Raw genomic sequence first — 119,751 nt, forward strand, 5'->3', positions numbered from 1 at the left:
GTAATTTCATTTTGTTCATGAAATGTATGTACATCAACTTTGTTGTCCTCCTGCATTTTTTCACTTTGAATGGTTTGATGTAATTGTTTTTCTTCACTTAAGACATTTTCGACATCCACTTCTATTAACTCTTGTTTCTGTGCTTCTGTTTCCTCAACATGTTGTCCAGGCTTGCCAGTAGTTTCATCCTGTTCATGAAATGTATGTGCATCATCTTTGTTGCCCTCATGTATTTTTTCACTTTGAATGGTTTGATGTAATTGTTTTTCTTCACTTAAGTCATTTTCGACATCCACTTCTATTAACTCTTGTTTCTGTTCTTCTGTTTCATCAACATGTTCTTCAGATTTCACAGAAATGTCATCCTGTTTATGAAATGTATGTTCATCTTCTTTGTTGCCCTCCTGTATTTTTTCACTTTGAATGGGTTGATATAATTGTTTTTCTCCACTAAAGTCATTTTTGACATCCACTTGAATTAACTTTTGTTTCTGTTCTTCTGTTTCATCAACATGTTTTCCAGGCTTGCCAGAAGTTTCATCCTGTTCATGAAATGTATGTGCATCATCTTTGCCGTCCTCCTGCATTTTTTCACTTTTAACGGTTTGATCAAATTGTTTTTCTTTGCTAAGGTCATTTTCAACATCCACTTCTATTAACTCTTGTTTCGGTTCTTCTGCTTCATCAACATCTTCTTCAGGTTTCACTGAAATTTTCAACTGTTCTTGAAATGCAAGTTCAACATCTTTGTTGCCCTCCTGTATTTTTTCACTTTGAATGGTTTGATGTAATTGTTTTTCTTCACTAAAGTCAATTCTGACATCTACTTTAATTAACTCTTGCTTCTGTTCTTCTGTTTCATCAACATGTTCTTCAGAATTCAAAGAAATGTCACCCTGTTCATGAAATGTATGTTCATCATCTTTGTTGCCCTCCTGTATTTTTTCACTTTGAATGGGTTGATATAATTGTTTTTCTCCACTAAAGTCATTTTTGACATCCACTTGAATTAACTTTTGTTTCTGTTCTTCTGTTTCATCAACATGTTCTTCAGAATTCACAGAAATGTCACCCTGTTCTTGAAATGCAAGTTCATCATCTTTGTTGCCCTCCTGTATTTTTTCACTTTGAATGGGTTGATATAATTGTTTTTCTCCACTAAAGTCATTTTTGACATCCACTTGAATTAACTCTTGTTTCTGTTCTTCTGTTTCATCAACATGTTGTCCAGGCTTGCCAGAAGTTTCATCCTGTTCATGAAATGTATGTGCATCATCTTTGCCGTCCTCCTGCATTTTTTCACTTTTAACGGTTTGATCAAATTGTTTTTCTTTGCTAAGGTAATTTTCAACATCCACTTCTATTAACTCTTGTTTCGGTTCTTCTGCTTCATCAACATCTTCTTCAGGTTTCACTGAAATTTTCAACTGTTCTTGAAATGCAAGTTCAACATCTTTGTTGCCCTCCTGTATTTTTTCACTTTGAATGGTTTGATGTAATTGTTTTTCTTCACTAAAGTCAATTCTGACATCTACTTTAATTAACTCTTGTTTCTGTTCTTCTGCTTCATCAACATGTTGTCCAGGCTTGCCAGTAGTTTCATCCTGTTCTTGAAATGTATGTGCATCATCTTTGCTGTCCTCCTGCCTTTTTTCACTTTGAATGGTTTGATGTAATTGTTTTTCTTTGCTGACGTCATTTTCAACATCCACTTGAATTAACTCTTGTTTCTGTTCTTCTGCTTCATCAACATTTTCTCCGGGTTTCACAGTAATTTCACCCTGTTCTTGAAATGTATGTGCATCATCTTTGCTGTCCTCCTGCCTTTTTTCACTTTGAATGGTTTGATGTAATTGTTTTTCTCCACTAAAGTAATTTTTGACATCCACTTGAATTAACTTTTGTTTCTGTTCTTCTGTTTCATTAACATGTTGTCCAGGCTTGCCAGAAGTTTCATCCTGTTCTTGAAATGTATGTGCATCATCTTTGCTGTCCTCCTGCATTTTTTCACTTTGAATGGTTTGATGTAATGGTTTGTCTTTGCTAAGGTCATTTTCAACATCCACTTCTATTAACTCTTGTTTCTGTGCTTCTGTTTCATTAATATTTTCTTCAGGTTTCACAGTAATTTCATTCTGTTCATGAAATGTATGTGCATCATCTTTGCCGTCCTCCTGCATTTTTTCACTTTGAATGGTTTGATGTAATGGTTTGTCTTTGCTAAGTTCATTTTCAACATCCACTTCTATTAACTCTTGTTTCTGTGCTTCTGTTTCCTCAACATGTTGTCCAGGCTTGCCAGTAGTTTCATCCTGTTCATGAAATGTATGTGCATCATCTTTGCTGTCCTCCTGCCTTTTTTCACTTTGAATGGTTTGATGTAATTGTTTTTCTTTGCTGACGTCATTTTCAACATCCACTTTAATTAACTCTTGTTTCTGTTCTTCTGCTTCATCAACATTTTCTCCGGGTTTCACAGTAATTTCACCCTGTTCTTGAAATGTATGTGCATCTTCTTTGTTGCCCTGCTGTATTTTTTCACTTTGAATGGTTTGATATAATTGTTTTTCTCCACTAAAGTAATTTTTGACATCCACTTGAATTAACTTTTGTTTCTGTTCTTCTGATTCATTAACATGTTGTCCAGGCTTGCCAGAAGTTTCATCCTGTTCTTGAAATGTATGTGCATCATCTTTGTTGTCCTCATGCTTTCTGCACGTCTCTTCCGCTTGTTCTTTCATTGCTGACTCCTTCCTATTGTTTTGCTTGTTTCCAACTTCCTCAAAGTCATTAAATGCACTGGAAATTTGTTTTCCTCCCTGAGGTTCCTGCATACATTCCTTGTTCTCCTCTCCTCCGATCACTGGCATGAATCCTTCAGTTGTACCTTCAATGATTTTTTTATTGTCTGAAGACTCATTAAGAGCAGGTTCCTCAGGCGTATGGGGCCTGCTCTGTGTAACACGCAAATCACATTTGATGTCCTCACTGGGCGTTTTCTGTGTTGTTGAAGTGCATTGAGAATGAAGTGAATCATGACCACAGGTTGTTTCAAATGAGCTTGGCTCTATTGAAGAATTTTGCATATTGGTAATAGACTGTAACTCGCTGCCTAATGCTGTTGAGCATACATGACCAGAGGGAGGATCTGACAGTAGTGTATCAGCCGGTTTGTATTCAAAATTCGTATCATCACAGAGATGAGATTGACTATTTTGGTCGTCTTGAACTATTGTGCTGACCACTGCTATACTATTCGTAGGAAAACCATTTAAATCTTTTTCATGTTCAGAATTTAAATCTTTCTTCCCTTCTACAACATCATGCAATTCTTTGTCCTTTACATTTTCATCTCTTTCTGGACTCTTTGACCCTAGCAATGAACCACATTTCTTTTCTGGTCTATTAGCTGTAAAGACACGTGATCTACGTGAAGCTGCAATTTCCTGCATGGACACACCAACATTATGGGATGGATCATCTGCATTTTTTGTCACCATCTCTTCATTTGCATTACACCGTTCCTCCTTTCCATCCTCTTTAATATCCTTTACAACGTCTGAATGGGAATCACATACACTGTCCACACTGCAGTGCTTCCCAGCTCCTGCTAAAGCAATATCACCGTCGATAATGGCTTCGCAGTGACTCAGCAGTGGGCCTGGAGTCCTTAGTACAATGACAGACACATCCCTGGTATGACTGCTAGTGCTTTGTGTGCTGTTTGAAGAAGGATCACTTTGTGATGGAGCTGAAGTCTCCGCTGCAAGAGATGGGACGGTACTGTCGTCAGCATCCATTGCAGCGCTTGTCATCATTTCATTATTCAGCTGTGATTCAGACTGACGGGGCAGTTTGTCTGTGTAGTCATCTGATGTAGGAAGAATTTGCATCTCTGAGGTTGTAGCAGGCTGATCGGTGTTTGATTTCTGGTTTGGTTGCGATAAACACATGGTATTGATAATGCTATCGGTGTCTAAGGCAAAGGCTGCTTCTGAAGACATGGAGGTTGTTTTTACCTGTGGCTCATCTTCACATGCAGACTGTTCAGGGTCCAACTTATGCTCCTGGCTTGTTTTTTTTATATCATCTGTTTCAGCCAAAACACATTTCTCTTCATTAATTTCTGTAGTTGTGAGTGGCACTTCTGTATGTTTTTGTTCATGCGCTTCAAATACAGCGATACTAGATCCCACGCAATCCAAAGAGGTGCTGTCCTCACAACTTTTATTCTCTTGTAATGAAACATCTTGTTGTATATCACTTTTCTTCTCAGTGGATGCTGACTCCGACACATTGATCTGAGAAACATTGGAATATTCTGCATTTTCCTGCTTCTTCTCATTACTTTTTTCAAATTCTTTCAGAATTTCAATACACACAGGTTTTGTATTAGAAATGCTGACACTCTCACCTGATGCTGGATGTGACAGAGGGATCACAGGACAGTTTTTGATGTCAACAGTTTCTCTCACTTCTTCACTTTCGTCAGAACTACCCATTTTAACACACACACCTTCAGTTGTCTCATTCTGCTCCTGAGGGATTTTTTCCTCATCTCTGCAGTCTTTCAGCTCATTACTAATTTCCACCTCTTCCTTTTCTTCCTGCTTTTCAATATTTTCCTTGCTCTTATTTTCCTCAGAGACAACCGGTTTGTTCTTTGCCTCTGGTTCATCTCCCTCCTTGTTTCGCAATTGGTCTGTGGTCGGTGGTGGTTTCTTGGTGTTAAGGAAACCTTCAAAGTTGAAGCTGGTCTCTTTAACTGGGTGACGTAGTCTCTCAAACACCATCAGAGGGGGCAAAGATGCACATTCAGTCATTTGGGATTTTCTCATTGTATCCTTTTGATCCTCAAAAGAGCGGTCACATTTTGATGAAAGTCCATCCATGTTCACAGCAATTCCATTGATATCCTTCATGTCTGGCTGTGGTTTAAGTGATGTTGGACTTACTGCTTGTATTTTTTGCTGTGTTTCTGTCTTGATGGATGTGTCCCCGTTCGTCACAGTTTGTGAAGCGATCTGTACCTGTTGATCGCTGGCTTGCTCTGCGAGAACTTCACTTTCAGAAGAGAGTGCTGGTAATCTATCGCCTCTTGTCAAGTCGTCTCCTGATGCACTTGCGCTCTGATTCAAACAAGCCTCTCCCTCTCTCTGCGCTTCTCTTTCCGTGGTGTTTAAGTGGGAGGGAGGGTGGGGTGGGATGATGGAGTCGCAGTCGTTTGTTCTTTTGATAGTCAGAGCAGATGATGCATCATGTGGGACAACAGGGATGAGATGACTCTCAGTTTGTGCCGCCGATGCTGTGATGGTGAGGGACGTACACGTTTCGGCATGTTCTGCATTCTGTGCTCCGCCTTTCCCCTCCTCTTTGCTCCCTTCTTCCTCTCCCTTTCTCTCCGTCGACCGGGAGCTCTCTGCTTTCCACTCACACGTTCCCAGGATGCCTGCAGAGGAAATGGTGACCGGGGCTTTGTCCTCTGCGCCGACTGAGACACTATTGTCATCTCCGACTGGTGAGAGTATGATCGGCAGCCCCCCTCCCTTCTCCTCACTCTCCGATGAGTTATGTGGCATTCTGCTGTCACAGCTCTCTACTTTCTCTTCCACCCGCTGAACAGGTGAGCTACTAATCTGTGGAAAATTTTTGCATTTTTGCTCCTGCTCGACTGTGATTTCACGCTGTGTTCTTTCTGATTTTAAGATCTCATCTGGTTGCAGCAAGTCCGAAACTATAACTACTGATTCTCTCTCTGCAGCACTTTGGTTCGCATCCTCTCTCTTCTCTCCCTCGCATTCTATCTTTTCTAGCCTCGTGGGTGTTCCTCGTAACCATGTATTGCCAGTATACTCTGCTGAAATCTGTTCAAGGGCACTCTCTTCCTCCTCCTCTCCTGCACCAGCTCGGCTCGGCGAGTGTGAATTCCCCCGCACTGGTGTGAGCACGCCTGCCCTGCTGCTTGAAGGAGGTCCATTCCCCCATTCTAGTAAATCATGACTCCCCGTGGGCTCATGTTCACAGGCAGAGTTAGCTCGGCCAAAATCAATCACAATAGCAGATGCAACGGACACATTTTTCTCATGTTTGACTTCTCCGATCGAACCGTGGTTGTGGTGTATTTTTTCTCCGTCTAATATTGATTCGCAGGGACCATCTGTGCCATCCCGGTCATCGTGTTGCTCAAGCACCTCTGGGGAGTGCCATTTTAGGACAGGTGGAGCCCCAGATTGGGAAAGATGAGCTTGGTGAGTGTCGGGTTCTGGTGGTGGAAAGCAAATGGGTTGTTTACCCTCAGCACTCAGCTGTTCGGGGAGAACTAATTCCTTTCTTCGATGGCTTGAAGTTGATTCTACTTCTGTATTTGATTCTTTTTGTTCTCTCTGCCTCAGTGTCCCTGACTCCATGTGTTTCTGAATGTTTAGTTGAGTGATTATTTTTGGTTCTAAGCATAACAATGTTTCACATGTGTGTTTATCAGTAAGCGTGGCTGAGTCATTTATAAACTGACTGTGTGGATCTATTTTTACATCTACATTTGAGTTGTGAATCTGTGCATCTGAGCTCATTAGTTCTTTGTTCACAGGATTTGCCTCTTGAGCGGCTCTTGGATCATTAAAGTAAATCCTGTCTGAATCTTTGAATCCCTCTGTGCTCTCAGCCTGCAGGGAGCATACATGTTGTATTGATCGATCCTGAATAAGTGTTTGCTTTTCTGAAATAGTTTGTGTACCTTTCCACGTGCTATCTATCAATTCTTGATTTGGTAGGTTCTCACCTTTGTCTATTATTGTCTCTGGTCTTACTTGCTGTTCTGAGTCTAACACATGACTAGACTCCTCACTGTGGTTTTCTGTGACACAACGCACTATATCCTCCGTTCTGACAGCACCTGGATTAGTTTCCTTCTTTCCCAGTACATAATCTCTAAAGTTAAACACCTCCTCTTCACTTGCCGATGAGTCATTTTTGTGAGATTCTTCAAATATGTGTGAAGACAAGACACCATCCGTTTTGACTTCAATCTTCTGAATTTGTTTATTTTCCTCACTGTCAGGCAGGGCTCCTGAGCAATATCTGTCTACATCACCTGGAATCCAGGTGTCTTTACAGGAGGACATGCCAAGTACAGCCATCTGGTTCTCACATTCCTTAAAAGCTTCTTCAAGTTCATAATCCACTGCAGCCAAAGGTTTAAAGGATGGAACATTTTCCAGAGCTGCGCTTGATAACTGGGCTTCAGGCTCTGATGGGCTCGCAGTAGGCTTACAGACTTGGTCGGCATCACAGCTATTGAGGGTGCACCAATAGAGAGTGTTGGAGAAGTTACAATGAATCTGATGTGAGCAATATTCAGTATTTCACACCGAGCCAAACACTCCATTCCACCTAATGTCAGGATGAGACAGGGTGAGGGTTCATGCAAGGGCAAAACCAAATGCATTAAATTTGCCAGGAAACAAAACACACAGCCTTACAAAAGTACAAGCACAGCATACACGCAATCTCAATCGTTGATTAGGTACGCAACATCATTTCCATATTTAAATTTTGCCTGCTCTCGAAAAGCACAAGTCATTACCAATCATGTGTAATTTTCAGTCCAATTATAATCAACATTCTGAAAGCTTCTAAGTCACTTTAAAAGGTTTAAATGTGAGTATTTTACTTTTTAAGAGGCTTCACAGAAATCTTACTCTAAGGTCTTTCAGGCACAAAAATCACATGCTGTTTCAGAGCAAGGTTAATGCATCAGTGCCTTTATCATCCATTAACAAACTACCTATGATTCCAGCAGCAATCCAAAAATTGAATGCAAAAAAAATGTCTGAACATTTAACACTTATTACAGCAAGACACTTTAGAGCCCAGAGAATCATTTTGACTAAAGTAACTGATGTTTCAGAACCTAAAAAACACATTCAGTGACCGAAATACAAATAAAACAGTTAAAGCTGATGTAATATGACAGCTCTGGTTTCTCCGTTCTGCCTTTGCTGTCTCACCTCAGTGTGCTTCTCTCCATGCCTGCTTACCTAACATTTACCTGTCATTTTCAACTAAAAATCTATCAATCATCCTCACCCCAAAGGGAAACAAACAAGAGGGGGGAAAAGCCACACACTCTGATTGGGCCACAAAGGTCATGTGACCTGTCAGATTGATGATATACTGTACAGTACATGAGAGCAGACCTTGTTTCTTTTTCAGCAAACAATTATGACTGGTTGCCACTCCTATTCAGAAAAAAAGTTTAACGCCATACTCTTGCATAACTGGAAAGTGAGGCAGCTGTGCTGCAGTGTAAGTTACTGCAATTATGTGTGTGTGTGTGTATGTGTGTGTGTGTATATTCTAAAACCTGAGGCCTTCTGGCATATGCCTGCATGAGTTACTGAACCACTCCCTTCTGTGTGGTCAGACAGCGTTTCAATACCCAGAGTCCTCGGATAAAGACTTTCAGTGAGTAGGAACACAATGTAAAATAAAAAAAATATATATACATGTAGAAATGTAAACTTAAAAACATGTCAAGTAGGAATAAATATCTGTGTCATCTTTGTCAGTGCAACCCTATGCAATTACAACCATTCTGCACGTGACTGTGCTGATAACAGGAAAAAACTGACACAGTCTGAAATCATCCACAAAACAACCGCAAACAGACACACACCACACTCAAGCAAAGTTTCCTGTTGTGGATGACATTTCCATCTCGATGTAGAAATATCTGATAAACCATACACTTTCACCTCATGCAAGTGTGTTTAAGGGCCACTGCAGCTGTCCAAGTCACAAACCACCAAAAACACTAGTTCACAGCAAAACATCAACTTTCAAACATGTCCAAAAAAGTAACTCCAAGCTACTACAGCAAACCGATGCCACATCAACAGCCACACGAAAAGGAGGTAGAGATATTACCATTTCTAAACAAATTATAAATATATTTTATGCCAAATTAAATGATTTATATGTTACGTAGACCGTATCTGGTATCTCTCTGTCCCCATTTTCATGATGTCTCCGTTACCTCTTCATGAGGCCCACTACAGGCAGACTGGCCTCCATGTAGTGCTGTAAGCCCGCCAGCAGAGGGTTGGCAGTGCCATTCTGTGCCACTGTTTCATTCTTCATCTCACCTGAGCTCACCTGCTCACTGCTGCACAGACACATGCACAATAAATACCCATGAGTCGAACATGAGCCACTCAATTCATTAAACCTGGGGATTTTCCTTGAAGATTAAATGACTGATAGAGCTGTAAACGCAAACAGTCCACTTATAAGTAACAGCTTATGCATTATGACAATTCTCTGATTCCTAGAAATGAACCTGTTGTATGTCAATGAAGAGTTGGAGAAAATTTATTTTCTTTAGATCTTTAGATGAAAAGACAAAACACTGATTTGGAAAATGTATACAGGATGTCCGTATTAGAAATGGTTTACTTTTTCAATTGTCCAAACATGCTATTCTTTAAATTGTTTATTTATATTTAAAGACATTTCACTTATCCAGCTGTTTGACATTGCTTGATGATTTCTAAGACTCCTGTATGCAGTTGTTGTTTTAACTCTCGCTAATTCAAAATTAACAACTCATATAAATTATATGATAAAATAATAATACATAATAATGAAGCTTTTAACTTGTGTATTTTCTTTTCATAGAAAATATAGTCAGTGGAGTGTGTTTGTCCTATACCACCTTAAAGAGTAAATATTACTAGATTTTGAAAGTCTTATTTTGGTTTATCTAGTGTCCAACAACAAGTTTACATACATACAAGGTGTAAAAACACTATTATTTTGTTATAATAGGCAGTTATTCCTACCATACTTCTTGACTGACTCTCAAATAGTTCGTTCGGCGAATCATCCATCCCCTCCTTTCCGCCAGCCTACTCTGATCTGATTGGTCAGATGGTCTAGTCTGATATGATTGGTCTACCGCGAACGAGGCTCATGAGATACAGTGTTTGAGGGAGAAGAATTACGTTTTTCGAATCGGACTAGGGCATGACTCGTTTGCGTTTTTCCAATCCAATTACTTTGTTATTCATTCACCTTCGGATTTACAACTTGGCAGACTGCTTAAATTCACACAGGGCAACATCACTGCATGAAATGTCATTTACATGATCTCGTAATATGTACTCTTTAACAACTGGCAAGGTCTTCTGTAGTCCCGCCAGTTATGTATTGAGCCAAAATTTCCATTGAAATGAGTCCGACATTAATGGAAATTCACTCGGTGTCCAGCCGACAAAGTACAAGGTTAGAGATAAAGGCGAGAGTGCGTTCTGTGTTTTTCTGTGATTGTGAAACACTAATAGAGTGTAAGGTTTGTCAGAATTGAGTAAGTGTCAGGATGATCTACTTGTAGTTTTAAGTTTCAACACTTATCACATTTAAGCAGGGACAAATATTATCACATGTTTTATCTTTCTAGAGTTCAGGGAAATGCAATATTTGTACTTGTATGCAAAATACAACTGGGTGGAAACATTTGCATTAGATGTGAAAAGCTTTTCGAAAGAAACCGTTATCCTGTTGAAACTTGCCCTTAAGTATCTGGTTACAATTCAGTTAAGGAGATGTCTGTGCCGATCTTACACACGTTGCTTTAGGTACATAAGCAACTAAAACAATTTTAGTATTTAAGCTAGTAGCTGTGTCTTGGAACACGGTTAGCTGTCCAACTTTAGACCACCGTGTTGAAGAACAGCATCCAACTTTCCCAGCAGGGAGTAGAAAGAGATTCAAAAGCAGTAGAAGAGGAATGATGTTTACCCAAGTGAGGTTCCCCAGGTGAGATTGAGCTCGGTGCTGAGGTCTATGCTGGGCAGCAGATCATGAGGAAACTCAAGCTCGTCGTTATCTTCCTCTTCCTGTTTACGCTGCTTGTCTTCTTCATCAGAAACCTGTGACTCCACTGCAGCTGTGTCCGTATGGAGGGATCCGTTCTCACCACCGTTAAACTTTTCGCTTTCTGGTCTCACCTTGTCAGTGTGGACTGGAGCCTGGGAAAAACAATAAAAACTGTTAAGACTGCTGTCTGGTGCAGCTGGGCTCTGGTTTGAATCATGCTTTATGTTCAATGTTACTGAGATCAGTAAATAAAACCTCTGCTTGTACCTGGAAATGTTCACCGAACACTTAGTTGTTCATATTAATTTATTACAACTACAATGAATTAGTTCTGAGATTAAAACTGATATTGACTACACACCCTGATGATTTGTCATTCAGTACGTTAAGACAAATAAAAAAATGTTTTACAATTTATTCTCTATACCATACTGTGACTCAGTTCTGTTCAAACAGATTTGCCTTCTTACAAGGACATAAACTAAGGTGGTAACAGTGGTACTGCTATTTTCCGAATTATATTAGATATTAGCCTTTTTCAGCCAAACAGACAATCACAAAGCACTTTAAACACGTAACTGCAGATTGAATGTCTACAGACATTACATGAATGACTGCATACATTTAAATGCCAAACCTACAAAACAACCGTGAAGAAAGACAACATGTTATTGCGAAACTTAATCTAAAACTACTTTAACTCAAGGGTTAATTGTTGTATAATTATTCAACATTTTGTCTTATGACTTCATGAGTTGACAAAGAAACTACATGTAATATTTGTGCTTGTAAAAATGACTGTCACATGCAGGACTGAAGAGACTAAAAGTGTGACTTTAAGTTCAAAATAACTAGAATTAAATGTACATTTACATTGAGCAATAAGTCATACAGGAGTAATAATACAATAGGTGCAAATACAAAGTTACTCATTTCAACAAAAGCCAGACCAATACCTGTTGTGAGAAAGAGAAAGGGTTAGCCTTTTTCTCATATGTCTGTGAAGTATTCACAGAAGAGATGGGTTTGAAGTCGTTTTTTGAATGTTGTGAGAGATGTGGTGGACCGGACTGAGTTAGAAAGAATGTTCCACCAGAAGTGAGTTCCTGGTGGAATTACAGAATCTAAAATATAAATTACTTCAAAAGCCTGATACTGCTTAAAAGTTTAAACTAAATCAAACATGAAAATGACATCACAACACTAACTGAGATATTTTTTCTTCTTTCACTTATTAAGTAATAAATACTTTGTAACTCCCTTAAACCCTTAATACACAAACACATTCATTGAAAGACATTGGGATTCACAGGCGAGTCTTTGTAGAGCCAAAGAGGATCATGTTTCAGGATCTCAGGAACAAAAGTTACATTAGAGGTGCATTAAACAGAAACCCCACATCCATCCATCGTTTCCATCATATTTGAGCACTAAACACACTCTATACACACATGCATTATACCTCCCCTTCTTTAGGTTATGTGTTAGTTCACCCAAAATTTAGCTTTAAGCGTTTCACGCACTAATATTCACAGCATTCCCAGGCTTTTCTGAGCACAAACATCACTCAACTCAAATCAGGCACACAGTACTAAACTAAACATCCTCTCCCAAAAGCAGACAAACCAGAGGGGACTGGTTCCATTTATAGAGTTTTCATTTGGTCACCAAATTAGGAATAAATGACAGGTCTTGAAATATCAGTAATGTTTATTAGTAACAGGTGGCTGGCTGGAATGAAAATCTTTTTCCACTACATATATTTTCCACGAAAAACAGCCCTGCATATGAAGAACAGTGCATTTTTCACACAGGAACAATCCCTGTTTTGTATTGCTGTATTCCTACTCTCTCCCTCACCTGGATTGCAAACAAAGCTGAGACCTAGTATCTGCTGGACGATTCCAGGATTCTTCCATCAACCCTAAGATTTCTTTACACACTCTCAGACCAAAATAAAAAGGCTTTTATGAGATTTTTTTAAAAGCTGTACAAAAACAACATTTTAAAGGGGTTGTAATAGACATTAATAGTCTGGGAGATTTTTGGGTCAAAGTAAATCTGTGACATTTACCACATTACTGTCTTATTACACAAGGTCAGATTTCATTGCTTTCAATAAAGACACAAGTCTGATAACACAGGCTATCGGATCTGCACGCTGTCATTCAATTCTGAAATAACTTCCATTACCAGAAGGGTTTATCTCACATTTCAAAAATCCACCAAGTGTTAAAATCTCATAACGCCTTATATATCTTAAAGGATCATATAGTATAATGTTAATACAAGGTCATTTGAAGAATATAACACTTTGCTCATACAGCACTGTAAAATACTTCTTCACACCTACAGTATATTACTATATGTTAATAATCTTCTTTCTCACGCTAGAGTTCATGTTCCACAGTTTCCTGTTTCTCCTCTGAACTTATATCTGACCTAAACAACATCAATGACCACACATCAATTACTGTTAATACCATTTACTGAACTCTGTCAATTTATTAAAGATTTAGGCAGAAATAAGCCGAGAGCTACACTCCTGTAGGTCGATACATATGACATACAGAGGCCTTGCTTAGAGACTGGAAAGGTTACCCTAAAATACCTGTTGTCTTTCTTTTAAAAGGGTCACTGCCTTTGTCCTTTGACCTCCAGGATGAGTGGTCCTGAAAAGCAGACCCCATTTGCTCTCTTTTACCCCGGACCTTTAACAGACCACATTGTCCTCAACTACAGTAAATCCCTGTTGTTAACTAGATCCTGCTTATGTAGGGCTACCAGTTGCCGTGGCAATTCCATGAGCCCAACACTAAACTTCCAGAAAGTTGTGGAATACACATACATGACAAAGTATATCAAACCTTTAATGGTCTTCTTAGCCTTAGGTTTGACATAGTGATTTACATAAAACTTTTTTTTACAAAAAACTATTATTAATGGTTTTATATCTGAAGTCTCTAACACCACAAACAGATACAGTGATTAATGAAGTGTATAACAATTTAGTTTCAAGCCAGTTCTTTTTAAACTCTAAATTCAACCCAATACTTCAATCTCATTTTAATATCTTAAAATGTCCTTGGTGACAAAACTGTACATGAGTACAACAATACACATTTTGATTGACAAAAACAACAACTCTTCAAACTCAAGTCTGCACCACAGAGACACAAAAAATGAATCACAAACTCACCTTGACTGAAAAGTCACACACACATTTGCAAGAGAACTCTGCAGCTTCACAGTGCAGCACTCCAGAGAGCGCCAGTAGAGACGTGTGCGTGTTTTGGTTCAGCCGGGCAAAGACACAAACATGCTGCAACACATGCTGCTGCCGTGCCTGTGTTCCACTCTCCTCCCCAGACTCCTGACTCAGCTCCCCTGCACTGCTACAGATCCGTGCCCTTCTGAGGACAAGTCTGCTAGTCCTAGGAAGTGTGTATCAGCACACAACGCTCCTCCGTAGTCAGTAGTACAAAGGCTCAAACCAGGACACTCACTGGCAACTTGAGTACTGATCCCTCCCTCCTCTCCTGCTAAACTCTTTCGGCTCCCTCTCGGCCCCTCCCTCTGTAAATACCTCCTGCCTCTTATATCTGCTGCGGTTCTGTCACTTCCTGCTGTGGGATCGAGCGCAGTGCTCTGATGTACACACTCCAGGTGAATGCTGGGAAATGGGCCAAAGGTCAATTTTCAAGTAGCCCACGGGGGGAATCATGTTATAGACACACTTTGGAAGTTGTTGTAAACTAAAACCACATACCCTCAAAGCTGCAGATAGGACACAGACCTGTTAAATGAGGTATTAAATGACTCCCTTGGGTCCCGATAATAACCACCTTCCTCAATTATAAATCTTAAGGGTTAACTGACTTTTTAGGCATTGCATTGGCATATGCTCAACTGATAGCATTGTGTTGGCAACACAAAGGTCACAAAGGAACAAACATGCTGATAAAAATATACCTTGAATTCACTATCAGTAGCTTGGAACTAAAGCTACTGCCAAATTCATGCACATAAAACTCATTTAAAAACAATTCAACTGTAATTGCAGCACCATATTGTCTCTGTCATCACCTGTCGATTTCTGTGCAAAGGATACTAAAGCTAAACCATGCAGTCACAGTAAACCAATACACGCACATGCACCAGTCCTCCAGTACCTCTGACAATGAATAAAACTGTGTTTCTTCTGGGGGAAATAGCACCACATTGTCTGGGGCGACCTCCTGTGGCAGAGACAAATAGGTGCAATAAATGGGGCAGCTGTGGTGAAAACAATTATTCTTGAAGAAATGCATGGCAGAGTTCAGACAAAGTGTGCAGTGCTGTTGTTGTTGGAAGTACACCAAGAACACTTAAAGTTCACTCTGAGAACCAAGATGACAACAATAATCTTTTTTAGCTTTTTATACTGTGCTAGGCTTTAATGGACTAGTTTGATGCACTTATGTATTTTGTTGCCTATGTTGTTATAATTGCTTCCAATGTTTCCTCATCTGTAAATCGCTTTGGATAAAAGCGTCTGCTAAATGACTAAATGTAAATGTAAATAATCCACAAAAAAGCAAAGCACAAATGGTTAAAATAATCCCTAAATTTAAAATTGGAAAATTTGCCTTATTTTGCTAATAATTGTTTACAGAGTCCATTAATCAAACCATAGTTTAAAGAAATAGACAATCTTATAGCAGAATGTATAAACTAAAAATGTATACATATATAGCAGTATGTATAAACTTTTATGTTAAGAAAGACAATGGTCACCAAAACTGTCAAGCAAGATTTATGTAAATAACGACTTGATTCGTAGTTCGCACAAAAATGAAAATTCTGTCATCATTTACTCACTCTCGTGTCATTTGAAACCTGTATTACTTTGCCACAGAACCCAAAAAAATATATTTTGAATAAGGTTGGTAAGCAAACAGCGCCGGCACCAATGATCTTCTATTGTATGGACACAAAGCCAATGCAAGTGAAAGGATGCCGGTTAACAACATTCTGTAAAATATAATCTTTTGTGTTCTGCAGAAGAAGAAAGTCACACAGGTTTAAAATGACAAGAGGGTGAGTAAATGATGACTAAAATTATGACAAAATTTCAGTCTGTTCCAGACATTAGTCCTGTTTCTGACACAATGGTGTTGTTTGGCTTCAAAAGACTATAAAACACGTTGGAGCAACAAGTGGGAATGAGTTAATGTGTGACCCTACCTATGAAAACATTTGAATCAAATTAAATAAATGCTTTTTCTTCATAAATTATTACGTAAAGCATTCTGTGAAAATAGAATCTCTATATTTTTCGAATTGATTAAAACCTGTATTTATTACATTATAAACAATAAAATTGTACTCTAATATAATATCATTTACATACAGTTTTATATCTGTCAACATTGATCCTCCTAATCTATACGATTTACAGGGTCACAAATGATGACAGAATTTACATTTTTGGTCATACTTTCCTTTTAAATTAAGGGGACAGCTGAATGGTAAGTATTGCCACAGTAAAACACACATACCTGTGCACGCAGAACGAATGCACTTCTCACCTGCACTCTTTCAAAGCCAAATTCAGACCATATGTTTGACAACAAATTGACAACAGATATAAAAAGTGAGACTCTCTGTCTCAACCTGGGGTATCACCACAAAAGGGCATCTTTTAATAGGCAGCATGACAGACGGTGTGGAAATGTTAACAGATGTCACCAAAAGCCATAACAGCTCCAAACAATAACAAATCAATTAAAGGCACAAAGGCATGCTAGTTTAAGACCGGAACACACGCTCCACTGCGATGAAACACTCAAGTGCTTAGCTATTCAGCAGATCTCATCAGGAAACCTCTTACCGGCAGCTCCTGAGTGCTGATCTCATTCCCCATGTTGTTGAACGGGACTGTAGGTGACCCCTTCACATCAGACCACCAACGGCAGGCTGAGGGTCCAGATAGCGGAAAGGACACAGTCAAGGATTTATAAACAATTTCTATACCAGACTTTAAGAGAAACTCTGAGCTTTGAGTGAAACTGGGAGTGAAATATGTAAGTATGTGTCATGTGTCGAGATTAAGAGGCTCTGGTGAAAGTAGAACAAAGTGCAGAGCTGCTGTCTGGTAAAACAGCTTCTTAATTCTCAAGGTGGTGAGAACAATCTCACATTAACCAACCATGCCTTTCAAATAAGCGGTTACTAATCCTGTGTTCCTAAATTACACCGAATATCTATATAAAGTTATCAAACAATACAAGTTACAGGTATTTCCTTCATGTTCAGACCCCACAATTGGAAATCTACTCTCTGAAGTCTTAATGTGGTTAAGTCAAAGAAGACAGTGGAAAATCAGCAGTGAAAACTTCCACGTGCCATATTTATAAAGTCATGTTTCCAGGCCCACTGCATATCCGGCTTGACCTCCTTAATGCATAAAAGTGTCTTATTAGCTTATGAAAAAAGCACTGCTATGAGACTAACAGACATCTGGCCATAACCTCCTTCAGGACCACCACAAGCTTATTATAAACGTAAATCAGCATTCTGCAGCATTTCAGACACACTGCGGATCTGTAGCCAGCGGAAAGCTCCAGGGAGTATCACACAACCGCAACTACAACAGGCGAAACCCAGCACTGATGATCTCATCTACCCTGTGTGATCATTCAATTCAATGAGAAACCTATTCAAGAGTTCACATATAGAAAAGTATTTGTACACAACTGACAGTATCTTACCAGCTTTTTAGGACTGGAAATTAACCGCCAAAGATTTTAGAAGAATCAAACATGAAGCTACCAGGCACCCATTATCCTCCAGTGCTGCCATATTCCAGAACTGCAACCTACCTGGATTGTCAAGAAGTACAAGGTGTTCAGTTCTCAGAGACATGGCCAAGGTAAGAAATGCTGAAACCCGACGACCTCTGAACAAGACACAAGTTGAAACATCAAGAATGGGCCAAGTAATATCTGAAGACAGATTTTTCAAAGCCTTTGTGGACTGATGAGATGAGAGTCACTCTTGACCGACCAGATGGATGGGCCCGTGGTTGGATCACTAACGGACACAGAGCTCCACTTCGACTCAGACGGCAGCAAGGTGGAGGTGGGATACTGGAATGGGCGGTTATTATCAAAGATGAGCTAGTTGGACCTTTTCGGGTTGAAAATTTACTCAAAATAAACTCATAGACCAACTGCCAATTTTTAGAAGACACTTTCTTCAAGCAGTGGTACAGGAAAAAGTCTGCATCTTTCAAGATTTTTATGCAAGACAACGCTCCATTACATGCGTCAAAGTACTCCACTGCGTGGCTGGCCAGTAAAGTATGAAAATTAAATATGATGGCTGGCCATTAAATATGAAAAACTAATGACATAGCCCCCTTCTTCAACTGACTTAAACCCTATTGAGAACTGTTGGGCCCTTCTTAAGCAGGAAATTTTACAGTGAAGGTAAACAGTACACCTCTCTGAACAGTGTCTGGGAGGCTGTGGTTGCGGCTGCACAAAAAGTTGATTCTGACCAGATCAAGAAACTGACTGGCTCTGTGAATGGAAGGCTTGTAACTGTTATCGAAGGGTGGCTATATTGGTCACTGAGTTTTTTAGTTTTTTTATTTCAGAAATGTTTATTTGTAAATTGAGTTTGTTTTTTATTCTCACTTTAACAGGTGAAAATAAACAAGTGAGACGGGAAAATCTTTGTTTTTCATTTAGTTGCATAATAATTCTACACACTAATAGTTGCCTAATAACGGTGTACATATAAATATTCTCTTAAGAAAACCAAAACTTCACTTTCACTACTTAAATTTTCAGGTTTGAGGGTTAGTTAACATTTTGGATTGACCAAGAGCACTGTAGTTGTACAATAACAAAAGTAATCCTCAAAAAATACAACTTGCCTAATAATTGAGCACACAGTGTATATATATATATATATATATATATATATATATATATATATATATATATATATATATATATAACACTCACCTAAAGGATTATTAGGAACACCTGTTCAATTTCTCATTAATGCAATTATCTAATCAACCAATCACATGGCAGTTGCTTCAATGCATTTAGGGGTGTGGTCCTGGTCAAGACAATCTCCTGAACTCCAAACTGAATGTCAGAATGGGAAAGAAACGTAATTTAAGCAATTTTGAGCGTGGCATGGTTGTTGGTGCCAGACGGGCTGGTCTGAGTATTTCACAATCTGCTCAGTTACTGGGATTTTCACGCACAACCATTTCTAGGGTTTACAAAGAATGGTGTGAAAAGGGAAAAACATCCAGTATGCGGCAGTCCTGTGGCTGAAAATGCCTTGTTGATGCTAGAGGTCAGAGGAGAATGGGCCGACTGATTCAAGCTGATGGAAGAGCAACCGAGAAGCCACAACATGCACAACCTACAACAGCAGAAGACCCCACCGGGTACCACTCATCTCCACTACGAATAGGAAAAGAGGCTACAATTTGCACGAGCTCACCAAAATTGGACAGTTGAAGACTGGAAAAATGTTGCCTGGTCTGATGAGTCTCGATTTCTGTTGAGACATTCAGATGATAGAGTCAGAATTTGCCGTAAACAGAATGAGAACATGGATCTATCATGCCATGTTACCACTGTGCAGGCTGGTGGTGTAATGGTGTGGGGGATGTTTTCTTGGCACACTTTAGGCCCCTTAGTGCCAATTGGGCATCGTTTAAATGCCACGGCCTACCTGAGCATTGTTTCTGACCATGTCCATCCCTTTATGACTACCATGTACCCATCCTCTGATGGCTACTTCCAGCAGGATAATGCACCATGTCACAAAGCTCGAATCATTTCAAACATCAAACATTTTTGAACATCACAATGAGTTCACTGTACTAAAATGGCCCCCACAGTCACCAGATCTCAACCCAATAGAGCATCGTTGGGATATGGTGGAACGGGAGATTCGTGCCCTGGACGTGCATCCCACAAATCTCCATCAACTGCAAGATGCTATCCTATCAATATTGGCCAACATTTCTAAAGAATGCTTTCAGCACCTTGTTGAATCAATGCCACGTAGAATTAAGGCAGTTCTGAAGGTGAAAGGGGGTCAAACACAGTATTATTATGGTGTTCCTAATAATCCTTTAGGTGAGTGTAAATATATGCAGCTTCCCTTCAATACTAGAAACATAAAATATTGCTACACTATTCAAAAACATGATCTCACCTAATCCATACAAAGAAAGACATGAAAGATCATCATGTATCATATCCAGATCACAGAACTGATAAACATTAATAAACAGACTTGGCAATATAGGACTTCTACTCAAGTGTTAGTGTGCCCATATGACTTGACTGGGTGATTTGCGCCTGCTGTACATTTTAGTCCAAACCTGAATATGAAACTTGTTATAAATAGATCCGGTCTGTCACTTGTTATTTAAGGGCTTCCCATAAAGCCATGAGTCATGTGCATCAGTTTCCTTTCTAAACAAACAGCTCTGTATATCTAGACAACAGCTTCCATCCAAATAATATACTGAAGAGTTAAGTTTTGATTATCCCCTTTCAAAAGCCATATTTGGACGTGTTCTAAGAGAAACAAACAATCAAAAATTACTGCCTTCCCTGACTTTGGATAAATTTCAGCCCTGTTTGTGTATATTTTGTGCAGGAATCACCACACAAGAAACCAGACCCAAGAAACAAGTTCTCAGTTATCATACCATATTATTGAAATGTATTGAATTATTATTCCTGAAAGTAATTAAACATCATTTACATTAATCAATGCTTGAACGTTTCACTTACTGGTCACATGGGAATATCCCTAAGCCGGAACGGGAACATTTCCAAGCTATGTTTGAACTACTGTATAAACAAGGAAGTAAAAAATAATGTTCTAATATGGTGCATTATTTACCATGTTTTCTTTCAGTTTAACACTATTTAACTTGTGCCCAAGCCACATCAAAAAAAACTTTTAAAATAGATTTTAAAAGTGGATTGACTACAAAAACCCAGGTCACCTCAACAAAATACATTTGAACTTATGTGACTCACTGCGTAAATTACAAAAAGAACAAAGTTAAATCAATTCACCTGCCGGAACCAAAAGCAGTACACAGACTTACCTAACTCACAGAGGCATGAGCATTACATATATCCATGTCCACTGTGACACAGTAACATAGCGCTTTAGATTGTGTCCAATACTGCTACACCACAGCACAGCCAAAATCTTCTCAGTCGAATGGCACACTGCGTTACTATATCTCCACAAAGCTCTGAGGAGGACGGACAGGCAGGTTAAAAACGGGGGCTAGAGAGACCAAAGGGGGGAATCTTGGAATGATTCTGACAAGCCAGAGATGACAGAGTCAGCTGGACTGTGTAGGCTCCTGGTAACATTTGTAAACAAACACAATCTTATGAGCCTGTCAACACACTCATGTACTTTGCAGAACGTGGACATGAAACAGTTTGGCAGCCACGAAATTGACAACGTTTTGGAATCTTTTCACTAAACTTCAAAATACGTAAATACTACATTTATGCATTATATTATACTTTTTTTGTCTAATACCTCTTTAGCAATTTGTACTCTTACTTACAATTGCACAACAGTTTCACTTTTAAATGATTCAATAATACTGAATCATATATGCCATAAAATACACAAGACTGTAACGTAGGAAGAGCTATGACACTCTATAGTGTGAACTATATAATGCCTGTAGTGTATGACATTATAATAAAGCATTGGGACTGGGGTGTTACAATATACATATGATTGTCAATATCTGTGATATTAAAAGCACGATTATCATTGTTGTGTTAATTCTACACATATTATAAAATGGTAAATAATTTAGCAAACGTTTAAAGTTTTCCCTTAATGGTTACAAACTCTCTAATCCTTACACTCAATTTTTTGTTATTTGTTACGGTAAAAAGTAGAAAACACAAAATGATAAATATAATAATAATTCAAATTAAAGATGAATTTGAACGATAACATTAAAAAACAGAACAGACACTGTGAAATAGCCGTACCAGAAATTCTTTAGCCACTGTGAGGTGAAAGTGTGATATCGTGACAGCCCTAAATAGTACAGTGCCCATTATCACTGAACAATTATGGATGGGATAATTCATAATAATACAAACTGAAATGTGTTGTGTAAAGCATAAATTGGATGCGCTTATTGCTAAATAGGATCAGCAGTTAACACCCACTGAATGGTTCAATTCGCTCACGTCATTTTTCCGCTTATAAACTGAGTTTGACTGTTGCCATGCTGCCTAAAAACACCGTCTACTTTCCCCCCTTATTTTCCGAGGTACAGAACTGTCAGCTATTGCCCCTCCCCCTTCTTTTTCCTTCCATTCCCTTTAATTTTCCCTCTCTTCATCTCTCGAGCTCCGCGCACTCCAGACCGTACAAGAACAGACTGCCAAAATAACACGCTTCTTCCTTTCATATTCCCCTGACGTCAACCCATTCCAACACAAATACTGCCCTCATCCTCCTTCTGTCTGCACAGGCAACCATACAACCAGCGGAGATCTCCTTCCCACCCACTGCATCTCTCCTCAGTCAGCCTCACCATGCCACTCTAGCTGCGAATTCAGCGAGATGCACAGCGGCGTTACCTGGCTGCGAGCTACTCCAATGCAGTTTCCCATCCTGTAGTCCATGTCCTCCTGAGGAGACGTGACAGAGGCACTACAAGGCTTGCAAAAATATTCTTTCCAGAATTGCATCGCCACTACAGAGACACGGCATCACTGATCAATCCAGGCAGAGCGCGAGAGAGTGAGCCCAACCTTGCAGGGACACACTTGTGTGTGTGCGTGAATAAGCCTCGTCTACTGCAATGCCCAGGGTATGTATGTGACATACATGCTCCAGTTCTGTTTCATAACAATGCAATTATAAAAATAGCACAGTCCAGGAAAGCAAAAAGGGTGTGCACATTTTCTCTCTCTCTCTCTCTCTTTCAGTTCGGCGGTGATGCAGATGCAGAGATGCAGCACAGTAAGGGGGTAAGAAGCCCCTCTGTTATCGACTACAACTGTCACACTCACACATGCAAGGGGATGAGAGAAAATGCAGCGCCAGTATAAGTAGGAAATAAATTGATCGAATTGAGAATATCTGCTGGTTTAAAAGAGCAACAGCTGCAGGCTGGATGACGTTGCGTGCAGCCTAAAAACAAGTAGACTAATGCAGCCATCAACCGAAATAGGGCAGGCAAAGAAATTTCACTAAAATAAAAGACATTCATGTATGCTGCTGACACATTAATAAATGATGACAATAACACTACCATGACTTTCTTTTTCCACCACATAAGAAAGACTAATACACTAAAATCTGAATTATCATTACAAACTATAAGTTTAGCTAATATCTCAAATATCTACCAAAAGTGAGAATTCTTAAGAGTTCAGGTAAATTAATCTACAATTCATTCAGAAGGTATTGTTAAGGATTTTCCTTAAAAGATGTTTAACATTAAGTGTTCAATAGAGATACTGCTATGCTAGTACAAACATTTGAAGAAACATCTGACAATAATTTTCGGAAATAACATTCACACAGCGCTAATCTAAGCAGATGTTGTCTTTATAAATTTGCATTATCACTTGTAGTTTTAGTATAACTATCGCCTCAGCAGGGGGTAAATATATCCCTTTTGCATTAATGTCACTGTTTAACTTGGTCAATTTTAAACAAAACAAACCAGCAGATAACAAATCTACCATCACTGATATCCTAACACTAACCACTTACCTGAGAGGAGACATTCACCGCTACAGCAGTGGTAAAGACAGCAGTGGGATGATTGTGGTGTAACACAAGGCAGATCCTTCCAAACGGCTTCAGATGTCTGTGGGATCAAACTACAGAGCAGTTAATCCAAACTTGGACCAATCTGTGAACATATGGCCACAGCAAAGCGCACAGGGATAGTAGCACTCCACAGTATATGACCTCTTTAGACACAATATCATTAACATACAAAACAGATAGTAATTTTTTAAAGCATTATACACATAGAGCCTATCATTTCTGTAGTCCAATATTAATACAATTGATAAACTTTATCAAACTAATATTAACTCAGCATAACATGTTTCTACAGAACATTATGACCCATCATCTATATTTTGACAAATTATACATAGATCAGTTAAAATGGATTTATGAATGGTGACATTTTTTAAACCATAATAATTATGTGTCGGCCAAACTTTAACACAATATCCTCTCTTTTAAAAAAAAAAGCAACTTAAAATTGTGAGACACATACAGTGAGGGAAATTATTATTTGATCGCCTGCTGATTTGATCCCCCAAAACAGCAGTCAGTTTTCTTCCTGTTTGAACACAGCACTTTCTCCAAAGACTTTTCTGAATCATTTGATGTTCATTGTCAAACTTCAGACGAGCCAGGCGGGCCTTCTTGGGCAGGAGGACCTTGCGGGTGCTTCAGGATTTCAATATATTGTGGCATAGCGTGTCACCAATGGTTTGCTTGCTGTGGTCCCAACTGTCTTGAACTCATTATAAAGCTTCTTCTGTGTAGTTCTGGGCTGATCTTTAACCTTTCTCATGATCATCTTTACCCCATTGGGGAAATATTGACGGGAGCTCCAGAGCAAGGACAATTGATAGTTATTTTGTTTATAATATTATTTGCAAATAATAATAAATACATTCGCACCAACAGTTGTCTCCTTCTAACCAAGCTTCTGTCTCTGTCTCTACAATCTTGTCCCTGACATCCTTTGAAACGTATTTGGTCTTGGATCATTGTGGTGAAGAGTTTGAAATGAAAGATACAGATTAAAGATGATTTTGGAGTACTTTCTTAAAGTGACAGGACTAATCTGTTGTCCATATAGGCACATAACTAATCTGTGGTTTCAGAATTCATGCTGGTTGGTGGATCAAATGCTTATTTCACTGACTGAAATACAAATCAATTTATAACCATTATATTTGGTTGATATTTGGTTTCTATCAGTTAAAATAAACTTACCACAAAAATGATAGCCCCTTAACTCTTTGTAAGCAGGCAAATTTACAAAAGCAGCAAGGGATCAAATCATTATTTCCCTCACTGTAAACAAATTATTTGTGCAGCACCACAAAAAGACCACATACACAAATTGTAGTGTTAACTGCATTTGTCTCCCTCCATCATTTTATCCTTTAACACGTTACCGTAAACATTTATTCTTTATTGTGAAATATGAATGTATTACTATTTATAACTATTACGAAGCTTAACAATTAACAAACATTTGCTCTCAAACTAGCTGGACCTTACAAAGTAGCATTATTTAGACTTAATCTGCTATTTTATTTAACATATAAAATGACTTTAAATTGGGTGTATTCCTGATGCCTTGTATATACTAATAGAAAATCACAGCAAAAATACAACACATGACCACTAGATGGTGCTATTCACATGTATCCTACATGCATTTACAGACAAAGCAAGCAAGCATATTTTTACGTACTAGATTTTAGTACAAAGATTTATGATTTACATAGGGAAATCCAAACAGAACCACATTACTAGACATACCGTTTTGACTTGCAAAAAGATAAAAACTTTGCATAATGGCTTACAATGCACGCGCCTCTTATGAAATAATAAACCCATGAAAATGGTAATCTAGGAATTTTCAGCCTTGTTCATACTATATTGCAATTGTTATTACAAACATGACCCAAAAAACTGATTTGAGATTTAACAGAGAAACGCCAGTGAAAGATGGAGAGCTCTTTTGTATTGCATTTGAGATGTTCACTTTACTGAGATGTTAACTTTACATTTATTGTTTAAGACACGCATATTACAAATGATACACAATTCAAAAATATCACTTTAAAATTTAAATCTTAAACATTAAAAAAACATTTGCCTTTATAAACAACTTATAAAACATTGTAGGAGTTGTTGCATATTTACACTTCACTTCTACACGTCTCCTACTTAGCTTTCCTGTGACAATGTTTTTGGAGCTGGAATCAAAGCTTCCTTAATATCAAAGGCTTCAATTATTTCCTTAAAGTAAAAGATTAGAGATATTGGTCAGTCATATAATATTAAATACTACTGCTGTAATAGTAAAAATGTATACCAAACATAGTCATTATGTGCTCACCTTCCAGCTCGATTGACTGATGGAGATGACACACTGATTACGGTCAGCTGCTTCACCGGTCTCCATCTCACCTTCTTCTACTGGACCTATAACATAACAAATTAAAGGGATACTCCACACAAAAATTTAAATACTCACATGAATTAAAGATTTTACCTATGCAAGGTAGTCCCTCCTTATTCAATTTGATCTTTGCCAGACCATCCTGTCAGAGTTCAAAAAGAATAGAACATTCACTCTTTATTATGTGACCCATATTGAATCTCACACAGCTGCAATAGACTCCAACTCACCCTTATGAGAAAAGAGGTGTGAAAGATGTTCTCTACGGTCCGTGAGAAGGAGCTAGGGTCAATGACAAACTCATAATATGAAATGGGTTCCTCAGCTGCTCCGGAAAGGTTTTGATTTAGGTTTTAAACAAAACAAAAGTGCTGGTTAAAGTCCATTCATGTGGGAATTATTATTGTAATTAAACATATCAGATGCTGCATAATTAATTTAAACAATATGTTGTACAATATGCTTACGGTCATCTGCAAAGTATTTCTGCAGACATGCGAGAATCCTTTCAACCTCCTTCTCTGTAGCTTCTTGGTGTGATTCTTCCATTTTCTTAAGCTGCAAGATATTTTTTCAACAATTTCATACATGGATTGTTATATAAAAGCAATAGGTCAAATTAACAAGGTGGATTACTGAAAAGACAGTTGGTGCTTGTATTATAATGTGCACACCTGAGTGGGCATTATTCGTTTAGCCTCTTTGCCGGGTGCCTTCTTCTGCCTTTCCACACGCTGACGTGGTGGTGGAGGCTCTGCCAAAAACGAGCCCAACCTTTAATTGAAATAAACATATTTTATTGCATATCTTATTTATGATTTTTGTAAACATAGGTAAACAAACCTAGGTTCATATTTATAAACACCAGTATAAAATGTATGTTTATGTATTGTTATACAGGTAACATTACTCTTGAACATACTCAATCCCCATTTTATTACTCACATGAAGTGGAATGATGGGGCCGTTTTGAAGCAAACTTTAGATCTTTTTGCAAGCTTCTGCCAGGCATCTTGTGGTAAATATCCGTTCAAATGTCCAGTCTGATCATCCTCCTCTTCCTCCAACCGATTCAGACCCATGAAGGACAACTAGAATGGTCATCAAAGAAAATATAATTTTAGAATAATACTACGCAAAGTTAATTTTATGATTCGAGGCAAAATACAAGATACTGGCTTCAAGAGAACCATACCAAATGTTCTGCAAATGCACTGGGGTCAAATGCAGAGCCTTCGGCATGTAGTTGACTGGCTTTCTCTTTTCCTAGATCAGTGGCAAGTACCAGGAGCTGAGCGTCCAGCGCTGCTTCACGCGCCTGCTTAACTGACAGCAGAAGATGCACATAAAACCATCAAATATAGTGGTCAATGTTTGTACTGAAAGAGGTTTGGAAAATCATTTATCCCATATATTACCACTGGCAAAAAGTCTGTTGGCCTCTTCTAAAACATCGATGAGTTTATTGTTAGTGGGGTTCAACATATCCTCGCGGTTTTCTATGAAGAAAGACAGTGCTTTTTTAAGTATACTCCATTTATAAATCAAATTATAATTCTAAAAGGGACATGTCTAGTACTCACGTTGGACAGAATTGATGAGATCCCTGTACTTGCTTCTGATCTCTCTCCTGCGTGCTGGATCATCCTCTTCCTCACTAACTCCTGAGGGACCACCGCCAATATCATCTTCATCACCCATGTCGCAAGCTCTAGAAGACTACAGCATAGAAAAATACATGTACGGTAGAACACAAGAGCATAAAGTGTAACATTAGCAATTAAAAAATAGAACAATAAAGAATGGAGGAGCACCTATAGTACAAAACAGCTCACTATGTTGACGTTACTGAAGAGTATGACACCACTCTTCCACATAATACAATACAGCAAAACAACATAACTAACGCTACTACACAACATAAAAACCTTTCTAAATAGGCTTTCTAACAAGACAGTTAATGCATTTCATTTGTATAAACATACAAGTAAGCTACCAAAAGCCTATGTGTTTATTGGTGACGAGTGATGATGGTTATACTCGTTATTTACTGCATCTAAAAACGCGATCAACCATAAAAACAGAGCGAGAAAGCAAGCGATCAGCACTTATGTAAGATCATTGCAAATTGCGACGTATTTTGAGATTTTAGAAACTTCATAAATCTTCAGATTGTTTACCTATCATTTGCATCAAACAAGTTCGCGGGAATCTAAGGAAGTGCGCTTACGCTCACGTCACTTCCGGCTTCTGTCAAACACGTGACGTACAGAAAGAAATCATAAAATGTTTTTATGATGACCTATATTTGATACATTTGCGAACAAAATACATAGAATATTTAATTACAGTTAAATAAAATAATCAAAAGTCATTTATTTTACTTTCTTTTTCTTTTGTCAGAATATTATAATGTGAACTATATGAATGCTTTTTATACTGTATCTTCTTGTTTTGCCTTCCTGGTCTTGTTTTGATATATTTTGGAATAAACATATGAAAAAAAAATCATTTAAAACACAGAGGAGAGGATGAACAGAGAAAACGGAAACAGATGACGTAGTTTCACTGTGCGATAGAGCAGGGCGAATGTTTAAACTCCTCCTCAAAACATCGCACAGGGCATGTTTCAAACGTTATAGAGCTTCCTACCTAGATAGCACATCTGGGCGGCGCACGCGCGAGCTTTGAGATCCAAACATGCTGTCTAGACAGCGAATCGCTGGGTTTAGTACGCAACCACAATGTCCGGAAATTAACGAACTCGTGATGTCAGGAGGAGTGGGAGAGAGTCAGCACAAGTGAAATCAACGTCTTTTTTACAGGTTTAGCGGATTATACCGTTATAACATTTGCGATCATGAAGTTATTACGTGACATCAACTTTGAGTGTACTTCTGGTAGACTGCGGAAGATCAGTAGTCCAAACTGAAAGCGTTTTAACGCGTGCGCTTCCTATTCAAGATCGACCCGTATTTCAGCAAAATGACACGAATCGCATTGGAACAAGTTACCGATTTCGGCGATTTCACGAAAGGAAGCGATTTAAAGGAGTTTTTAAAGCAGACGTACTCCAACATCTCATCGCAAGGCCTGTCAGATGTTCGTTTGAGTCCAGATGGACGTCACGTTCATGTCATCGTGCGTCAGCCCAGAAGTGGTCTTATGACATATGACAAATATCAGAGACCCCATCTCATGCAGTGTCAGAAGCAAGCTGATCTAACGGTGACAGGCAATGTTCCTATAGTGGATGTGATTTATATGACACAGAGCAAAGCAGAAGACGGATCTTGTGTCCTTGGAATCTTTTTTGAAAATGGAAAAGCAGAATTCTGGAAATTCCTGGAGTGCAGAGCAGGATGGCATTTACAGCAGACTGTGGATCTGTGTAACAGCCCCACAGCAAAAGTTGTGTCTGTTTGCATTTGTCTGAATTTCATTGTGTGGTGTGAGGAAAGACCCCTGTCAGGAAGTTCTGGGGGTGCCTGCAACAACTTCAGATACTGTATCTGCAAGAAGACTGTAGAAGTGAATGAAGGGGGTGTCAGTTTGGGGAATGTGAAAATTGCACTGCACAATAATCCTCGATACACGACCATCGCTTCTGGGGATTTGGTGTATCTTATGCCTGTTACAGACTCTCCCATCAATGTATATAAAGTCTTCCTAGCGTGGTCTCCTGAACATGACAGCTTTAAAGTCAACAGTACCTGTAGTAGTTCACTTCTCATGAAAGGTTCAAAGAAGGAATCTGATTTTACGAGACTGGTTACAGACTGCGTTGGCATTCTCTCCACTATAAATCCTCCTGATATATATGGAGTCTCACCTGCTGGATATGGAGATCTCCTCCTACTTCTCAGCACTGGATGGGTGTGCATTATAAAGAGAGATGGCGCTTTATGGAAAATTTACAAACTGCCTGACAACTGCCTTAGCAGTGGTGAAACGCAAAATAGCCTTAATGTATATAAAGAAACCCTGGCACTAACAGTAAACAGGACCCTCTTCTTGATAGATACCAAATGTGGTCTGGAATTAGAGAGAATAAGTCTGAAATGGGAGGGTCGTCTCTTTGTGAACACTTCGGACACTCAAACTCCACAAATGCTTTCAGAGACAGGATTATTTAAAGTTACACAAAAAGAACTGGATGCTAAAGCAAGGTCTATACCTGTTGACTCAAGCACTCTCTTAGTCGAGGCTGTGTTTGAAGAGGCATGTAAATATTATCAGCAAAGAAGTCTAAGCAGTACACAGCTCACAGTGGAAAAGCTCAAAAAAGGTGGGATGTTTCAGGCCCCCATATCACTGGCTGCCATCCTCGGTGACTACTTTAATAACCGAAACAGCAAAACGTCTGAGAAAAAATCCTCAGGTCAAGAAAGGTTGATGATCTCGCTCGAATCTGAGCTTAAGAGCATTGTTTTGGTAGAGGACATGAAAACGTCGATGTTAAAGGCTTCTGAGAAGGATCTAGAAAGCGACTGTGAAAACCTAGTGCAGCAGGAAATCTGCAGGCTACTCAGCGCTGAACTCGACAAGGAAAACCTTCAATACCTGAACAGCATCTTTCATCTCTTTCCTGCCGAGTCCTGGCATGCCATGCAGGCCGCCCTCCAGTTGAGGTGCAACGGTGATGGTTCTTTATCCTCCAAAGCATCTGCTGAATTATGGAAGATTATTATCAGCCCTGTCCAGCCAACAGCAAACTTCGCTCACTGCAACGGTCAACAGAAACACACTAACGCTGTGCTTCCTGTCTTTGAGCTCCTGTGCCACTCTATCTTCAATTTCCAGCCTGACTGGCTGCCCAGGTTTCTCGAGCTGGCGCTAGAGCAGGTTGGCGCATCCTCCACCTCTTCGTGGAATTTCGGTGGGAAGGAGAGCTCTGAAAGCATTCCGCTGTATAAACGGGCTTTGACGGTGCTCCCGTGCAAAGGTAACCATCAACACCTGGAAGTCGAGCTGCTCTTGTGCAGTCAGCGGCCTAATGCGATAATGCAAGCTTTGAGAATTCTCATTGAACGGGGACAGTGGGAACGTGTGACGCAGGTAGCCGAGAGGTTCTGCCGCCAGAGCCCGCTTCTGAACAAAGAGATCTTCAGCGCTTTGCTGTGTGAAGTGTCCCAGCACAGGGATCTAGACCCTTATTTGAATCTGTTGTGGACTCTGTGCCCAGAGGACATGAGCGTTACTAGCATACTCAATATCGTATTGAAAAATCTGCCGTCTTCCGCACAAAACTTGGGACCTTTTGAGGCTGAGGGCAGCCAGATCACCATCGGGCTGGTGAAACCACTGCTTAGAAAAGTTCTCCAAAGGGAGACCAAACCTAGTCATAGGTATGCGGACATCCTCCAGTCACCTACCCGGCCTCCTCCCACCCCTCCACGGCAGGCAAAGGGAGTTCGTGCTGAGCTGGACTGTGCTGCTCCTGGAACCCAAATGACATCTCAAGCCGGATTGCTCTAACTTTTCAATTATCAAAGTCATACTCTTGTCCTTCCCATAAAGTTAGGACACCTATTTATTAATAGCAATTCCCCAGTATTAAGAAATATTATTGATTGTGCATGACTGCCCTATGGGTCTGTATTGGATCAGACGATATTTTGTTAACCATTCAAATTGTAAAGTATGTACTACTGATTGAATTATACCTAATATTAAATGTAATATATTCGTTTTTTGTTTGTACAGCGGTTGTTTTTAACGTTTATTTGGTTTACTGCATTCTGTGTTTGGCATGTGGACAAGTCTTTTATGTTTTCCTCCTAACCTGTATCTTCTTTTGAAACTTCCAGACATGGAAGTCATGTTATCACCCTGATTGTATGATTAAGCATTTCATTTCATGTTCCAGCTAATTTATTTTACCAACCCTGGGCACCATGATATCTTTTGCTGAGATGACACTAAAGTTCACTGTCATATGTTGTAATTATTTAAATCACGCATGGAAGATGCATCACACCTATAATTTGTATTAGTTATTAATAAGGTACGCAGGAAATGTACAGTATTATGTAATATGACATGCATGTATTGGGCTGCTTAGACGTGATCAACATGTTAAATGCTTGAGGATTGTTCTTTATCCTTTGCTTATGTGCTATTACAGGGCTTTAAACTTTGTAAAACGCCAAAAAATTGAATTGAACTTCTGCTCTTCAGATATTCGGATCTGTTTCTGCCTCATTTAAATGACAATGAATTGTTACAAAAAAGTGATGGAAAGTGAAACATTTCTGTTATCAGTTCCCTGATATTGACGCTTACAAGTAAACACCTTTTTATGGTTGTGTGGTCAGAGAGGGGATTTTGGACATTGATAACGTCTGAGATGTGAAGTCACTAGACCTTTGGAGCCCCACCCACTACATTCCTTCAGGGCTAAGCTGCAGCAACATTCACAGCGCTGCCTTAAATTGAATTGAACTAAATTATATTATGCAGTGAATTACAGTGCCCAGCTTTAAACTGAAACACACTGGAATGACTCATGTTGGCTTGAATTGGCTCGGCACAGCTAATTGTATTTGAGAACCACAAAACCTTAAAGTTACACACATTTTCTTTACTGTACAATACCGTAAGATTATCCAAAACCATGTTGTGATTGAAATATCAAAGGACGTCTTTGTAGACTTCACGATCGAAAGTAACTTAAACACTGAAAATAGGCATACTATATCACATTGTGTGTTTGTTTTAAGGTTATTAAAAATACCTTTTTAGATACACAAGCCTGAGTTGTGTTCCTTTTCTGTTCCAGTCCGCTAAGAAAGAGTTTTAATTGTAAACCTTTTTTGCATGGTGAGAAATCAATATAATTTATGTGTTGGTTAAATTATTTTTTTACCCATGCAAATTAAGTATTTGCATGGGTATCCTTTTTACTAATTGTATGAGTATGCATAGATAGCACACATCTGTCATCAGTAACCAAACAGATCTTATCCCACATTTACTGCCATAGTAGGGGAAAAATACTATTGGAGTCTATACTGACATTCTGAGCATTTTCATTTTTGGGTGAACAATCCCTTTAACGCGCTCTCAAAAAATACTAACCCTTTTCATGCTGTACATCACTCAAGCTTAATAATGTTACTATCTGAATCAACATCGACAAATCAACAAGACTGTTGTCTGTATTAAGTGTAAGCTGCACAGATATGTATGGAATGTTTCCACTAGTACCTCCATTAGTGCAGTTTATTTTGACTGACATGTGACTGTAATTGCAGTCACGGGACAGAGGATGTGCTGGGTAGAGGTTTCTAATGGATAATGGACAAGAGCAAGCAATGATTTACACCAAACAAAGAGGTTCAAGCACCTTTATTACATCAAGGAGTCGTGATTAATTCATGAAATGTATAGATATAAAAAAAGAAATGTTTCACAGGAAGCAGCAGTCAAATGCAATCTTTCGCAGTCAATCTCGACAGTTAATTTTGTCTATTTATGAAATTCTTCATAAGAAAAAGCATCTTATTGAAATGTATGTTTTGTATTAAAAGCAAATAAAACATTTAATCGTTTAAGCATGATTGATCTATCAGCATGTAACAGCATATCCATACTGTCTATTTATCGTAAAGATATCAAAATATAAATATATATTTAAATAAAAATATATATATTACATAAAGTTCTTTCTAAAGCTTAAACCTCACATAATTGCTGTATAAAACAAAAAATTCAAACAAAGTTTGACCCAGATGTATATTTGAGTCCACTCCGCAAATAATACAGTAGAATAAAAAGTTATCAAACAAAAGGAATAAAAGTTGCACAAAAATCCATCTTGTGTACAATTGTTTTCAGATCAGAGACAATACTCAAAACAACTTAAAGAAATGACTGGAATTAGCACAAACATCTCTTTATCATTGTCAAATATACCGTAAGTGTTTGTTTCATTAATTGATAAGCATAGGTTTTCAGTCACCTTCATGTATTTATGGTAAATGTTTTCTAACTTCCTATTGACTGTGGGTTGAGACTGGCTCTTGGGAATTTATTCATCATGACTTCGTTCCTTTATAGAGAGAAATCAGACATTCGTTAGAATGGAGAATTGTCATTTCAAATAAACTATATGCTCTGCTTTTGATGCTAATTTATGATCTTTCAGTAGAAAACGAATATGAAAACTTACTCAAAAACCTCTGTGCCCTCCATCCTGCGATAGAACTTGGCAAGTTTAACAGAGAATATAATGCTGGGGATCAGGAACATCATACACCAACCCAAACTGAACCAAAAGGCATTCTGGTAACAGAGATGGGACATTAGCGTTGGCCACATGTCCAATAGTTCGTTGTAGGAGAGTTAAGAAAAAAATTCTTAGCAAAACTTGAACAACTCTTACCAAACTTGCCACCAGATGTCCACACACCAGATTCTCTGATCTATCGATGGCTGCAGCGGCAGGCCCACAGCGACCCAGCTGCTCTGTTATCTGACACGATACAACACAACATTCTGAGATCAGCAACAAGTTTGTTTAGCAAAAGGATAGATTAGATTTGAAGTAAAAAGGATGAACTGAAGGGATAGTTTATCCAAAGATGAAAATCTTTCATCATTAGTTAACGAAAGATATTTTGAAGAACGTTTGTAACCAAACAACACAACTCCCGTTGTATGGAATTAAAACCACTGAGACTTTTTAAAATATCCACTTTAGAGTTCCACAGAAGAAAGACTCATTAACAGATTTTAAGAGAGATGATAGTGAATAAATAATGACAGAATGTTTCTTTTTGGGTGAACTATCCTTTTAAATACATACTGTTTGATTTGCCCATTGAGTGAATGACAAAAATATTTTAAATTGACAGTCTACGAATGTCCTGCTCTCCTGCACAAGAAAAGGAAGAATTAGTATTATTTAAGAACTATTATGACACATAAAGATTTCTAAATCCTCCTGATTTAGGGAAATATATCTCCTCCCAGGCAACACATACTTTTTTCACAATCTGTGATATATTGTAGTCCATGATTTCCTGAGCATAGACAACATTTCTAAGAACATTCTCCACCGTGTCCTAGAGCATAAATGCAGAAAGAGATTAAATATACATCCCACGCCATTATTTTTCTATATAGTGATGCATAGTATGTTCAATATATTATACTCACATTGATTTGTGATGCTGTTCTGCTAAGATTGTTAATGGTGGAGTTCAGCTCATCCTACAAAGAAGAACAAAATATATGTCACACTAAACCAAAACAACCCATTCCAAAAAGTAAAGTGCTAAGAAAAAAATCCATCCGGACAGCACTTTGTAATGAATATTGATTAGTATTAATTCTTTAAAGTAAAGTTAAAGTTAATGTAATTTGTATTGTGACGTACCACCAAAGGCATGATGGTAAAAGTGATTGCTTTCTGGATGTTTCGCAGTTTTTGAGCTTCCTTATGTAGTTCATCCGAAATATTTGTAATCGTCTGAAGAATACAAATAGGTGTAAATGTTGCACCCCAATCATACCTATAAAAGTACATTTCAATACATTTCTTACCTGTTTAGAGGCCAAGTCATCCAAATCATCTGCAGATGAGTTCAGATTAGTCTCAGAAATATTAGTTATCTGAAAAACAAAAGAATACAGACTTCTAAAAAGAAAGAAGAAGATTGCATTATCCTTGATTTAATTTTTACAAAGAAAACATGCTAATCTAGATCTGAAAATGAACTGTAAAGTGCACCTTCTGTGTAATGCTGCTGAAGTTCGTGCTGCTGGCACTGTCAGAGAAATTGCGTAACTGGGACTTTACATCTGATGTGAGGATCGTGATATTTGCTATATTGATATGTGCATTTTCAAAGGACTGATAGATCTGCTTTTCGTACTGTTGAGAGATTAAACACATTGAATTGTTTGTGCCGGGCAGGTGAAAAAACTAATTTAGTCGATTCTTGATGTATCGGTAAAAATGTCCTACCTTTGAAATATTTAACATATCCTCTAGGTTGATGATACTATTTAGATGCAATGTGGTCCATAATGGTTTATTCATCTTGCAATCACTATAAGAGATTGACATTTAATATGGATTGGATAAAAAAAAACATTTGTTTAATCGATCATGTTTGTGCGACCTACCTGTACACGCTACCAATTGTCAGGTCTGTATTCAGTTTCAGTGTACTAGATAAGTTAAATCCGGAAATGAGCCCTGGAGTGCTTAGAATCTAATGAAACACACATGTAGGTGTTAGGTAAGGTTACACTACTAAACTCATCAATGTTTGGCACAAAATGTTTTTAAAAAGTCCAATGTTTAAATGTAATAAAAAGTAATCGTTTATGAAAATACCTGGAAGATCTCCTTGCTCTGCCATGGTGCACAAGCAAAGGTATAAGCATTCCCCCCCACTATGAAAAGTATCAGCACCACTAGCATGAAAATCCAGGAAAGCAGGAAGCTGAAACCTACTCCTCTAGAATTACACAAGAGGAAATCATTGCAAATACACTGACATGCTTGCATTGTACAGCTGCAGAACAAAATTAAGAGATACTCAAGTTATGGCTTTATTTAACGTCTATTGTGGTCATTCTAGTTCGGTGTCTATTGAATTGTAACAGAAATAAGGCTCGGGAATGACAGAAAGATAATGGAAACATGCATAAAGTCATAAACAAAATCAGGCCTAATTCATCATATATTCATTTTTAACCAATATGAAAATGCATATAAAAACATTAGTTTTGTGTTGTTTAAACATAAACATGAACTTCATTGCAATATGAATTTGCTTTGCAGTATTCAAGTTCTGCAAACTTTGTATCCTTGAAAATGTGTGTGGTAAGGAAGGCGGGACGAGAGCCGTGAGGCGGGGCCGGTGCGTGAGTGATAGTTGGAATCAGCTGTGCGTGCACCATATCTCACGGAGGAGATCGGGAGCTTAAGAAGACTAGCGGCAAGACTGTTGACGAGAGAGGACCGGGCCGGACATGTGTTGAGTTTGTGTTTATGGTTTATGGCCGGCAGTCTACCGTGAGGTGGCTTGCGGTCTTATACTTCTGTATTATTGTTTATTTGATTTAATTAAAGTATGTTAAATGTTCGCCGGTTCCCGCCTCCTTCCTTCCCTTTTATGGAACTTTGTAACAATGTGTTTACATTTTCTGATAAATAAAAACAATTAACAAATACATTTTCAGAGCAAATAAAACAATATTTTCATACGGAATTTGGAGAAATGTTGCCACTAGTTTACAAAATGAAACCAAGATTGAAATTGGAGTGGTCTCTTCATTTTTCTGCACCTGTATATCAGAATTGAAGATAATATAAAAAAATATTTTGTAAATTAGTACTTACACCATGAAGAATATTCCTCCACAGTTAGATGTGCAGGAGCGTTCAGATGGGTCATCCAGAGGTTTTAGACCAACCGCACCAAGCAGCAGACCCAGAAAATGACAGACAACCACCAGCAAAATCAGACAGCTCAGGCCCAATCCAACAGCCAGGCTGAACACAAACAAAATATTTTGACTATTCTGAGATTCTGAATTATATTATAAATGTGATATTTTTTAGTACAAACATTTGTATGACATACACAAATTCATGGGAAATTAGAGATACAAACCAGTAAAATACCTTATTTTACTTGATAGCTGTGTGTATTGAGTAACATCTGCAACAGCATTTTGCACTTCATTTAGTGGCTGTGAGATGTTCTCCAGTACGTCCAGATGAAGTCCATTGGTCATGCTTGAGATCTGTGATTTTAATCTTTCAAGCTCAACTAGAGCCACTTTCAGGAAAAAAAGACATCTTTCATTTTTACAACAATCAGCAAATTATACAGATATCACATTGTCCATTGTGAAACTACTTCAGCTTTACGAGAATCACCATTAAATCAATGGCCCAATGATTATTTGGTTGCAATAAAAACTTTTACATTCAGTAAAAAAACCTGAAAAGTATTAAAACAAAAAGCAAACAATTACACAAACAACACACACTTACTTTTTACACTTTGAGTGGTCTCGTTTTTCACCTTCTGTGGAATACTGTCAAAAAAATCTTTCCCCTGTAAACCATAAATGTGTTAAATTCACCGAACAGCTTTTACAGTATGAAGAAATTAGTCGCACATATATTACAGTGTATTACACTGTATAGAAGTATTTCTAGTATATATACAGGAGGGATAAAGGAGATAAAGAGATTACTTAGAGCAAACATATTTAGGTGATATTGAGTGAATAACCCTTATAAGGTACATAATTGTATTCCTGTAAAAACCATCAGACGTTTCAGTTTTGTGTTTTGCCCCACCTCATTTGCCTGTCCGATGACATCAGCATTTTCAGCTTTGTTTACAGCAGACATCAGGTCACTCTGATCTAGAAACTGTCAAAAACACCAGTGTGAGACAAACATATGCAAATGTCATGGAATATACGTGCTTGAAAACATAGCAACATGTTTACAACATTTTACAATAGTACAAAATATAAATGAACCTAGATTAATAAATGTTACAAATAATTGTCAGCTTCATTAGCTATATCTTATAAATCTTTTTGATTAAAATAAAATTGTATATAGTTTCATGATTCAAATGTGGTTTCAGACGTTTTAAACTTATACGTAGTTACTGTAACACGTATACATCAAGTTGCGACCAGACGACAGTACTGATTGTACCCAAATCAATCACTATGGCTTGTAGTGAGGAAAACTCTTTCTGTTGCGCAAGGTTTCTAAGAGAAAGATCCTTGCAAACACTGACGTTAACACAATAACTTCTTGTGTTCTTCCTCATTGTCTTTGTTCCTGTGTTCCTACTGCATCCCTTCAATGGGAGCATTTGAGCTTTTGTGTACCACAGCTGAGCAGGTAAAACCGCTTTGTATTTAGAGACATCTACTGTGCAGTAGCTATGTAACCTAAGCCAGTCCATTGTTGTGCATGTTTTAGTTTAGCGCTTAAATTTTTGTTTCACATGAAGGTTGAAGCATGACACGGTTGAGACTGCAACCACAATGTATCTACACCTTCAAAAAGGTAACAGTAATTTGTTTTCAATGTTCATCCTGAAACAGCCAGAAAGACTGAAGCAGAATCAGGATAAACAGGACACTACATGCTTCACTGAACAGCCATTACAGAATTCCCCAATGAGCTCTACATTTGCTTGTTCTCATGAGAGGTCTGCTTTAGCTTACTTCAAGATCTCCATCCATGGATAGTTTGTCTAGTTTTGGCTGAAAGGAGTTACAGTTCACACAGCCCGGTAACAACAAGGTGACGTTTATGCGCTGCCGCACATCAGATATATTCACATGTAGCTCATCCACCTTCGGTATCAGCTGCTCCAAAGTGTTATTAACATGCTGGAGTGCAACACCAGTGCTGTTTATCACTGTAACACAGAAAAGTAAAACATCAAACAAAAAATCTATACATATTGCATTATACATTGCAACATTTTTATAACAACCCAGCCAAAGCATTTTTTGTAGATCATTCTAAATTTTGTAAAGAACATTCTGTGAAAATAAGTCATGCAAAAGATTGAAATAATAGTGAAATTAATGGTTAGAATTCAACTTTAATGCTCATTATCTCATGGTGAAATTATGACTGGACCTCTGTCCAAATAATTCACAGCCACAATACTGACCTCGGATAGATTTTAAAGTCCAAATAGTACTCTCCATTGTGTTATTAGCAAAACTACTGGAATAAATGCTCATCCAAAAGTGAAACATATCACGAATTGGAGAAATGCTAGAGAAAATGTTATTATGAATTATGAAATGAAAGCTTAGTAGCTGATCTTAAAAGAAAAGTATAGATTGAGAATTGATATTAATAATTGATCTAATTTAGGCTTTTAAAAAAGGACACATAGTATACTATGGTCAGAAAGTCATTTTTTTGGGGGGGGGGGATATTAGCTCACGGAAAATAATCATTCTGGCATTGGTCCATACATGTACCTTGGGCTATTTCAGAAATTGATTTTATTGCTGGGTCGAGATGACCTTTAAGACCACTCTTGATAAATTCACCAAGCAAAGAGCCTGTTTTTATAAGAAAGAAAAATAAAATAGTTCAATTAGTTTAATATAAATAAGTTGCATTTAGGTTAATACTATATAGCTTTATTTCTGAATGGATAAGAAAACGAACCCTTTAAGTTACTTTTCACCTTATCCACACTCAAAGAACTCTCATCCACCACTTGTCTGATTTGCTATAAGAAAACAGAAAACGTTACACTCATCCATTAAAGACATACTATATTTGAAATGTGACTTTATACAATATCAGGATTTGATCCAAAGGATATACACTTGTTGTTAAGCAAATCAGTTTTCTCTTCTGTACCTTTGGAACAGTTGCAAGATAGCTTTTTACATCTTCCAAGATGTTTGAGACTTCTTTGGGGCTACGCATCAAAGTTTTTGAAGTGTGTGTACAGCTTAGGAACATGCAAACATTCCCCGCCCTGGATATATCAATAAACCATGTGAGAACAGACGTGAATATTAACTAGTAACATAGTCAAGTAATGGATAAATAGATAATTTGTTTCTGATAAGGCCAGTTTAATACGTTTTGACTGTCAAAATGTATATTTGTCAATAAGATCATTGAAATTCAAACTGCCGCTCACAAGATCAGTGAAGTGAGGAAAAACGTGGACCAGTAAAAGCTTCTCCTCTTGCAGTGGCTGTTTGACGTTTGCTTCTGGTACATGCGGCCCCCGCAGTTACCACAGCAACGGCAGCAGGCAAAGAATAGGCCAATTAAAGGCATAAGGATGATGTACAGGATCCCAATGGCAACACAGACCAGGAAACCGGTCTCATATTTCAAAACCTGTCAATACAAAAGAGGTCAGACAGGTTGGTCACTGTGGTTAAGTTAACTTCAAAAGCTATATTATGCTGTAAAACGTAGGTGTATTGAAAAAACACCTGATGACATCATCATCAGTATATCTGTATATAAGGCTCGTGCTATACTCATACATGGTGGGTTGCTGTATATGATCAAAGCAGGCATACAAACGGGCTGTATTTACACAACATGATGTGTCTGTGTTGGCATCATCTACCTAGCCTAAACAAATGACCTTGAAAATATTTCCTGGTACACACAGATAATTATACAATGCGTTTCCATAGTGACATGTTTATTGAGAAATTTAAACTTGTTCTACCCTGAAGCTATTTGTTATACTTATCATAGGTAACCAAATCGACAATAAATGAAAGAGCCACCCCATCAAACGGATGTTCTTCAGGATGTCTATTCTCTTCTTCCTTAATATCTGCCAGCCAGCCAACAATATGTGATTTTGTCCTGCTGTGTTCAAATATACCTGGTTATGTTTAAGACTTACATACAGAATATTCACATACCTTTTTGACCAGGTCTGCTTCAAGTGATGGCCCTGTTATCATTTCAATAAGCAGATCTACAGAGAAACAATGTCATTGACAAACATGTCAAACTCTACATTTATTTTTATTAATCACTGAATCACTTGTTTAAGCATTTTGCCATTAGAATCTCAGTTGTAAAAAATTGTGATTTATATAGTTAATATAAAAACATAATTTTATAATCATTCAATTCAAATTTATATATATAGCACTTGTCACAATGTTGCATTATTTTAAAGCAGCTTCACAAGAAAATCCCCCCCAAATCATATGGCTTATATATGGGATAGAATATATGTTCTTTGTTTAATGTTTGATTTGTTTAAATTCCTATTTAAATGTAACACTTCTCAAAATGTTGTATTGTTGAAAAGCAGGTTCACAATAGCAGGAAAAATAAAAACTATGACAAATGTGACCCTGCCTGTGACAAAGCTAGAGTCATTTTTTGTGATGTACTGTTTTATGCAGAGCATTTTTCATAATGTAAGGAACATTAACCTAAAAAATCAAAGTAAAATTAATAATTGAAATCCAATGTTGATGCTTCTGATCTCATAGACAGGGTGTTATATAGAGAACACATTACAAATACACTATATTGCAGAAATGCAGACAGAGAGAGACGCATCTGAAGATTCTTGTGGGCAAAAAATAAAAATAATGAATGTGGAATTGTTTCTATAGAGCAATAGCATCTATTTTCTGTGCAAATAGTTTTACAAACGCTCCACGGTTCAAACATAAACTGATAACATTCTATGAGCGGCTTCATGTAGGGTTTTTCTCTCATCTTACGATATCTTTCTTTACAGGTACTAACCAACTCAAATATTTACCCATCCATTTGAGACATTGATTATTACTACATAAAAGGCCGGTACACTGCAATAAAATATTCTGTGGTAAGCAAGCACTTTAAAAGATGATGGAATATTCAAATTGAATGGACTTTTGCATAGTGCCCAGTGGTTACGCTTCTGGAAATTAACCGAGTACATTTATCCCACACGAATGAACACTAAACCATGTGGATGACAAACCCGGCTATTAGATTATCCTATTAATCCATTACACTCTCTTGTCACAATCTCATTTGAGAAAGATGAAGACCAAAATAACTTCATACTGAATAGTACACTCACCTTTAGGGAAAGGATTGCTCTGAACAGAGCCCAGGAAAGAATTTACAAATGGAGACATAAAGGCACTGTTGTAGTTCAGTTGAGTAGATGTTGAGTTTGGAGTTTGGAGCGCTGATCTCCTTGTGTCTGCTGGACATGACGGCTCCATGCTCCCACATGGCTGAAGCAAAAGCAAGAAGCAGCTCCAAATAATGAGAGTACCGAGCTCCAGCCCTCGCATTCTGAACCTCATCGGGATTACTAGTCAGTGGCAGAGCTTTAAACTCATGTCTCTGTTTCTATGGCTGTCAAACTTCACCTAGGAATCAATATCACAATTAAACCTGAACAAATTTATTTTTTAAATTTTCTGAATGCAACACGGCTTAATGTTTCCTTAAGTTAAATCGTGAAACTATTAGCCACTTTTATTCAAAGTAATTAAATAAAAACCAAGATCAACATGAATACATTGACCATTGTGTTACACTTAATAACTATCATTATAATATTACACAAAGAAAACAGGGAACTTCTAAAAGACAGTTTTCACTGACAACATCCTCTATCTCTAAAACCACAAACACGTTAGTGAGAAATTATATCACCTGAAAGCTGCAAAGAATGTTTATTGCAAAGATAAGACCATCTTCAAAATCACTTGTAGATATGTTACCAAAAAAAGTCAACATGTTATAGACGTGTCATTGCTCTGACATCAAACCTGTCAGCATGAATCAAGCATAAACTGAACTTTTGTTTACCCTAAAACAGTCATTTGAGAATGAAATAAAAAGAGGGAGTCGCCGAGAGTTGAAGCAGCTATATTCCACAGAACAAACACACACACACACACACACAAACCTTAGAATAGCTGTATTCTTTTTGAAGTCTTTGAGGTATTGTCGGTTTTGTTTCCTTGACCAGTTTTAACCTAGGTAAGATCCAGTGTCTGATCTCTCTCACAGACAAACATGTAGTTCAACTGCAGTGACTGACAAATAAAAAAATAGAAACCGAGAGGAGGAGGGATGAGGTGTGGAATGGGGGGTGGATGAATGGAAGGCTGAGTTTAATAGCGATATACAAATGGTCATTTTCCAAAAGGAAACAATCAAATAAAATAGTGGGAGGGCAGTTGACGGGAAGGTGACCAAATATTTTATAAGTCATTTTAAAAAACTTTTTAAAGAGAACATGTTTGTTAGATTTACCTTAAGTGATTAAAGATTATAGTTCATATGAGTCCGATGATGACAGTGAACAAACATACAGTAGGTACTCATAATTCATATTTACACATGAGTAGAAGGGTGACAAACTTAACATTGACATTTGTTCAGCATATGCTTTTAACCGAAGTGGAGTAGAGATCAAGTTACTTATTGGCACAACACAGTAAATCATTCAGATTTCCTGGAAGCAAGCAATTGTAGAACCATTTACATTGTAATACAGGCAATATCAGGATAGTTCACCAAAAAATGAAAGTACTGTCATCATTTACTCACCTTCGAGTTGTTCCAAATCTGTATAAATTTCTTTGTACTGACTGTTTGCTGTGTACAGTCTTCAAAATGTCTTATTTTGTGTTCAACAGAACAACAAAAAAGATTAAGTAATTTGTCCTACTATGGGAGTAAATTGGGGGTACGATCCGTTTGGTTGTAAGCATTCTTCCAAATATCTTTCTGTACAAAGAAACTTATACAGATTTGGAACAACTCGAAGGTGAGTAAATGATGACAGAATACATTTTTTTGGTGAAGTATACCTTTGGTGGTGGCTTTGTTTTTCCGTTGTGATAACATTGAGGATTTTTCCCATATTGTACTCAATAACTGTTCTTCAGAATTTAGTACTCTGAGAAAAGAAAGATAAACTGTACATATTGACTAAACACGCCAGCATAAAAAAAATGTCTTGAACAGTAATGCTGTTTTTGTTTTGTAAATTATTAACCACAGATAAATTTAATGACTGTGGAGAATCAAAGTCATTTTGAACCATGTACGCCACACAGCAGCTGTGAAATTTCGTTTTTATTGTTTCATACATCAATTGTCAATGGCAGACACTAGGCAAAAATATAGTTATAAAACAACCACTAATAAAGTGGCTCTAGGAGAGGAAAGAGCAAACATGGGATTGTGGCCGATATGGTAAATGGACCCTAAACACTGTATTTTACATATGACAGAATTGTTTAGAAAAGCAATACATTTTTCGTATAATGTTGCCATAGACTCGTGGTGAGAGGGTTTAATCATTATTTATAAGATGAAGAGTTTACAGGAATGCCCTCTGGTGTTTCAAAACCCAATACGCTGTAACCTGAAGAGGGAAAATAATGATCTGGACTGTTTTAGCCTTACCTAATAAGACTTCTTATTAAATTCCATTTACAAGTTTGTATGCAATCTGAATAAAAACGCTGAAATAATGAGGCAACATCAAATACACAGCAACATGTATTGTCTTGATATATAATGCAATGACAAAGACTTTAAAAAAATAAATACATTGTACATTGACTTAAAAACTATAATCTACCTTCTATGGCAAAAGGTAGTTCTTCGGTGAAAGGTAGTACCTTTAATGTCTCTAGAAACATGTTTTGAAACGAGAGGTTCAGTTTTACTTTTGACATACGACAGATTCTTTAGTGAAAGTTGAAAGAGGCTTCTAAAGAAGAGTAAATAGAATTACACTTATACAGAACTTGGCTACAATCTTAAATATACAATCACAAATACACAAACAAAATTATGGAAAAAAAATACTTTTATAAATGTGTTGATTAAAGGATCTTGCTTCTTGGTCTGTAGCATTAGGGAAGAAAAATTAATAAAGTGTATATCTCATATACCATCTTCAAAAAAGTTTTCCTAGATGTTCCTAGCAAACGAATCAGTGTGAACGACTGAGTTAAACAAAAGCTTTCGACTTGATCGGTTCTTTTGTAACTAAAAAGTACACAGCTAGGTTCTGGCCACCTGCATTTTATCTATGATCAGAATGTAATGCCAGTGGTAATAACAGTGTGGGATTAAGATCCGGCAAATAATGGGACTGTTACAACTGAACTAGCTAATGTCTGACACATGCAGTTCTCAGACATACATGCTATGATCAAGTCATCCTTTTTCAGTGACAATCTAAACAAACAGAATGAGAGTAACGATGTAAAACTCAGAGCAAGTAGCATCTACTTACAATAATATTGATAACAATACAAATTTTTTTATTTTACAATGAGATTGACAGCATTTTTTCCAGTTAAAGATTATCGTTTTTTAATAAGAACAAAATTCATCAATTTTTTTTTAGGAAAAATAGATCCAAAATACAGTGACAAGAGTGCAAAGGATATCTAGAGTTTTGTCTGCTTGCTTATTTTCTCCTTAGAAATAGTTATAAAAATAAAAAAACAAAAACAAAATACAAAAATTAAACACTTCCTTTGAGTCTGGCTTTATGGTCGGGCTCATTCTCCGTGACCATTTTGGGCATGACCAAACTCAAGAACCTCAATGCTTTACACTTTATTTTGTTTAACTTTAAGGACTTTACGTAGTGGTTCTCAACTCCGGTCCTCAAGCTCCGGTACTGTACAGGTTTTTGTTCCAACCAGGTCCTACAAAACAAATAATTTAGGTTTTAAAAACGGAGCGTTGGGTTTGAGTCTGAGGTGCACACAATGGTCATCACTAGCCTAAACGCTTAAATAAACGTGATCCTTTCCTGTCAGGTGAGCACAACAGAAACGGCCGTGCGTGTCACAGCACAGCGCGCACAGAGAGACCCGAGGTTGGAACAATAACCCACAGATACGGCTGCCTTCGCTAAGCCCGATCGAGTCGAGGCTCTGACTGATGGCATGGCTGGAAAACGACTCTCAAAGAATCAACGAAAACAAAATCAACAAAATGCTGTGTTTCACGGATGGCGATGAGGAGTTTTACTTTTGCACCGTATGATACAAAAAACAAGAGCCAATCGAGGACTAATCAAGGCAGAAGGCTAGGACCAGAAGGCCGGCTTTAGGAAATGTCATGCGAGTGTGTCCTCAAACAAGCCTTTCGCTAGCCCCTAATGCTTCTACTGGGATGACTGCGAGGTGGGGTTTTCATTTTTGCTCTCCTGGCTGGAGGGAGCTTTGATGTTCCAGGGGCTGTTGGTGCCCAGGGCTGGGGAACTGTTGAAACTGTCCTCGTCGTCGATGCCATTGGCCGCATCAAACTGTGTGTTCTCCAGCCGCGTGATGAGCCGCTCATCCTCGTCCCCGAACTCCCCTCCCATCAGAGTGGGCTCTCCCACCATCATCACATCCTGCAGGGGACAGGAAGGGGCGCAAACATTATCCCCACAATCCGGGGGTGCTCCGTGGGGACGCGGTGGCTTTCTACACCACGCCGCAACCGCAGAAGTAGACCGCCACTATTCTGCCCGCTATAAGACACTTGCGCCCAATTCCTGAAGCCCAGCGCAGTTCACCAGCCACAGGAACTTAAACTGTGTGTGTGTGTGAAAAGGCTAAGTTCAGTCATTGGGGAACAGTGTGGAACATTAATTAGCTCTGCCATAGTGAAAAGATCCACGGTGGGCATCCCGGATCCTTGAGTGCTGCACGGGTTTATTCCACCTCGGGTCTCAAGTAACGGCTGCGTCTCTAGAGCTCAAAACACCCAACAGGCTTTAACAGACTTGACAAAATTCATAAAAACCCACAGACCTGCGGCCCAAAAGGACCAGGGACTGCCCAGCATTGGATCATGTCCACTTGTCTCTATAAGTCGGGTCTGTCTTCCTATTGTTACTCGCCCCCGCCCTCCTCCCGCCACCCATCTCCCGCAGCTCGTGCGTAGCTACAAACGGACATTAAAATGAGATGCTTACAGGTACCTGGCTGGAGAGCGCAAAACCGCCGGCTGGACTTTTCTTTTTACTGTTGCTGTTGTTGCCCCCTCCCGAATTCATGGTGCTGCCCCCCGACATTTTTCGTTTTCTTCGTTTGCTGGGGGCTTGTCTCGCAGGCTCGGCTGGAAAGAGAGAGGAGTGAGGTTATTTAGGAAACTCTGGATGGAGTATTGGTTGGATGTTTGGTGTGGTGAAAGTCACCTGATGCTCACCTGGTGGGGCCACCATCCTCTGCCATTTCTGAAACAGACAGGTTTTCAGGCAGTCCCGTGGGCTGAGACTGTACGTCTTGTGTCTGGACATCAGCTCCTGCATGGGCTCTAGAATAACACAAAGCTATAGGAGACAACAACATTGTTCGGTTAATTAAAAAACGGATGAGAAAAAAAAACTGAAATATTACATTAGATTCAACTTTATTGTCATTACACATATACAAGTACAGTGTAACGAAATGTAGTTTAGGTCTAACCAGAAGTGCAGTTAGCAAGTGCAGGATATACAGTTCGAATAAATACAGAATACAATATGAGAGAATATAATACAGTGGGCATGGACTATAAAAATGTTTTGCAGTAGGTATGTTCTATGAAAATATGACAGTAGGTATATACTATGAACAATATATACAGATGGCTATATACTATGAACATTAATGTACAGGTGGATATGAACAGATAATAATTTAGACTAAAATAGTGCAAGTGACTTAGGTATGCATAAATTATTGACATTGGCTATTAAAGTTGCAGTGCAATAGGTGAGTTAATGCAGTTGTTGAAGTTAATGCAGTTATTAAAGTTACGGTGCAGTATACCAGTTAATGCAGTTAATAGGTTGCAGTCCAGAAGATGAGTTAAAGCAGTTAATAAGGTTACAGAGCAGTAGATTAGTTAATGCAGTTATTGCATTAACTAAAATATACGGGCAGACAAAAAAAATAGATTTTCATACTGATCTTTCTGTAGGGTCATGTGTGATGAACTTACTCGGAGGTAGTTCAGCGTGGAGTTAGATAAGCCACATCTCGTGATGTTTTTTGAAAGCTGGTCAAGCATTTGAGGGTCTTGAGACTGTTGGAAAATGTTATAAACAAAGAAGTGTAAACTTTAAGCATTTGCGTCTTTGAAGCAGCGTGATGCGATACAGTACCATCAAATGACAAACTCACATGCATTGCCAGGATGCTCCTTGGCACGACCTCTCTATGCTGTCTGATACTGAAGTGCCACGTTTTTATACGCATCATGTCATCAAACATAAACTCCAGGTACAGTCGGCCCTCCACACACACCTGTAGAGATAAAAGCACTTTACAGTTCATACTGTTAGTTCAACAACAGGTCCAGTACCTCTGAATGGCAATCCAATGACAGGACTGGTGTGTTCTTATTGCAGATCTTATTGAATGGAAGTACTTTGATTTCCATTTAAGATTACAACAAGAGTTGATGTAAGCCTTATTTGACACCACATTCACTTCGGAAAGGAAATGAACGGGCAACACATAAAGGCTAATATACAATATATAAATAACAAAATGTTTCTGACTTGAAACTTACATTATGTGCAACTGTGGTCATACTAGGGATGGGCCAGATGATACAGGACATCTTTATGATTGAACTGTCGACAACCCATTGTCTAAGATAGAGACTTTATAAAGCCCCTTGTCTGCACAAAAAGTTAAATTTTATTTACATAGAAGATGACAATACCTGCGTGAACATGGGTTTGCCATTTTGTGTAACCATGGTGCACTGATCGCAGTCCAGGGACACGAAGTTGTTGTGGAAAGACTCCTTGGGATGTTTCAGCACATAAAAGAGCTCGGTGGCCCCGCCCTCAAAAATACTTCTGAAGTATCGTGGGATTAAAGTCCTACCAATAGCTGCAAATACAGAAAAGGGAAACTGAACATGCTTCCTTGTCGTTTTGTCTATACTGTATTACGCAAAGCTATTCAAAAACATGAAGTGTAACTATATTTATAACAATTTACTGAAGTATTTTTTATCTATCTTTTATTTCTCTTATTGTTAATCAGTCTCACACTTCCACATCTATTGAAACAACAAATTGTTGGTAAGTGCTGCATGTTTTTGTGTATTATGAAATCATATTTTGTGTTAATTGTTTGTATAAGGTACTGGGAAGAATACTGTTAGCATGACTGAACAAAAATATATAAGAGGATATTACTATATCGCTTGGGTCCATCTTCCAGACAGAATGTGATAGTCAGCATAGCATCATCTTCAAAAAACTCTGTAGTGAATGCATCCCACCACAGATTGTCACAGTCCTGCTGAGAAAAACATACAAAAAGCAATTAATTTATTATCTTAATAAAAAATAATTTTAATAGGATAAAGAAGGCTACATAAAAATTGTCTGTGTGATTTGCATGCAAGATAAACAAACTTTAAAAAAAAAAAATTAAAACGGTGAGTCATCACAGTCAGAAGGAAGCTTTTCCCTACCTCTGTCCAATTCTGTAGCCTTTTATTAAGCTCGAATATTCTGTAGTCTGTTTGATTCCCATACGGTGTGTGCCTCCTGCAGGTAACATGTATGTATATATTAATGATGTAATAACCAACAGAGGAGAAAGTTATATCTATTCATTATTCATTAGATTAGATTAAACTTTATTGTCATTACACATATACAAGTACAATGTAACGAAATGTAGTTTAGGTCTAACCAGAAGTGCAGTTAGCAAGTGCAGGATGTACAGTTAGAATAAATACAGAATACAATATGAGAGAATATAATACAGTGGGCATGGATTATAAAAATGTTTTGCAGTAGGAATGTTCTATGAAAATATGACAGTAGGTATATACTGTGAACAATATATACAGATGGCTATATACTATGAACATCAATGTACAGGTGGATATGAACAGATAATAATTTAGACTAAAATAGTGCAAGTGACTTAGGTATGCATAAATTATTGACATTGGCTATTAAAGTTGCAGTGCAATAGGTGAGTTAATGCAGTTGTTAAACATACACCTGTTTCAACAAAATGTTCAGAGAATGTAGAAAACCACTGCAAGCTTTTAAATGATCTGGTCTACATATATAAATATGAAATGCCTTATCAAAAAAGTCTAAATCTGAAACTGTGTGAAAATATAGTTATTGCTTAATCGGGACCTCAAAAAATATATAATACATAACACACTCACCCCATTCCAGGTTCCATGTAAGAAGGGGGATACATTGGTGTTGGACTGTAATACAAGAATCATTATGAAGGTTTACACATATATAACCCCAATAAACAATTTCATTAATAATGTCTGCAATGTTTACAGCTTTGGCTGCCCAAAAATAGGGTAATAAATAATAATAATAATTCATTACATTTATATAGCGCCTTTCTGGGTCCTCAAACTCATGCAACTCATAAACATCAGAACGCAATACAGATCTGCTTTAGCTAGATACAATTATAACATGTAAAAAAGTAAAGAGAACACATGCAGCCTTCCCTATGAAGTGAATGTTTTAAATCGTACCCCACATCTCTATCCAGCATTGCGCCTGGGTGAAATGGAGGGAAGGCACTACCGTTGGGAGGCTCCTTTGGGGAGTACAGTTTGAACGACTTGGACGAACAGCCTATGATACAAAAGACAAACAATGAGTCAGAGAACACAGTCTCATATGTAATACAATGCATTTTTTTTTAATCCACTCAAAAATTGTACAGCAAACATTTTAATCTGCACGCTGATCCATTAGCAACAGCTGCGGGTGAACATACAAAACCATGCAGGTATTTGTTTCGCTTTAAAAATAATAATTTTATACAATATAAGACATTGTCTTGCTCTATTCCCCACCCCCAATGACACATCCCATCCCCCATTCAGTTAGCTCTGGTTAGTACTATATCCCTAACAGCCTAACACCAAGGCTACGCCTAATCTAATGCAATGTACAAATTACTCATTGATTGAAGGGTTATTCACATTTCATTTTTTTATACAGTAAATTGGAGTGAATTTAATAGCTCAGGGTCCAGATTCAAAAACAAGGCCACACAAACCAATCTGCCGCTTCCTTGAGTCTCGTTGACCAGTTTGTCTCTGTATGACTAATGCATGTAAGCAAAGGCCATTATGAGTATAGGAATCTTCAACATAAAAACAAGAGGCAATCAATCTTTCATGTTAATCTACAGACCCAGACACCATAAAATACAACATACGTATATGTATTTTTGCATACATATGCACGGTAAGATTATTACTAGTATTCCCACCCGTTAAAAACAATTTATCGCGACACGCTACGCAGTCCGAGTTATAAGAGTGCATTGTGTCAACAGCCATGACAGGATCGTAACAGTACAAAAGACGAATAACAAAATTATTTACAAGCTTGTAGTTTTTAATATTAAAAAATAACATTAAATAATAAAACAATGTTCGAAAATGTTGTATCTAGGTAATATGAAGTACTCAGAAACTTTTTATTACAAAGAACTAAGGCTGGCCGTTCGATGTGTGCACATTTGTGCTAAGCTAGCCACACTTTAAAACTTCCTGCATTTTACGAATACGTCCCCTAATCCACAATGGCCAGATTCATCTTTAAATTCACAACTCGCTTGATTTTAAAACAATGTTTTGCCAGATTTACACACGAAACTGCCTGATATTACTACATACTTGATAGCTTAGCTTAGCTAGGCCAGACGCCTCGCAACGACAGGCGAGGCCCTGAACAGGATCCCAACAGAGTAAACAGCATTACCATAGCGACGCGATTCAACGCATTTCCTCGTATTCTCGGTAGCTAACGTTAAATCTCGCAACGAAGAACTTTTGCAATGCTCGCAGGCTTTAGTCGCACCTGCAGAAAAATAACCAGGAATCGACGGTCTCCCTCCTCGGTCCTCTTGATAATATCCCGGCCTGTCGGTCGCTGTTTTTAATGCGCGGAGAGCCGTAACGTCAGCATTACCCCTTTAAAACCATTGCGCTGCGCAAACGGTGAGTACGAAATGCAGTTGCAGTATTGGAAGTTGTAGAGGGGTTTAAAAGGAACCCCGACTCAATGGGGTAAAGAGGAAATGTGCTCGTGCGACCCTTTGTTCTCGCAACGAACAATGGCACAGGCCCGTCTGTGCGTGCAACCCCCTCAACATTCGCTGGTTACTCTGCTGGAGGAGCATCAATCCCTCCATCCAAACCCACTCACCCCTCCCCCAGACGCGTTTAACATTTATACCGAGATTAGATTACACTGTGCTTTAGTACTTCACCGTCACATGACTTGAATGAAATCACTGCAGAGGCAAAATCATTTTTGTGATCAACAAATAACTGTTCAAAGAAACAATTCCAGCTCACTGCATTGCGTGGCCCTACAATAGTAGTAGGCTACACTGCACTTGTTTCAGATGTATGGCTACATTTTTTTGTATTTATTTTATTTGTTAGGAGCTAGGATCTTAATTGCTTTTAATTAATCTTCTCCGATCCAGTATTGCAATTTATAAAAAATATAAAACAATATATGAATGAGTATGATAAGCTTTAAAATTTAGATTTATAGTAATAGTGTAACTATACTAATAACTATGATAATAAATATTGTTTTTATGGATAATAGCAAGAATGGGAAGGATACAGCTCATTTATTCTACAGTATGGAAACATAAAAAACAATGGTTCGTTGATTCCAGTTCAGTGGCAAAATAAACATGATTTTTTTATGGCTGATGTACAGTATGTGTACTACTCATATGAGATAACATCATGAGGAAATGCTAATAATAATTCATCATTGGGAAAAACATAATTGACTACTATAGTAGTAAAATTGTATGTTCTGTTGAACACAAAAATTGGGATATTTTGAAGAATGTGAAAGCAAACAGTTCTGGGGCACATCTGACTACCATTAATTTTCCTGCTAGTCAGTGATGTCCCCAAAATGTAAATTGCTAACATTTTTTCAGATATCTTTGTGTTCAAATAAACAAAAAATATTATACAGGTTTGGAAAAACGTGGATTAATAACTCATGACTATGAACTAATGAATTACAATTTTGGGGTGCAATATCCCTTAAAAATTACATGCAGCTCCTTTTTTGTTTCACAGAGTAGGCCTACAGAAGGCCATACAAGTTTTGATGAATATAAGAGGGTAAATTATGACATATCCTGTTAACTATATCAGTGGCAGGTCTTTGGGATCAAAATGTCATCTTTTTTTTGTCATCCTTTAAAGACAAAGACTATAACAACTCAAGCCATATAATTTACGAGATAGTATATGGCTATATTACATTCACTGGGATTGAATAAGCACACCAATTCACAACAGTCAGTGGGTCACATGCAGGCACATGTCAGGTCTCTTTAAAGAAACCTAGCCATACTCTCAGATAAACTGGAACAACATTGCCCTCTATTGTCAATGAATGGGCATAATCCATGGATCACATAACTGCATCACAATTGTTTTAACATAAATACAACCGTACAATCGTCCATCACAATTTAAAGCAAACATTGAAAGTAAATAAGGATGATTATATAATTTAGTGGTTTTAGAGTACAAAAAAGTTCAACACTTGTTGGTTAAAATTTATTTAGAATAGCATGCATCAATGAATCATTCTCAATAAGACCAGAAATATGTGTTAGGGTCAATTTTTATTTCATATTGAATCTAAATGTTGCATCCAGACACGCTGAACGAGATTATAGGATTATAGCTGAACTTCACTGGGGGCCCTTGCTAAATTAATTTATGAGCTTTTTGAAGTTTTATGGAGCTTTGTGAATGTTCTTCATCTTTGGCAGTTTTAAACGCTTCTATGGGGAAAAGGCTGCACTCGGCCACGGCTGACAAATTCTCTCTCCCTGATGAGGCCCCTGCTTGGCTCTCAAGGCTCCAGGGGCTCTTTGTCATCCCACTGCCTCATCTCTCCCGAACACAAGTGCAGGCGGATCCATGTGCCTCACGTTCACCCAGGCTGCTCGCAGCTACACGGCTGGCGAAGCGCGATAATGCTCTGGCGACAGACAACATATGTGAGAGTCATACTAACTACGGTGGAGGACTGACTGCAGTACAAATCATATCTAATGGCTGTCCCCACTCAGAAAACATGTAGGAATGAAATGTAATGTGTTTTTTACATTTGATGTGATGTTTTTTAATAAATCAATATTACTTAAGGTAAATAAATGAAATATCCTAAAGATTTGAGAAAATTAGTATCTTTAAAACATATCGCTAATATAAGGAGTTATATGGGATACATCATCTAAAAAATAAAAACTCCGTCATCATTTTTCCTTCGGTGGAACACAAACAAAGATTTCTCAGTGTGTTTTTTTGGCCCATACAATAAAAGTAACTCATCTAGACAACAGCAATGGACACACTTTAGAAGAATCCCATAGCAGTGGTTTTAAAAAGATGATGATGTTCTGCGGTTACCCAGCAGGAAACTGCTTCTTCAGGCCTTTAAATATCTAGTGCTCTACAGGTGATTCCTTTTCCTTTCATTACAAACCCCTCATTACCACCTAAAAGTCTTACATGCGTCACATTACCAGAGACATACGCAAAGCCAAGAGAACCCATTAGTGGATTAAACGGCCTGTTTTTCCACAAGCGTCTCTTTGATATCTTCAAGCCATTAAATCGCCAGAAAACATAAATGTCTATGCTGTAAGAGGAAACAAACCAAGATCTCTCAATGGCCTCAGCGTTGGCATGAACTAGCAACACCCTATAGTAAAACACTTATCCTCAGTCCTCCAGTGGGACTGTGCCTGTAATAAATGTGCTGTTAGTCACTTTGGATATGAAAGTGTCTGCTAAATGACTAATAATTAACGGTGGTCTTTGTATACTTTGTTAGCAAACACTATGCCATCAAACAGAAGTGTCAGACCTCAAATACCAGCTGGAGAATTATTTGATGAGAATGCAGAGAAAATCAATGAGAAGTAAAACACATTTGCCGTCACTAGGAATAAATCAGCTCGGACACATTCGCTATTGCCTATGTAAAGTGGTGAAAAATTCAGGTAGGGGTGAATGTGTGTGTATGATGTGCTATTATCAGACGCAGTGTGTTTCACCTAGAAACAGCAGCCGCAGGGTTGGGTCATATGAGTTTATTATAGTCTCAGGTCAGGATCGACTAAATTGGGAAATTTTATAGACAATACTTATTATCAACAAGGTTTATATTAATTTCTGAAAACTATAAAAAAAAAGATTCCTAAAAAACTATTAAAACCAGAAACTTTGTTACTAGAAATCAAATCAAATATCCGTTTAAATATTATTTGAAACAATAAAACTAAACTTAAATGCTCACTTAGCAATTAAATTGAGTAAAATTGAGGAACTACTAAGAATTACGAAAGTACTAAAATGAACATGAAAACTAAAAATATAAGAATAAATATACATATTTTAACACATAACCCTAACCCTTATATTAACTAAATGAAATACACTACAATAAAAACAAAACTATAATAATCATATACAGTCTTATGTTTCTTCAAATCCCTTACGAGACAAAGAGGCTTTTCTCATTCCCTCTCTAAATATGTCTTTGAGCTCTTTTGAAAAAAACGTATTTTATTATAGGCTAATCACAATTTAAGCACTTTATTATGTAAAATAAATGTTTACATTTTTCCTAAAAAAATTTAATGGTGCTTTCTCATGCAAAAGATTCTGCCACAGTCATACAGTATTGTTAACGGACGTTAGGGTGCTGTGATGTAGTGTCAGAGTGTTGCTATGGTTTTGTGAGTGGTTGCTAGTTTCCTGACCCAAGCTTCCAGCCCATGGTACGATACTGGTCTGCAAATTTTGCTTGGGTCTCTGGAATGTATCCGCTGTTTTAGTCGAAAAGCTTAACAATTTGCTTCAAAGTCTACTATTGAACGGTTTGCCATATCATGCATACATTTGAATTGAATAATAATAATGTTTCCTTTCTACTCAGAAGTCACATTGTTTCTTACTGTAGTGGAGTTGTGAAGCTGGCGAAAGCTCATCTAATATTCCCTCACCATCACTGAAACGTGACATAATGAGCAGCAACATCCTAATATTGCCAGTGGCTGACAAGTTAAGGGGAGAGTATTTTCTGCACAGGAAGCCATTTTGTTCTTGCTCTGTGTAATGAGACAGATCTGTGCGGCTCCGGAGCACGGGTGGGGGGGATGGGATGCGCGCACACACAAAACACACTGTGCACAGGCATTGCCAATCCAGCAGGGAAAGTGTAAATCAGTAAAGCTTCTCTTGACTTGTCAGGCACACCCTACCCATGCTCTTTGCTCCGGTGGCCGTTGTGCAACATGAAACAGGCCAGCTTTGTTAGGTTGCTATTTTAGCTTTGCTGAAAGTCGTTTCCTTTGAATCGATGGGGCCATCTGCGTGAGGTAACGGAGCACAAGAGAGGCAGATTGGAGAGCGGTTTGAATAGAGTGGATGTGTGCGTGAGTGGGAGGATGGAGCTTTTAGCACCAGCACTCGTGCAAATAGCTCACGTTTAAAAGCCTTGGCATGGGTGGTTATCTTGCTCAAACAAAGCTATAAAGGGGGGCATTAAAAAGATGCAATCCGTGGTCTGCAACACGCAGTGCTATACGTGCAGCCCACATGAGCGAAGGAATGTAAACAAACCAGACTTCAGACGAAACCTGTGCCAAGAGGAGGGGCAAAGATAGGGGGGATGCGTCTTGTATCTGAGAGACATGAACATCACAGTCAGGCTTTATGGAGCTCGTCTGCCTTTTATGAAACAGCACTAAGGGACCCCACACAAAAGCAACTCAACAGCCATCTCGCTTTCATTTCAAGCCTCTCTCTCCCCGTCTCCTTTCTTCTCGGCTCCGTCTTTCCCGCCTCCCTCCGCAAAAAAGGAAAGCAATCAGGACACACGTCTGTGGAAATTTCCATGACTACGCTCATAAAAATGTACCCTTGTGACTTGATTTTAAACAAATGTTATATGCCAAATTTTGGCTTGTTTATCAGTGGGGTTGCCAGAGAGGCTTTCATGTGCTGAGATAAAAATCTTTCTCAAAGGCGTCTGAAGAAACTGCTTGCCCAATGTGTTTAAGACACCAAATCAACACCGGTTCTAACTTGCCTTTCATCTGAAACCTTATTTTAAATCTGCAGTCGCGTTGAGGGAGAGGACGGACATTGCGTGTCCTATGATGCTGATATCTTTCCATGAAGCAACTCAGATCTCAAGGTTTGGAAACTTCTATACACTGAACATATATTAAAACGTACCCTGGTGATCCAGAGACTATATCTTGTGAGAGGGATGCAGGGAAAGACCAGGTCAGAAACAAGGCTTCCTGTGTCTACGGGTGTAAATTAGTCCTCTCTGTTTGGGAACTGGCTCACATATGTCTCCAGAGCAAAGTCAACATGAGACACATCTTGCAGAAGATTAAAGTTTATTCCTCTCTGTGCATTCTTGAACACACTTGATCTGCTATAGATGATCATTATCGGCCCAACAAGTCTGAGCAGTATTTTAACCTTCAGTCTAGAGAAACCACAAGCTCTGTAGTTCATTTATCTGCAGATTTGGATATTCCACCAAAAGGCAAAAGAACAGGAAAATCAGCTTTTTGTATTATACCTTGTCACTGGTTTCACACAACATGTCTCACAAGTTATATGACCAAACATATTAATGACATTAATGTTATGATCAGAACACAAAGTTCATAACATTTAATGAGTTGAAGATTTCTTCACCAGATTTCTGCACCTACCAATTTAAAACTAAAGATTCAATCATACTGGCCCGGTTTCACAGACAAGGCTTAAAACTAGTTTTAATAAAAAGATTTTAAGCTGTCTTAACTGAAAATAACTTGCCCTAGCATATCTTAAAATATGCCAGTGCCATTGTTCTGTCTTAAGATTCACACCAGTAATGTTTCTTTTTTTATTATTATAAAAGTGACTTGAATATGCGAATTCAACTAAGGCATTGTCCTGGCTTAAGCTTGTCTGTGAACCCGGGCCATGGTGAATTATGCACGTGACAGGTTGCATAATTCCATAAGTTAGTTAGGAGAAATGTTTAAGATTTCAAAGTATTATGAGAACAACAAATGCATAAGAGTCTATGCACGTCCTTAGCTTGAATATATAGTTCACCCAAAAATAAAAATTCTGTCATCATTTACTCACCCTCAGATTGTTCCAAACTTGTATGTATGTATTTATTCTGTCAGTAACCAAACAGATCTCATCCCACATTGACTCCCATAATATTTATTTTCCTATACTCTGGCAGTAAATGGAGAATGAGATGTGTCTGGTTACTGACATTCTTCCAAATATCTTCCTTTGTGCTCAACAGAACAAAGACATTTATACAGTTTTTTGCAACAATCTGAGAGTGAGTAAATGATGACAGAATGTTTATTTTTGGGTGAACTATCCATTTAAATGTTTCCATTCAACAATTCCCTGCAACTGCCTCATATGGTCAAGTAACACCTAAAACAGCTTTCAGAAAACTGTAGAAATAAGAAAACGTCTCTCTGAACTGCCAAAACATCCTGCTTAAGTAAAGCTTTAACATGTTCCTCTATGCAAAGTACTTTAAGATGTGCGAATGAGGGCTGACGTCACACAAGAAGGAACGCACTCTACTCAACTACTTCAAACCAGTCAGAGAGGCTATTCAGGTCATGGTAACGTTCAGGAAGTCTCTGCTAAGGGTTCACATATAAAAATCTACACACAACTGCGTTCCATTTCATGTGAAATTCAATAAACAAATGAACTGCACAGGAATGCAGTGTTTATTCTCTCTTCAGTTTTATTTAATGTGATATTTTCACTTCATACAAACACACCACAGATAATATGATACAAAGCAATATATGTTCGAAGTGTCTCCAGATTACTGGTGCATGAGACATGTGAGATCTTCCAGGTAGCGCTCAGTATTTCATCCCCCTTAAAAAAATCCCCATGCTGTTTCGCAACTCCAGAAGCTCTCCACGCAGAAGAGATTAGAGCTCTTACCTGGGCAAGCACAACCTCCAACAGACATCTTCTCACATGTTTGGCACTGCTCTTAATGAAACGGTGTTGTTCAGTCCACGCACTGTTCGCATGGGCTTCTTCTGAGAAATAGAAAGGGGTGGGGAGTCAGTAGGAGGAGGGCACAAAAATCAAAATGTAGAAACAAGAGCTCAGCGAGAAGCAGGAAGTAGGAATTACACTCCTGCTCGACACTGCGCCCAGGTTCATTAATATGCAAATTGCAATACTTGTGGGAGGGAGAAAATATGAGAGTGAGACAGAGATTGTGTGTGTGAGACAGAGGAGAGGATCAGTGGGGGGGGGGGTAAAGCAAGAGCCAACGTTGTCAAAGTGACCTGTGAGGCATATTTTAGAGCATGTGATGCTGTTCTTTTTCTGTAGATGTATTGCCTATTTTTGCCTTGCGCGAGATAAACAGAGGCAGTCGGAGCCCAGAGGCTCAGAGTCATTACTGCCTAGTGGAGCTACGACACACTGCACAAACACACACGTACAGCCTGCCTTCCTGAAGCTCCCTGGGGTCTATTGCACAGCTCACCCCTGCCAGAGTGAGACACACTCTCAATCTGCTGCATGACTGATCTCGTTCTTGTCCTTTTACAGCTATGGTCTTCTATCTTGTGCTTGATTTGTACATTGCTGCAACATCTCCTTTGTTCTCCTTGGGGGGTAGTATTGCACAGTGATGGTTTCAAATGGAAATTCTAACACAGAGAGCAATTTCATATACAATGATATTTACAAGATACCCCAAAGTACTGGGTACTCCGAAAACATGGTTAAACCATTTTTGTAAGTGTAACCAGCCAGCCTTTTATTAGTACTGACAAGAAAAAATATTCAGGTTATAGTTTTCAAAAGATTTTAAATAAAAAATGCAAAGCCTACCTGTAGAACCAGGACATTGGAGAAACGGCCTAGTGAGGAGTAGGCTACACTAAAGTTAATGCATTAAACTGCTTCAGCAATTCAATAAACAAGTCACCTTGAACGTAGAAGTTATTGCTCAAAATGAAATTAAATTCTGCTGGCTTTGTCGCATTCCTTCCACCCTCCCTTGGTTTGGAGCTCAGACTGTCTTTCTCTCAGTCCCAGAGGACATGGGGAGGTCCCCGTCCACATGGCACCCGCTCTGTGTCATCCCTGCGATCGATCCGCCACCTCCCTCGCTTTATCCTGCTCTCCCGTCTCAAAGCCTCTCCCCGAGTGGGCTGTGCTTCTAACTACCAAATCTCACACACCACTGGTCCTTTACGGCCCCTGTCAAACAGTCTGACAACTCCAGAGGGAGGAGTGAACGCTGAAAGGTTGAGAACAACCCCTTGATTTCACAGACTCTCATCTGGTGTTCCTAAGGGTACGGGGCGGTGCTTTCATCGCATCCTTGTTGATCTGTGTCACTTGTCACTCATAATCAATATGATGACACAGAGACAAGAGTTTTGGCGAACGCATGAGTGACTAGCCAATTGAATGTAAAACAAGACACTTTACACTTATCTGTTAGGTTCATTCATCCTTTCTGGAATTAGTTACTTATAAAGGTGACTAATAAACTGCTCACATTATTTACTCTCTGTAGCCAAAAGCTGTGGTCAGAAACACAGTATAAGCAAAGAACAAAGAGGTGTCTCCGCACAGCTCTTGGGGCTTTGAGGGAAATTGCTTTTAGTTTTTTAGAGCTACAGATTGGCTTTGAAGCCTCGTGCCTCGGGAGATGCTCTTCGCCACATTCGTGTCTCTCTCTCTTTCATTATCAGTCACACATTCGCACACTCCACTGAAAACAAAGATGATCCCTCCTCTGTCCTTCCTGCACACTCTCTGACATACGGCGGTGTGAAACCATTGTTGAACACTGAATGTTTACCTGCATGTGCTGACACACGCACTCACCTTCCCTCACAGGCGTTCCTGCTGTTGCCGTACTATCGAGGATCTATGATCAACTCTTAATCCAGTTAACTGCAGAAGAACAAAACCCAAAACATTCAGTGTGAAAGACAAAAGCATCCTTTGCACACATAATTACAGTACAAAACCGCATGCAAATTAATGTCAAGTTAATGCTGTTCGGTCACAATTTTACCTCTTCAGGGTGCCCGCTGTTTGTGGCAGTCGAAGCTCTGTGTATTGATGTTATGTAGCCAGGTCAATTAGCCCTAAAAAGCATGGAAAGAGAGAGAGAGAATTTAGAGAGCAAATGGAAGAGGCGGGAGAGAGCGCACGGATCCACTGGAATAAATATGACGCAGAGCCAGAGCAACTTCTCCAGCCCGCTGTACCCAGCGAGTGCACTGTCGCCATAGCAACGGCAGAGCAGTGATAGCTCGCCGGGGCACACAAGGCACGGCATTATTCTGACTCTCACTCACTGGAAATACACGGCTCCACGTAGGCAGGCAGGAGAACGGTCAGGCAGACGGGTGCCTCGTATTCAATTAACTCTTCTGGTCCTGGGGCCCGAGAACCCAGCCACCTGTGACCTGCTACCAGTAAAAAGACTGTTTAATGCAAAGGTTATTTGGGACGTAGCCAAACATGCTATAGATCAGCATTTGGATCTGAATTCTGTGGCAGACTGTTTTTAACAAAAAGTCAAATTGGATTTAGTGTAGTTTTATTGGTTTCTCTGGCCACCTCCTTGCTTTAAATTTCCAGTGTTCCACTCTGAGTCAAATGCAATGAATGTTTTGGAACGGAATCAAGAGGTCAAGGTTTGGCTAGTCTTGTGTAGAAAGACCTTGTGATGAAGGGTAAAAGTCTGATCCATTGCTCCTACTTAGGCATTTTAAATAGAAAGAGAAGGACACTTCAAGTAAACAATCACAGAAATACAACGTCATACAGCCAACTTTTTTTTTGACAAGTTGACCATGAGAAGCATGAGAAGCCATTGAGAAGTTTAACATCTAAGACAGAATGCATGAAACACTGTTGAACCACCCCTTTAACTTTCTGAATGTTATTCATTCATAAAATAACTATTGAACATCAAACTGATGATGTTCCTTAAAAAATACAAATTCGGTCATAATTTATTCACCTTTGAGTTGTTCCAAATCTGTGTGTAGTAAAAATGTTCTGATGAACACATAGAAAGATATCTGGAAGAATGCGTGTAACCATCAGTTCTTGGCCACAATTCACTACCATAGTTACACAAAAGAAGATATTTTGAAGAAAGTAGGAAAGCAAACAGTTCTGAGACACTGTTGACTATCATTGTAATTGTTCAATGGTGTCCAAGAACTGTTTGGTTACAAGCATTCTTCCAAATATCTTTCTCTTTGTTCACCAGAACAAACCTGGCTTCGGTTTATTAACAAATCATCAAAAGTAATCAAGTTAATACAAACACAACAACGAAAGTCTTCACCACGAGGTTTGGCCTCGATCAACATCTTAGTTTATAGAGTCCCTGTTATACAGAGGGTTCATGTGTCATGATACATATCGCTTATTTGGGCACTATACATCGTGGAAACTATTCTAGACATAGATCTTCTACCTAAGCATAATCAGATTACCAAGCAACGACACCTTTAACCACAATGTAGATAAGATCTCGGGTATGGCAGTTGACATCTGTTTCCCCCATAAATGAAGATTTACATGGGGAAGGCTTCATACACACAAACTATCAAGACAAGTAGTTTGCAACCTTTATATGTTGCATAAGCATCATTACAAGGTACAATCTAAATCAACAGGCAGCGCTAATTCTTCAGTCAAAGCCAAAGAGTCAACCTTGGCTGTCGCCACTTCAAAGTTAGAACAAAACGTATTATCTACTAATATTTCCCTTGCAAGTCTCATACATTTTTATTGATAGTTCTTGATGACGAATCAACCTTATCATTTGCGTAGCTTTGGAATTCAAGAACGCTTGGTTCTACGCTTGTTCTTCCTCTCCCCCTTATCCTGATTTTCTCTTGTTTTTTCTGGAGACGTTGAACAATAAAATCCTGCATGTCACACGTTACGGGTTCACTGTGAAAGGACATATACAAATCCTTTCTCAGTCCCTTTTCAACATTTGCATCATATACAACAAAGTCAATGGAGGCCAATGTTGTTGGGTTACCGACATTGCAAAACGCATATGAAAGATATTTTGAACACAACAAAGTAAGTCTGGCAGGTTTTGAACAACATGAGGGTAAGCAAATGATGGATGAAATTTTTTGGGGTGACCTATTGCTTCAAATTATTTAATATGTTCCTACATGTGACCAGGAAATTACATCCTTACCTGATGTTTGCCTTCATTAAGATGGCACAAGCCAGCAGGGAGTGATGCCATATATATGCACCACCACCAGTCCATTCTAAAACCAACGTAACTCGTGCCAGCTAAGCAACTACCACATAACCTTAACAGACAGAGCAATGGTCATACCCAGTCAGTATAATAAGCTTCATCCTAATTATCTGTCAAGCAATACAAAATCCTCCGCACAATGGTCTTAAGTGATCCCTTCACTATAATTAGCTTACTAAGGAAAATAATACAGTATGTTTAATAAACAACAGCTCCGGCCAACAAAGATATTAGAATTAGTTTTCTCTGTGTTTATGTTTTGAGCGGTGTCCGACTCTTGCCAAAAAAGCAAAGCTGAGTAATGACACAGTCTGCAAGAACCAAGAGCAATGAAGAATGCCAAGTGACTCTGTAAATGTGTTCCAGTCTCAACCAGTCTCAGCAGAACCTCCCCAGCGCAGCTGCTCTAGTGATGAGAGCAACACAATTGAAGGTGACCCACTTATTGTGCCTCGTCGTCTCTGAATATACTCTGTCCCAATTTTAACTTGTATCTGTTCATGACGTGTGGCATGGGGTGAAAGATGTTTGGTAGATGGTAGATCATAATGACCGAGCACAGATGCAATGTTTGATAATATTTTAAGTTAAAACAGTTCCCTCGGAAAAGAAAATATCACTTTTCTTGGAATCAGCAAACACATTTCCTGCTGACAAAAGGAGTTAGATAGCGTCATGCACAAATCTGCATAAAGTCCATCAGGTGTTGTAGTGACTGTATCATCCAGTGAATTAAAAATGAGAGATAATACTTCCATTGTCCTCGCTGTGCCAAGCAAAGGCCAACCGTGCAAATGTACAGCTAGTTTTTTCGATTCATCTGCCTCTGGCAACAGCAGCATATGCTGGAAAAGCTTGAGTAATTCAGTCAGAATGTTCTGTATAACTCAGAACAGAAAGGAAACCATGTGCACTTTATCAGCATCAATAGAAAATAACCATTGCATGTGGATTGGTGAAGATAAATGTAATTTAAAGAAATTGGTTGCCCAACCCATCATTTACCCTCAAACCTGTATTAGTTATTCTTCTGCCAAACACAAAAAAAGATATTTTGAAGAATGTCTGTAACCAAAAAGAATTGCCCCACCCCGTTGACCCACATTAGATGAACACAAAAGCACAGAGAAATTTCTCAAACTTTGTGTCCCACAGAAGAAAGTGATGAATAGGTTTTGAATAAACGATGACAGAATTTTTCTTGGGTGAAATATCCGTTTAAGATACAAAGCAAACCACAGACACGCCTTTAGTTTAATATTAATTGATAGGGCTGCAAATTCACTACAACAAAAGGTAAACGTCTCCGTAACGATGCATTATTTATTCTTCTTGCAAAACTAGATGATACAGCTAATTCATCTAAGTACATATCAGAAGACAGAATTGATCGCCTGTCACAATTGTCTCCAAGATGGAGCATTTGATTTCATTGATAAAGAGAAGAGCTGGCAGGAATAACAACACTGTTTGTCCTTCCTACTAGTGGAGGCTATGAGAACAGAACGTCAAAAAAAATTGAAAGAAATAGTCAATAATGATGATGACTGTTCACCGTAAGAATTTGTTGACAGTTATGACGGTCTTACGAATGACAATAAAAACTTTGGATGCTGACAACAAGCAGGAATAAAGGAAAAAAAATAGTAAAGTTTCATTGACAAGTTTATTTCGTCAATAACAAAGATTTTAATGCACATAGAAAAACAAACATGTCACCAAATGTCTGGTCAAATAAGAGATTTACAGCATTATTTGTATTAGTCAAAATTGACTAAAAATAAACTTGGGTTCATTCAGAAATAAGTTTTTGATGAGAAAATATCATATATATTTTTTTAGGAAAACACTTTCCAGTCTAAAGGATGCCTTAAGAACTGTTTGTGCAGGGGTGTTACCCCCTGCTAACGTTCAATTTTTGAGTAGCATGTTGTGATGGAATTGATATTAATTCACACAAAGGAAATCTTTCAGTCAAAGCTTTGGAATAAAAGCTATGTACAATTTAAGGAAACCAATCACACAATTTAATTCCATAGATATGCAGTCCTGTTCAGAGTGTGACTGGCCTTATTTTCCTCTTTCTACTCCTTGTCTGTGGCATCAAGTGCTGCGAGAAACTTATTGCACTTTCCAATGAGGACTTTAATGGACTCACTAACCAGGACTTCAGGAGGCAGAATCCCCGTTGACTCCACTGAGACTGAGGAGAGAACACAGTAAGAAACTGTCATTTATAACATCACTATTAAATCCCAAACAACACTGCATTGTACTGTATGCAACACCCTTTATTTTGAACATACATATGAAATGATCCCGCACTCTTCCGAGTTTCACCACGTTCTTCAAGTCCTCGTGTCGGAGAACTTCTCTGCTGCATGTGTCCAAACGACTGTTAACAACCTTTGCCACTTGCTTTCCTAAAATTCATGAGTAGATGAATACCACAACATATGAAGTACCAAATATTAAGACTACTTGTAAATTAAATGTGGACATTCATACCATTAACATTGACAAGTTCAATAACTCCAGGTGAGAAGCAGCGCTGCAACCTCTCTGCCTTTTCCCCCTCAATGGTTTCTAGTAATGTGATTTCAGGAAGAAGTCTGTAACTTGCAGTGGCCACTGGAGAAAACTTGGCATGATCTTTGCCTGTGAGGTGCCAATAGAAAGTATTTCATTGTTTTGTAGTTAAACAACATTTAATCCTTATTTAAAAAAAGACTATTCGGCTCTCATACAAAAAAATGTACCATAAAAAACCTCTGATATTAGTATACCTATGCCTTTGACACAGTGCATGACTATATCAAGTTCGTGTCCTGGTCGGAGCTGTGCCAGGAGAATGTCATCATGCACAGGGCCAATCTTGGCATCTGCAAACACATCGGCCTGGTTTCCGACTGGGACCCACTTAATGTCACCGGAGTACACTGAAACCAAACACAAGAGGTCAACATAATACTTTAAACACTACAGATATATCTGAAAGGTAGTATAAAACTCACTGACTTGATTCCTACCGTTCACAGTATTAAGATGGATTGTTATGCAAGTTGTGTGAAAGTGACATGACTGAATTATAAAGTAAACTCACCCATGTGATTAAGATATAATTCCTTGGGATCCGATGAATCTTTAGGTGCTCTAGGATTCCGGGAGCATTTTACCTTCAGCTCAAGCTGAATTGTGTCAATTTCTGTGCCTTCTTGATCCTCTGATAAAGAAACACCAGTTTGTGCTGGCAGTTATGTAATGGTATACATTTTCTTACAGCTGAACACAGTTAATATTTAAAAAATATATATATTCATGTTGATGGTGCTTGCTTTATGTTCTCACCTGGATTCCTGTATTCAAAAAGACGAGGATCTGCTTTAATGGGCACAAGACCAAGTCTTTGGGCCAAAATCTCATCCTGAATAATGGATGTGTTGTTGTAAATGAACGCCTTTTCAATTGCCATTGTTGGTACCTGAATTGGCAAATGAGATTAGACAAATTTATTAAACAATAAAGATTTTATCACCAGGTAAATATATATATAATTGCGATTACCTCAAAAACAGCTACATGACTATTTGTCATACGAATAACTTGTATTAATAATTCTCTGAGAAGTTTCATTTTTGAAATAATGTTCTGTATAAGAATATTTCCCATTAAAGGAAAAAAGATGATATTTCCATCCTTTATTTAAAGCCACAATATGTAAATTTGGACCGCAAGATGGTACACTTTTGAAACAATAACAAAAGACGAAGCTAAATGACGTTATGTAGGAGAATGGAATTATGAGACACGTCGTTTTCACCATCCGGAGGCGTATGGAGGTGGCTCATCATGCTCAAGGATGAGGTAATGAATTTATTTTATTTTATGTCATCGTAATGAATTAGCTTACAAGAAACGTGGAAAGTAATGCTAAGTTAGCCCACATATTATATTGGACTTTGTCAATTGATTGGTAGCGTAATGCTACACAGTTTTAACATGTTTAAAACAGTCATACAGTCGACGTGTTTACGCTTTTTTGGGTTTCCTTCACTCGCCAAAGAGTAATCGTGATCCATAATAAAAGAACAAGAGATGCTGCATCCCAGATGCTGTATAACCACTTCCACATTTACGTGTTGCTGTAGTTTCTCCAACTGGAAACTGAGGGTATTGCGGAGCACCGGATATTAAGTCACTGATATGCGACAAATACAAGAGAGACAAGGGATTTAAATAGGAATTTATCTGATTTGCACATTCTTGGAAATCTTTTTTGGGATAATGTAAGTACACAACTGCATGATATATATCAGACTGTGCAAGTGATTTTTGGATATTTCATAAAATTCTTCCATATTGTGGCTTTAAGGAGAGTTACACTCCAGTAAACACATTTACACAATATAACCTGCTATTCAACAACTCTGCAGATGTTAACATAAAACCATTTAAAAGAAACATCAAATGCAAAAGGATAATGATGGTGGAATTTTAATTTGGAAAACACTTAGTTAAATAATTATTGAAGAGTAAATAATCAAATATTAATTATAAATATCATTAATAATATTAATGTAAACAACAATCACGGAATTTACATAATATACAAATATTTCAAAATATACAATATACACGATAAAAAAACACAACTCCGTGCAACTGGCACGGTCTTCTGTAGCCACATGAACCCTATAATAGCATAAGTTGATATTGGTGACCTCATGGACCTTACCTCAGCAAGTAAAATACGCCGAAAAGCGTTTGCAATTGCAGCGTCTATTCCAATCATATCAAATTCCAGTGTGGTTTCATCGGAATGTATAATATTAATTTTGAAATTCTGCAGGGGACAAATAGAAAACTGGTTACACCAATTAGGCATTACATTAATTAACAACGAAGATATTCGTTGCAATGAATGTAAAATCCTTTAAATGTCGCACACACCTCTTTAAACTTTTTCAGGTCCCACATGTCATCGTAACCAGGATAATTTCCAGGAAAATCGGTAGTATGGACCTGAATATGGTTGAATTACAATAACAGTTATAAACGTTGATAACTGGAATACACTCTAATATAGAAGTTTACATAAAACGTGAAATCTGTACAGTGAAACTGCGTGACATGTGCACCCGCATAATATGAAATTGCAAATGTTTAATCTCCTATACATATATGTCCACAAAAGCACACAACAAACCACATGTCATTTTCTCAAACTAACTTACATTTTTTACGCCAAATTCACCCAATATTACTCGATCCCGAATTTCATCCACGTTGCCCCTGGACGCCGCCATGTTTAATGTCATGCCTCACTTGCGCCAGTAGAGAGCAGAAACACACAAACACTGCCAAAACAAAAGTTTCTGACTTTGCTGACTTTGTTCTGGCTATACATACATGCTTACAAGTAGACATGCGCAGCTGGTTTTGAAGGACCATTTCTGCAAAAACAATCAGTAAATGCAGGCCAATTATATAAATTTGTGCTTTTTTTACTCTTTCTTTGTACTGTTTGTTAGTTTTTAAATGCATGTGTTTATTTGAGCGTTTACTTTTAAAACTCTTGGTCTCAGTAGTTTATTTATTTATCCATCCTATTTTCTCAAGTTTTAGTATCCTTAAAATGTTTGGACTTTTATTCTAGTCAAGTTAAAGTGCTCACTGATTCACTGGTTGAGCGCAGGGACTTTTATTTTATACGCATTAAAACTGCTTACTGAGTGTCACGCGCGAACCTCGACGCGTACAGAAGTGTTGCAGAAGTTGTATCTGAAACAAACACTTCGTTATCCAGTTTTTGCAAAACACCATAGAAGACACCGGATAGGCACTCTTCGTTGTGTATGCGTTTGAACCGCATTTGCGTGGATTATGGACGAAACAGTAGAGAAAGGTGCAGTCGATGGATCTGCGCGCGGGTCAACAAGCATTTCCTACCGTGAAGACGAACACACTGACCACAGTGAGAGAGATCATGACGACGACGACGAGGTACGACACTAAATCAAGTTTGTTCAACATTGTTATTACACAAAATTAAAATTTACCATTGGGTTTCTATATTTATGAATGAAGATGGCCTTGCATACTAAACGTTGACATAATTCTTTCTTTTTGTGCAAAGCGTTCCCTGCCCCTCAGGGAACTGTATCCGTATATTCGCTGTGCCCTTTGCAATGGGTTTTTCATTGACGCAACCACCATTACAGAGTGTCTTCATACCTGTAAGTCTTAATTATTTATTTTCATACTCATTAATAATTTAGTCATATCTTACGTTAATTGTTTTGCATTACACCAGTTTTTCTGATTTTCATTCTCTTTCCACTCTCACAGTTTGTAAGAGCTGCATAGTAAAGCACTTTTTCTACAGCAACAGGTGTCCGAACTGTGCAATTGTCGTTCACCAGACACAGTCATTGTACAACATAAGGTATCCTTGTTTCTTTATTTCTTCTTTTTTCTTGACTTCTTCTGCATTTTTATGATGAAAACCCTACTGTTGTTGCTTACAAATTTAGGACTAGAGATTTACTCTACTTGTTATTGTCAGGACACTCCCGTTTGTGTAATTGCGGGCACCATGAACAGTAATAGCCTCCCATATGCCCCAAGGGTCCTTAGGGATTCTTATGTTCTGTGGTGTATTGTTTAAGATTGGTTGTTAAGGAGTCAAGTTATCTTTGTGTTTCTTTTAGACCTGATAGACAATTACAAGACATTGTTTTTAAAATGGTTCCATATTTGGAAGAAGGTAAGCAGCATTTTATTGGTTGGCTCATTGGTTGTGCACAGTCTGTCCTTTGAGTAATTTTGGATTTTTGTGTTTCTAGATGAAAGGTCACGGATATGTGAATTTTATAAAAACAGAGGACTTGAAGTTCCAAAGCCAGGTTTGTGAATATACTGTATGCTTTTCAGTTCATAAAACAAATTGAGTGGTGCTGTGAGAGATTAAGATTTCATGATGCACTTCTCTTTTACCCCAGTGGCAGTGACAGCGCCAGCCATAGGCACCGTCAAGCTGCCCCCGAGACAGAGGAGAGACATGCTGCTTCCGTCTGTTTTTACTATCCCTTCAGAGCTGGATATGTCTCTGATGCTGGAGTTTTTGGGGTCAGTAATGTATTTGCACATTTATTAGTAACTTTCAGTTACCAGTGCTCGATGACAACCTTTTAAGTTTGCTTCAGTTGCTCCAATTTGAAACTTAAAACATTTAATGATTTCTTATCCAAATACTGCTGTAAAGTTTTTTCTTTCTGTTTGTACTTAAATGTTTTACTTGATAATATTTTAAATATGTGATATCACGAGAGCTGTTATTTGTATACTTTCTGAACGGCAAGTAGGTCATGTGCACCACAAGATGGAGCCTATCCATTTAAAACCAGAGCGTTGTTCTATTTTCTTGGTTAATTGAACTGATTATGCATAATTGTAAAATACTACCTGTGTATTTGTTTTGTTTTTTTGCAAATAAGAGAGATGTGATCTGTTCTACTAAATAAATATTGTTGTTTTTCCAGAGCTGAAGAGGGCATTGCAAATTATAAGGTAACGTTAACATTTTATTGTTTTCTTGCACAGTATAAATAAGTTATATTTTGTGTAGAATTTAAATAATAATTGTGATGTAGTCACACTCTATTTTTCTATTTTAATAATCAAATTTTTTGTTCACTTTCAAGCCTCTCGAAAGGAAGTATGTTCGTGTTTCAGGAGAAGCAACAATCCATCATGTCGAGGTCTTTATCCGGAGAAAGATGGAGCTAAGCCCAAATTACAAGGTGAAACACAAGGACATGTGTTTTATTTCCCTTTATTTTACCCACTCTTGCGTACATTTTGTATTGTAAAACATCTCTCCAGACACCAAAGATGATGTTGCAAGTGTTAAACAGGTTGTTTTTTACACCAGAGGCATAAATGCTAATCTTAGGTGGCCAGCTCTTTCAGAGGTCTGAGAGTGGCTGAAGATGTGTCAGGGGAACACACAATAATTCAAACTGACAGGGCTGGAAAAATGTATCAGACTGTCCTTGCACGGAAGAAAGATAGATATGCTCAGTCAAGCATGAAAATAACCGTCTGCAGACAGCTGCGTCTGGTTAAAAGAGTCTCTTCCAGTTTAATGCTGTGGTCTTCCAAATATACCATATGGACAAATGCAGGTTGCACGTTGTAAGGCTAAACAGTCGTACCTGGATTACTGGCTTAAGATACTTTCCTGGCACCTGATCACTCTTGATTAGCAAAACCTGTCTGGCCAAGCGAGGAAACCTTTAGTGGTGGGGAAATCTTGAGAAGAATTTGTGAAGTCTGGGAGATGGGAAGTGGTTAACAGTGCTCTACTAGGCTCTAAAAAATGCGTAATGATGTTGAGAATATGATAGAAGCTGTATTTTTAGTACATTTGGATGCTTAAAGTGCTTTCTATCTAACATTTTCGGGTCAGTTTGGGAAAAGCTTACCTTATTCTATATGTGCTTTAACTATAAAATTGGTTAAAATGCCCATCTCTAATAGTATTTGTCTTTTGCAATGTCTTTTGCATTGGCGGGCATCACAAAGTTGTATGTATATATATAAATGGAATAAGCATATATGTCATCTTCTTTATTTGAACAATAGAGTTATTTTGTGGCATCCAAGTGAATTGTTTACTACATTGGCAGGTGGATGTTGTATGTGGGGAGCATCTCCTTGAGCACTGCCAGTCTTTGAGAGAAGTATGTAACACCCTGGGAAAACATGCATTACAGGTGGGTACCTGACAAAACAGTCACATTAGCGCAGTTATTTTTCGCCCTTTAAATTGATAAGGATATAGTTTATGATCTTCTCCATATGAACTTGTAAACATGTGCATATAAACATAGGCTACAAAACATAGATACAGAAATAATGGTAACTGTAACCGCGTGATGTTTGAGAGAGATCCGACCCCAGCCTGAAGTAAGCTTATAAGTGTGAACTACAGGCGCCTCATCTAGTTTTCTATCTCACTCTTCACACAGCATTACATTAGAGCCTTACCTGCAGCCTCAAGTGTTAATAGCTCTAAATATAGCATTCACAGAAGACTCCTCACTGTGGTTTTATTTGTGTGAAGGATTTTGGTTTACAACATTTAAATGAGATCTTTATTTAGCATATTTGTTGTGTGAGTAAAGACAGGCCAGGTTCTGAACATTATGTTCAGGGAATTTGTTTTATATTTTCTTCTTGATTCAACAGATTTAAACATATGGTTATGAGTATTAATCAAGTTATTGATACATCGATATTTACATGTATTATTTTTCTCTTTCAGGATGGGATGTTGGTTCTGCATTTTGGGCTTGTGCTGCCAGCTCAGTGAGAGAAGCTACAAAATAGACCAATTACTGTAAAATAAACTCTGAACCAGGGTGCACAGCGATTTCATAAGGAGGGCTAAACTGAACTTTAAAGGGATAGTTCACCCAAATAAATTAATTCTGTCATGAATTACTCACACTCTAGCTGGTCCAAATCTCAATAAATGTATTTATGCTGATGAATACAGAGAAAGATATTTGAACAAATGCTTGTAACCAAACAGTTATTGGTCTCTATTGACTACCATAGGAGAAATTACAATGGTAGTCAAAAGTGCCCCATAACGATTTTCTGTCCTTCCTTTAATTTAAATATAATACTTTGTGTTAAACAGAATAAAACAATTAAGTAATTGTTCCAACTATGGTAGTCAATGGGGTCCAAGAACTGTTTGGTTACATGCATTTGTCTGAATGTGTTCATTAGAACAAAGAAATTTATACAGATTTGGAACTTGGAAAAGGTGAGTAAATGGAGACAGAATTTTTATTCTAAGGTGACCTATCCCTTTAAAAAGATTATTCTATGCAAAAATTATTTGTACTTACAGCTCTCAGATTACTTAAAGCTTTAAAAACTAAATAAAAAAATACCAGCATTGTTTCAGCAAATGCACCGATAAACTTCAGTACTGTAATGAAATATTTACACTAAACACTGGCTGATAGAACAAATAACTTTAGTTTACAAATTCATTACTTTTCTATAAATTATGTTTTATGCTTCTGCAGATAATCTTTTCATAGTCTCATAAGACTACTGTTTGGGGTGCATTATTACTGTCCACAATGTCACAGTAGTGGAAATGAGTTATTAGTTTACTCTAATTATCTGAAAAAAAAATTAATGATTTATTTAGTTGTCTTTTTTACCCTTCAACTGTGATTTGTGGGTTACTTTACTCTGGGTTTCCAGGTCTCTTGTGATTTTGTATGATTGTTACAGAATTTTTGAATAATTAAAAAAATGCCTTAAAAAGGTGTCTTGCGTCCTTTTTTTTTGAAGAGCAACGATGTGAGTAAATGGAGGTTTGTCCTTGTTGGTTATTTGTATGATTTATTTAAGGTCGATCCATTTTCATTCACACATCTTTTAAGTTTTGAAAAAAAATGTGTAACTATGCCCCACATCAGTTTACTGTAGTGTGTTCTTGTGAAGCTATTATTGTCCACACTAAAAAATGTATTTGCCTAAATGTTATGAAACGTTAATCGTTTCATGCAAAACTAATCACCTCTAGGAGGTTCGTTTTGCAAAAGCCATTATCATTAAATGCTCTAGAGAAAGGTTTCCTAAAAGAATAAAGGGAGGGGTCTGCTTAAAACCCAGGGGGAAACAAGAGACTAGAGAGAATGGTTTCCAAGGGAACCGCCTCCACTACAACTCCATCAAATGAATGTGCTTCAACAATATTTAGTACAATGTAGTTAAAAACCTGTTCTTATTTTAGAGCGTCAGAGCTTTAATTTAACTGTCATTCAGAACAGCACATGGCAAAAGCTGTGAGTAGAGACAGGGAATAATCAAAGATATTTAAATTCTCGTTGTGTGTGAAGAGAAAGAGAATCTATTAACATTCAAACAGAAGGTCACTTCAAAAAGAGTAAATCCACTTCTGATAAATAGAGGTATTGTCAGTTGTTAAAGTATATTGTGAATAAAGACTCAAACAATGATTGAAAAATTAGAGTACCTAGAGATATAAATGCATTTTATGTATGATAAACATTTGTTGATGTTGGAGAGAGTGGTTTCTAAATAAAAACAGCAAGACAAATATGAATATTCATGAGATTTTAATTACTGCCGTTTGTGTGGTTAAGGCATACATGTGGTACAGTTGATGTAAAATTTAATAATTTTGGTCCCTTGCCATAATGCTCCAAACAAGCATGCTATCTAAAATGATTAAATACATGTTTTTGTGTATCTCACTCATCTTTCCACATTAAGGTTTATGGTCATTAACAGTGCTAAAGCAGTGTTATCCCTAAAGCTACAGTAAAATAATATGGAAAACATATCTAAAGCAATAGTTTGGGAATGTGAAACCAACATTCTAGATATTTTAAACATTGTCTCAGTAACATTAAAGTGTTCTACCATAAACAACTAATGGCAGTGTTTACTGTGTCAAACATTAAGACTGACATCACACAATAATAAACAGGTTTCTTATAAGAGAACACAACTAAATATAACATAATCTATAGCTGCATTCTATTTGGAATTGACATCAGCAACATCACTTTTTTCTGTCTTCTTAATGACAGCTGTTTCCTCAGTATTTTCATCTCTCTTAGCAGCTGCTTTAGATTTAGGCTGTATCTCTTCTTCTCTCTCTTTCTTGGGATTGCGAGTTGAGGAAGAAATGGAGTGACTCTGATACCCGTAACTAATGCTGGGTGCGCTGGAGAAAAGGACCCCAGAACTGAAGTGGGTTTCTTCACCCTCCAGTAGTTTCCTGTGAGGATATTAAGTAAGATTGTTTAAAAGTTATTTTATAAAGTCATACAGTGACATTCAACACAATTAATTGTCTATGAATATTTAACATGGTAACACCAAACAAAATGTATTTGTAGTCTACCTGTATGCTGCAATTTCAATGTCGAGCGCCATCTTGACATTCAGAAGGTCCTGGTACTCTCTGAGGTGATGAGCCATTTCATTCTTTGTGTTTCTAAGCTCGAGGTCCAGCTGCCCAATTGTTTCCTGGTAAATTGCATTGAGAATAGTTGTTATTTTAACACCAGCCTTCTCCTTACATACACTTACATAAAACCAAGTTATCTTAAGAAATGGTTTACATTAAGAAATTTAGAACATAATGTATGCACATAAATTAGACTGACTTGGTTAAAAAGGCTGATCACTTATACACTGAATCTCTCAGCAGGAGGTTCAGAGACGCTAATCTAATTTACAGTCTTACTTTCTTCACTTTTTGGTGAAATAGATAATTCTGAAATGCGTATGGTATTTTAGACAGTGCTACTACATGATCACATTAAGTTTTCAGTTAAATCAATGTAAACATGAAATTAAAATATCTTTGAGGCCTTTGTCACCAAGTGACCATGACCTTGCACAAGCCAAAATCCTCTTTATGAAGAGACTCTTAGTGGAATTAACCTCGGCCAACTCCTGCGCATTAGTTCAGCACCATGGACAGAGCCCGCAGAGAAACCATTGAGCTCATTTAACTTATAAAAACGCGATGAATTATGTGTAAAAGTGATTAGGCAAGTGTACATGATCAAAGTAAACACATCCAGTCACAATAATAAAAAAAATGTATCACTAAGTTGAATAAAGCCAACCTGACAACCTGCGACCTCGGTATTGTGCGCATCTTCCATCTCACTGATCTGTCGTTCAAGTGATTCGTTTGTTCCTCTCAGTGTTTCAATTTCGATGGTTTTCGACTGCAGTTGTCTTCTGTAGTCATTGATCTCCTCCCTTGTGGCTCTCATAGCCTCGCTGGTTTTAGTGGCTTGGTCATTCAGACTGGCAAACTTTGATTTGTACCATTCTTCGGCGGACTGTTGGTTTTTAGACGCAATGACTTCGTACTGGCCACGGATCTCTTTAAGGGCAGAGGTGAGATCGGGCTTAGACATCTCCACTTCCACAGATATCTGGGCTGCCTGGATCATACTTGTCAAATCCGCCACCTCTTCGTCATGCACCTTCCTCAGAAAATTGATCTCGTCCAAGAGGGACTCAAGTTTTCTCTCCAGGTCCACTCGCACCATCGTGGCATCATCCACATCCTTTTTGTACGACCTGAGAGTCTGCTCGGCCTCTTCTCGTGCTCTGATCTCGTCCTCGAACTTGCCTCGCAGTTTATGCAAGTCTTCCTCTATGCTGTCTCGTTCAATAAGAATATGGGACTTTTCACTGCTCACTTCATCCAGCTGGGCTCGCAGATCTCTGATCTCCTGCTGATAGAGTTCAGCAAGTCTAGACGGCTCGTTCTGCCTCTGGCGCAGACTCATAAGTTCGGTTTCCAGAACTGTATTGTGCTGCTCCAGATTGCGCACTTTGTCAATAAACATTGCGAAACGGTCATTGAGACCCTGCAGTTGTTCCTTTTCATTGGTTCGAATGATTTTGAACTCGTTGTTTACCACGGATGCTTGCGAGAAGTCCACGGTGTCGAAATGAACCGGGGAGAAAGAAGACGACCGGCCGGATCTCTTGTAGTACGCCGGAGGAGATGCGCTGCTGCGGGATACCAACTGAGACTTGAAACCGCTGGAAGACACGGAACTCCGTGAAGAGACATTGCTCATTCTAGACGGGGAACCCGCAAAGCGAGGGCTTTCCCCAAATATCCTTCTGTAGGATGAGGACGTGTACTGGTTCGACCCGTAGCTCATCTTTGAAGTAACCAAGTGAGTCTAAAAATGGGTGTGCTTCTCATTATATACCCAGCGGACGGTCCCATTCAACGGCGTGTACAACATGTTCCCTCTGGTGGTGACAATCTAGATTATGATAATATTCACATAGCAAACATTGATTTATATGCTAATAGGGTTCACAATTAATTTATACAACAAGTAGTTTGCAGATTTTCTGATGCATTTTAAACAGCTTGTGTAGATGGAACTGTCCGGGTTTGCGCAGTGCTGCATGACCCCCGAACTTCAACAGTTTAATTGATTTAGTCATGATGTAACGTCTTAAGTTCTGGAGTTCTTTATGGCTTTATAGTAGGCCTATTCTTAAAATACACTTTCCGTACCAATTTCAGTTGGTCACAAAGCCAAAATTATGAGACAGAACGTTTACATCAACTCAAACATCTCATTACGCTATTTTAAAATGTAATTTGTATTATTTGTATAGTTTATTTTCTAGACTTGAGTATCATGAAGTTTTTATTATCTCTTCAAAGTGGTATAGAATGAATTATGTAACATTCTGTTCAAATAATTTCAAATATTTACATTTCAATTTGGTAGACGCTTTTATCCAAAGCGACTAAGAATGAGGTAAACAATGGAAGGAATTGGAAGAACATAAGGACAACTAAAAGCATAAGCGCAGTACAACTGGCCTCATATAGCCTACCACATTATACAACGTTTTAAATATTTTTTAATGATAGAAAGAGTAGAAAGGATATAGAAGTCAGGTGCTGACGGAAGAGATGTGTTTTCAGCCAATTCTTAAAGATGGCTACCCAGCTGACAATTCAACGTTGAAATAACAACTGACATTAGGCCTATTTCAACCATATTTCAACGTTGAAGGTCGGTCATATGCCGGCTGGGTACATTTATATTTATACGTTTTTTTATAAACAGATGTTTTATACCAATTATCGATATTGGTAATTGTTTTCATCTTATAATAAAGTACAAACGACTGCTGCAGAAATCCTTACAAATAGGCCTACAATTACCTAAAAACGTATTTTTTATGCAAATAGGCTACGTGTAGGCCTATATGTAAATCAGATTTCCTCCACTCTCCTCCTGCAGTGAGAAGTGTTTCATTACTATCACATTTAATTTCACTTGAGCTCATTTAAATATTTTAAGTATAGTCTTTTGATATAAACAGACAGATATAAATCTTAACCGACTTGTTAGAAACTCCGGAAACATGGTGAACAGTTGACAACCAGTAGATGGCAACATTTCTCTTCTAATGTGAACCTTCTTCTCGCAGTTTTGGTTGACCATTGATTTCTGATCATTAATCGGATCAAATGAAGTATTTCAAGAATGCAACAGAAACAACCATGTGTCAGTAAATATTGTCTCACTGTTATAGTGGATTCACACGGTATGCGGTAGTCGCATGTCCAGTTTATCAAGAGAAACATGCGGTAAGCGGTAAAATGCTGGCCGCTTCGTTGGCGGAGCAGCGGTGCTCGTGCATCCCAAATCATGCAGCTTTCAAGGGACACGGCTCTTTGCCGCATGCGCAGCTGAATATTTTTTTTAATCTTTTTGTGAAAGGCAGCGGCAGCCACATCGACTTTAATGCAGCTGAAGCAATGCAATTCCACAACTCACCGCGTACCGTGTGAATCCAGCAAACTGGATTTACTTTTGTTCTGTGCGCCTCACTTGTAAATTAGATTTAGCAATATTTATGTATGTTTGTATGCCATAATATCCAAAGATTGTCTACATGGTTATATAGTAATTATTTTGACAAAAATATGGGATTTACTTTTTTTACGGCGTTTTATAGAAAGTTGAATGTTGTAATAATTGATTTATGCGCCTACTATGTCAGCGCATGCGCAGTACGGAGACAGCGCAGCGCTGCAGTTGCATACTGAAGGCTGCGAGGTAAGTAGCTAGCTGACAGAGCGTTGCCTTAAAACCCGTCTTCTTAAACACTGGTCGTGCTGTTAAATCGTTGCAGAAGATGTAGGTGTCATTCTTAATCTTATGACGGCATTCGTTAATAGAATTTCTTCATTTAATGTATTAGTTTCCGGTGGCTCAAAACTAAAGGATTGTGAGTTAGCTGTTGTGCTAACTTTGCAATCACGGAACTGCATGAGCATGAAGAAAGAGCTGCTCACAATTATGCCTTAACATTTTTCGCTAAATGTAAATATGTTTGTCTGCGAGTTTAACATTGCAAATTGTTGTTTATCTGAAGAGTTTGGTTCCAAAATTAGATTACTCCGTTTTTTGATAATGTTAATATGTTTTTATTGTGTTAGTTAGCTGTATTTTTGTTATTATGGCTCAAATCAAAACAAACCAACAGTAGTTTGATTGATATTAATTGGACTGCACAATAAAACAACATGATTTTTGAATTTTCTTAACTGAGTTTTGGAACCAAACTCTTAATTTGAAAGAGGCTGCAGCAGAGAGGCACAACTTACCTAACGTTATCGTCGCTACAACCAACCCATTACAATATTCCATTATATCAATATTTATTAATATATTAATTCAGTTAACACACTAAGTGGTATGCTTCAGGTAGCTTGCAGCTTTCTTTGTGTCTTTATATAATTTTAATGGAAGTCTGAAAAAACAGGAAAAACTCTTGCCAGCTGTTCCACTTTTTAAACGAATGATAAGTAATGTACTTAGGTTAATTAATAGGTATATTGATGGACATGTGCTCAGTATCTTTATAATTGATTTACTTGTCTCTGTTGTTGTTGTTGTTGAGTTTTAAAGGGGTCAAATGACACAGCTAAAACGAATATTATCGCTTGTTTAAGATGCAATGCGTACACATTAATGCAATGTGTACACACGATTTAAGTTTGAAAAACGCTGTATTTTCCACATACCGTGCATGTTTGTATATACTCGGCCCGCCTCTCTGAAACGCGCAGATTTCTTTAAAAAAGCGGAATACTGCAAGCGTGTGACGGAAATGTAACGCTTCTTACCATATTTGGAACATCTTACTTGCGTTTACATTTGGGCGGTCTTAGTCAAATCATACCACGAACTGACGTAGATTTGTGGGGGTGTGGTTACACTAGACGTTTCAGGCAGGTCTGGTTGGGCATTCGCTTTTAGGTAGAATGTTTAATTTGTTCAGACACTTTAATTTTTACAATTATTCTATACAAACACGTATTCACGCCATATGAGCCATTTAAATAATATTTGCATTAACAGGCTGAGCTAAAATCCAGTCATTTAAATAATGTGGCGGAAAAGTAACCTCTAAGACACTAAACTAGTGATGTATTATGTGCATTGTAGAAAAACTGAGAAATATGTATCTTTCTCAGACTTCATAACAGTGAAAGATGACAACGTCTTGGAGTGATCGGCTCCAAAATTATGCTGAACTTCCAGCCAACATGGATGGTTTATCAATGAAGAAGTACAGAAGAGATGTGCATCACAGGTAATCATACATTTCACCAATGTTATTAGCTTTGTATGGCATTGCCATTATATCAAATGGTACTTGAGATGAAAAATATCAAGCTTGTTGATGAGATGTGCATGCACTAATATTCTGTTTAACAATGCCTGTGTTTCCTTAGTGAGTCGGCTTAATTCTTAAATGCATTCTGGCAGGTACATTTGACCTGTCAGCATAATACGTACAAGTTTAAAAAATGCTGTGCTTGTGGCAAAGACTTGTTTAGCAAGAGTAATGCTCAATTACATGTAAATATATTCACGTTTATTAGCAAGGTGTTCTGTAGAACAAACATTAGGAGGCAGAAAGTGCAGTTCTTCATGTAGTGCAGTTCATTAGTCTGTATGTACTGGTATAATGTACAGTCCATGTATTCCTTTATTACAAAGCTTACCGCAGGAACTGGCCCATTGTCATCCTTCTATGAGGTATGCCAAAGTTTTGTTGTTGATGTGAATTGCTGACTGATTGTCATTTTCTAATTGTTTTGTAATTGCTATTTTTACCATACAATCATCACAGCATTATAAATACAATGAAGAGTGAGATGACTTCTTCATTTTTCCTCTGGCTTTCTTCATGCTCTTTAACACATCATTTCCCTGTAGTGTAGCAGCTCATTCATTCCAGAGTAAATGCAAATTCCTGTTTAATTAATTTGTGGTAAAACATATGCTGCTATTAATTTAAAGATATGGTTTTATCATGTTAAATCTTTGTTATGTGATATTTTTATTCTATGACTCATAATAACTTGCATGTATTTCATAAATTCGTATGTGAGTGGTTTTATGCTGTGTTAGTCACACAGAAGTGTCACAGCAGACTTAAAATATTTGCATGACCAGTTATCAGCAAATTTCTGTCCTGAAAACTTAATTCAGTGGGATATCAAGGGATATTGCCTATAGCCATTCTATAGATCTTATATTTTGCTGTTGTTGGGTAAACTAAGAATAAATGCCATTCAATTGAATGCATATTTTGTGCGAAGAAGAGAGATATGTGAGTTATTGGTCAATGTGGCCTATTATCTGTATTGATATTAACTCCATCACAGCCACACTGCTTACAGATTGTGTACAGATAATATTCTGATCATTTTAAAGCGGAAGTAGTTTCAAGTAGTTTTAACATCTGTATGATCTTTTCCCAAAAACACTAATTTAGGTAGTTTTGGAAACTTTCTTACTCCTCCTTTGGTTGCAATGCAACCAATGTTCAAAGCGCTGAAAGACACTGTAATTTTGTTCATTTTTAGCCAGAGTTTTCCTTTAACATTCTTTTGAGAGATATTGAGTAACAGTTGCTTGTATTGATTGTCTTGTTTTCCCCCTCAGAGTTTTTGTCAACAGAAGTTTGGCAATGGAGAAGATAAAATGCTTTGGCTTTGATATGGATTACACTTTAGCAGGTAAGAATAACTTTCTGCATTTTTCCTTTTTATTGTTGCATTATTAGCTGTTTTGAATTGACACCATTTGAAGCAAGTTTCTAAGGGGCTGTTAAATGGAACAGTTCACACAGAAATAAATATTCTGTCTTGATTTATTCACAAGTTGTTTCAAATCTGTATAAATGTCTGTCTTTGTTGATATGTGGAAGAAGGCTTGCGTTGACTATCATAGTAGGACATTTTACTTTATACATTTCTTTGTTCTGTTGAACACAAAAAAAAGATATTTTTTTTAAGAAATTATGAAAGCAAACAGTTATGGGGCACTTTTGACTACCATTGTCATTTTTCCTATTATGGTAGTCAATGGTGGCCAAGAACTGTTTGGTTACAAGTATTCTTCCGAATATCTTTCTTTTTGTTAATCAGAATTCAACACCTGAAAGTTAATCCACAATGTAATGGATCTGTTATTGAAGAACAGTCTGTGAGTTTGGAATGTGCTGACCACACATGCCCAGAGTGGTGTAATGGGTCTTTAAATAGCACACCATGTCTTCAGTTGCCTCAAGATTGAAGATGTGCTTGATCTCTTGATTTTGTTGGAAGCATGTTACACACTATCCAAGAATAAATCTTTATCTGTACATGTTCTTTTTTTAAATGGTTGAACCTTGTTGCAATATTGACAGTTCCAGCAGTTTGGGATCCTTTAAAGCCAGGTCACAGGGTTGTTGTTTCCTTTCAGTCTTTCAAGCTGAAGGCTTTCTGGTCACAAAGAAAATGTTGTTTTGATGATCTAGTTACATTTACATTTAGTAGACGCTTTATCCAAAGCGACTTACAAATGAGGTAAACAATGGAAGCAATTGGAACAACATAAGGGCAACAAAAAGCATAAGCGCTGTAAAACTGGTCTCATATAGCCTACCACAGTATACAAATCTAAGTTTTTTAAGGATAGAACGAGTAGAAAAGAGAGAAGTCAAGCTAATTGGTCATGTTCTGACGATTCTTAAAGATATAGAATCTGCTGATCTTGTTGCAGCGGGCAGATCATTCCACAAACGTGGAACAATCCAGAGAAGGTGCGTAGGAATGATTTTTTCCCTTTTTGGGATTGCACTACAAGACGTTGTTCGTTTGCAGAGTGTAGGGATCTGGCGGGTACATAAGTCTGTATTAGCAAGTTAAGATATGGGAGAGCCGAAACATTGGTGGTCTTGTAAGCCAAGGGCAGAGCTTTGAATTTGACGCAAGCGACTATACGGTGCTAATGTAACTTAATGAAGAGAGGAGTGATATGTGCTGTCTTCGGTTTATTGAAGACCACTCTTCATTCTGGATCATCTGTAGAAGTTTGGTTGTGCAGGCTGGAAGTCCAGCCAGTAGCACGTTGCAATAGTCCAGTCTGGACAGGACCAGAGTCTGGACCAGGACTTGCGTAGCATGCTCGGACAGGAAAGGACACATTTTCCTAATGTTGTAGAGGGTGATTCTATAGGTCCGGGTGGTGCTGGCAACATGATCCGTGAAGTTAAGCTGATCATCGATTACCACTCCCAGGTTTCTGGTTGTGATGAATCTTTAGGTCGGCCGGGATTACAAGCAGTTCTTTTTAGGTTAAGCTGCAGATGGTGGTCCTTCATCCAGAGCGAAATGTCACTCAGGCATGCTAAAGATGCGTGCAGAAAAAGTTGTATCGTCAGACTGAAAAGACAGGTGGAGTTGTGTATCATCCGCATTGGAGTGATAGAAAAAGCCATGTTTCCGAATGACAGAACCTAGGCAGTTCATGTATATGAAAAAGACCAACTGTCCAAGCATTGAGGCACCCCTGTATTGAGATGTTGGGACTCAGAGACCTCACCTCTCCAGGATACTCTAAATGACCTACCTGAGAGGTAAGACTTGAACCATTGTAGGACCATTCCAGAGATACCCATAGCCTTGAGGGTCGACAGGAGGTTGTGGTGGTTAACGGTGTCAAAGGCAGCAGATAGATCCAGTTGGATGAGTACAGACGAGTAACAGCCTGCCCTTGCCAGTCCAGGGCTTTGATGACCAGAGCAGCGCAGTCTCGGTGGAATGATTGCTCATGAAACCAGACTGGTTGCTGTCCAGGAGGTTGTTCTGCTTGAGAAAGAGCTGGTGAAATACAACACTCTCAAGAGTTTTGGCAATGACGGGGAGGAGAGACACCGATCTGTAGTATCTTTACAGTGCATGATTAAGAGTGGTTAATATTGTGATGAGGTCCAAGTGCCAATGTTTATAGTACATGCATTGAAAGACATGATGGTTATATAGTTAACAAGGGCTGCCCTCAACTAGAGATTAGTGAAAATAGCCTATAATCATAGTATGTTTTTCAAAAACAAAATTGTAGCAATATTTTAAACGTAGAATATAAAATAAATTGTAAATAAACATGCAGCAAACTGAAGCACTTAAAAGAAAACATCAATGGAAATAATCAAGCAGACCGCTTTACAACCTAAAGTTTGTATTCAATACATTGTTTTAACAAACAAATAAAATATAAAGCAATAACTAAACTTTACAACAATATAGACCATTAGCGTATAGTTTTCCACCTGCCATCATGCCCTTCTTCGGGCGCACTGGTTTCAGTGCAGCCAAACATGTGTTCCTGTGAGATTCCAAAACACAAAACGTTCTGTATACACCATATAATAAAGCATATTATGTATAGAAAAGCAGAAGCCTTGAACATGAATGCACTGCAGGTGAGCTCTGTGTCCCTCACGTGATGAAGCCGATGCGGCTGCCTTTAGTAGTTTGCTGATGGCGGATGGATTCAGTGCATGTGCAGTGCATAGTACCCCTCTCAAGGGCAGTGGAAGTAAAGCAGGGTTGTAATCTGAGTAATTTCCCTGACCTGGGCCGTGTTCCCTAAAACCTTCTTATTGCCATGTTGTTCTTAAGTTATACCTTAAGCTGTACCTTATCATTAATATGTGTTTCCCGAAACGTTCTTAGTTAAGTATACCTTCTGTAAGTCATGTGTTCAGAAGGTTGGTCTGGAGCGCTCTTAGCTATACCTATCACTGTCAAGAGTTCACCCTGCTAATGGCCACTGTGAAAAACAGCTTCTTTACATCGCAGTCTATACAAATACAATTCTAAAGTTAAATACACCATGTGTTTTCATACAAAGATTATAATTATCTTTACACCTATGGTTGTTAGCTTTTTTAGTGATATTATATAAAGGTACATCAGCTGGCAAACCAAAGAATTTATAGTATATTTAAAGAGAAATATAGTGACAGGAAGTTTAGTCATATAAATGTAATAAATTATGCTTTCCCAAACACAGGTATAATCAAAGGTAGGCTATCTCGTGGCACACCTTTTAAATAGAAAATAGGGAAAAAACACACATTCACTCCTTTACTTTTTATTTTTCTTGTCATGAATGAATAATTTAAATTTAAATATCAAAATACCTTATCGTAGGGTTGCACAATTATGGCATACTTGTTTATATTATGTCCCTTTATATTATAAGTGTGATTAATAATGTTTATTATATTTTAATGTTTAAAGCTACATGCTTTGTGCTGTAAATTTGCCGCTTTCGCATCCGGTGTCCACGCACTATAAACGTGTGAACTATACAACTGTAATTGTTAGTTGCTGGAATAAACTTTTTTAATGCACCGCAACAGCAAGTGGCTTTGTATGACTCTCCATATGACCCAAAGTTTGAGAACCTTTGATATAACTGACCATATTGGCAGTTAGTGTAGCGGGTTGATGCATTTGGGCCTGAGGTTTCGGGTTCACAAACTAATTTCACTATTAAATAATATCCATGGTTGGATATTGTTTGAAATTTGTTTTAGTTTTATCCTATGTGTCCTAATAAATGCAACTTCAGCGATTTCTAAGTTCTTATTTTGTACATCACATAAGGCGGTGAAGCAGTCCCTGTAGAGTGAATCATTGATTGTCGAACGATCGATATCCATTAAATCAGAACCACCTCCATGGACAGCCCCTGGTAAGTTGTAAGAAAGTAACCTTCTAAGGTATAGCTCGGGAAACACGCCTAGAAAAGGTATAGCTGTAGTTAAAGTGTACCTTAAGAGAATTCATAGCGCACTTAAGAGACTACGTTATCGGAAAACGCAGCGCCGCTTTGTATCCCGGCTGAACATTTGACTCCTGATAAAGCACTCACCTTGTTGAATTAAACAGAGGTTTTGTGTCTCTCCAGTGGTCTTGTGGCTTGTTAGAATCTAGTTTTACCAGGTTCCATTAACCTGCTCTGTTCCATTGTTGACAGTAAGAGACACCAATAAGCCTTTTTCACATGAATCGGAAAACTAATGCTATACATTTCTTAGAATATGAAGATCCTTTTACTGCTACCTCACTGATGCCATTTAGTTTCTTTTACTGACGTGAAAAGTAGATGTTTAACAGCAATTACACCCTTTCATACATCATCATTGATATGTTGACCAAATTAATACAGTTCTGGACACCTTCTTTCTGTCTTCTCTCTGTTCTGTCAATAGTGTACAAATCGCCAGAGTATGAATCACTCGGCTTTGATCTCACTGTGGAACGAATGGTTTCCATTGGTTACCCACAAGAGCTGCTAAACTTTGTCTATGATCCTGCTTTTCCAACAAGGTGATTTGAAAGATTCTTCAGTTATAATGCCAGTTTCACTTTCTTTTACTACTGCATGGTTAAATTCACGCACATTCTATTTACATTGCAGAGGCTTGGTTTTTGATGCATTGTATGGAAACCTGCTGAAAGTAGATACATACGGAAACATCCTTGTGTGCGCTCATGGTTTCAACTTCCTCCGTGGGTGAGTGAAGGCAGATAAGTTAAGAGCTATTAGCTGCTGTGGTTAGATCAGTTAGATGAGTTATATACTTCTCAATTTGTTTTTGTTTTTTAACCCAAGTCATTTATTTCCAGTCAAGATTATGAGAGGTTTGTATTTCATTCGTTTGTGTGCATGAAATTATTTTGTGGATGTTTATTGGGAGCCTGGCAAGAAGCTCAAGTTTTGCACATTCTTATTATTTATTCCTTTTTATGTGTAGTCCAGAGATAAGAGAGCTTTACCCAAATAAATTCATCCAGCGTGGAGATACAGAGCGATTCTACATACTCAACACACTCTTCAACCTGCCAGGTGATGAGTCTTTAGTTCTAAACACACAAAGTAGAACATTTTTAAAGCAATGGCAATATAATAAATATAAAACACAGTTTACATGTCTTGGTCAACATAGTTTGTTTTGTTCTTTGTCAGAGACGTACCTCTTTGCCTGCCTGGTTGACTTCTTTACTAGTTGTGCCAGATACAAAAGGTTTGTTTTATACCCTGATATGGTTACTCTCACAGTTGTATTTGGGTTTCTGACATCAGAATTATTTGACTGGGGGAAGTCAAACCCTTTTATTTCCAAAGCTACATTTTTCACTCAACTGACTTTATATGCTTTTGTTTCGATTTCTGCCACAGTTGTGAAACAGGCTTTAAAGATGGAGATCTGGAGATGTCCTTCAAGAGTATGTTTCAGGATGTCAGAGATGCTGTGGATTGGGTCCATTTCAAGGTAAAATGTCGTTTTAACTGCTGTATGTTATTTCATCTAAAAATGAGTCTTTATGGGTTTCATGTTATTGACATATGGTTCTCTATGATATATTAGGGGTCCCTGAAGGTGAAGACAGTTGAGAATTTGGAGAAATATGTGGTGAAGGATGTAAGTCAACCAAAGGATCATCTTCTAAATTGATTGTTTAATGTTTATTCACATAATAATTGTTTTCTGTGTCTGTCTTTTGTGTTTTCCTCATCTAGGCCAAATTGCCCTTGCTTTTAAGTCGAATGAATGAAGTTTCCAAAGTGTTCCTTGTTACCAACAGTGATTACAAGTACACAGATGTGAGTCCATCTTTGTATTTTAATAAAAAAACTGATTTTGTTTTTGTATGTATTACAAAGGGGTTCCAGAATAGATACTTTTAACATCTTTTTTTTTATCTTTTTCAGAAAATCATGACATACTTGTTTGATTTTCCACATGGTCCACTGGTAAGTCAGCTAACCATTTTCAAGGTACACTTGTTTACCATCAGTACATTTTTATTGTTTTTGGCTCAGATCCCCAATAAAAATGTCCAGTAAAAAAGGGCAATACACATCTGCCATATAACTGTAGACAACCTTAAACAACATTGTGTAGTGGTGAAAATCCCTGATGGCTCGTCTGTGTACCCATTGGGCACATAGTCGGACGTTTTTCATTAAACCATGCTATCGACAAATTGTCAAGGGCCATATGTGATCTAATTGCATTGCGCTTTCACAGTGTATGACAGTGACAGACTGAATCTATTATTTCTTTATTACAGGCGAGTACACCTCATCAGCCCTGGCAGTCCTACTTTGACCTCATTTTGGTGGATGCCAGAAAGCCTTTGTTTTTTGGGGAGGGAACAGTCCTGAGACAGGTGGACACGGTAAGCCTTTGTGTCAGGTGCCATTATCTACACTTACACTTTTTCTTTTCTTGAGTCATTGATTCAGCCATGTATTTTCTTGTAGACCACTGGGAGGCTGAAGATCGGGACATATACAGGTCCCTTGCAGCATGGCATAGTGTATTCTGGTGGTAAGATAATATACGTCCCGTCTTGTTTATTTTGCAAATTTTGCGAGAATTGCCTGATTGGATGTTTTTCTCTTCAGGTTCCTCGGACATAGTGTGTGATCTGCTGGGAGCAAAGGGGAAGGACATTTTGTACATCGGTGACCACATCTTTGGAGACATCCTTAAGTCAAAGAAGCGTCAGGGCTGGAGAACATTTCTGGTGATTCCTGAGCTGGCTCAGGAGCTGCACGTGTGGACCGACAAGAGCGGTTAGTCAGAATCTTTTTATGGGTCATTTATAAGGTTCAACAGAAAGGAATCTGCAGGGCTGTGTGACAGATAGGAGTGATCAATGGGAGATGATCAAGGGGGATAGAGTTCACTAGGTTCACAGTACACTAGTTCACCATGTTCTTTTTTTATTTCACAGCACTGTTTGAAGAGTTGCAGAGTCTGGATATTTTCCTTGCAGAGCTCTATAAGTAGGTACCACCACAAACCTTCGCTCAGATGTTTGTTTATCCATTGGCATGTGTTCTCGCCCCAGAGAAGTGCTGTTTGATATGCGGAAAATGGTGTCAGCATTCCCTTCTATTTATAATCAAATGCTCACTGCTTCTCCTATATTTAACTCTTGTCATCACTTTCACCCTCCACTGTACCCTCCCTTTCCCTTACTATGTGTTCACACCACGCGCGACTTGCGCGAATAAAACGCGCTATTCGCGAGTTGGACACTTGAACATTTGGATTTTACTCGCTTCATTTGCGCGTGAAATTCGCTTCATTCGCACGTGAAATTCGCGTCATGGTAGTGGCTTTTGCCAGGCGGCTCCCGTCTAATTGCGAAATGGCGGACTTGAATTTAGTTGAGAGGGTAGCTGCGCATTATATGCTATGGAAGGCTGAAGATAGACATATAGACTCGTTAGGCACCGTGTCTGGGTCCTTCGGCCTTTCTGCCTCCGCTCGCTATGTCATAATCACTTCACTACTAGAGCAGACTCCTGATTGGTTAACGCGGTGCCAATTTTCACCAAAGTTCAGATTTTTCAACTCGCGCGACTAACGCTCAATTCGCGCCAATCGCGCCTCATCATTCGCTCCAATCGCGCCGCAAGCCAGTCTATCGCGTCTTTGCATTGATTTAACATGTAAATCACTTAACGCTTCATTCGCGCTTGGTGTGAACACTGTGTTACTCTCCAGTCTTCATTCCTTTTTCAACACTTTAATAAGTTGTTATTGTATTAAGTCACAAACTCACCATCTTTCTTCTCCCCACAGGCATTTGGACAGTAGCAGCAATGAGAGGCCTGATATCAGTTCACTTCAGAGGAGAATTAAGGTACATTTACTTATACACAGAGATCATGTACCATAATTTGCTTCATTCTAATGTGTTATGTGTTGCCTGATGTTTTCAGAAAGTAACCCATGACATGGACATGTGCTATGGGATGATGGGAAGTCTGTTCCGCAGTGGCTCTCGTCAGACTCTGTTTGCATCTCAAGTGATGCGTTACGCTGATCTGTACGCTGCATCCTTCATCAATCTCCTGTACTATCCCTTCAGCTACCTGTTCAGAGCCGCCCATGTGCTGGTGAGGTCAACGAACACAATACAGTTGTGATGGGCATGAAAAAAAATATTATTTTATGGTTGTCATGCAACATTGGCGGAAGAGACGGTAATATAGATATCAAATTAAATGTCTGACCGCGATGATGCTCATCATATTCATTTAATAAAAATGTTGAATGGTAAAAAGTAAACAATGTTATTTGTTTAAAGTTTAACAAAGTAGCTGCACAGATGCCAGATTTCAATTTGCTATGAATAATAAGATTGTGGTTTGCATTTTTTATTGCATATATTTCAATAGATGTTACCTGGACTATTTCGTAGATACATGTTTTTGTTAATATTCCAGTTAAAATAATATACAGTGTATTCATAAAACATAGTTATATAAGTGTACTGTAAAATGTGTTTACACCAACCAACCGTAATGTGCAGCAACGGTATTATAAAACCTTGGTGCAAATCCAATTTCATGTAATAAACTCAAGCTGTGGTTTATGTTTAGATGCCTCACGAGTCCACTGTGGAGCACACTCACGTGGACATTAATGACACGGAGTCGCCCATGGCAACACGCAACCGCCACTCAATTGACTTCAGAGAGAGAGAGTGTAAGAGACACCAGCTGACCCGCTCCATAAGTGAGATCAATCCACCCCACCTCTTCCCTCAGACCCCGCAGGAAATCACCCACTGCCACGATGAAGATGACGATGAAGAGGAGGAAGAATAAGTTGACCTTTGACATCACTGTCAACTGGATTCTGGTTCTTAACAGATGCATCTACTGTTTCAATAAGTATGTTTATAGCATTCAGCCATATATTTTAAAAGATACAAGAGTATGTTTATTTCTTGCACTGTCTATTCTGAAGATTACTGTACCAGTTTCAGTATTTAGAGTTTAATGTCTGATGAGAGTATGAAGCTGAACTGGGTCTTTTGTAAATCCAGCTTCTTTTTTTTAATAAGGTATACTGTATTTGTCTGTGAGCCCTGGTCTCACTTAAAAACGCAATGAAAAATGATTGTTTTGGTAACATGTGGAATGACAGAATTTGTGTACAGTTACAACAAATGACATTTGCATGATATTAAGGAACATGTAAAAAAAGTTACAAATTCTGTCGCTGGTCTATTCAACCGTGTGAATATAGCATGCTTACACTCATATTGTGGTTTCATGGAGTATTATAGGTTGCATATTTTCAGGCATGAGCCACAGAGCATGCTGGGAATTTATTACTGTAGTAATGTCACAAGAACAATGAAAGCTACTCCAGTACAAATTTTCTCCCCATTGACTGATCTTTTCTTGTAATAGAACTGTTAGTATGCAAATCGCTGTCATGTTATTCTGTGATCCAGGCATACATTGAAATAATGCAACTGTTGCCATTTTATGCATTGGTTAAGTGTTGGTTACAGGGTTTTAGGTTTTTTAGCAGTTATAGGTTTCAACCTCACCTTTTACTAATCACTTGTAGACGAAAGCCACATCTGTTTTATGCACTCACCATGGTCACTGTGTTATTAGACCTTGATTCTATTCTAGTTCATAGATTATTTACTATTTTATATACAGTGGTATACAGTTCTACCTGATGTTTTCAAATGATTATTATGATTTTAAGTAACTTTGTTTGACATTAGTGTAAACAGCATAGCATTTGGTTGTAGAATGTGATTTAGGATTAAAAGCTGGTTTGAATGTATTGAGTTGAAAGCATTGTGGGTGACAGTGGACCAAAAGAAGGCTCATCCCTGAATCACAGTCGGTCATTACAAAGTTTTCTTTGCTGTTGTGATGTGTACCGGGGTAGAAACTACAGTAACTAACTCGTCTCATGGACCTGGACCCATGTTTGCTTGCGTGTCATAAACTTAATCAGGGTGCTGTTATGTAAAGGCATAGACTCAGTTTTTGACTGACAGTGCTCAAGCCCTGTTTTGTTTGAATTGCATGTTGCTTTGAATTCATGTTAATGTTCATCCATATGTAAAACTAACCTATTTTTGGTTTGTTTGAACAGTATTTCAAAAGAAAAATTGGAATGTGGTTCTCTCAAAAAAACTTGCCATTATAATCTATAAAGACACTTAGAGAGAAGTGATGCATCCATTACCAAATACTGTTCAGGATTTTGACCAACTACCGATTTTGTTGAGGATAGTAGAGATGTTGTGATTTTACGGTGTGATCTTGATATAGTTTAGTTTATTAAATTGTTACTTTAACAAGAAGGCCGCCCTTTTATGTTTAACCTTAGGTTAAGTTAAATCTACTGTATATGGGTGTGTATATGCATTCATTATGTTTGATTTGTGTTGTATAATTGTTTGATAGCTCCGGATTTGTTTGATTTTGTGTGAACTGAAAACAGTGCTGCCCAATGTGTGTAATTCAAAATAGTTTACTTTTTCATCAACATGATTTTTTTCTGTTGGGCTTTTCATGGAGAATTGTACACAGATAATGGGATGTGGCTGAATCCAGCTTCTTATTCGCAGTTTCTTATTGACGCTATCCGTTCCACCTTAAAAACGCGAAGCATCCGCTTTTCCAGTTTCTTATTCACGCGTAGCTTAGGGATCATCTCGCGTTTCTCTTCTTTTACGTTTTTAAAATAAAAACGTGTGTGTGTGTGCGTGCGTGCGCGCGCGCGTGCGCGTGTGCGTGAGTGTGTGAGTGCACAGATGATGGGATGCTGCTTGCTGTCTAAGTCATGACATGCTGAATGCCCCTTGGATGAACGTGAACTTCACGTGGAACCTCCATCACCCACTCCCCTTACCATTCTCTATATTACTTTGATAGAACAGTTTTTTAGGCAGCCTATCTCCACAAAGAATATTAATCATATCCAAAAGTACCTACATGTTTCTAAGTGCAATATTCTAGTGCAGAGCCTGCAATACGGTTTATGCATAATTAAGTAAATGATGTGTATATTTGTAAAAAGCATAGTATACACCGTTTTTTAATACTTTGCATATCTATAATTAACTGTACATCTAATGTAAATTAATTATTTTCATCATTGATGTATTTTATTGTTATTCTATATATATATATTTTTTCCATTTCCTGTGTTTGTCTATACTGTATTTTTTCTTTCCGAGCTCCTGAAACCAGAACACGTTGCTTGTCTGTGTGCACAATTGGAAAATAAAGCTTATTCGAATTTTCTTCTGATCCACTGCTCTTATACAATTTATTATACTCTTGTTGGTCTTAGCCAGTGCGTATATTACTGCTATGTAGTTACATGTATTTAGATTTATGTAAACTTTGTCACTTGTTGTATGTACAGAATATGTGTTTTTGTACAAGTATGTCTTTGATGGTGCGTTAAAAGTTCCACAGGTGGGTTATACCTTGTCTTGATGTCTACCGCATGGGGTGCCATATCTCGACTTTCTTTGAGGGTGCGTTAGAAGTTCTACATTGGAGTTATACCCAGTATTGGCGACTAACATCTAGCCAAAAAACAGACATTTTTACTGTAGCATTTTGGAGTTATTGACCCCTGAAGTTGGCATATTTCACAGTACTCTTCATTGCACCTATGGGACATTTTGAGGTACTACATCTCGAGAACCTTTAAGGATGCGTTAAAAGTTCCATATAAGGGTTATACCCAGTATCCTTGACTACCCCCTGGCCAAAAAGCAGACAATTTTACTGTAGCATTTTGGAGTTATTGACCCCTGAAGTTGGCATATTTCACAGTACTCTTCAATCGGCAAATGCACCTATGGGACATTTTGAGGTACTACATCTCAAGAACCTTTAAGGATGCGTTAAAAGTTCCATATAAGGGTTATACCCAGTATCCTTGACTACCCCCTGGCCAAAAAGCAGACAATTTTACTGTAGCATTTTGGAGTTATTGACCCCTGAAGTTGGCATATTTCACAGTACTCTTCAATGCACCTATGGGACATTTTGAGGTGCTACATCTCGAGAACCTTTAAGGATGCGTTAAAAGTTCCACATAAGGGTTATACCCAGTATCCTTGACTACCACCTGGCCAAAAAACAGACAATTTTACTGTAGCATTTTGGAGTTATTGACCCCTGAAGTTGGCATATTTCACAGTACTCTTCAATCGGCAAATGCACCTATGGGACATTTTGAGGTGCTACATCTCGAGAACCTTTAAGGATGCGTTAAAAGTGCTACATATAGGTTATACCCAGTATCCTTGACTACCCCCTGGCCAAAAAGCAGACAATTTTACTGTAGCATTTTGGAGTTATTGACCCCTGAAGTTGGCATATTTCACAGTACTCTTCAATCGGCAAATGCACCTATGGGACATTTTGAGGTACTACATCTCGAGAACCTTTAAGGATGCGTTAAAAGTTCCACATAAGGGTTATACCCAGTATCCTTGACTACCACCTGGCCAAAAAACAGAGAATTTTACTGTAGCATTTTGGAGTTATTGACCCCTGAAGTTGGCATATTTCACAGTACTCTTCAATGCACCTATGGGACATTTTGAGGTGCTACATCTCAAGAACCTTTAAGGATGCGTTAAAAGTTCCACGTAAGGGTTATACCCAGTATCCTTGACTACCCCCTGGCCAAAAAGCAGACAATTTTACTGTAGCATTTTGGAGTTATTGACCCCTGAAGTTGGCATATTTCACAGTACTCTTCAATCGGCAAATGCACCTATGGGACATTTTGAGGTACTACATCTCAAGAACCTTTAAGGATGCGTTAAAAGTTCTACATATAGGTTATACCCAGTATCCTTGACTACCCCCTGGCCAAAAAGCAGACAATTTTACTGTAGCATTTTGAAGTTATTGACCCCTGAAGTTGGCATATTTCACAGTACTCTTCAATGCACCTATGGGACATTTTGAGGTGCTACATCTCGAGAACCTTTAAGGATGCGTTAAAAGTTCCACATAAGGGTTATACCCAGTATCCTTGACTACCACCTGGCCAAAAAGCAGACAATTTTACTGTAGCATTTTGGAGTTATTGACCCCTGAAGTTGGCATATTTCACAGTACTCTTCAATCGGCAAATGCACCTATGGGACATTTTGAGGTACTACATCTCGAGAACCTTTAAGGATGCGTTAAAAGTTCCACATAAGGGTTATACCCAGTATCCTTGACTACCACCTGGCCAAAAACAGACAATTTTACTGTAGCATTTTGGAGTTATTGACCCCTGAAGTTGGCATATTTCACAGTACTCTTCAATCGGCAAATGCACCTATGGGACATTTTGAGGTACTACATCTCGAGAACCTTTAAGGATGCGTTAAAAGTTCCACATAAGGGTTATACCCAGTATCCTTGACTACCACCTGGCCAAAAAACAGAGAATTTTACTGTAGCATTTTGGAGTTATTGACCCCTGAAGTTGGCATATTTCACAGTACTCTTCAATGCACCTATGGGACATTTTGAGGTGCTACATCTCAAGAACCTTTAAGGATGCGTTAAAAGTTCCACATAAGGGTTATACCCAGTATCCTTGACTACCCCCTGGCCAAAAAGCAGACAATTTTACTGTAGCATTTTGGAGTTATTGACCCCTGAAGTTGGCATATTTCACAGTACTCTTCAATCGGCAAATGCACCTATGGGACATTTTGAGGTACTACATCTCAAGAACCTTTAAGGATGCGTTAAAAGTTCTACATATAGGTTATACCCAGTATCATTGACTACCCCCTGGCCAAAAAGCAGACAATTTTACTGTAGCATTTTGAAGTTATTGACCCCTGAAGTTGGCATATTTCACAGTACTCTTCAATGCACCTATGGGACATTTTGAGGTGCTACATCTCGAGAACCTTTAAGGATGCGTTAAAAGTTCCACATAAGGGTTATACCCAGTATCCTTGACTACCACCTGGCCAAAAAGCAGACAATTTTACTGTAGCATTTTGGAGTTATTGACCCCTGAAGTTGGCATATTTCACAGTACTCTTCAATCGGCAAATGCACCTATGGGACATTTTGAGGTACTACATCTCGAGAACCTTTAAGGATGCGTTAAAAGTTCCACATAAGGGTTATACCCAGTATCCTTGACTACCCCCTGGCCAAAAAGCAGACAATTTTACTGTAGCATTTTGAAGTTATTGACCCCTGAAGTTGGCATATTTCACAGTACTCTTCAATGGGCCGTTGCACCTATGGGACATTTTGAGGTGCTACATCTCGAGAACCTTTAAGGATGCGTTAAATGTCCTACATAAAGGTTATACCCAGTATCCTTGACTACCACCTAGCCAAAAAGCAGACAATTTTACTGTAGCATTTTGAAGTTATTGACCCTGAAGTTGGCATATTTCACAGTACTCTTCAATGCACCTATGGGACATTTTGAGGTGCTACATCTCGAGAACCTTTAAGGATGCGTTAAAAGTTCTACATATAGGTTATACCCAGTATCATTGACTACCACCTGGCCAAAAAGCAGACAATTTTACTGTAGCATTTTGAAGTTATTGACCCCTGAAGTTGGCATATTTCACAGTACTCTTCAATGCACCTATGGGACATTTTGAGGTGCTACATCTCGAGAACCTTTAAGGATGCGTTAAAAGTTCTACATAAAGGTTATACCCAGTATCCTTGACTACCACCTAGCCAAAAAGCAGACAATTTTACTGTAGCATTTTGAAGTTATTGACCCTGAAGTTGGCATATTTCACAGTACTCTTCAATGCACCTATGGGACATTTTGAGGTGCTACATCTCGAGAACCTTTAAGGATGCGTTAAAAGTTCTACATATAGGTTATACCCAGTATCATTGACTACCACCTGGCCAAAAAGCAGACAATTTTACTGTAGCATTTTGAAGTTATTGACCCCTGAAGTTGGCATATTTCACAGTACTCTTCAATGCACCTATGGGACATTTTGAGGTGCTACATCTCGAGAACCTTTAAGGATGCGTTAAAAGTTCTACATATAGGTTATACCCAGTATCATTGACTACCACCTGGCCAAAAAGCAGACAATTTTACTGTAGCATTTTGAAGTTATTGACACCTGAAGTTGGCATATTTCACAGTACTCTTCAATGGGCCGTTACACCTATGGGACATTTTGAGGTGCTACATCTCGAAAACCTTTAAGGGTGCGTTAAAAGTTCTACATATAGGTTATACCCAGTATCCTTGACTACCACCTAGCCAAAAAAAAGACATGTTTACTGTAGCATTTTTAGGTTATGGACCCGTGAATCTCACGTTTGGCATATCTCACAAAACGGTACAATGGCGGTTGCACTTTTAGCACATTTTGGGGTGCCATATCTCAACTGTCTTTGAGGATAAATGTTAAATGTTCCAGAGCTGTGTTATACCATGTCTATTTGTCTACCAACATGCCAGAAAGCAGACTTAGTTTTAGCGTTCAATGTGCAGGGGATAAGGTGATTTCTATCAATGCCCAAGGTGCTGAAATGGCTATTAAGAATTAGAATGCCTTAAAAATACAATATCAATTACATTTATTCTGGTAATATCATTATTCACAAATAAAGTTTCTCAGCCAGATATTGTCCTATCCTAACAACCATACATTAATTCAAGGCGCAATTTGTAAAACAAGACATTTACCCATTAGACTGGTAATGTTGTCCAGGGTCACAATTAAGTTCTTAAACACTACAGTCTTTATTTCTAAATATTTAAAAAGGTGGTAGAATACTCTTTAAGCATCTAAATCACATTGATTCCCTTTTTTTATATTAACATATGTGACTTAACAGTAGGTTTAACAACGCGGCCCCTTTAAGAACTGCAGCCCTAAGCAGGTCTAATGTGCTTACTATTTTCATAACTCTTTGTATTCATTTAATACTTCAGAATACAAAATGTGCTTTCTGGCATAATCTTGCCTGTTTTGTTCATTCAAGGACGAAAGATAAGTTAATACTGGTCCGCTGTCTGAAAGATTCTGACGCAGCCTACCAGACGGAACTGCTACCCACAGCCAGAAACTGTCAACATACTGGACGTATCAATGCAACCATTTTTCAATCTCGCCTTAATAGTTTAAAGACCTTTATATGAATAAATGCGTGATTACATTAAAATGTATGTAGTTGGCAGACGCTTTTTTCCAAAGTGTCTTAACTTGCTTTATCCTATGCATATACATAGGTATGTGCAATCCCAACTATAGTGTGACTGTAATTGCGTTGGTAAAATAGTACAATTAAACTGACTACAAAAAAACTTAAACGTATGCCTACCTGGACTAAAATGTTTGACAGCTAGGACCCCATCGCAAGATGTCTAAGGATGTTTACAGGTAAGCGAATTAATTTCTGCATACATTTGTTTATGTATTGAAAATATAGGCTCTCTTTATACATGGTGTGTGGCTTAACGTTAGTAGGCCTTCTATTGTTTTATTGGCAGTACTTGTTTACAATGATCTATCAACATTTTATAATATTCTTGCGTGCAAACATTCATTTAGTTTTGTTGTTGCAGGTTCAATGTGTTTGGAAAGGAATGTGTTAAGATTGTTTAATAGATGACTGTGGGTGTTTTTGTTTGGGGGCACACAGTTTTTAATGCAGTCTTAACCTGTATTGTAACTATGTTCATTGTTAACAGATACGGTATGTGTCTGTGAGTGAGGAAAACATTTTCACAGAATTAGCAGAACTCCGGTCTAATGGACAGTCTTTCAGTACTTATCAAGACACAGGTGTCTGGGGACAGCTATGTTGTTCTCTAGCTATTCCTAACAATTTCAAGAACAGAAAGAGACTTCACAAGATCTCTTCAATAAAAGTAAATTAATCTCTCCCCCTTTCTGTTTTTAGTTAGGTTTTTCAACACGTCTATCTCGATGCATTACCTCACATTTAAACTTTGTTGTAATTTAAAATTTAAGTACGGACATAACCGAGTAGAACACTGATATTCCTTAAATATGCTTGAGAGTAGTCAATGTATTGTGCAATATGAAGTAATTTATTAGTTTTTTTACATAATAAGGCTGAGCATTCCAGTTCAGTGGAATCCGTTTCTTCTAAAACTCTATATTGTGTCTGCAAGCTACCAAACACCTTGGACAAACCATATGCTCAGTGTGACAGGTGTAAAGATTGGTTTCACCCAAAGTGTGTAGGATACAAGAGCATTGAAGACATAAAAGTGATTTCACCATGACTGTGTCCTGACTGCTCCACAAAAAAGACAAGTTTACCATTACAGGGGGACAAAACTTAACTTTAGGAATCTTGATTCACCATAGTCTGGTGACATTGAAAAGGAAGGGGGGGGGAGGAGGATGAACAAAAGCATACATCTTGTACAGAAGGAGATTAACAGGCTCAGCAGTGCCCCCCTGAATTACAATTACAGCTGTCAAAAGATGAGTGGAATGGAATAAAACCATGCAAAAGACAAGGATATAGAATCCTTAAAGCTGGCTGGACAGACATGCTTTCAGAAAAACTCTGTCAAATTAGCAACTGTGTTCTGGCATTTTCGTATAATAAAGCTATTCAGTATCAGTCAAGAAAGAAATTGTGTCCATTCTGGCAAGGAAAGGCCAGTTGAAAATTTCCCGGTTGTGCACAGTTGAGGAACCTGCCAAAGATGCAGACTGTGTCCTGGTTAAGGTGGAAGTGTCTGGCCCAGCAGATCATTCTACAGGCTTCACATTTCGAAGACGCACTAGTAAAAGTGAAAGGAAGACATAAAAGGGAAAATTTGCCAGTTCATTTCCATCGAAAACAGACAAAATATATATATTTTTTACATTTACATGATCGTAAAAGAATAACTAATTATGTTCATGTCTTTTCATTTTGTGAAGATGAAAATACCCAGAAAGAACTGGAAGACTGAAGAGTGCCTACAATGCAGGAATGATCATTATGAGCAAAACAGCTTAATTAGCTCTCCTCATGATTACATAATACAAGGGTAATGTATCTTCGAAAAGTTTACCTTTAATGTTTAATATGTAATATCCACTGAAAAATGTCTGAAGAACAGTACAGAAATTGTTGAAAAAGTTCTTACTTACTGTTGAAAGGATGCAGAATAAATTTTCAAACCTTAGTAATGCGTGGTGATTCATATAAACTGATACAGCTTAAGAAAAGTAAAAATAAAACAAATCAGCATAAAATATATTGCACCTTAAGAACAGCTGCAGCACTGAAAAAGAAAACTAAACCTATACAACAATGTTTCATTGGTTTCATAGGCTCACTAAATAATGTTTAAGTGACCCAGTACACAGCGAATTTCTAAAAGTTCAGCTAACTCCTTTTTAAAATTAATAAGTCACTTTCTCGATTTAGGTCAGACACTGTACCAGTTTTGATCTACACTGAAGTCCTCTCTGCAGCCAAACATTTACATAATGGATCTTGTAACCTTGCAGTTTAGCGGATTAAATTGTAATATTACCGTTTAGTTGAAAGTTATGAACAGCAAAAAATACTAAGACAGCATCAACACTTAAGTATTTTCCATTTCTCAAACTTTTACCTCGGGATGCTCATCATGAGGTGAATAGTGATCACGCCAGCGTCCCACAAAGACTTCAGATGATTAAACACATGGGGACAGATAATGTCAAGGCATGCAACAAAGAAAATTTAAAAAAGGCATATTACAAATAAACTTTATTTATCAATGTAATTTATGTCCTGTATTATTTATGAAGCACTTTCTTAATTCTTATTTTGATTATTTATAATGGCAAGCATATGCAATCAAATAAATGGAAACACTTTACAATGAGGTTCAATTTGTTAACAATGCATTAACAGACAAACTAACAATGAAAACAATCTACAACTTCTATTAACACAAGTGGTTCTCTTGCTACTGGTTTAATTGAGGACTCAAATTCTCCATTTCTACCGTGAAAACAAAATAAGATACCGAAATCTAACATTAGCTTGACACAAAGCAAAAGCAAAAGCAAAAGCAAAAGCAAAGCCTGTGCAACAGATGTAATGGCATTTTACTGACACAAAATACCAACAAATAAAACACTATACCTCGTTGGCTGCATGCTGCGAGAAAGGGAAATGGTCTTTGAATCTTCCTTACGAATGTTCAAGTCCTTTGTGACGAAGATTTAAGCCTTTTTCTGAGCATAATGTCCGTGCTTACCACTTGCCTGTGTAACAACAGCACGAAGTATAAGAGAGGTAGAGATCAGCACACCTCTCCTCCCGTATCAGCTGTAACCACTAATTGAATTAACCATGTCCAGTCCTTCAAATTAAGGGGAGTGTCCATCAATCATAGGTGACCTATTCATCACACTTGCATGAACTATAAAACTATGAATAAGACTCGAAGTTCGTATTTGCGGCTTAACCCAATCCTTCAAAATATAGGTACTGCAATTTATAATAAAATAAATATATTAATATAAATATAATATAAATATTAGCCATAGTCCAATAATTATATTGGAATGTAAAAAGTATGTTTTTATGTGCAGTAGGATAGTATAAAATTAAAAATAATGATAACATCATCAATGACTCATAATATAAACAGAATTATTTTGGATAATGATGAGTTTTTTAAACCTTTTTGTGATATAATTTGCAGCACCTTGGACAGCGACAGAATCATCCCTGCCTTTGTATTAACCATTGACATTGGCCTGTTGAAGAGTACTGTGAAATATGCCAACTTCAGTACCTCAAAATGTCCCATAGGTGCATTTGCCGATTGAAGAGTACTGAAATATGCCAACTTCAGGGGTCAATAACTCCAAAATGCTACAGTAAAATTGTCTGCTTTTTGGCCAGGGGGTAGTCAAGGATACTGGGTATAACCCTTATGTGGAACTTTTAACGCATCCTTAAAGGTTCTCGAGATGTAGCACCTCAAAATGTCCCATAGGTGCATTGAAGAGTACTGTGAAATATGCCAACTTCAGGGTCAATAACTTCAAAATGCTACAGTAAAATTGTCTGCTTTTTGGCTAGGTGGTAGTCAAGGATACTGGGTATAACCTATATGTAGGACATTTAACGCATCCTTAAAGGTTCTCGAGATGTAGCACCTCAAAATGTCCCATAGGTGCATTGAAGAGTACTGTGAAATATGCCAACTTCAGGGGTCAATAACTTCAAAATGCTACAGTAAAATTGTCTGCTTTTTGGCTAGGTGGTAGTCAAGGATACTGGGTATAACCTATATGTAGAACTTTTAACGCACCCTTAAAGGTTCTCGAGATGTAGCACCTCAAAATGTCCCATAGGTGCATTGAAGAGTACTGTGAAATATGCCAACTTCAGGGGTCAATAACTCCAAAATGCTACAGTAAAATTGTCTGCTTTTTGGCTAGGTGGTAGTCAAGGATACTGGGTATAACCTATATGTAGAACTTTTAACGCACCCTTAAAGGTTCTCGAGATGTAGCACCTCAAAATGTCCCATAGGTGCAACGGCCCATTGAAGAGTACTGTGAAATATGCCAACTTCAGGGGTCAATAACTCCAAAATGCTACAGTAAAATTGTCTGCTTTTTGGCTAGGTGGTAGTCAAGGATACTGGGTATAGCCCTTATGTGGAACTTTTAACGCATCCTTAAAGGTTCTCGAGATGTAGCACCTCATAATGTCCCAATAACCCCATAATGCTAGAGTAAAACTGTTTTGACGGTAGACATCAAGACAAGGTATTACCTAGCTGTGGAACTTTTAACGCACCATCAAAGACATGCTTGTACAAAAACACATTTTCAAACAAGTTTACATAAATCTAAATACATGTAACTGCATAGCAGTAATATACGCAATGGCTTAGACCAACAAGAGTATAATAAATTGTATAAGAGCAGTGGATCAGAAAAAAATTAGAATAAGCTTTATTTTCCAATTGTGCACACACAGACATGCAACGTGTTGTGGTTTCAGGAGCTCAGAATGAAAAAATACAGTATAGACAAACACAGGAAATGGAAAAAATAAATATATAAAATAAAAATAAAATACATCAATGATGAAAATAATTAATTTACATAAGAGGTAAGAGGGACAGTTAATTATAGATATGCAAAGTATTAAAAAACGGTGTATACTATGCTTTTTACAAATATACACATCATTTACTTAATTATGCATAAACCGTATTGCAGGCTCTTCACTAGAATATTGCACTTTCAAACTTGTAGGTACTTTTGGATATGATTAATATTCTTTGTGGAGATAGGCTGCCTAAAAAACTGTTCTATCAAAGTAATATAGAGAATGGTAAGGGGAGTGGGTGATGGAGGTTCCACGTGAAGTTCAGGTTCATCTCAAGGGGCATTCAGCATGTCATGACTTAGACAGCAAGCAGCATCCCATCATCTGTGCACTCACACACTCACGCACACGCGCACGCGCGCACGCACGCACACACACACACACACGTTTTTATTTTAAAAACGTAAAAGAAGAGAAACGCGAGATGATCCCTAAGCTACGCGTGAATAAGAAACTGGAAAAGCGGATGCTTCGCGTTTTTAAGGTGGAACGGATAGCGTCAATAAGAAACTGCGAATAAGAAGCTGGATTCAGCCTCGTGATAATGGGCCTCATTCATGAAACATGAGTGAATTCCAAGTCATTTGCGCGTAAAACACCCTCCCGAAAACTGTCCTCCGGATTCACAAATACTAAGTAAACGTCAGATTTGATAGTAGTGTGTGAATGCTCATGAATAACAATAACTCTGAAGTGAATGACGTATCTAGGAATTCCGGAATACCAGCAAACGGAACGTTCCCTCAACGTTAGTTTTTGGTTCTCAGAACGATCTGGGAACCAAAAACTATCGTTCTATTTCCGTAAAGAAAACTTTCCTGGATAACCAAAACGATCTTTAGAAAAGATCGTTCTGGGAACCAAAAACTAACGTTAAGGGAACGTTCTTGGAAGCAAAAATTGTTAGCTGGGATCCTCCGGACTTCATTATCTGGTTTGGCTACATTATATTGCATAAATGCATAAGACACTTATATGTTATATGCTTACCGAAAGATTAATCAATGAAACTCTGTCCACCAACGCATTTTAGCCAGCTAAAATAATAATATATCTGATGCTCTTCTGAAAACGGCCAGCTGGTGGCCCTTGAGAACGCTTTGGAGGCACGGCGCTTTATTCTGGAGATGCGTTGGTTGCTGTCTGTGATTAAGAATAGACGCAACAGTTTGCCTGCCTAGTATCTTTTTTTAAATAATAAATATGAAAGTGCAGTAACCATTCATATTAACTTCTCCATTGTTGTATATGATGGTTGGTCAATGTAGTGTTTGTCCCGCCTCTTCTCCACTGTGATTGGACGGCTGTGTAAAAAAAGAACAGCGAGGAGTTCTGTGTATTGATAAATGATATAAGACAGGGCAGAATAACGCATGACATATTCTTATGATATAGTGCATCATGCAGTCATCCGTTTGTCTACAAGAATACAGAACATTACTTGCGGTTTTAAGCACCATTTACACGTGGTATGGAGCAGGTGTACATTTCTTTCGTACCAACGAAAATTTCCATGAATCCTAAAATGTATGTTGGAACGACTTTACGAACGATTTTACATTAAAACATTAAAAATCTGCTCGTGTTTCATGAATAAGACCCAATGTCACGACTAGATCATACTGTAGTTTTACTATAGAAATAAATCTGAATGCTGCCTTAATTTCCTCGGTGTTTTCCTCTGTGAAGTTTCCCACACACTGGCTTGGTTTTTAATTATGTGGCTTTTATATTAAGTGGTCAAGTAAGGGTCAAATCAAATTAGAACAAAGGGCAAATCGCTGGTTTGCAGCTCCCCCTTGAGGTCATTCACTTGCAGCTGCTTTTTCCTCCTAAAACCTGCATTTGGGAGCTGTCCTTCAATTTTGTATCTTCGTATTTTGTGATTTTTATTTTGCTATAAATAATAATTATTAGTCACACTTTATCCAATCAATATTTTCAAAAAAGGTTTGTCATTGTGTCCATATTTAATAAAAAGTAGTGTTTTTCAATTTGGACATCCGTGGTTTCAGCAGGACAGCGACTCTATATTAAGTTTCCAACTAGTGATAAAGTATCACACAGGCAATGAGATTACCAGTATTATGACTTAGTTTCCACCTGTAATAGCTCAAAAACAATCACAAATGCAGACAGCCATAAAGTTGTCAAACATAGTTTTTATTACAGCAATTTCCATCTGCATTATATATATATATATATATATATATATATATGTTTAAATCTGATATAGTATTGTCTTGTTTATAGACTGTAAGCATACAATAGTCCTCTCCGATCTATGACTGTACAGTATCTCTATACACATTCAAGATTGAAAATAGCAGCAGTGTATGATAGACTCAAACCGCATGTTAGAGCACCACATTTTTGAAGACGTGTCCTCTCTTCTAAGGCAAGCAATCCAACATTGAAACACTGTCAAATTTGTAGGACACCAGTGAATGCTTTAAAGAGACCACTCTTCCAAAAATAAACATATTGTCAACATTTATTCACCAAAACCTGTATGACCCTTCCTTCTGAGAACATGTTGAGAAATGTCTCAGTGGTTTTACAATGGAAGTGGATGGGCATGTTTATTTCTGCAGAAGAAAGTCATGCAGGTTTGGAATGACAAGAGGGTAAGTGAATTATGAAACAATTTTCATTTTGGGTGAACTATCCCTTTAAGGAAAACGAAGGGTGTTCCTCTTTAGCACAGCTTTAAAAGAACTGGAATAAAACATGTAACATAAGAACAGGAATGTGTATAGATCCATTTGTTAGTGCACATTCAACACCTCAAGCTCTATCACTGCATAATGTTAATCTACTGGACTCTCTACATCACCTCTCAGCCTCTTTTAATAAACTCTGTTAAGTGTATTTTCTGCTGTAGTATCCTGCGTAAGCACATTATTATGGTGATGATTGTCCCTGCATAGCTGTGTCCCTATTGCACTGAGAGGTTGCTACATAAATACTTCAGACTTGAATGTCCTGATATCCAGTAGGCTTGTCATACTGACCAAAACAGTGGGTTCTGAAAAAAACACCCTTTGAACATGAAGTCACAAAGCCAAAGTTACCCAGCCGATACTAAATACAAGCCAGAGAATCGTTCCCCTTTGTATCAAGAGCAAAAATGTAAATTATGACAAAACCAAAATAAATACAACAATGGTGAATTGTTTTCCTTTTTCCTGTTTGTTCGATTCACGTACCTCTTAAAATCAAATGACACAATCCCAATTGGATAGCTTTTTTCTTCTAATAAAAATAATACACATGAGGTTATGGAGTCTGAAAATAAAAGTTAAAATGCAAGTTCCTGAAATGTTTAGAGCCTTCAGAATGCGTCTCTCTAAAATCTGAAGCAAGGTAGTTGTGACGTTTTACAAAATGTTTCATATTAAAAATTAAGAGTTATGTGATTACAACAAAAGCACTGGAAATCAAAACATTGTTAATAAAAGAGTGGTCCGACGTACAAAAAAAAATGGAACCAGTCGCGAAACTCTATTCACCTTAAAATAGGTGACGCCATACCTCGGCACAATCAGGATCGAAGTAAAAAAATCTCTATATTCATATAGATGAAGAAGGCCGTCATATGTAAACACATTTGATTTCTTTGTACTGCAAATGCTGTACGTAGCATATCTGCACATGTATGAGACACACAAACCCTTGACGTGGATGAACCTGGGCAGAAGAAATTGCTGTAGAAAACGGTATCATTTGGCACAATTCAGACAAAGGCGGTTTCGTCTACTTATGCATTTCGTGTCCGAAGCTGCTGTGGAGTTCCCATACTCAATAGCTTAGATTAGTTACCTCTAAAAGATCTGTTATGTCTAAAGATCCACAGTGAACCACAATTTTATGCCCAATGTCAAATGTCTTTGGTCATGAGGCCTTTCAGTTCTGGTCGTCTGATATGCATCCTGACTACTGCTTTCTCTGGCGTCATATGCTTCTATTGAAAATGTTCAGTGTTTGCTTGCGTTGGAAGTCTCCTCTCTTCTGCTATCTTTTCTATGGTCGCATCTTCTCAGGCTTCCAGCGTCGCCCGGGCCCTCAGAGGCCTCCATATCTCCATTGTTGACCAATCAGAGAGTACCTCAGCTCTGTCTAAAGGCACAGTTATTTATTTGTCCTTGCTTTGTCTGGTCGAGTTGTCATGTGGGTCTTCGTTACTTCGCAGCTCTCTTTGAACAGAAAGTGAAAGTGTGTGAGACAGAGCGTGTACTTCAAGTGTGCTGTAGCCACAGCCCCCGTATCTCCCGGATGTTGGCCAAGAGTGACGGGCAGCCTGAGGGTGATGCCTCCGTCCGTAGATGAGTGAGCAAAATGATGTGGTCCCTGACTGATCCGCTGCCTACGAAACATGTTAAGGTCATTAGTGCATGCATTGTGGAATACACAGTCCTTCACATTGTGTAGTCTTCGCGTCCGTTCCGATCCCCTTGAAATCGCCATGGCGTCAAAGTGAAGCTGCCCAGTGTACAAAAATGCCTCTCGCTGACTACGTGCAAAAGGAGAGGTTAACAGACAGTGCACGATCTCTCACCATCTCTCTCCCTCGTTTCTGGTCCCTCACACTGCCCGAGGGTGGTTAAATAGCCCCGTCGTGGAGGGCAGTGTGGTTGGGTTTGTGTGAATTGTTGGAGCTCTGTTGCTGGATCAAAAGAGTTGACGACTCGTCCAGCGGTCCATCCTGATGTTCGGTGAAGGTCAACTCGATCTTTGTGAACTCGCTGTCGGTGGACTGGGGCGTCTTGTCCATGCGGGACGCCATCAGGGCGTTCTGATATTGTTGGCGGGTCACCTGATAGATGGAGGGAAGAGATAAATGATCTTTTGAAAAAGTATTTTATCTAGTAAATTTAAGCATAGTAGCATTACAAATATGGTTGGGATTTGAAGTCGGGAATTCCTGCACAGTTAACACATTTTAAAAGGTTGTTTTAAGGTATAGATCACCCAAAAAAGAAAATTTGTTCATTTATTTATCCTTGTGTCATTTCAAACCTGTATGTCTTTTTTTATGCACAACACACAAGTAGATATTTTGGACAATGTTGGTAACCAAACCACACTGGCACCCATTGAGTTCCACTGTAAGGACACACAACCACCAAGACATTTCTCAAAATATCTTATTTTGTGTTCCACAGAAGAAAGAGTCATATACACATTTTTAACAACAGGAGGTTGAATAAATAATGAGTGAACTTTCTCTTTCAAGCCCTACTATAGTCACAAAATTGACAATCTGTCACAAACTTCAAAAAAGATTCAAATAAAACCGCTTGTGTTCAAAATTAAAGGAATAATGTCAGTAACATTCAGACCTTGATGTAAATCAGGTCCGATGTGGCTCTCACAGAGTAGTCTGGCACATAGACCTGCAGGAAGGAGTTGAGTTGGTTGTTGCTGCTGCCCAGCGTGGGTGTGATCGCCTCCATCCGGTCACTCCTGTTTAGGGAGTCCGAGTGGTTGAGTCCAAATGGTCGTGGAGGTGACTTATTTTCTGTAATGTAAATAAAGGGGGACACACTGGTCAGTGGTCAGCAGCTGGACACAGTTTGGTGTAAACAAACTGGTAAAGATTCTTGTCTGTGTTTCATTCATTTTAGATACACTTTTTTTGATAACTGTGTTTTGGAATGTTTATCTTTGTTGAATTCCATATTTTTTTATTCGCAATCCAAATTTGTGACGTCTGTAAGCAAATTGTAAAATTATGTATAACAGCTGAAAGAGCAAGAAACTGACTTTGAGCATTTACCATTGTGATAATAATAGCGGTGAACCGCTTAGAACTGTTATTATTTTATTATATATTAATCTGGTAAATATTTTGCTCTCTTTTCACACACTTTCTCCAAACTTTGTTAGAAACATGACATAATTATTATTAGAACATCTGTTTAATGACTCACACGTAATGTGTGGTGAAGTGTTTTTAATAAAAACAAGATTAGACTTCTTAAAGAAAGAGTTCAAAGGGTGTCCGTGGGGAAGCGGTGCAACAGTTATTTCACTGGAATGTATATAATCCTGGGGTCAGATGTCTAACTGTGTGGATTTGATCAAATTTACATAGAAAACTTCAGTATGTACACAACACCGAATTTAGAGAGAAAACTACATCAAAGGCCATATATAAAACTATTATTACTATTTCCATTATTATGTTTATTTGCAACGTTGTGTAAGATTTATGTCTTAAATGACACATCATTGAAAAGATTAATAAATCAAAACCAGAGTGATTAGCAGACTCATAAAAAAATTTGGGGAATTTTTATAATAACTTTCATTAAAAAGCCATTAATGAACATTATATCATCATCTTATGCATTCAAAAAATGTATGAATTCAAAGTTTCCTGATAACAGAATGAAGATTAGCTACTGATATGTTCCGCATTGTATAATGTAATGTTTCATAAATTCATGCATAATTTGCATCTAAAGTTATTGTAGTATTGATTTTTTTTGTCTTCTTGTCTGTTTTAACTGTTCACAACAGTTGAAAAATATCACAATTTAATAAAAGTCCCAAGCACAAAGATGCCATCTAAGATCTGTTTCTATGGCTACATTCACAAATTGTCATTTTAAGAAGTCATTTGTGTCTTGATTCAAATTCTTATATTTATTTGAAAATTAACCTAATGGGTTTTCTAATGAGAAGGTCACGTTTTTTACTCATAGATGGGATGCTATAAAGATCTTTTCAATGTGAGGATCATGTGCAATACCTGGAGATCCTGCCAGAGATTCTGCCCTGCTCACAACAAAGGTTCGGGACAGTGAGAGAGGAACTAGAGAGCAAGAGTAAGACAGTGAAAGATAGAGAAAGGAGGACAGAAGGATATCATGAGGAGGAAAATATGATTTACATTCCTCAAGAATAATTTGCATAATGTGCACTGTCATTTTAATGATTGATTTAAGAGTTAAAGAACTTCCACATCCCCAAGGAAATGTTTTAATAAATCCATAGAGAAACATCCATCATGCTTGATTTGTTAGAAAGAGTAATTTATGACTGAGAAATGAATCATACTGTAAGAAACGCAGTTAAGATTTTACCACACCTTTAGAAGAGAACTGTACATTAAAATTAATTATTAAATGTAGATTAAACATCCATTCAAATATGTGTGTAATGAGTGCGACGATCCATCGTTCAGACCTGGTGAGGATGTTAGAGACAGAACTCCATAATATGAGAAGGCACCAGCTTCAAACTTTATTCCTTCCTTTCCAGCCTCTACTTCCACTTTACCCTGTAGGCCAAAAAAAGATGGCTTGGCATTCACAGTTACGTCTCTAACCATCAAAACTCACACTCATAAAAATGAAATATGGCTGGAGGAGGCCCAGACCTGCAAGATGAGGATGAAGTATTCCACAGGCTTGTTACGGTGAAAGAGGTAGTGCTCTGACATTTTCTTGTTCTTGTCGTCGTACTTGAGCTCCTGGATGACGTTAGGATGTTTCAGCAGACGCAGGAGGATCTTCTCAGACATCTGAGCTGGACCAAAAGGCTCCACTTCTGGTGGGAAGAAATAAGGCACAGAAATTCTTTATAAGCTTCGCTGAATTCTTGGGAATTGGGGAAAAAACACATGTAGTTGCTGTACGTTCAGTACCGGTTGCCAAAAAACGAAGCGTGGCCAGCAGAAGCTGTGGTGATATTTTCATCCTCAACTCATTATCAGTGGGCTTGAAAGCTGAGAAGTCTTGTTTCCTCTCTCTGTGAGCGATCCTCTTCTTTGTCTTATTGTCAGCTTGCATTGGGAATAAACGGACAACATTAGGATTGATGTTTTGATGTGAACTGCAAAATGTAAATATGTGAGAAACGAGTTTAAATGAGTAGTTACTCACTGTACAAATCGGTCTCATCTAGAATCTCAGATTTGATGATTTCTTCGATGACGTCCTCTAGTGTGACGATGCCCAGAACTTCATAGAAGGGATCGCCCTCCCCTTCATTATTCACTCTTTGGACAATGGCCAGATGGGATTTACCTGCCACGGCCCAAAAAAAACCATATGGGTGATATACAGTTACACCATAAATAAGAGAAAATCTATGTAATTCGTGGGAATTCACACTCAAAATCATACAAATTTGTCCAAATTTGGGTTATTGATGATATATCTATAAAGGATTCTGTAAAAAAAGCTTTCTGTGAAGTTCTGCGATGTATCTTTCTTAACATGAAACATGGTGGTCCTTCCAGACACCCTACGACCATGAATGCACGAATTCCCTCGAATTTCAATTCTGTTGGTTTATGGATAAAATATGCCACGCACGCTTACTAAAATCATCCATCTAAAGTCATCTACGACTACGAAAGAGTCAGTATTGGATAATTGCAACCAGAAAAAAAACAGTTCTAACAAGACTTGTCAGTCAGACAACAGTCTGTCGCGTTTTCTTAGCAAATCTCTCATGGTTCCACATCTGTTTTCCCAGGACCTCCTCGATAAGCTGCTTAAAAAATTCCTGCCCAGCACTGTCAACCAAAACGTTAAAGAAAATTATTTTCCTGTTTCTCAGCTAGTGATCATTTAAAAGGAATTTTCCAGAGCCAGAGCTAATATTAGATACGAAATGAAGTTTCCATTCGACTTGGGCGATGCTCTCACCGGTGTGACACTGTAGCAATCTATTATGTAGGGTGTCCATGTAATCCTTTTTCAGCAATATTGGCAAATGCCAGTTAAAGCAATGAGAAAGATGTTTCTTACATTTCTACAGGCCAGCAGAGAGAGAGCAGAGTTAATGACTGACTGACTTTACCTCAGTTTATCCCGTGCTCAGACCGTTCATGCCTGCTGCGATCACGGAGCACAACTGCCTGAGGAAATATACGTCTGTTTCCATTTAAACCAAGCATGTCAGACTTTTAAAACAGTGGGAAACTGGGATTATTTCGTAAATAAAAATCGCTTTAACAGTTCCTCTTTGTCACAGCTCTTTCTGTGCCAGCCCACATCTCTCACCCCATCTGATTTTAAGAGAGTTTGACACCCACTACTCAACACATGGACTAAATAAAAAAAATGACTTAATCGTTTATCGGTCCAGTTACAACCGTACAGAACACAAGAAGGTGTTATACACATGTCCTATATACCCATTTTTCTGAGCTTCCAAGAAACACTCACACAGTGTCACAAAGACAGCAGAAGAAAAAAAAATGACCTTCTTGTTTCAAGGAGATATCTAAGTGTATCTTAACGCATAATGTTGTCATTCTGTCCTTCTAGCTCAAGTTCTAGTGAGTAAATGTTGAAATTGATATATACACACGCGGACATATTGCCCTGATAGCACACTTACATCTGGCAGACATCTATTTGATATCTGCAAGACATCTGGCAGATGCGGTTTGCTCATCTGCCCTACATCTATGAGATGTCTGCTGTCAGATGTCACATATACCTTTAGCAAGACATCTGTAAGATGTGTATGATTTAGAATGGATGTACAACAGCTCTTACGAAGACGTTTAGCAGTCGTTTTACACAGCAGAGGTTTTCCAGATCTCCAGATCATTAGCAGACATCTTAAAGACGTACATGTGCTATCTGGGAGCCTAAAATTCTCCCCCAGTTCCCAAGGCATAAGAAATACGACTTCAGGTGTCCGTCAATAAATCATTTTCCTTTCATATTCGAGATGCTTTACAAAAATGATTTTCTTATCTACAGCCAGAAAAAAATTATTATTAATGGAATCCTTTCCAGAACGGTCAACATTAAACATTTGGACTTAAGTAAACAGAACCAAGAACACTCTGAATAAACACATGCATTCTAGATGACACATACAGTCACGATCTGTCCATTCCCACTTTATTTATGGAATTAGGTTTTTCCATAGATATTTTCCACAATGGAATTTCTCTATAAATAGTCAATGGGACTGTGGGTGGCACGCCTGTGAAGCCAAACTGGAACATCCTACAAACGTTGCAGGCACTTATCAAGGCATTGCTTCTTTTCTTATCTGGTCCATTTTTAAATAGAAAAAGAACTCTGGGTTCCCAAGGCATAGACTTGCAATAGTCTTAAAGTGATATTCACCCAAAAATTCATTCAAGTCAGTTCAGACCTGTTTGACTTTTGTGTTCTGTGGAAAAAAGAAAGTTGTTTTGAAGAAAGTAGGTAACAGAACGGCACTGGCCCCCAGTCACTTCTATTGTATGGACACAAAACCAATGCAAGTCAATGGGGGCCAGTTAACAACATTCTTCAAAATATATTCTCTTGTGTTCTGCTGAAGAAAGAAAGTCATACGGGTTTATAATGACAAGAGTGTTAGTAAATGAGGATACAATTTTAGTTTTTGGGTGAACTATAACTTTTCATTTGCCTTTTTCCAGGGTGAAATATTATTATAGGCTATGGTTAGCAGTAAATTCAGGCTTCTTTCCACTATGGCATGCCTCACAGTGTCATAAATGGTATAACGGGATATAAATAAACGTATACAAACTGTTATTTCACGTTAAAGAAAAAACAGCACTTATAATGCATAAAGCGTACGGAAAACGGTGGTTTTCAGATGACATTTGCATTACAGAGCACCTCCTGAAGCTCACTGTCATTGCAGGGGACACCCAGAAACAAAAAGCCCAAAGACCCAGTATATTATCGCGCCCTCAATTGAGCCCAGGGGACAGGGGGTAGGTCTAGGTACAGTGTCAAAAAGTAAAGACATTTAAACTTCATAACAGACTAAACATGAACTCATGCTTTTATTAACTAGTCTAGACTTTAATGACACTAGAGATTTATTGTCAGATAAAATGGAACAATTGTTAGAGTAACTTTTGGTGCATCACACAAAGTTTTGGTCTGATTAAAGCCATCATTACTAAGATGCATTTTGGTTCACTACTATTTACATGATTATGTTAGACTGTAGAGTGAAACCGTACAAAATTTGATATCACGATCATTTCTACATATGTGATTCATAGAGTGAACGTACACACAGAAAACGCATGTACGCCTCTCTAGCAGAGATGTGATATCTATAACATCACAAATGATTGTGAAATTGCACGCAGCTAACAGTTTAAAGGGGTGTTGCAACGGTGTGTAATACATTCTAACTTCTTTACAATGTTAAACATGCTTAACATGGTCGACTTGTCAAAAAACGAGTTGGACGCATTACGTAGTATTTCTGTGCTAGATACACTCCCCCAGTGTTTGTACAGGTTTCGGAAAGTTTTTATAGAACATAAAACATCGTTATGTAACAACTTTTCTAAGTCCCTTATTGGACAATACTCCCGGAAAAGCTTGCGGCACGCCCACGCATCAACCATGGAAAGCGGGAGAAGGAGCATGCGCACAAGTCACTTTGACCCTTGTGCAGGAGAGAGAGAGAGAGAGCACTATGTTCACAAAGTTCAGCTTTGTTGTTTGTTCGCTGAATTTGAGTCATGAATGTTATAAACGGTGGAACAGCTGGATTTGGAGATCATTTAAAACGGATAGATGGAGCAGTGGTACCGCATGCAGTAAGTGAAACTGATGTCGGCGCTTTCTTGGCAATGTGTGCGCATGTGCTTTAGTTTCACTCAGACAAGCAAATGTGCGTACGTCTGCTCAGACGCAGCCGTGGCACTAAGCACTTTTTCACATCAAAGACCGTTTTTTATAAATATGAACATTGCCGTGTTTTTTAGCTATGCGTACACGTTTTATAAATGAGGCCCCAGGTCTTGGCCTAAGATAATCCTTTTCCAGTAAACCATCTCTTAGTGTTTAGCCTTACTTGTAAAACTTGGACGTGGGTGGGGGAGACAGCAACAATTTGAATGTGTATTTTTATTTAATTCTTTTTATTCTGTATTGATGTAAAGCTTTCATCTTCATGTTTATAACTCGATTTACGATGAGCTCTGTGAAATGCGCCTTGTTTTATCAACATAAACATCGATTAACCCTGTGAATTCCTGACCCCTCTTACAGGATTACACATTCCAACCCTACAACATTTTGAACACAAATGCCTCTCATTCCCAGCAAGAGTCGATTTTAAAGAGAAGAGGAAGCCAAGGCTAAAAAGCAACATTGAAATCAAATTCTTCAGAGTATGAAATGTTACAATTAATGCAACATTAAAATATCGGAATCAAAAATTAACAAAAAGGAAAGAAAAAGAACTCCCAAGGAATAAATACAGAATCCATTAGAATCCAGCTAAATGACCACTTGCCCTGTGACACGTTGTGCGACAAGCTTGCTGTCCTCATAACAAAATATCACTAATTTTGAGTTGAGTAAACATGCTTCGAAAGGTATGCCGAGTCACAACAAAGACAGAGAGAGAGAAAGGGCTGATGTGGGTAATATATAGAGTTCTTAACACAGGAGATGTGGGGGCATCCAAGATAGGCTTTGTTGATGGAGTCAAACTTGACACTGTACAACACATACCTCAATTGTTGCCCAAATCGGTTTAAGTCCATTTCCTGTTTAGGCACAATTTGTGGAATGTTGGGCTTCGGTCCTACTGTGGTATGCATCCCCGACAGAGTGACAGCCCAGTTTGACAACTGCACTCTCGAACCTAAACTAATTCATCTAATTCATCTAGTGGGGTAGATTATTGTGAGCTAACGTCAAGCATTTATAACATTTAAATACACATATTGAGCATTTTTCCAAAACACGTAATGACATAACTTGCTGAGAGTAACTCATATTTCTGTCAGAGCAATATTACACAGCCTTTGCTTTAAGACGTCAAGTTCTGACAGCTCAGGAAGAGAGAATGAAAACTGCAAGCCAGACTGATTTGTCTGTAGTCCAGCCTGCTGAAGGAGTGATTCCTTAGGCATGAAAATCTAGCCGGTGATCATAAAACAGCTTTATGGGCTGTGATATCATAAAACATAAACTCGGATTTTATCTAAACCTGAATTTGCTGAATACACACATATATGAGCGAATATGGACCTGTCACGAACTCCGCTCCTGTAAACAATTGTTTTATCACTTGTCCAGACATTATAAAATGCTATCCTGAGCATTGAAAGCTAAATACTGCAAGCAATTCTCTGTTTTGTATAAATTATTTAGAGCATTCATGAACCTGAAGGGTTTTTGTAACTGTGGGGACAAGCAAGTACTGCTCCTGGAGGGCTACCTTACTGAAAAGTTTCAATCAAACCGACCTGAACCAGCTAATCAAGATCTTCAGGATTACTAGCAAATGAGAGACAGGTTTGTTGGAGCAGGGCTGGAACTGAGATCTGCAGAAAGGTAGCCATCCAGGAACAGGGTTGGCTGCATTCAACTTTACCTTTCTTAAACTCCTCGAGCATGGCATCCAGCTTGGTGTCATTAAAGACAAAATGCAGAGGGTGACTGTAGAACTTGGTGATGGTTTTCAATGGAGTGCAGTCATCTGGATCCACAAAGGCCAAGTCCTTCACAAACAACAGGTCCACAATATGACATTTCTCCCCCTCGTACACTGGTATGCGCGTGTAGCCGCTCTCCATGATCTCAGACATGGTGTTAAAGTCCAAGATGGCATCGCTGGCGATCATGAAGCAGTCTCGCAGAGGTGTCATGACATCCTCTACGGTTTTAGTCCTGAGCTCCAGAGCGCCCTGGATGATGTTCAGCTCCTCCTTAACCAAATCATTATACGGATCCGTCACTCGGAGCATCTCCAGAAGTTTCTCCCTGTTGTACACGGTGCCTATCTCCTGACCCAGGACATGGTCCAAGAGTTTACTGACGGGAAAAGATGCAGGAAAAGTAAGAATCATGAAAAACTTTGTGAGGAATATTGTGTTTGCACCTACAGCGAGCCCATGCCTGGAGCAAATAGCTTGGGGCACAATTTCTCCAAATATCACAATTCCTATAGTGGACACCACCACAGCAATAAAACCTGAACCAGCAATGTCATCAAGCAGTATAGTCAAAGTGGTATTGACCAAAACGTTTCCCAAAAGTAAAGAGCAAAGCAGGTAGTTTCCTTGGCTGCGAACTGGTTCAATTTTCTTAGCGTAATTTTTCTCTTTCTCCGTGCCGCAGTTCTGGACTATCCGGAGCTCCATGGGATCCAACGCCATCAGACCCAGATTCAGCCCGCTGAACATACCTGACAAACACAGCAACATGGCAATAAAAATCACCTGCAGCCAGAAAGGCAGCAGAAACTTTTTCTCCTCCACCACGACGACTTTCGTGTCGTGCCCGTCGTGATAAACCCACGTACTTTCTGACCACAAGTCCAGCGCGCCAGGCGAGACAGGTGCAGGCGTGGCGATGCACAGGTAATATAATTTACTCGTTTCTGTTTTTCGCAGCGGTTTCACCTCCAATTCGATAATCCCAGAAGTCTTTCGACTCACTTCCATGTTGGGAAGAATGATGATGTCCGAGGATCGGATGCCACAGGGACGAGGTGCAGGTGCGTCCCCGAAACTCTCCGCAGGTGCGCCGCTGTCACTCGAGCGCTCGTGTTCCGTGAAAGCGAGTTTGGACCACGTCTCGTTGTTAATATTTTGCCCGTAGACCCTTAACCTGACACGAGATCGCTCGCTGACGCGCAAATAACCTCTGTCCATAAAAGACACCTCGTCCGTGTCCTCGAGTCGGATACCGATGATGACAGTCTCGTCCGACACGTCTTTCCCGTCCGCGCAGCCGATCACGCAACCGCTGACAATTAAGAAAATAACAGTCAATGATCGAGCCCGGTTCAGCGCCGCCATGTTAGAAGTGGGCACTGCGGTCCATTGCTCTGCCATGTTGACAATGGGCAGATTTGACTGAATGAACGGATGATGCCACAGTCAGAGGGATTCAGAGTCCGCCTTCATCCTGTCTTTAGCCTGGTTGACATCAAGCGACGAGGCCGGCATAACTCACCGCGTATCGCTGCCTCTCTGCAGCACGATGACACAACAGCACGCTCTATGTAAACTGCTGTTTGTACAGATGTCTCTTGACGGACGTTATTTTTGACCAATCGGTTGACGTATGCAGATTACAGAGGGGACATCGAAGGCCGTGACCAATGACACAGCGCGGAATGCCGGCTGAGAGGCGAACCCAAGGACTTTACAAGCGGTAGTGGGTGTTGTTGAAAACCAATCAATGGTTGAAATAAGGGGTACCTAAAGGTGGGAGTGTTCTCCAGCGGCCAACAGTATCTCGCCGACGAAACTACTAGCCAATAGATTGCATTAACGTTTCGAGGATTTTGAGGAAAACAAATCGAAGAAACACAATGTTCAGCGAGTTAAACTATTCACAAGAAACAGAACGATGGCAATGTTATTCATTTCTTAAATAGCTCAGACACGAAAGCGAAGATTAGTTTAGTTACCTAATAAACATAAAGCGTTCATTCATAATTACGTCACGCCATGAAATAAAGTTATGCGTGCTCTTAAGTTACAGCAAAGCAAACAGTTTACGCTCTGCCGCTGTTCTACCTGTAGAGGGAGACAAAACCTTACGAATAACATCTTATTCTACATTCATTATACCTCTTGTGAATAATTTACATCTTTGTGTATAATGCGCGTGTTGCATTTACATTTGAAACCAAATACACATTCATATGTTTCTAGAACATCACAACCATATTCATACGGTGAAGTGCCTAATGCCGTATTTGGAACAGCTTGAAATTGCATATATTAAAAAAATAGCCCATCAAAAGAGATTGAAAGTAGAGAGAACCACATGGACGTATACTGTAT

At 38.3% G+C, this 119,751-nt stretch overlaps 9 protein-coding genes across 33 annotated transcripts; 3 read left to right on the forward strand and 6 right to left on the reverse strand.

Moving 5' to 3' along the window:
• Positions 1 to 25,119: 25,119 nt before the first annotated feature.
• Positions 25,120 to 28,390, reverse strand: nsmce4a (NSE4 homolog A, SMC5-SMC6 complex component). The gene is made up of 11 exons (XM_079472623.1): positions 28,368 to 28,390; positions 27,721 to 27,856; positions 27,556 to 27,636; positions 27,333 to 27,463; positions 27,083 to 27,228; positions 26,812 to 26,911; positions 26,605 to 26,695; positions 26,368 to 26,462; positions 26,231 to 26,279; positions 26,075 to 26,160; positions 25,120 to 25,974 (listed from the first exon to the last, which is right to left on the reverse strand). The coding sequence occupies exons 2-11, from the start codon at positions 27,836 to 27,838 to the stop codon at positions 25,903 to 25,905; spliced, it is 969 nt and encodes a 322-aa protein (XP_079328749.1). The 5' UTR covers positions 27,839 to 27,856; positions 28,368 to 28,390; the 3' UTR covers positions 25,120 to 25,902.
• A 594-nt stretch (positions 28,391 to 28,984) lies between these two features.
• Positions 28,985 to 32,881, forward strand: hps6 (HPS6 biogenesis of lysosomal organelles complex 2 subunit 3). The gene has a single exon (XM_079472621.1). It carries the CDS (start codon positions 29,123 to 29,125, stop codon positions 31,613 to 31,615), a length of 2,493 nt encoding a protein of 830 aa, XP_079328747.1. The 5' UTR covers positions 28,985 to 29,122; the 3' UTR covers positions 31,616 to 32,881.
• A 982-nt stretch (positions 32,882 to 33,863) lies between these two features.
• Positions 33,864 to 43,691, reverse strand: prom2 (prominin 2). Of its 2 annotated transcripts, none has more exons than XM_079472625.1 (24): positions 43,326 to 43,467; positions 42,739 to 43,036; positions 41,570 to 41,625; positions 40,819 to 41,024; positions 40,530 to 40,650; positions 40,332 to 40,395; positions 40,139 to 40,222; positions 39,362 to 39,558; positions 38,469 to 38,543; positions 38,157 to 38,220; positions 37,782 to 37,938; positions 37,497 to 37,649; positions 36,486 to 36,609; positions 36,272 to 36,360; positions 36,111 to 36,195; positions 35,874 to 36,017; positions 35,687 to 35,755; positions 35,520 to 35,612; positions 35,300 to 35,353; positions 35,125 to 35,205; positions 34,947 to 35,015; positions 34,524 to 34,613; positions 34,311 to 34,423; positions 33,864 to 34,190 (listed from the first exon to the last, which is right to left on the reverse strand). In XM_079472625.1, the coding sequence occupies exons 2-24, from the start codon at positions 42,968 to 42,970 to the stop codon at positions 34,127 to 34,129; spliced, it is 2,484 nt and encodes an 827-aa protein (XP_079328751.1). In that variant the 5' UTR covers positions 42,971 to 43,036; positions 43,326 to 43,467; the 3' UTR covers positions 33,864 to 34,126. The 2 variants fall into 2 exon arrangements, with proteins under 2 accessions (XP_079328751.1, XP_079328750.1); XM_079472624.1 differs by lacking the exon at positions 43,326 to 43,467 and adding an exon at positions 43,582 to 43,691 and having other exon boundaries at positions 33,991 to 34,190.
• Positions 43,692 to 44,739: 1,048 nt separating this feature from the next.
• On the reverse strand, positions 44,740 to 62,037 carry ldb1a (LIM domain binding 1a). 15 transcript variants are annotated; one of them, XM_079473899.1, is made up of 13 exons: positions 61,831 to 62,037; positions 61,638 to 61,706; positions 59,721 to 59,821; positions 51,171 to 51,273; positions 50,838 to 50,882; positions 50,121 to 50,196; positions 49,840 to 49,945; positions 49,356 to 49,528; positions 48,809 to 48,931; positions 48,627 to 48,710; positions 47,850 to 47,973; positions 47,623 to 47,759; positions 44,740 to 46,354 (listed from the first exon to the last, which is right to left on the reverse strand). In XM_079473899.1, the coding sequence occupies exons 3-13, from the start codon at positions 59,746 to 59,748 to the stop codon at positions 46,301 to 46,303; spliced, it is 1,053 nt and encodes a 350-aa protein (XP_079330025.1). In that variant the 5' UTR covers positions 59,749 to 59,821; positions 61,638 to 61,706; positions 61,831 to 62,037; the 3' UTR covers positions 44,740 to 46,300. The 15 variants fall into 15 exon arrangements, with proteins under 15 accessions (XP_079330025.1, XP_079330026.1, XP_079330024.1 ...); XM_079473904.1 differs by having other exon boundaries at positions 44,743 to 47,049; XM_079473901.1 differs by having other exon boundaries at positions 44,746 to 46,354; positions 49,840 to 49,942; positions 61,831 to 61,876.
• Positions 62,038 to 65,712: 3,675 nt separating this feature from the next.
• On the reverse strand, positions 65,713 to 69,756 carry polr1c (RNA polymerase I and III subunit C). Of its 2 annotated transcripts, none has more exons than XM_079473049.1 (9): positions 69,300 to 69,756; positions 69,016 to 69,087; positions 68,801 to 68,908; positions 67,414 to 67,546; positions 67,169 to 67,288; positions 66,852 to 67,004; positions 66,574 to 66,723; positions 66,372 to 66,488; positions 65,713 to 66,268 (listed from the first exon to the last, which is right to left on the reverse strand). In XM_079473049.1, exons 1-9 carry the CDS (start codon positions 69,381 to 69,383, stop codon positions 66,150 to 66,152), a joined length of 1,056 nt encoding a protein of 351 aa, XP_079329175.1. In that variant the 5' UTR covers positions 69,384 to 69,756; the 3' UTR covers positions 65,713 to 66,149. The 2 variants fall into 2 exon arrangements, with proteins under 2 accessions (XP_079329175.1, XP_079329174.1); XM_079473048.1 differs by having other exon boundaries at positions 67,169 to 67,312; positions 69,300 to 69,522.
• Positions 69,498 to 74,420, forward strand: pcgf6 (polycomb group ring finger 6). Of its 3 annotated transcripts, XR_013787570.1 has the most exons (11): positions 69,753 to 70,068; positions 70,202 to 70,301; positions 70,414 to 70,510; positions 70,776 to 70,831; positions 70,911 to 70,970; positions 71,067 to 71,193; positions 71,607 to 71,634; positions 71,769 to 71,867; positions 72,756 to 72,842; positions 73,394 to 73,669; positions 73,811 to 74,413. XR_013787570.1 is itself a non-coding variant. In XM_079473050.1 (10 exons), exons 1-10 carry the CDS (start codon positions 69,949 to 69,951, stop codon positions 73,439 to 73,441), a joined length of 822 nt encoding a protein of 273 aa, XP_079329176.1. In that variant the 5' UTR covers positions 69,498 to 69,948; the 3' UTR covers positions 73,442 to 74,420. The 3 variants fall into 3 exon arrangements, 2 of the variants coding, with proteins under 2 accessions (XP_079329176.1, XP_079329177.1); XM_079473050.1 differs by having other exon boundaries at positions 69,498 to 70,068; positions 73,394 to 74,420; XM_079473051.1 differs by having other exon boundaries at positions 69,812 to 70,063; positions 70,200 to 70,301; positions 73,394 to 74,420.
• An 800-nt stretch (positions 74,421 to 75,220) lies between these two features.
• On the reverse strand, positions 75,221 to 77,840 carry inaa (internexin neuronal intermediate filament protein, alpha a). The gene is made up of 3 exons (XM_079473638.1): positions 76,764 to 77,840; positions 76,031 to 76,155; positions 75,221 to 75,904 (listed from the first exon to the last, which is right to left on the reverse strand). Exons 1-3 carry the CDS (start codon positions 77,823 to 77,825, stop codon positions 75,661 to 75,663), a joined length of 1,431 nt encoding a protein of 476 aa, XP_079329764.1. The 5' UTR covers positions 77,826 to 77,840; the 3' UTR covers positions 75,221 to 75,660.
• A 1,843-nt stretch (positions 77,841 to 79,683) lies between these two features.
• nt5c2a (5'-nucleotidase, cytosolic IIa) lies at positions 79,684 to 94,154 on the forward strand. 5 transcript variants are annotated; one of them, XM_079472707.1, is made up of 20 exons: positions 79,722 to 79,757; positions 81,182 to 81,300; positions 81,711 to 81,749; positions 82,662 to 82,735; positions 87,268 to 87,385; positions 87,477 to 87,572; positions 87,686 to 87,700; positions 87,814 to 87,905; positions 88,026 to 88,083; positions 88,239 to 88,332; positions 88,429 to 88,482; positions 88,581 to 88,664; positions 88,773 to 88,814; positions 89,135 to 89,242; positions 89,328 to 89,394; positions 89,472 to 89,642; positions 89,804 to 89,855; positions 90,661 to 90,721; positions 90,801 to 90,977; positions 91,464 to 94,154. In XM_079472707.1, exons 2-20 carry the CDS (start codon positions 81,200 to 81,202, stop codon positions 91,689 to 91,691), a joined length of 1,731 nt encoding a protein of 576 aa, XP_079328833.1. In that variant the 5' UTR covers positions 79,722 to 79,757; positions 81,182 to 81,199; the 3' UTR covers positions 91,692 to 94,154. The 5 variants fall into 5 exon arrangements, with proteins under 5 accessions (XP_079328835.1, XP_079328834.1, XP_079328833.1 ...); XM_079472708.1 differs by lacking the exon at positions 87,686 to 87,700 and having other exon boundaries at positions 79,712 to 79,757; XM_079472709.1 differs by lacking the exons at positions 81,711 to 81,749; positions 87,686 to 87,700 and having other exon boundaries at positions 79,684 to 79,757.
• A 12,114-nt stretch (positions 94,155 to 106,268) lies between these two features.
• On the reverse strand, positions 106,269 to 118,979 carry cnnm2a (cyclin and CBS domain divalent metal cation transport mediator 2a). 3 transcript variants are annotated; one of them, XM_079472349.1, is made up of 9 exons: positions 118,257 to 118,977; positions 117,327 to 118,139; positions 111,875 to 112,018; positions 111,637 to 111,774; positions 111,370 to 111,539; positions 111,177 to 111,270; positions 110,740 to 110,802; positions 109,325 to 109,503; positions 106,269 to 108,798 (listed from the first exon to the last, which is right to left on the reverse strand). In XM_079472349.1, the coding sequence occupies exons 1-9, from the start codon at positions 118,789 to 118,791 to the stop codon at positions 108,586 to 108,588; spliced, it is 2,349 nt and encodes a 782-aa protein (XP_079328475.1). In that variant the 5' UTR covers positions 118,792 to 118,977; the 3' UTR covers positions 106,269 to 108,585. The 3 variants fall into 3 exon arrangements, with proteins under 3 accessions (XP_079328475.1, XP_079328473.1, XP_079328474.1); XM_079472347.1 differs by having other exon boundaries at positions 117,327 to 118,979; XM_079472348.1 differs by lacking the exon at positions 110,740 to 110,802 and having other exon boundaries at positions 108,455 to 108,798; positions 117,327 to 118,973.
• Between the last annotated feature and the right edge of the window lie 772 nt (positions 118,980 to 119,751).

The sequence above is a fragment of the Barbatula barbatula genome (genome assembly GCF_947034865.1).
Source record: "Barbatula barbatula genome assembly, chromosome: 14".
Taxonomy (NCBI): domain Eukaryota; kingdom Metazoa; phylum Chordata; class Actinopteri; order Cypriniformes; family Nemacheilidae; genus Barbatula; species Barbatula barbatula.

Coding starts and splice junctions, on each gene's coding strand:
- cnnm2a (XM_079472347.1), bottom strand. CDS start 118,791: ATGGCAGAGCAATGGACCGCAGTGCCCACTTCTAACATGGCGGCGCTG. Junction 111,775..111,874: donor AGATGAGACCGATTTGTACA/GTGAGTAACTAC, acceptor TCCCAATGCAAG/CTGACAATAAGACAAAGAAG. Junction 110,803..111,176: donor GTCTCTAACATCCTCACCAG/GTCTGAACGATG, acceptor CTTGCTCTCTAG/TTCCTCTCTCACTGTCCCGA.
- pcgf6 (XM_079473050.1), top strand. CDS start 69,949: ATGGACGAAACAGTAGAGAAAGGTGCAGTCGATGGATCTGCGCGCGGG. Junction 70,971..71,066: donor ACTTGAAGTTCCAAAGCCAG/GTTTGTGAATAT, acceptor CTTTTACCCCAG/TGGCAGTGACAGCGCCAGCC. Junction 72,843..73,393: donor TGGGAAAACATGCATTACAG/GTGGGTACCTGA, acceptor TTTCTCTTTCAG/GATGGGATGTTGGTTCTGCA.
- polr1c (XM_079473048.1), bottom strand. CDS start 69,383: ATGACATTAAACATGGCGGCGTCCAGGGGCAACGTGGATGAAATTCGG. Junction 67,547..68,800: donor GGCGTATTTTACTTGCTGAG/GTAAGGTCCATG, acceptor TTGCCAATTCAG/GTACCAACAATGGCAATTGA. Junction 66,724..66,851: donor GCACTGTGTCAAAGGCATAG/GTATACTAATAT, acceptor GGCACCTCACAG/GCAAAGATCATGCCAAGTTT.
- inaa (XM_079473638.1), bottom strand. CDS start 77,825: ATGAGCTACGGGTCGAACCAGTACACGTCCTCATCCTACAGAAGGATA. Junction 76,156..76,763: donor CCGAGGTCGCAGGTTGTCAG/GTTGGCTTTATT, acceptor GCAATTTACCAG/GAAACAATTGGGCAGCTGGA. Junction 75,905..76,030: donor ATTGAAATTGCAGCATACAG/GTAGACTACAAA, acceptor ATATCCTCACAG/GAAACTACTGGAGGGTGAAG.
- prom2 (XM_079472625.1), bottom strand. CDS start 42,970: ATGAGGTTCAGAATGCGAGGGCTGGAGCTCGGTACTCTCATTATTTGG. Junction 40,651..40,818: donor TTCCTCACTTCACTGATCTT/GTGAGCGGCAGT, acceptor TGATATATCCAG/GGCGGGGAATGTTTGCATGT. Junction 37,650..37,781: donor CAGCTATCAAGTAAAATAAG/GTATTTTACTGG, acceptor GTTTGTGTTCAG/CCTGGCTGTTGGATTGGGCC.
- hps6 (XM_079472621.1), top strand. CDS start 29,123: ATGACACGAATCGCATTGGAACAAGTTACCGATTTCGGCGATTTCACG.
- ldb1a (XM_079473895.1), bottom strand. CDS start 59,748: ATGTCTGTTGGAGGTTGTGCTTGCCCAG. Junction 50,883..51,170: donor ATGCTGGATAGAGATGTGGG/GTACGATTTAAA, acceptor CTTGTATTACAG/TCCAACACCAATGTATCCCC. Junction 48,711..48,808: donor GGAGCATCCTGGCAATGCAT/GTGAGTTTGTCA, acceptor ATTTTCCAACAG/TCTCAAGACCCTCAAATGCT.
- nt5c2a (XM_079472707.1), top strand. CDS start 81,200: ATGACAACGTCTTGGAGTGATCGGCTCCAAAATTATGCTGAACTTCCA. Junction 89,856..90,660: donor TTCCTTGCAGAGCTCTATAA/GTAGGTACCACC, acceptor TTCTCCCCACAG/GCATTTGGACAGTAGCAGCA. Junction 90,978..91,463: donor TCAGAGCCGCCCATGTGCTG/GTGAGGTCAACG, acceptor GTTTATGTTTAG/ATGCCTCACGAGTCCACTGT.
- nsmce4a (XM_079472623.1), bottom strand. CDS start 27,838: ATGGGTGATGAAGATGATATTGGCGGTGGTCCCTCAGGAGTTAGTGAG. Junction 27,464..27,555: donor CAACAGACTTTTTGCCAGTG/GTAATATATGGG, acceptor TTCTGCTGTCAG/TTAAGCAGGCGCGTGAAGCA. Junction 26,463..26,604: donor GAAATACTTTGCAGATGACC/GTAAGCATATTG, acceptor TTTCCGGAGCAG/CTGAGGAACCCATTTCATAT.